Source organism: Bolinopsis microptera, chromosome 3 (assembly GCF_026151205.1).
Source record: "Bolinopsis microptera isolate Bmic1 chromosome 3, MBARI_Bmic_1.0, whole genome shotgun sequence".
Taxonomy (NCBI): Eukaryota; Metazoa; Ctenophora; class Tentaculata; order Lobata; family Bolinopsidae; genus Bolinopsis; species Bolinopsis microptera.
This window is the reverse complement of record NC_087074.1, coordinates 1130590-1274768: the sequence shown is the minus strand read 5'-3', so window position 1 is coordinate 1274768 and position 144179 is coordinate 1130590. Positions and strand designations below refer to the sequence as shown.

General features: G+C 38.4%; 7 protein-coding genes and 1 long non-coding RNA gene across 8 annotated transcripts in view; 4 read left to right on the top strand and 4 right to left on the bottom strand.

Moving 5' to 3' along the window:
* Positions 1-3560, bottom strand: part of LOC134812428 (uncharacterized) — a 3570-nt gene extending 10 nt beyond the window's left edge. Inside the window, exons 1-9 of the mRNA XM_063819840.1 lie at positions 3141-3560; positions 2773-2954; positions 2476-2579; positions 2184-2298; positions 1860-2005; positions 1557-1677; positions 1241-1396; positions 888-1100; positions 1-25 (exon numbers count right to left, since the gene is read on the bottom strand). The exon at positions 1-25 is cut by the window's left edge and continues 10 nt beyond it. Of these exons, the coding sequence (XP_063675910.1) occupies positions 1-25; positions 888-1100; positions 1241-1396; positions 1557-1677; positions 1860-2005; positions 2184-2298; positions 2476-2579; positions 2773-2954; positions 3141-3262 (1184 nt within the window). The 5' untranslated portion in view covers positions 3263-3560. The remainder of the gene's footprint in view (positions 26-887; positions 1101-1240; positions 1397-1556; positions 1678-1859; positions 2006-2183; positions 2299-2475; positions 2580-2772; positions 2955-3140) is intronic.
* Positions 1-31213, bottom strand: part of LOC134813008 (uncharacterized) — an 84066-nt gene extending 52853 nt beyond the window's left edge. The window contains exon 1 of the mRNA XM_063820669.1: positions 31183-31213. The gene's annotated coding sequence lies outside the window, so the exon portion shown is untranslated. The remainder of the gene's footprint in view (positions 1-31182) is intronic.
* Positions 31214-48197: 16984 nt separating this feature from the next.
* LOC134812426 (TBCC domain-containing protein 1-like) lies at positions 48198-59247 on the top strand. Its single transcript, XM_063819836.1, has 11 exons — positions 48198-48432; positions 48557-48682; positions 48842-48978; positions 49461-49585; positions 49706-49834; positions 51118-51272; positions 51645-51962; positions 52008-52040; positions 57041-57228; positions 58163-58248; positions 58491-59247. Exons 1-11 carry the CDS (start codon positions 48272-48274, stop codon positions 58707-58709), a joined length of 1677 nt encoding a protein of 558 aa, XP_063675906.1. The 5' UTR covers positions 48198-48271; the 3' UTR covers positions 58710-59247.
* Positions 59248-59661: 414 nt separating this feature from the next.
* LOC134812424 (myosin light chain kinase A-like) lies at positions 59662-60717 on the top strand. Its single transcript, XM_063819834.1, has one exon. It carries the CDS (start codon positions 59662-59664, stop codon positions 60715-60717), a length of 1056 nt encoding a protein of 351 aa, XP_063675904.1.
* A 973-nt stretch (positions 60718-61690) lies between these two features.
* Positions 61691-64039, top strand: LOC134813017 (uncharacterized). Its single transcript, XM_063820682.1, has 3 exons — positions 61691-62003; positions 62127-62208; positions 62532-64039. Exons 1-3 carry the CDS (start codon positions 61700-61702, stop codon positions 63631-63633), a joined length of 1488 nt encoding a protein of 495 aa, XP_063676752.1. The 5' UTR covers positions 61691-61699; the 3' UTR covers positions 63634-64039.
* A 5665-nt stretch (positions 64040-69704) lies between these two features.
* LOC134813028 (uncharacterized) lies at positions 69705-70846 on the top strand. Its single transcript, XR_010159988.1, has 3 exons — positions 69705-69828; positions 70389-70565; positions 70779-70846. It is a non-coding gene; the product is annotated as an uncharacterized LOC134813028 (long non-coding RNA).
* A 12253-nt stretch (positions 70847-83099) lies between these two features.
* LOC134813010 (uncharacterized) lies at positions 83100-109285 on the bottom strand. The gene is made up of 17 exons (XM_063820674.1): positions 109237-109285; positions 105851-105942; positions 105558-105672; positions 103009-103151; positions 100967-101126; positions 97579-97707; positions 96973-97074; positions 96570-96690; positions 96205-96394; positions 95807-96006; positions 94738-94866; positions 92208-92380; positions 91744-91894; positions 91389-91491; positions 84467-84623; positions 83982-84032; positions 83100-83687 (listed from the first exon to the last, which is right to left on the bottom strand). Exons 1-17 carry the CDS (start codon positions 109250-109252, stop codon positions 83671-83673), a joined length of 2049 nt encoding a protein of 682 aa, XP_063676744.1. The 5' UTR covers positions 109253-109285; the 3' UTR covers positions 83100-83670.
* A 19887-nt stretch (positions 109286-129172) lies between these two features.
* LOC134812423 (solute carrier family 22 member 15-like) lies at positions 129173-132779 on the bottom strand. The gene is made up of 8 exons (XM_063819833.1): positions 132450-132779; positions 132159-132290; positions 131898-132022; positions 130984-131135; positions 130345-130492; positions 129647-129931; positions 129392-129502; positions 129173-129273 (listed from the first exon to the last, which is right to left on the bottom strand). Exons 4-8 carry the CDS (start codon positions 131008-131010, stop codon positions 129173-129175), a joined length of 672 nt encoding a protein of 223 aa, XP_063675903.1. The 5' UTR covers positions 131011-131135; positions 131898-132022; positions 132159-132290; positions 132450-132779.
* Between the last annotated feature and the right edge of the window lie 11400 nt (positions 132780-144179).

Here is a 144179-nt window from a genome sequence, read left to right as displayed (position 1 = left end):
GGTTCCTTTACTTTCTCTTTCTCCCCTGAGGAAAGGCGGAGATATAAAGGATTAACTAAGAAATGAAATGTTTTTAACCTGATTTCGCTTTACTTTATTTTGAAATATTGAAAGGGAGGTAGGGCCATGTAAAACATCAAGTTCAACGTTAATATGTATCAAAAATTCTTTTACCTTTTCCCTTAAAAAAATGTAACATTTAAGAAAAACCTGTATATATTTAACCGGGGAAGGTTTTATTAAAACAAAAGTGTACAAAAAAGTTTGTTTAGCGGGGCTTCAAAATAAGTGAAAATCGTCTTCCGCTTAACATTAGTTAAACTTACCAAGGCACGTGCAGCTCTTATTTTTTTAAAACCCCCCCCAAAGCCCCTCTAACAGCATACTTGTCTACCCTAGCCCACTTGTGAGATTTCCTTGTGGAAACCTTCTTTTTCCCCCTGATTAAACGTTAACTTACCCGGGGGAATTAGAATAAACCCCCCCAGAATTCATGTAAAATTTTTTTTTTTTAATGGAATAAACCTCAACAATTAAAAAGACAAAAGTAGAGCACACAATAGTAATCACGTCAATTATACAGGGTATACACTTACAGCTGTACAATGTAATATTATATATGTATAGTTATACTACATACAGTTGCAGTACAAAGTACAAAACTTGGCTATATTTGTATTCTCCCCCCCCCCCCCTATTCTCACCCAATTTGTCCTGCTCGTGAAGGAAGCCCCCCCCCCCTATTCTCACCCAATTTGTCCTGCTCGTGAGGGAAGGCCCCCCCCCTATTCTCACCTAATTTGTCCTGCTCGTGAGGGAAGGCCGGCTCCACCTATTCTCACCTAATTTGTCCTGCTCGTGAGGGAAGGCCCCCCCCCTATTCTCACCTAATTTGTCCTGCTCGTGAGGGAAGGCCGGCTCCACCTCTGATATATTAATAGGAATTGCGTATTCAGCAGAGATAAACTCAGTGAGCCCACTCCATTTGCTAGCAATTGTAGGGAGACCCATAGCCATGGCCTCCATCGGGGTACGACCCCAACCTTCGCCATGTGTTGAGAGCACAAACGCATCAGCACTCGCGTAGTACGAGGGGTAATCTGGAGTAATAAAAGTGAAATTAAAACTAGCTCTGTTAATACTTTGATCATGCCATAGATATCACTGATTTCAGGGAAAAACCGCCCGAATAATATTCTGCTAAATAAAATAACGATGCAATACTTAAGTTATTCTGTACCTTGAGCAGGAATCCTGTCTAATTTAATGATCCTAGCATGGTTAGGGTTATGTAAGGAGTCCAGCTCGTCTTTAAGACCAGTAGATCTGATGGCGAGACAGACCTGGTCTAAACCGGAGAACTCCTCTGTAAAGGCTTCCAACAACACATCCCACCCTGAGGGTTAGGAGATAGTATCCGGTAATGTTACTATGGTGGCTACTGCAGCTTAACATTTGCATTATGCTCTAAAGCTGTAGTATAACATAACATGGTTATCAAACTATCATACAGATTCGAATATATTCTAATTAAAGTAAGACTTTATAGAGTTTACCTTTTCTGTCCTCCCATTTGGAGGAAGCAATGAAAACAAAGTCGTGAGCACAGTGCTTGAAGAACTTTGTCTTGTTTATTGAAGCAGACTTTCTGTCATAAACTTCAGGATCAAATCCCTCCTGGGTAAGGTGGAATTATTCAGACAATAGAAATCAAACAGATTAAATGTAAATAACGTGGTAAAGAATATCACATATTTAGTCATTTTATATTCATACCGAAATAAGTTGATGTATAGAAATTAAAAACCGTCTCGTAATATTAATACATTATCAACTGTTATCAAAGTTAAAAGAGTTACCTTTATAACGACAATACGCTTCTTAACCCCCTCTTTTAAGAAAACAGCTTTCTGAAACTTGCTCGGAACCCAGACCTCGTCTAGATATTTGTTTATCATGCGTACCCAACCTTGGGGCACTGAAGTTGTCTCGAACATACACCTCCCTAGAAATACACACTACACAGTCATGTACCAAATGTACTGAAATACATTCGTCTTACAGCTGATTGTACATGATACGGTGCAATGTATGAACGGAAAAATTTAAAAGTAAGCTAAGCAGATCCCAATAACAATCGAATACAAAATAGCCTTAAATAAATATAAAGATGTGAAACGAACCGATTTTATATTTGTACTTCTTGAAGTTGTAATATTCGCTGAGAAATCTCTCGTAATAGGAAGGTTGAAACTGTAGCATTAGTATCTGGTTATTGTACCGTCTTATCTCTAATCCCTGAATTCAATACACTTAATTGAAGAGACCAAATTTTAAAAGTTTGGTGATAAATTTACACTCTCTCTAAGCTCTCCAAGAGCTTACAGATAAAAGATAGGACAAGAACCAGGTTATTGAGTACATTAAGTGTATACCTGGTTACATAAAGAGTATACATGGTTATTAGGTGTATACCTGGTTATATATAGTTCTCAAAACAAGCTGATCAGAAGTCTTTAAGTCGTGAAATGCACTATCCTCAGCTTTGAAGGGGTTTAGTGCTCTCTCGTTAACCCAACCTGTAGTAAGTACTTTAGTATGCATTGGAAGAATTCATTCTTCAATGTTAAAACATTGTACAGGAATGAAATTGTGGCTGACATAACAGATTAAATATGAACAGAAGAAAGTTATCAATGACAAGAGACAGTAGCTGAAAAATCAAAAATTCATACCACACTGAGCAATTTAATATTTTTCAGAGCAACTTACCAACATAGACATGGCTAGATAGAGGAACCAAGAAATCAATAGCTTCATGAGCAAAGCCAGCCCCAATCATGCCCTGCTGCTGAATAGTAGCACTCCATACTACTGTCAGTTCGTTAGGTACCGAGACCCACGTAACCAATACAAATGGGAACACAACAAAAAACCAGAAACACATCAGGTACCTGGAGAGAAATACAGTGGGACTATTGAAATGATAGGGTTCAATTGAGCATGTTGTCTACAAGTATATGCACAGAAATGCTTCTGGCAAAAAGGTTCCCAGATAATAGTTATCATAATGCTCTTACCATTAATAGGCTAGGCAAATGAGTATTAAGATAACAAATAAGAAATATTTTTCAAGTTACCACATTGCCACCATAAGGTACTTCCATCTCGAGTAGTCCTCAGGTTCAAGGTTTGAAGGTCTCTTGCTGCTGTTCTCCCATTCACTGGGAAATTGAACTCTCCTGGCAACAAGGAAACCCATCACACCAGTTGCTTTAGTTCTTCTACATGTTAAGACTGTATTGGAATATAATAATAATAATAATTCTATACATTACATAATTGAAACAATTATGGCCCCTTATTGTGGGCAGAGTATGTGTATTTGTTGAAGTGTCCTGGTATAAACTTATCTGAGTGACTGCATTAAAATAATTTAAGGAGAGTTATCATAAAACTTTAAGACGAAAGGGATAAATACTAGGACCTAATAAAATCAAAACAAAATGCAGCCACCTAATTTGTTGTTAAGCTTTCTCTTCTCCTTCGATTGACTAGAGGAACCATCTTTGGCGAGTATTAGGAACTTAGACCATTACAAATACCAGGCAGAGCATCTCAATGCTATCCTCTCGTGGGCTATCTTGGCCCAGCCTCTCTTTAAAAAAAATTTAAAAAAATACCGTGCTGTAAGTTTGCAAGGCATGTGGACTAAGTGGGTATTGGAATAGCTAATTATAATTCAAACAGAAGAAATTGGGGTTTGTATTTTTCCAGATAAAAATAGATTCAAACAATATACATAGATAAATTCAGCAATAGTTACTGTCTAACTAGTCCAACCAGTTCAACTATACGAATAAACATTTTAGTTAAACAAATTGGGTTTCGTTATTGCATAACGCCAACCTGTATGAACGCTGCAACAGTGAACCACTGTCAGCTAGAGTGGAGAAAAGTCGACTGAGAATGCTTGATCATGTGCTGAGAGGTTTGGCTGAGCAAATTGGTGCTCTGTTTATTTAGAGAAAGATTAGATAGCATCATTGTGTTTACACTATCTGTTATTTAGAAAAGGAAGGAGGGGTACTGTGATTTAATGTGGCATGTAAGAACAAGGATAAAATTTGCTATGCTAAGAACAACTCTTATCACTCATCGTGGGTACAGAGGAAAGAAGATTGACATTAAACATGACACCCCTATATCAGAAGTCTCGTACAACCTCATCCCTGCCCCGATGATGTGTTTTGAAAATTTGTGTGTATATATTTGATTGTTTAAAGTTCAATTGGTAGCAATGGACCATTTCCGTTACCTCTGTATTGTGCTCTGCTAATTGCAACACTTTATTTAATTGTATGTATATATTGTTTGAAATTTTCTTATACTTTGAGCTATTTAGAACTTTGCTGTATAAATAGTATATATATTGCAATATAAATCAAAGAAGACAATATGTCCTCTTTCTGTACAGTTAATGTGGGTTCTCTTTGAACGTTTGCTGTTGTACCTGTATCATTTAAACAAGAAACATTTAGACAACTAGCAAATTTTGAAGAATCGATGACGTTTTCGCATCTATTTTATTTGGGGCTAATATTTTTTATAAAATTTTTCAAACAGTATACACATAATGTCACAATGACCCTATATTTAAAAAAAGGAAAAAAAATAAAAAAGGGGGGACCCCCAACCCATGTAGCTGAGACACCTCACAGCAAGTAGACCAAAGTGGCTCTTGATTGTGAAAGGTGCATCAACTACTCGCCGAAGCGGTGGGTTGGGAGTCCCCCCTGAGATCATTTCGTCCGTAAAATTATATACAACATAAAATAGTACAGTAAAATATCAAAATTTACATAAACAAATCTAGGAGACCTCAAAGCTCCTATATAAAACGTAAAAGGAAAAAACTAAACCCTTCAACAACTCAAACTTTTGAAAATTACCTTTGGCCTTGCGGCTCCAAGTTCAAATCTAAACTGTCTATATTGACAAAGTTTTTTTTCGCCCCTCTGTCTCCCCGGAGAGAAATCACTGTTGTTCTTAAGATTTCAAACCAAAGGTGCTTCCTAGTATATCCCACAGCATCCGCATACCTCTGACCTGGGGCTAATATACATTATTTCATAAACTATGTCACAAAACTTGATAGGTTTGATTTGATTTGATTTGTACTTGTATTATTACGAACGACCTAAATTTTTTCTGATAGCAATGGCTTATTCATTTTTACCTGGGGACCTCAGGCTATCATGTTAATAAACATACAACCGAATAGAAATTAGGCGGAATGACAGGCTGAGCGCCGCCCAGTAAATTCATTTGAATGAATTCAATAATCAGTTGTCAGTGATTGGTGAATGGTGATATAAGCGCACTATTTTGATAGGAGCAACGATCTGAGAAGCAAAAATGATCTGCCGAACAAGAATGATAATTTGCGCGGCGCGTCGAATCAACGTCGTCTTCCAACAACTCTTGGTACAAAATTTAAAGTTTTTTTTAAAGCCAAGTTTTCAAAAACATTCAAAAATTATCACAGTTTTTGAGTTTGTACGTTGTACATGTTATAATTAGTTTTCAGCTCACCATGAAGTTTATTATACATTAATTTTAAAATCATTTTAAAATGACTAATATTATGAAAGTTACAAGCCAAAAACTAGTTACCTGGCCTGGCAAGCCAAAGTCCCAAAACCTGGGCGCGATTAGATTTTAACCGTTTTTTGTACATGCTGATGTGTAATGCGAATACATTTTTGTTTTAAGAGCTCGTATGAGTTAGTTGTGGGATTGTAAAAGTAAGTTATACCAATTTATTTTTACTCTGATTTCGAATAAGACCTATTACATAGCATGAAAATCATTTTTTGATGAGTTATGAGCAAATAACTTGTAGCGCGATGCACTACTGGGCCGCGCCGCGCATGCAATAATGCTTATGCAGATCGGTGAGATGCAAAGGATTGACATCGTGAATCAAGCAAATAACCATTTTTTGTCAGACGCGCGCACGCCACAGGCTTGTAAAACGATATTTGAGCTATTTATGCTTTAGCTAGGATTTATTTAGTTTTGGTTTTAAGATTTGAAGCATTAAGCACAAATTTGTGAACCTGAACATTTAATTTTAAATACTTACCATTAAAATCGAAATCAGAAATGTTGAAAAATATTTTACAATCGTATTACTGGTTACTAAATGCGATCGGAAGAAATAGCAAAATAAAAGTCTAGTTGGCACAACATTTGTTATACCAAAAGTTTTCTAAAAAATACATAGATTTTTTTATAAACAGGTGAATATATATATTTTTTGAGAAATGAACCATAGAACAGCATACTAATTAATACCAACGTCATGATGATTATTATATTTTATTTTAAAAACCAATATTATCAGATATTAAAGAAATAAAATTTGTTTTTCCGAACATGAACATAAAATATATTTATATATATATATACCCAGGATGCACTACATGAAGAATTTGTTGTAACTTTGTTAGAAAAGCATTAATATAATATATAATAACACCCAATAGCTTTTATTTATATATAAATTTTAATTTTTTTTGAGAAAGATGAGGTCATGGATGATGGTAAACCCCTTAGAATGAATGAAGAATGGTGCAGTAGCAAGTTGTTGGGTTCTCTGCTAGAAAGTAGGAAAGATGTCACCAGAAGAATCATGTTAGCCAATGTAGCATTCCAGAACTTCAAGAAGGTCTGGTGCCAGAGTAAGATCCCCCTACTGAGTTATCTAGGTGGAAGATGCTAGGACACATACTGAGGAGCGATGAAAGATCACCAGCTCAAGCTGCGCTGTGTTTTGCTGTCGAGATGTGTAGTGAAGTTGGTAGACTCGGGGCTCACAGACGTAACCTCCTACACCACCTGAAGGTTGACCTCTGGAAGCGTTTCATCTTGCTGGAGTCGTATGATGATATTCTTCATTTGAGAGAACTTGCTAGTAACCGTGGTTATTGGAGTAAATTGTTCGACTTTATACTTGAGTACAAGTCAATTTGACTTTTGGGACATATAATCTTACAAAGGATCACGTTTAGGTTCTAAATTATTTTAGGATTGTTGACATTTGTAAGATTGACATGTTTGATAATAATAAATAATTTTTTTCGAAAGTTGTTTGATATTTATTTTAATTTCGAATATTATTGTAAATTTATTATTTAGTACAAAAAAATGTTTGACCGAGCTCATTACGATATTATAAAAATAATTTAGAAATAAACAATATTTAAGAAGTTACAAGCACTTTAAATAACTTTTTATTACCAAATTTATCAAAATCGAAGATGCTACAAATTCGATGCCAATTTATGGCCCTTATTTCGTTTACTATAACTGGTTAAGGTGGTAATGTAATTATAAATGGTAAGGTGCATGATACGAAACTGGTTCTGTAAAGCTGCACTGGAAAGAGACCGTAAATAAATTTATAAATGCTTAAACTTTGAGGATTTTCGTGATTTTGGTTAGTTATTTGTGTACATATTTTCAATCTTTCAAATGAATTTTCAAAAATTAAATTTATTTTAAGACACACTTTTATGTTTTTGCACTTAAGGGGATCATTTGGCTGGACTGGCTGTCACTGGCTGGACATGTAGCCAGGCATGACGACCTTCTGGCAAACCAACTTCTGTTCTGGGACCCTCAGCATGGATACAGGAGACAGGGGAGGCCCCACCTTACGTTTCTGGACATGCTAAAGAAGGACACCAGCCTTTCCTGTGTTGAAGAGATAAGATCTGTTATGCTTGACCGCGACGTGTGGCGAGGAATTGTAGTTGCTCGGACCAAGAAGCCGACTTAAGTCAGTAAGTCGGGGATCATTTTAATTCATGACCTTCCTGCATGCCTCCCCATATTTGACGCCCAATCACGGTTTCGATACCGTTGATTCAGATGCAGTGATGAACTTGTTAGTTCCAACCCCACTGTATTGTACCCTCAATCCATATGATGAGCTAGGAACATCATGAGGTCTTCACCCCCAAAGTGCGACTAAGCCGAATGATAATCCAAAATAAGGGTGAAATGGAGACTCCATGTGAAATGGACCTTTATAAAAGATCTTATGAGGGAACCCTTCAATTTCTTGTTTCATTGATCGATTTTATTTAAACCTCAATCACAGGATTCCAGATCATTCGGCTGAGTCGACCAGAGGAGATTGCTCAAAAGTCTCTATTGGCATCCTTTAGGATTTATGGTAGAAGCGGGTCTCGAGACTGCAACCTTCCTATTACGGGTCCCTTCTAGCGATCACTGGGCCACCCCATTCACATTTATTCCTCAACTTTTAATCAAATTCTCATGAGCATCCATGGGCATTGCTTAAGTTATGATGAAAATAAACATAAGCATCATGTTCACCGTCCATTTTTAGGTCACATGGCGAGATTCTTCTCCTCTTAAGACTGACTGGTATTGTTACCCAAGGCTTTGGTCGTTGGGTGGCAAAGAGTTGGGTTGTTCCTACTGGCCAACATGGACCAAAAAGTGTGGATACAGCAAAAAATCTTTCTCTGGTGGGTGTTTGTAACCTTTGAGTTCTTTTGTTATTTTATGTATGTTCTTTTAAAAATACCTTCATTTTACATTTTGTGTATGTTTGATGTCATTTGGCAGATTCATCTGTGTTTATGTTTGGTCCTCCCTTCCTCACGGTTGAAGTGTTTTTTTAAATTGTATTAAGTTTGTACAATTGACATTATGATTGTACAGAATTTATACAAATTAGGCGTGTGATTATAGATAATATGATTTATATAAATAATATGGTTTCTGTTATGTTTTATTATGATTAGGACACGTTTTTTTTATAAGAGTGGTGAAAATGACTTTGAGTGCATTGAAACTTTTGACAATGAAAGTAAAATGACTATTAACTAGAAAGTGTTGCACAGAAATGCCTTCAATCTAACTGCCTGTACGGAAAATCCATTAGTTAGATAATATGTCATAATATAGTACCAGTAGTGCCAGTTTTAGCAATGTTTGGACATAAATGTTTTAAAAACCCCGTTAATACAAAACTGAATTTTGCGCTTTTGGTTCAAAATTTCAGATTATGTCTCAGCATTATTCAAAGAATTTTTGGATTGGGTTGAGGAATACTTGAACTGTGCTAAAACTAATGCATAAAGGTCATTGTTTGGTAAAATTTCTAGTTTGGTTGAAGGGGTTGTACATGGCCCATACTTTCGATCAGCTTGTTGAATGAACTGTAACAATTTCAAGAAACGTTGGTTCTGTAATAATGTAACCCTGGAAAAAACCTATTGTGTGCCTGTATTCAGTAAAAAATCACTCACAAAATTACAATTGAGTTTTTTTAATTGCAGTAGCTAGGTCAGCAAACAAATTTAGAACGTTTTTCATCATATGTCGTGATTAAGTCTGCTCAACAGCATTCTGTTCGAAAATCAATTTAAGAGTGTGTAGTTTTCAAGTAAAAAGTTCATATAAAGGTCAAATTCATCACGATAAAAAAATTCGAAAAGAAAATGACTTTTGCTGAATATTGGATATTCAATTGAGGTCTGACAAGCATAAGCAGGTTCATCAAGGATGATTTTTACAAAAATTAACGATGGTGATGGCTGCACTTGACATGTAAGAATAAGTTTAAAGACACAACCAAACATTATCTTTTGTCCAGTAAAATGACAGTCACGCCTTGATCTGTGTAAATATTTCTGACAAGAACCATCAATAGAGCAGTCGTATTCGTATAAAATGACTTTTTGCTGGATTCTGTCACTTACTGGAAATTGCTATTAATGACTAAAATTGTGAAAACAGTTACTCGCTCCAATATACTAGTGTTTGTGAACAATATTTGAGCAAATATGGCGAATCAATGTAAATTAGTCAATTGGAGGTTAAATGTTTTGCTGATTTTTTTTTGGCACTCCAGTTTAATTGCTCCAAAAGTCATATTCTGCTTGAGCCTGGCATTCGTTTTTTCAAATCACAACTGTGATATTTTCACTTCATCTTATGTACAAATGTTATGGTTGCCACTTTAAAAAGCATTGCGACTTTTTCCTCATTTTGTGCATTACTTTTGAAAAAGGTGTGAAATCAGAATCACCACACTTTAAAAAAAAAGTTGTCCATTATATGAATAGTTTTTATAACTACTGTCCATTTTGCTTGATGTTTTGATGGTTTTAAATTTCCTTCCGATTATTCATAAAGCAACATGTCTCCGTCTCTACTGCTCTCTGGGTCGGTCTTGGGTAATTAGATAAAATAAGAATCTCCAATTCATTTAATAGAACACAGAGCAAGGAAAAAAAAGAAAATCGCGATTATTTAGGCAAAAATCGCGCCAAATGGGCGAACGAAAAAAATCGAAGCGAAAAAATCTCGAAATTGCGTGAAAGATTATGCATTTGCAGAGCCAAAAAGTTCTGTAGATGTTCATATATTCGTTAACTAGCTTGGTTAGTTAGTTAGATTAGCGTAATTGAATACTGAGCAGAGCTTGCTTTTAGTTCAGGCCCTTCCAGACGATCTCGAAAGTTCTCCCAGCGCGCAGGCCTTGCCAGAACAGGCTCGATGTCCACTTCGAATCTGTACTCATAAACATAATATTATTTTAAGTTAATTGTGTTAATCCTTTACATACAACAAGTAATCAAACAAATAAACCTGTTTACAATGAGATAACATCACGTAATTATCAATGTTTTGATAACAAAGTAGGGACTAAGCGGTTATGGAGCACACTGCTTTTCTGTGTTTTATAGATGACCTGGAGTTCTAAAGTTTATAGTTATAAAGATTATCTTTTGTGGGGACCAGGGCTCATCGTCCGAGTATAAAGGAACTCCTGGATCAATATTGTTAGTAGAATATTCCCTTCACCCTCATTCTAGCTCGTTGCCGGCATAGATTGTCTTAACAATTTGATTCAATGTTCTATGGTTCCAAATATCTGATTCAACTAACTTATGCCTAAAACAACCTTTTCCAACACATTACACATTATATTTATTCCTATCTTTGCCTTTGTTCATCTTCTCGCACAATTCCTTAAGGTGGGGTGAGTCATCGTCATGTGAATAGTTGCAGTTTTCATTACCTTGATGGGGTGTTTAGTGATAAAGTTTATGTTAGTGTCAAGTTTTAGGGGACGTTTTTGGTAACATGTTACGTCAGGCAAGACGAAGAGGGTTTAAGAAATGCTTTGTGAAACGTGGATTTGGAAACCAATTGTTGTCCACGGGTTTTTGCTTACCCTGATTCATTAGAGCCTAACATATTTTTTCGGTTTACTTGACTGGCGTCGTTACCTTTTAGTAGTACATACCTCTCGATGTACGATTTTGACTCAAGGCTTCCCCCTTGAATGCGATTTTGGAAGTGCAGGCGGGAACTTATTATCGGACATTTTTCAAAGATTTTTGGAAACTACGTTTGTTCATATTTCATGCTACCCTGATCATTTGAGCTTCTGAAGCCATACATAAATTCGGAAGGATGTGGATTGGGTTGGTTCCATATACTATATAAGAACGTTGAACATGAAGATTTAAAGGAGAATGCGCAAATTTGGTCCTCAGATTTAAAGTAAAATGCGCACATTTGTCGCGGCGATAAAATAATCACGATTTGTGCGAGGATCTGAGAAAATTGTGAGTTATTCGCGCAAAACGTCAAAAATTCGCGATTTGTCGCGGAGAATGGGAAAGATCGCGATTAGCATGTGAAGATTTCCTTTCGTCCTTGGCAACTGAGTTGTTAACTTGCATCTCTCTATCACCTCTTCCCCCCTTCAAACACCGCCCTCCCCACACCCCCTGCCTATCCATTTGACTTAATATGACTATTATTGTCTAAAACAGCCCCCCTTACCAAAAACACAGCCGCCATCAGGTAGAGTTACCATACATACCTAACGGACGTCTCTTCCGCGCCTCGCGTTTTTTATTGTAGTCACTTGTATAACTTTTGACGGCCCCAACTGTAATGTGGCTCTTGCTATGTGTTGGTTCAGGCCGAATTAATTATTATGTACGGATATAATTAAAAATTGGGTTTAACTTTTTAAAAATATGTTTAACTAGTTCAGTCCCTAACGTCTATCCATGGACGGAAATCTGGAGTATGAATTACACGCGTATTGAACTAGAATCGCACAGTAATGGGGGTAGTGCGGGTTCGTGGTTTACATACCTGGGTTCACTACGGGCCGGGGGGGGAAAGAGTTCAGATGAAAGCACCTTTTTTTTTCATTTGAAAAAGTACTTCCAGAATCTTGAGACAGTAATTTCTTTGTTATGACCTCGTGGGATGGAATGTCTGACTTAAAATTTCGGATTGTAACTTATCAACATGGAATAGAGACGCATGTAGGATGATTGATATGATGAATGAACTAACCAACACACCACCACTGGTTTGAGTAAATCTTTGGGTGGTCACATGGCCACATGTTATTGCTCAGAGGCAATCGTGTAAAAATTCATTCCATGGTGTTGCTTTGTCCCTGGCATTAACTAGGAGACCTGTTTTTTCACGAGTTTGTCAATCCTTTCCATCTCCAAGAAAAAGCTGTGACAGCCTAGAAATGGAGAAGTTATTACACTAGATCTTGGGGGCATGAGGGTGGATAACCCATTCCTTATAGTCTGCAACTTTCTGAAGATAGTGGTTGGCCCAAACTGTATTGGATTACATCGATGGGCCCAATTTGAAGGGATGTTCCCGTCAGAGTTATTCAAGGGATTGATGATGAAAACAGTTCCGTTTAGTTATTCTTCTATACTCTTGAAATCGATCAAATTACAAAAGTGCTGACTTGCAACTCACTTATATGAAAAATTGTGACCATCAAGTCATAGACAATTAAAGTGGAGTTTGTATCATCAAGGACACAATAGCAACACTTTTGAAAGTTAAATAGTTTTTGTCAGCTATTAACAGCTCAGCTCAATAGATTTTATCTATGTTCAATGTTCTTTAATAGAGGGGAAAAATGTTTTAATACAAATCTTTACAGTCATAATATGTGCTTTTTGCATAGAAATTGTGTTTAATAGTTCATGATAATTAATTTATTCGTGGTATCCATCCACACGATATTACTATCTGAATTATTTGTGGTCCTCTTGTCTTGATATTTTTTGGTTCAACATACTTCACCTTATCTAAATCTTATGTATTTTTGAGGTTAGTGTTTACAGTAGATCTAGTACATCAAATTGAAGAAAATTTAACTTATCTGCCTTCACATTGTTTTGATATTGATTTCTTCAGTTGTTATTATGAATCGAAAATTGGTGTAATTTTTGGTAATCATATTATGATATTGAATTATAATTTACTGCACGCTCGGTGTGTCTATTCACGTGTATCCGAGTGACGTAGTCACGAGGGTACTGTACGTGGTATGACCCGTGATAGTCTTAGCCATTTAGAGGAGAGACTGATACACCTGGTGTGTCTGTTTTTTTTTTTGAAATCTTCCTTGCACTTTTACTTCCTTCCACGCTTCACTGGACCTCGCCTGTTCATTGAACTTATGAAATCAGTACGTTTATAAACGGAGGTCACCTGAAGATACACCAAGCATCCAGTTGATATGTTAATAAAATCGCACGTGTACCAAGTCTGTCCTGCACGTACCTGTCAGATGGAAGGCCTCTCATTGGCCAATGAAAACTTTTGAAGGTGTGAAAAATCAGTTTTTCGGTATTTTCGACCTCTTAATTAACAAATTTCAATTTTTGTCGGCAAAGGTAAGTATCACCGTGATCTTGAGCGTTGCTGTAAGTAAATTATCAAATGCTGACAAATCTCGTGCCTTTCGGCACTCGTTAGGTCAAGCAGTCTTAACTAATAACGATACTATTCTTTTTTTTTTCACCCGTCAATCTGATGGGTATCACTTTTTAAATCCTTATTTTTTGTTTTAAACTTTTGGCTCGATGAGGAGAGAATTTTTTGAGGAGAATTGCTCAGACATGGGCACTGGTAATATATTTAGGTATATCTTATACATTATGCATTATACAATATCTTTCCGTTACAAGGCTATCCATATTCTTATTCCTTGGCCCTTGTGTTCTGTGAAAATGGATAAAAACATTGCCAAACAAATAACTATTCTGCTTTTATCAAAGTATGACGTACATAATTTCTTTAAATCTGTGGGACAAAGGGAATTCAAATAATATCTTGTTTCTCATTATATTTGACTCAGGGGTGTTCTACGGGTTGCTCTGTGATCGGGGGGACCTGTCTTCAAAGAGGGGTCAAGTGTTGGATGGAACCCCTCACTATGGTAACGAGGAGAAATCTATAGAAGTTCGCATACTGCATAGAGTTTATAAGGATTTCTATGGAGAGGAAGTTGAGATAGTTTCTGTTTCTAGTTAGTGTTTTTTTTTCGATATTAACTTTTATTCGTTGCTTAATTGGAGCTTCTTTTTTCAGCAGTTTGTTGAGCGCGCTGAATTATCTCTTGGCTTTGTCGATTTGTATACATTGTTTGTACATTTTCTGTACAACGTGTACGATGCCTTTGCGCTACTGAATGAACAACTTGGATATGCTAGATGATGTAGGTATTGTATGGCCAGGTTCCTTACGGAAGTATGTGAATCAGATACACAGGCAACAACGTATTTTCAAGGAGATTAGAAGTAAAAACGGTTTGGGGGGCCGAAACAACGATGGTGTGCAATTTGGACAAAAAATGAACAAGAGAAGTGTGCCTAGAGAGAGGTGATTCAGAATGGTAGAGACAGTGTGCTGTTTGCTGACGATTAGTGTGGTCCATTGTTACAATTTGCCACAGAAAACAGCTTCGACATACAGGGTGTTCTGGAAAGAAAAAATAGGAAAGATGCGAATAAGAACATAGAACTGCAAGAGAGTTATCTCTAAACAAGGCAGAAAGATATGACAAAAATCAGTGATCTGCAGGAGAAGTTCGCTTTGAAGACGGATGACGGAGTGGAACTGTGAAAAGTGCAGCTCAGAAAGAGTTAACACCTTTTCGTCTCTGGTGAAAAACACGTGCAAAAAACGCCTTTTTTTGGGGGCCCCCACCGAAGAAAAAGAAAATCCAAGCTGCAGTGAAACGGGTTGCCCTAGAAGAAGATCGAAGTAATGTCTGATTATCTTTGGGAATTCCAGAGACTGAGGAGAACCTGGGATGCTAAGGTATCTGGTATTTTGTTGGACCATCTCAACGAAAAACCAAAAATTTTGAGATGAAATAGAGTTGGAAAGGACACAAGTGAAACGAGTCAGACAGTTAAATTCACTTTGTCAAGCTCAGATCAAGCTCGTACCACCTTGAGCAAGACTAAGTTTTATGACATGTAGACGGGTTTACTTTGTTACATAATCCTGATAGATCAGCTGCAGACAGAATAGCCTACAAGGATAAGTTGTCATCCAGCTACTCTAAAAGGACAGCAGAGCCGGACAAAGTTCCGTATATTCAGGAACTTTAGAGTCTTAAGCTCGAAGAGGAGCTTGAGAGTTTTATATTTTCTATAAGTTACATATTATATGTTTTATTCATTGATTAATTAATTGTTGCTAGGGCCCAATGTTATTGGGGTGTGTTTTTACTGCACACTACGTGTTTGGTTACCCCTTTCTCTCATACATTAATTTGGGTTTCGATATTCGGGATAGTGAAAATTAGGGCTATATCGGTTTTGTTTTCCTTTTATAATGGGTGTATTTAAGGAAGCATTCAATCTTGTATAATTATTTATTGTTTGAAATGTTTAAAGATAATTTCACATTTTTGGGCTAAGATCGATTGATCATGATAAATAAACTTAATAGATATAACTTATTTTAGATAAATTATGCAATTTAGTGTTTCTACAGATAATAATCGATGAAATTGTAAATAACGACTATTGTCATCAAGTTAATCCTTTATGTTCAGGTTTTATATGGGACGGAGGCAAGTTTGAATCACTAGAGCATTAAAAGAACGAATTAACCAGGGACATCAAAGAGGGTTGCGACAAACTCGATGAACTTTCGGCCTTTTAAAACTGACGAATTATTTAGGATAGAGTTATTCTTTGTTTTGTTTGGTTGCAGTGTTTTTTTGCCATGTGAAAATCCAGTAAGTATTAATTTATGGTTATATCTATATCCATGTAAAACTATTTTTATACAATATAATTTTATACATTTCTTTTGGTTATTGGGTAGGATATGTTTTTATGAACTGCCTCAAATGTACACCTACTAACTACTAAGTCGATAGTTTATTGAGGGCTGTTATTGATGAAACTGTTTTGAATAAGGTTCTAAATTTTATCAGAAGAGCAAGGAGATACTTTACATATTGATTTAGTTAAAGTTATATAGAGTATTCATTTTTAAAATTCTTCACCCCGCAAGCTCATGTGCACAATTTATTATCATTTGATTATGTTGACTTTAAATATTAGTCATATTTTTATATAGTTAAAACATTATATCTAACGTAATTAATTTTGCCCTAATAGGGATTTTTATTAAATATAAAAGAGTGGTCGAACTTAATATCGTCCTTTATTAGCTCTTATAATATTGTTTAAAGTTTAAGTAGAATATATATTAATTTATACAACAGTGTAAACAATCTTTTTAAGTATGTGGTGCTACTAAAGTCCTAATTGATCAACGTGACCGATTTGTTAAAAGTATTTGATTGCTGTGTTACGAAATTATAATCTATCGTGATCCAAATTTCATTATTTCATTTCGCAACTGTGATGACTTGGCCAACTGGCTACCAGCATGCCAATTATTTTCTCAAGTAATAATTAAATCGTCGGATCCAACCTTTTCTAAAAAGGCTTATTCTCGTTAGTGTTCGTGGTTAAAAGCGATTTTTCACAACGGTTATCACTCTCTAGCTGATTCTTAATACATTTGGACTTCATTGCATTTTTGAAATTAAGGCAATGAGGGCGTTTTCGGCCACAACCCCCTTTTCGGGTCTCGCGGTCTATCGATTTTTTGTATTTTACAGCCCAGGAAGGTTTTTTAAAGACTATTCCGATACACCAAAAAATGTGCTAATAGCCACATTTATATACAACTTATGAAGCAAAATGTACCTTAAAATTCTTCGTTTCGGAATAGGGCGAAAAAAATAAAAAAAAACGGTGTTTTTGGCTTGTAGCAGTTCATATTTTCCGTGATTTTTGGCATTTTCGCCTATGGTAGGTCGCTGAGAGATATTCTGATACACTAAAAATGTCACATAATGGCCACATTTTTAACAATTATGAAGCAACATATACCCTAAAAGGCTTACTTTTCGGAAATGTGGCTGAAAAACGGAATTTTTGCGAGCGAAACAATACAGATTCACAAATGGGCTATTTAGGACTGTTAAACTAAAAATAGGGGGTTCTTAAAGAAGATTCATGAGGAAAGAGCATTTGTCACAGATGTAAGATGGACTCATTTGATGTCAGAAACACCTACAAAAATTGGAGAATGATCTACTTTATGGGCATCTCTCTTAATGCTTTAATGGGCAGGCCAGCAGCATATTTGTGTCTTTCGAAAGGGCAAATTTTTCAAATTACGGTTTTTTTCTTAAGGTAAAGGATCGGCTGGCTAACAGCAAAATTGTTCGCAATTGCCGACTATGTACATCTTACTACTCAAAAACGCTCACTTAGGAGTCATTAGTAAATAACTACTACATGATTGTGACAACCCAACAATTATTCCTTGGCACCAATTTAAATAAAATGTGTTTTTTATTGTATTTGAAAATTCAATTAATCATTATATATATAAATCAGCGTATACATTTCAGCCATGCAAAATTACAATGGACATATCCTGATATACAAATTGATGAATGGTTCTGAAATATAAGTTGCTTAATGTTTGGCAGGATTGACAACTAGGCGAGAAAAATAAAAGTGATTAAAAATAATAATTGAATTCGCTTGAACCAACACATAAGCTTGAGCACAATAACGTTGTTGACAAAATTCAATTTCAAACTTTTTATTTATATTCATGCCATGAAAACATGAGATATGTTACCAAGAATACCGCTCCTACAATAAATCGGCACTGGATCCGGGCCAGGAGTGTTGCTTGAGCTGACCGGTACCCCCACTTTAAGTGCATCGACCTATATGATCTGTATAATCCTGGATTGAGATCTGTTGGCCGCAGTTTAACTTTTGATGTTGCCTATAATACCGCGAGTGGTTTGGTTCTCACTTCAGAATGACCCATATTTCTTTTTTTTGTTTTTTCGCCATTGATTTTCCCATTGTTATGATAATTTGCGTTGTCATTCCCCGCGTTTTTTAAATCAAGTGGTGACTGGCTAGTTCTTCTGTTGATTTTTTACCCCAACGCTGCCTCGAGATTTTTCTGGGGCATGGGCATAAACTAAGAAACATTTTTAGAACAGTAATTCGAGAACCTCATATTAAGGTTACTTGGCAGAATAGCATTAGCTGGGTTTTCGAGATTTTGACTGAGGCAACTCAGGTTAAACATACCAGGTTCATATTACAGTTGAGGTGGATCTTAATTTCGGCATGCAATGATTATAAGTTATAAGCTTATAGTAGGATCACGGGGTTTATATACTAGAAGGTTCGAGATGCTGTGATTTGCTATTTTAGGTTTCACATGTGAAATTTTTTCCAGCTTTGGGTAAAGTTGCTAAAGTGGATTTTTTAGGAGCGGTGAGGGGGTCTAAAATGACCACAATCTGAACGATCTTTACTTACGGGGCACTAGTACTACGGGACAAGGGACGGGATTATCGGGCCTAGTAGCTGTTTTCTAAGGAGGTGGGGTATGGACTAGATGGTCAACGTGAGGTCGATGAGGATTTAGGTGCCTGCCTGCCTTTCGTGGGGTCTTGTAACCCCGAAAAGAGGCTTATTTTATCTAATTAACCTTGGTTAAATCCGTGCTGTTACGATTACCATTAGATTTATAGGTCCAATATCAGCAAAAAAGTTCTGATCTCCGGTTACTATGTTACACTTACATGATTCCGACGCATGTTCTCAAAAAGGCCGATACTTAAAGTTGGGATTCAGAGCCAAAATGTGGAAATACGCCTTGGTTCCCTCTTTGAGACGTTCAACCAGGAAATTCGGTGTTTCACTCAACCTCGGATTCGTAGCACAATTGAAAAACCCAAAGAATAAAAATTGATGAATTTCCCGAAATCCTTAAAATGAATATCAGGTTGTATTCGATTCAGTGGCCCAAACTCCAGTTTGGGCTTACGAGACTTAAGGTTCAAGTCGAGGACACTTTGATTAAGCATTATCCTTGTTTTAGTTGGGAGTTTTCGCACTTCATGCATCTACTAATCACTCCTAAAATTAGAGTTTTAGTGTCGAAGTCGAATCTCGAACCCTGCCATTCAGTCAAGTATCTTAATCTGAAGTTCTAGAATTACAGTTCTAGTGTTCTAGTACTATTGCATTTGTGCCTAGATTAAGATCTCGAGGCGCTGTAATAACAAAAGAGCTAGGTAGTAACACTTGATTAAAAAACGAGGGGAATGACCAAACATTATCATACGATTGGAAAATCTATTGCGAACCAAACACTGCGGTGGGTATTATATTTAAAAAGGTAAAATGAGAGTAAATGGAGCTAAATTAAACTGCAGCCAACAGATTCAATCAGGGTTACAGACCAATATTGGTCGAGGCACTCTCGCTGAGTCATTATATTATAAAGTGGGGTTATGGTCCGCGGTCAAGCAACAATATGGTTTTATGGAATGAATAAATTAAAAAGTTGAATTTTGGTTCATTAACATTTGGCAAATTGGTGCCAATGGAACAATTTTTGGAGTTTCACAACTTCATGTCAGTATAGTTAAACTTTTTTACTAATCACTCCTAAAGTGAATTTTTGAGTATATGATAGGCATGAGTCGGCAATTGCAACAATTTGCTGTTAGCAAAACTGACCCTTTGGACCTTTACTTTGACCTATAAAGAAACTTTAATTTTGAAAAATTTGCCTTTTGTAAAGGAACAAATATGCTGCTGTCCTGGGCCATTAGAGAGATGCCCATAAAGTAGATTTATTTTAACAATTTTTTGTGAGTGTTTCTGGACCATAGTGAGTCATCTTACTCTTGTTGACAATTGCTATGTTCCTATGAATCTTCTTTAGACCTTTTTAGTTAAAGTCAATAGCCCATTTGCGGAATACTGTCTTGTTCGCTCGGCAAATATTCGTTTTTCAGCACATTTCCGAAAGAAAGCCTTTTTAGGGGTATATGATGCTTCATATGTTGTATATAAATGTGGCATTATGTACATGTTAGTATATCAGCATAGTCTTACGACCTTCCTAGGCGGGGAATTGCCAAAAATCACGAATTTATGAACTGCGTCAAAGCCAAAAACGTTTTTCGGCCATTTTTCGGCCATAATTCCCGAAACGAAGCATTTAAGGTATATGTTGCTTCATAAGTTGTATATAAATGTGGCTATTAGGCACATGGTGGTGTAATCAGAATAGTCTTTTAGACATTCCTGGCTGATATACAAAAAATTCGAGTGACCGCAAAACCTAGAAAAGGGTGTGGCCGAAAAGCTCATTGCATTATTTCAAAAATGCAATGAAGTCCAAATGTTTTAAGAATCATCTAGAGAGGTGTAACAACCGTTGAGAAATCGCTTTTAACACGAAAAGCTAGAGGATTCAGTATTCGTCCCTGCACTATAAGCATTGAGCAGTTTGATTCGATACAAAAGGCATAATTTGTGCCAAGTTGAATGATGTTGACTTCTAATCAAGTAGTTTTAAGTTTTGTACAAGATTAGGAGCAACTCTACAATACCATATTATTATAACTTTATTCAATAATTTGATCATTGTTTCGACCAGGTGAATGGACAATGGATATTGAAACAGAATATGATGCTATGGGACTTTATGTGTTCTTCCACTGGATGTAATTGTAGATTTAGAGGTGGGAAGGAGAAAGCAGAGACACACTCCCAAATGCTGACTGCTAATTTTAAGTCCGCGCCGTTAGAACGAATCTTCCTAATACCTTAAAAAACGTTTCGAGCTTCATGAAATACTCATGAGTGTAGTGAAGCTTCTGATGAAGAAATTGTCGAAGAGAACTTTGAATAGGGGTTTTTTGAACGAATTGTTGAATTCTTGAAGAACTTGAAGGTCCGGAGAGAGCTGCTGATGTAGAAGATTTGAAGCAGTCAGAAAGTTGTTTGTTAGATATGGCTTATTTAGGTCGTTTCCAACTTGGTCACAAAATAGATCCTGCTGCGAGGAACGATTTGTCGTTGGCTGATAAAGAGTACGAAAGTACTTTGAATTGTTGCGAAGGTCTTGGAATTATGTGATTTGGCTAGAGGAAAAATACGCGGTTGTCGTGGAAGAACCGTCAAATAAAGAAGAATTTGCTAAAATCTTCGATATTTTAGGCCAGGGTAGCTTCAAAAAGTTCATAAGGACCATCTTAACAACTTTGTTCGTGTGTTTTGTTGGCGGTTTGTATTATTTTCATGGGGATTTATGGCAGACAAACACTTTCAAGAATCAGGTGTCCTTGAATGGACGATTTTTTTGCAAAAAAATAACGATACATTTATATGGAGCAGCTGTCAAAGTGTCAAACGATAGTGTAGAATTACATATACCAGAAAATGTTAGTCCCAAAAAGTGCTGCTAAGATCCATAAAGTAATGAAAAAAGGGACCACACTCAGAGGATATAGCTAATAAGATCTAGATCACCACCCATAGAGTCAGCGATGATGAAACCAGAAGGGATACTTGTGGTGAGGGGACAGTGTAAGCGACATGCTCTCAGTGTCTGGATTCCAGTTTTTATACTTTTTAAAAAACGTGTAAAGTGGACTGCTCAAGAATCAAAAGATTTAGTAGAAGGGGTCAAGAAGTATGGACGGGGAGAATGGGCCTTGATAAAGGCTGATGGGACGGTTTGATATTGGCCACAAATAAAATGTTCAATGAAGGATCGATGGAGAAATTAACCATGAACGATACCAGCATTAAGAACATTGAGATGAAAGGATATTTCAGTCGGTAGCAACGCCAGCTGTGTCCTTATTTTCATGCGAAGTTCTTCTTCATTAGTAGTTTATTGAGAATAGTAGGTAGGTGACATAAATACCAAGTAATGTAACCAAGTATTGTAAGCATGTGACAGGAAGACCTTCATTTGTGCACTCTTTCACCAACTTGGTTTTATATCGTGCACTTTTTAATCTTATATTTATTGTACTAAATTATGAAAACAGACACAATGCAGGACGAAGTAATGCCCAAATATCTGTGATGCATGTTTGTTTTGAATTGTATTTAACTATTTTATCATGAAACAATTAAACTATTCAAAGTTATAACTTTATGAATTCCATTGATTACCAGTTAAAATTTTCATCAATTTACCCAAAAGAGAAACCTTTTTTTTTAACAGCCCTTTGACTATCTCATTGTTACGATACGTTCATTTATTCTTGATCAAAAATCAGAGCTCAATAACGTGAAAATTTAGCTCAGCATGAACAATCACAGTTTAATTTTATCATAAATTTTATCAGCACCGGACGGAGGAATTAATTTTCGCAGATCCAACGGTACTAAGATCCAAGCAAATTATTCCACGATAGGTTTTTATCACTGGAATTGTTCACTAAGATGAATTTTTTTCACTAATCATAATTTAAATTAAGGATGTTTTAAGAAGTGAGGTGGCTACAGCGTGCTGCAAGGGTAATGGGGAATGTTATCCGGGAACCTATCTCCAAGAAAGACCGCATGAACTGACGCAGGGTTATCTGAAGGGACCTCGAAAAATGTACCTCAGGTTTCATTAAAAAATATAAATTGTTTGTCGTAACATATGCCACCTTTAAAACCCAATGCATAATTTTAGATCGTTTCTAGTTTTACATAAACATTTGCTGTATGACAAATTGTTGTTAGAGATTAAACTATGACAAATGTGCAAGAAATCACTATATTTTGCAAAAAAGTTCGATCTATTCGACAAGTTGTTTTCCCCTGTCAGGAATGCAACTGGAATGTGCCACACAGGATGATGACTGATTTACCAGGGAAATGAGGAATGTAGGGATTAGCAGGGGACGGTTACATGAACTTCAAGGATATCATACATGGAATTAGGGAAGGCAAAGGGCTGGGGAACTTGGGGGAAGCTCTCAAACCGGCGGTTCGTTTACTGTTGGATTGATAAGTTATCATGGCCGATTTCTCTATTGAAGCGAAATAATTTCAAAATTAATGGAAAATTGTAAATTATAATTATAATCGAGATTGATGTACCACTGACAAGATTATAGGATCATTAGTATTTTTAAAATCTTCAAAGAATCTCATCGATTATCCGTTTTTAGCAGTCTATGTTGATTTATCGTTCAACATATTAATAATGATGTAAGATTATCTAAAATCATAATTTTATAACAACTGCCACCCTCAGGAAAGATTTAAGAAAGACCAAGAAGTGGGTTGGACAAACATAATTCGTAATTCCGGACTTCTCTTCAACAAAAAGAGACTGGAGGGGAGACACCTTTGGATGAATATCCATCATGTCATAACAACCGTCAATGGGCTGGGAAAAAATGTAGTTAAACAAAGTGTTGCTTTTTTATATTATGTACAAAACGTTGTTTCTAATTTGTAAGCGTTTTTTTTATTCTATGGTGGAACTTTTATGTCTTATCTAAAATTAGCGTAAAACTCAATAATATAACTTTTTGTGTATAATTCCAGTAGTAATGAATTGATCTACTAAATAGTTGATTTAAAAATACATTCTTTTCTTTAGTTAACGAAAAGCTGGCGTATACGAGTTTTCGGATCGAGGCAGGAGAGAAAAACATTTGTATTAGGATACCAAACTTCCATCGCCTGACTTGAAAAAAGGAGACCAAAATTTTATAATTAGTGACGTTTTAGTGTTAATGCCCGTGGGCTTGGGGTTTTAGGACATAAACAAAGAAAGTGGGGCCACAAAAAAATGAAATGATCAGCGGAATCTGGTTGACATTGAATTGTTTTTCAACGTAGATCTCAAAGATTCTCTTCTACAGTGAGGGACTAGAATTCTTGGATTGGGGGAGAACAGTGTTGGTTTAATCATGTAACTAATTTCTTGGGTGAGACCCAGTGACTCGCTACTGCAATAATGATTAGGATGAACTTGCCCCATTTTGGTGATTTTGGCAATGTTTTGTGGAATTAAGCTATTGTTTTATTTTGTGACGAGAAAAATTAATGTACTTTGAAGTTCATAATTTAATTTATTACTATTACCGACCAAGCTACTAAACCGAGTTATTTTACTAAGTATTAACCAAGAAAGGATGATTTTGATGAAAAAAACAAATTTTGGCGGGGGGGGAAAATTCATATCTCAACTCTAGATAAAGATACCAAATTTCCCACTAAACATCACACCTCCTGTCTGTATGATAGTACCCACAATTAAGGCCATGCGAAGGACACTGTACAACGGGCGGGATAGCCCTGACCCTGACACGCTGTGTGTCCACTCTAACGGACCCAGGACACCTGCTGAGAAGGGTTTAAAGAGGTTATCAGTCAGACTCAGCTCCTCCAGAAACTACTTAACGAAGCATTCTCCAAGACAAGTTTTGTGATATACCTGATGTTTTATTGAAGGAGAGGGTGTGGTTTAATGTTTGGGTAGAAGTGGGTACCTTCAATCTTGTAGCTACTGGGATAAATTGAACTTAACTCTTGTAACTCTTGTAACTCTTGTAACCCTTGTAACTCGTTGTAACTCTTGCAAACCGTTGTAATTTTGTAATTTGTAAAACTTCTTTTAAATACTCTTGGAAACTCTTGTAACTCTTGTAACTGTGTAACTCTTTATTAACTCTTTTAAACTCGTGTAACTTTGTAACTCTGTAACTTTGTAACTCGTGTAACTCTTGTAATCCTTGTAATTCTTGTAAACTCTTGTAACTCTTGTTAACTCTTGTAACTCTGTGTAACTCTTGCAACTCTTTGTATTCTGGTAACGCTTTGTAACTCTTTTAACTCTTTTAACTCTTTTAAACCTTTTAACTCTTGTAACCTTGTAACTTTGTAACTCTTGTAATTCTTGTAACTTTGTAATCTTAAGTTGCTATGGTTATTATCATCTCTTCGGAGGAAGCAGAAGAATGATAAAAGGTACCGAAGTTGGGGTTTTCAGACACGAGCCACGTCCCCCCCTTCGGACACAGCGACCAGCATCGCCTTCACAGAGATACTATCTAAACAGTGATGACAGGTAGTTGATATAGATCACGTGACTCTACTCTCTCATCAATATTATCGTTTAGCTTTATATCTCATTTCAATGGTTGTGTTTAAAAATTGATGCTTAGGCCTTGGGGTTCCCGTGTTTTCCAATCCCTTTCGATCGATTTCAACGATTCTTTTTTTCAGTATGTGCCGCGTTATTTGAACTTTGAAGCTGGTAAAAGTATTCAGCATACTAGCAATGGTTTCAAAGATTGGTTACGGGATTCTTAAACACACTGCTACTGTAAACATGGCATATTTTAATCTTAAATATTTCGCACAAACTACCATTTATTAACGTTCAGCAAGATGAGGAAAGGTTCTAGACGGTTTATACTGCGGAGGTTAGTGTTACAGTTCATGCACATTCCAGATACGGACAAACAGAACTTTATATCAGATTTATAGAGATAGGCCATTTTGAGCGAGGAGGGAGCTTGTTAGAGTTACCCAGGTGTTTTTAATATTTAATAAATTAGTGAAAATCTCCTAATTTACGGAGGCTCCTCACTTTCAGTAAAATGTAAATAAATGACGCTTTCATAAATGTAATGAAATTTATAATGTACAATTAATACAGAACGTTTTATCCATATCCTGTATATTTTACTATCAGTTATAATAATCAAATAATTATATTATTATCAAAATTCTGAAATAATATATAATATATCATCGAACCAAATCCAAACAGAAATTACTTCGTGAATGGGTTTACATCATTTTGGATATTTAAAATTAGGCTCATCAGGTTTTTGCCTATAGTTATTTCCTCAGCATGGCCCTAAAAATAAACTTCCGCTGCATGGATTTCTCCGATGGGAAATCATTAACTGCCGGGGGAAATGTCTTCACAGGAATGTCAGCGTGTTCTGAGTTGGTCTCTAGTCTGTGGAAGTGGTCGTTGTGAAATAGGAGACCACTAGATAAAACCTGCGCAAGGAAATTCTGAAAGCTTTTAATGTTAAACTGTATATAAACATATGTGAATGGTGTTTATGGCGTAAGGCTATTGATACCGGTTTAAAACTGAGAGTAGAAAAGGTCTTTGGACTCCGGCGAAGATGGATTACTTCGACAAATTGTTCAGAAGATTAAAGTATATGGATATGGAAGAAATGCCAAAGTGAAAACAATGGCAGTAAGCATGCAGGTTAAAATACCTTGCCAGCGATGGATTCTATGGGACAATCTAAACGCTTTTCTCTGCTCTACCCGCATAAAGAATAGTTGTAGTACGTGACAGGTTTGGTTAAAACTGGTATGATGATGGAAATGATAGGTTGCAACCACTTCCCTTCGGGTGGACGTATAACCCCTACATGCAAGTTGTTACAACCGATAGTCAAATAAAGTCATTTTTATCCACGATTAACAATGCCACTGGGTGTAAAAGAGTGCAAACCACATACCTAAGCACGATCTTTTGAGCAAAGACTGTTCACCAAACCTCTTGTACGTGATTTAAGAGGAAATTTCAACCGCATGTGCTTACTTAAAGTCATCACATATTGAGAGAGCACATGATGTGCGTAGAAATACCACATAAGGTATACCAATACACCCACTTCTCGTAGACCTTTCTTTGCAATGGTTTGAAACAAAAAATCTATGAACGACAAAATAAGTGTTAGCATTTCCCAAGTCGGCTACAGCAATGTGCTGTATAATGTTACTGTAACTCTTGTTCAGATGTATTGCGTTGTACTGGATGGTACTTATCAGTATTTGTGGTGGTCTCCTAGTAGAGGACGCTATATGGATCACTAGTAAGTACCATCCTGCGTATGCGTAGCGGTCCCCATCCGATTCTTCCAAATAGTGTGCCGTTGGAGTTAGTTGTGGGAAGCCATGGTCATTTACTGGTCATTTACTGGTCATTAACTGGTATTTACTGGTCATTTTGGTCATTTACTGGTCATTTATGGTTCATTTACTGGTCCATTTACGGTCATTTTTCTGGTCATTTATTCTTGAGTTATGAAATTATTCAGTTTAGTGAAAAACGAATATATACGGTATATTCTCAAAATAAAATACAAAATTAAAGTACAAAACCTAAAATTACAAAAACTGCAAAGTTACTCCAAAACGAAACTTTGAACGCGAGCTTACTAAGACAGAATATTCAAAACGTGCAAAACAGTTTCTAGAAAACTCACAACTGGTGATGAAAGGGTGGGACTTATCAAGAGTTTAAAATTCCCAAATAGTCAGATGAGCAGGTTGAAGCTGTAGTAAAACACACGTATGAGGCGTTTGTTAAGAAAAACATTTTTCATTAGATCTTCAGACATCCTGAATCAGGTAAGCTAAATTATATATCTTTATGAAGACTATTTTATATACTTTATAAAGTATATAATATAGTCTATATATAGACTATATTATTACTTTATAAAGTATATAATATAGTCTTCACCCTTTCATTCACCAGTTGGTGAGTTGTGGATATTAAAATATTAAATATACTTGCAACAAGTTTAATCTAAATGAGTCGACCGACACCTGTGAAATACAATCAAGGTTGATGAAATAGGGTGGAATAACACCTGAGTTGCTGCAACAAAGTCAAGTGAGAGCTTTTTAATATAAGAACGCCGTTAAACCACACATATTATGTGTGGTGTGATCGTTATTAGATGTAATGATCCGGTATTAAGATTGAGGATGATCTATATGTATCTCAATTTGAAACGGCACACTCACTGAGTGTATGAGTATCGATACCGACAATATAAATCTAATTGACTATATTACAGAAGGTATTTGCAGGATATTTGAACTGGTTATAAGGAAAACATTTGTAGCGTTTAGTTGTAGTTTTCTGACAAAACGCTTAAAGACGCACTCAAAAATTGAGTTTTTAAGCACTTTTGACACATTTTTGGCAAAATTTTTGCGTTTTTAGGTTAATTGAAGGGGAGTTCTGGAGGGATTAGTTCTAATGGTTTTTGGGTTTTTTTTGGGGGTTTTGGGGGAAATTTGATACAAAAATGAACAGCATGAGCAGAGGTGTGAGGAATTATCTATAAGGCTGCATACTTGAGAACAGGCGAACTTGATCATTGCGGAGAGAGTGAATTAGCAACTGCCGGATTTTAAGGCAGAGATACATCATTGATTTCAGGCTTCCCATGCAAGGCAAAACCTAGCTCTTATCGGTTTACAAGTCAGTGTGTTGTGGATAACCACCATGCACAGAAAATACATATATGTTAAGATTAGAGAAGTCGGTGAACGTGTGACACCGTGGCCATACCTAACATTCGTCATGATAAAAACAGAGAAGTGCTGCTTCTAAGTATATGAGCGATAGAAATATGAGAGCTTCTATTGCATTGCACTAAAGTTTAACTGTATGCTATATTAGATATTGGCTCTCTTGTCTCAAGTCATGAAGCTGAGACCACGGAACAAGTAGTATTGTATATATTGTTGGGTTGCAAGTGCTGAAAGCGTCTAATCATACAAACTATACCGCAAATTCAGGTTGGGTTGGCTCTCTCACCACATCGCAATATAGAGGGAGAGAGTTATTTTGATCCAATACCGAGAGCTAGAGGAAGTCAACATAAGTTTAGAGTTTAGGCTCTGCCTGCTGAATACCACGCTCTAACTGTACATTACCAGGTAACCAGGTAACCAGGTAACCAGGTAACCAGGTAACCAGGAAAACAGGTAACCAGGTAACCAGGTAACCAGGTAACCAGGTAACCAGGAAACCAGGTAACCAGGTAACCAGGTAACCAGGTAACCAGGTAACCAGGTAACCAGGAAACCAGGTAACCAGGTAACCAGGTAACCAGGTAACCAGGTAACCAGGTAACCAGGTAACCAGGTAACCAGGTAACCAGGTAACCAGGTAACCAGGAAACCAGGAAAACAGGTAACCAGGTAACCAGGTAACCAGGTAACCAGGTAACCAGGTAACCAGGGTAACCAGGAAACCAGGTAACCAGGTAACCAGGAAACCAGGAAACCAGGTAACCAGGTAACCAGGTAACCGGGTAACCAGGTAACCAGGTTTAGGCTCTGCCTGCTGAATACCACGCTCTAATTGTACATTACCAGGTAACCAGGTAACCAGGTAACCAGGTAACCAGGTAACCAGGAAACCAGGAAAACAGGTAACCAGGTAACCAGGTAACCAGGTAACCAGGTAACCAGGTAACCGGGTAACCAGGAAACCAGGAAAACAGGTAACCAGGTAACCAGGTAACCAGGTAACCAGGTAACCAGGTAACCAGGTAACCAGGTAACCAGGTAACCAGGAAACCAGGAAAACAGGTAACCAGGTAACCAGGTAACCAGGTAACCAGGTAACCAGGAAACCAGGTAACCAGGTAACCAGGTAACCAGGTAACCAGGAAACCAGGTAACCAGGTAACCAGGTAACCAGGAAACCAGGTAACCAGGTAACCAGGAAACCAGGTAACCAGGTAACCAGGTAACCAGGTAACCAGGTAACCAGGTAACCAGGTAACCAGGAAACCAGGTAACCAGGTAACCAGGTAACCAGGTAACCAGGAAACCAGGTAACCAGGTAACCAGGTAACCAGGTAACCAGGTAACCAGGTTACCAGGTAACCAGGTAACCAGGTAACCAGGTTTAGGCTCTGCCTGCTGAATACCACGCTCTAATTGTACATTTCAATAATGCGTGCCTATTACAACCTTGCACGGGTGTTTATGTTTTGACACTGCTGGATGTAAGAAATTAGGCAACGAGACCGCCTCATTATGTTTGATCTGTACATGCTGACCTAATGTCTGTTTGATAGAGCTCAAATGTTATATCCTTGCAGCAGAAAAGCTATTCCGAATACAGATGAGCTGTTTACAATTATATAATATTGCGATATATATTATCAGTGTACAGGGGTCAGGAGCACTGCAAATGGGTACAGAATATGTCACATAAAGCTGGGGTGAAGACACAAGTTGACAGTTGCCCTAATTACAAGACATGACAGCCCGGAGACTCCCCACGACTTTACAATTTACAATTTGTATCTCTCCCATTCCATGCTCCCTTCCATGCAGCGTGTTTCCCTCAATTCAACACAATCTGGATAATTCACAGGCCAGGTAACTAGAGTTCTCTTCTATCTGAGAGAGGTATCAGGTGGTCAGGTGGTGACAGTTCAGAGATATGATGGAGATAATATCGGTGTGGATACCATCTACCATGGAACAGATGCTATTCCCAAGAGAGTATGAAATTTTAAACCATTCATTATGTATATCATATTATATACTGGGGGTGAAGTTATAGTTTTATATGCAGGTGCTCAATGGGAGATGATCAACAAAAGTCTTGTAGTGATTCCTTTCTTACTTGCACAGGAGTTCGGCATTGACCAGCGGTTATATACTGCACAACAGAAAAGGCTAAATGTTGCAAATGACATTATTATATAAAGGAAACTCGAACACAGGTATAGAGATAGGCTGATTATCTTATCTCAGAAAGAATACACCTTAGCCTCAGTTGGTTAACTTATTTTCGGAACTTCGGATTTCAGTGTTTAATTTCAAATGGATATTCTGAATATTTAAATGTAGCAGTTAAATGTATTCAAATTTTAATTTCATTACTTTTGCTTCCTTCGAAAAAATGTTGTTAAAAAAAACTAGTTAATTTGATTTAAGAAGATGAATTAAGCCTAAGGTCAATATAATCCATTAAAATCACTGAGGATTGATTCCAATTGGATACAACAGCAAAATATGTTTTTATCAAAATGAAAACAAATCAAATCATAACAAATCTAAAAGTTATTCCATAAAAGTTAAGTTATGTCATACTCACGTTCACAGTAAAGTGTTCCTTCCTAAATAAAAAGGTGAAGTTAGATCTTGATAGTTTTCAACATAATATGATAGGTGGGAAATAAAAATCTTGTAATGATATAATATTTTTATTAAATCAAAGAATATGTACAACCTGTTTTCAGTCAAACAGGTGAAAAACATTGTATGATGATAAGTGTTTTTATTAATTGAATTGATATCAATCGAAATTATTATAAATACAATTAGCTCTTTGTTTTATATAAACCCTTTGCTTGATTAATTAATATTCATAATGTAATATTCTTAAAAACGATCATTTCACCTCGTATGATGCTATTCTTAATGCCTTTACTTATGAATCCTATCCTGATTAAATAAACGGATTGGTCAAACAAAAATTATGTTATAATTGAATGGATTGCAGATATTGTAAGGAATCATGTAACTGGTTCCTGATGTGCACAATCAAAAGCGAAAATCAAGCAGTTGGGAAGTTACTGTAAGAATGGATAACCAAGATAAGCCTTTTTTATCTGGCTATCAAGAGGGATTGTCTAACTTCAAATGTGCAATGTTTTATAAACCTTAATTCCAGTACCTCTCTGTAAACAGACTGTGTATATTATTATGCTGCTTTCAGCCATCGTGATAAAATGTAGCACAATTATTTTTTGGCAGGTAATTATTCAAATGACATGTAAGCAATGATGGTTAGCAATATATATGCAGATTCAAACATTGTTAGATTATGTAAAAATGCAAAAACGTGAACAATTTATTATCTCACTGTTTTGAAATCATTATCATGTAATCTGAAAAAAGGTCAACTGAACAGCGGATCCAATTAAAACAATAGCTTAATTTGATCAATCAAGCAAAGATTTCTGGAGGTCCTGTTGTAAACAATATTATTCCGAAAACACAAATTGTACCAGGTCTTACATTTTTGGATGTAACTTGTTTGACCTCAATTTTTGGATAGGAGTTAATTGTGAGGGCAAGAAAAAGGAACTACAGAAAGCAAACTGAATAACTTAATAGTCTTTGAAATATAGAGAAAACTTTGAAGTACTCTATCTGATAGAACAAATTATTCTAGTTGACATATTATTTTAAAAGCATATTAATGTGTCAGCAGCTTAATAAAGGTTAAAAATAACGCTTTCTTTGTTAAGTTACTTTTAAACTGTTCTACCATGAAGTGGTCAATGTCTAATTATGCAAAATCTGTAACTTGATAATGACATATTCAGGTAATATTTTATAGTTGTTTATTAACAATACATTCAATTAGTCCTCTCCTTCATCTCCTCAAGGTATTCACAGAATCAAGCTGAATGAGATATCAAATCAATAATGGTCTATTTGTTGGCAGTCTTTGGTCTCATACCGCCTTACTTATTTTCCTTGGGACAGTAATACTGAACTTAAGCCCACCATACAGCAGGTGGAAGAATAGCAGAGAGAATAAAGGGAACTCACGAATCAAAGAAGTAGAAATAAATCTCCACTACTTGTTGGCTCTTTTGTATTGCAAGCATGTACAGCATGGCATTAGATCAGCTCATAACAGTCAATTTCTATGTCCAGTCCTTCGTATAAATAGGCTTTTGAAGAATCCTAGATTCTTATTGACTAATAACATTGATTGTGCATCAACATTGATTGTGCATCAAAAGTTCTTAATGAGAGCTTGAGCTTATTGTTAAGCTTAAATAATCATTGGTATTATTTTAAGGGGTGTCCACACTCACTAGTTCACACGATGTTCTGATCTGCATAAGTGAGGGGCCGGGTCCCATTTAAGTAAAAAAATTTTAAGTAAAACAAAAAAAGCTTGTGCCTAAATTTAAGTTTCCCATACTTCATTGAACTGCAGTAAGCAAACACACAATTAGGCATCAGGTCTGAGTCAGGTTTCAAGCTGTACTAGCTAATTAGAGGACGGTTAACATGATGCTAATGTTTATTTTCATCATAACTTAAGCAATGCCCATGGATGCCCATGAGAATTTGATTAAAAGTTGAGGAATAAATGTGAATGGGGTGGCCCAGTGATCGCTAGAAGGGACCCGTAATAGGAAGGTTGCAGTCTCGAGTGGCCCAGTGATCGCTAGAAGGGACCCGTAATAGGAAGGTTGCAGTCTCGAGTGGCCCAGTGATCGCTAGAAGGGACCCGTAATAGGAAGGTTGCAGTCTCGAGTGGCCCAGTGATCGCTAGAAGGGACCCGTAATAGGAAGGTTGCAGTCTCGAGTGGCCCAGTGATCGCTAGAAGGGACCCGTAATAGGAAGGTTGCAGTCTCGAGTGGCCCAGTGATCGCTAGAAGGGACCCGTAATAGGAAGGTTGCAGTCTCGAGATCCGCTTCTGCCATAAATCCTAAAGGATGCCAATAGAGACTTTTGAGCAATCTCCTCTGGTCGACTCAGCCGAATGATCTGGAATCCCGTGATTGAGGTTTAAATGAGGCGAAGCCCTGCCAGAAATCGATCAATGAAACAAGATATTTAAGGGTTCCCTCATAAGATCTTTTATAAAGGTCCATTTCACATGGAGTCTCCATTTCACCCTTATTTTGGATTATCATTCGGCTTAGTCGCACTTTGGGGGCTAGTGAAGACCTCATGATGTTCCTAGCTCATCATATGGATTAAGAGTACAATACAGTGGGGTTGGAACTAACAAGTTCATCACTGCATCTGAATCAACGGTATCGAAATCGTGATTGGACGTCAAATATGGGGAGGCATGCAGGAAGATCATGAATTAAAATGATCCCCTTAAGTGCAAAAACATAAAAGTATGTCTTAAAATAAATTAAATTTTTGAAAATTCATTTGAAAGATTGAAAATATGTACACAAAGAACTAACCAAAATCACGAAAAAATTATTGGTAGCAATGAATTGTGCTCTGCCAATTGCAACACTTAAAATTTGATTGTGCTCTGCCAATTGCATCACTTGATTTAATTGAATGTATATATATACTGTTTGTATAGTCTGATAGCAAAAAAAATCACGAAAATCCTCAAAGTTTAAGCATTTATAAATTTATTTACGATCTCTTTCCAGTGCAGCTTTACAGAACCAGTTTCGTATCATGCACGTTACCAGTTATAGTAAACGAAATAAGGGCCATAAATTGGCATCGAATTTGTAGCATCTTCGATTTTGATAAATTTGGTATTAAAAAGTTATTTAAAGTGCTTGTAACTTCTTAAATATTGTTTATTTTTAAATTATTTTTAGAATATCGTAATTTTATAATATTGTATGATAAATGTGTATTTTTAGAATATCGTATGATAAATATGAGCTCGGTCAAACATTTTTTGTACTAAATATCTATCACCTCTCCTCTTCATCCTATACATAGCAGACATGACACACAACACCCCCGAAGAAGTAAAAAGATATCTAAGCTGCTACAAATTTGCTGATGACGGTACACTTATGATTTCCTTCGAGAACATCTCAGGATGCCATGAAAAAATGCAGATGGTTTGTGACCACCTCAGCAAGTGGTGCATCAAGAACAAGCTAGTAGTGAACTGTGATACGAATAAAACGGAGGCCATAATCTTGAAAACTGCAGCTTATACTGAAGAACAGAAACCTGCAGAATTATGTATTAATGGGAAAAGCATCAACTACGTCCAAAGCACAAAGGTCCTTGGGGTAATAGTAGATGAAGACCTCAATTTCAAGAAACATGCGTCTCAAAAACTTAAAGAATGCAAAAGAAAGTGGGGATTAATAACAAAATCAACTAACCGCAACTACGGTCTAAACGTTTACAGCCTCACTCTCCTCCTTAAAACAATGGTCCTCACTAAACTGTTCTACGCAGCACCTATTTGGCTTCACAAGTGTCTAAATCAATTTAAAAGCTTCTGGAATAAAATCATTCTAAAAATATCTGGATCAGTCCTGAATCCACAAAGGGAATTAACCGAACTTGCTCTCCACCTCCCACCACTGGATGTGCAACTCGAAGCTCTTTCGGTTAAATTCATGTGCAAAGTACTCACACAAGGTGACAACCTCTCAGCTACACTCTACCAAGTTGACGAAAGCAGAATACCAAGCTTTCATGTCTTAACAATGTCACTGAAAAAGTACTTCCTTTGGAAAGAAAATAAGTCACACGGAACCAGAATGATAGACCTAACGCAGCAACATTTCAAGGATCTGGCCTATTACACTCAGGCAGACATAATGAGCTACAAAAATAAGATCTAGGTTGACAGCATCGAAACAAATCTGCAATGCAGAACTGTCAGTAACAACAAGGAGACCAAGATACTTTGTGTGATCACAAAGATCAAAAACAGTGGGCTGCTCCTAGACAAAAACAACTTCTTATTCGGGCACAACACGAGTAAAAATCTGGACAGCCGAATAATGGACTACATTCACGGCAGCTCACCACTCTTTGCGAATATCCAAAAGATCATGGGTGGTGACAGTGGTGAGGCCTGTCGTTTCTGCAACAGCTTCGATGATTCTCCTGTACACCAGCTCCTATTGTGTCTGGAGGTGCAAGACACCAGTTACCTGCAGCTAAAAGAAGAGCTGGGTGGGGCTGACTCACATTCCTATCTAGATGAAGTGTTAACAAAAAGCAGCACACAAAAAGCATTCATTATGCATGCTTTGTTGATCTAAGAAAGGCCTTTGACACTGTATGTAGGGACCTCCTTCTGCACAAAATTACATGCCTTGGAAAAACCGGTAACTTCTTCAACTGCCTAAGTGATATGTACAAAAACTCTATTGCCCATATAAAAATTTCCAAACTCTTGTCGCCTAAAATTGATATTGGCAAAGGAACGGAGCAAGGACACCCCCTATCGCCAGACCTCTTTAAAATCTACATTAATGACTTTTCATCTCTCCTGAAATCTGTTGGTGACTATCCAGTTCTTGCTGACGTTCTGATATCACATCTGCTGTGGGCTGACGATCTTGTCCTTCTTGCTCTAAGTCCCGAGGCCTTGACTACAGTCAGCATTTGATAACAATTTCTTTGATGCAAGAGTATCAGCCATATGCAGCATCAAATGTTTCTGTCAGTCTTCCTGCACTATATGCTAGAAACGAAAAGGATCTAAAAGAGACCTTTGGGCAATTCCACGGTAAGGTTCCACTTGGTGAAAATGAAAAATGTTAAGATAGGCACCTAATTTTGGTTAAAATATGTTCATTAGACTCTTAACCTTACAGGTCAACAAAAGTTTTTTGTTTCATATTGCATTAACTTTTGATTTTTCTCATTCAAAGGAACACTACTCGGAAATGAAAAAAATCATTCAAATTTTCAAAGGGCCACAGTTTGGGTATGCAGGAATATTTCTCTATGAAATTCCATACACTTAAGCATAGGCATAAGAATGAGAGCCATGCAAAGTTTCAAAACCGTTACTCAAATAATTTTTCTAAAAAATTTCCACAAAGATGGTGTCGCGTCCGTCACAAAATTAAGCAAAAAAGTTTTTTCAGAGCCACATAGTGCTATTTATATTCAAAAAACCACTGTAACCTATCTCTTCTGAAGGTAAGGGAGTACCGTAGAAATTATCAGGCTTGTATCTTTTAAGAAAAAATTTTTGGAAGGGGGGGTCCCAACTTTTCGCGTCCGTCACATTTTTTTGAAAATGCTCCAAAAAATCTTTTAACAGACTTTAAATGCATTTTTGTTAAAGCTGAGACCGTTCTTAACAAAACGATGTTGTCAAATCGAAAATTGGACAGAAAATGACTGAGTTATGTATAATTTTGTATATGCCCATATATGGGCGTACGGCTCACTTTTAGCCATTTTTATCCATATTTCCATTATTTTGACTAAAACCAAGACAAATTGAAGTCAAATAAGGTTTAACTATGTTGACTAGACTATCAAATAACATCATATGCAATTCAATAATTAAATTTACTGAGTTTTGCCATTTTATTTGCCTTAACCTTTTTCAGGGGTAAAAGGCACAAAAAATGGACTTTACCCTATTTTCGCATATTTTTGAAGTAAAAATTCAATATCTTCCACATTTTAAACACTAACTTTTGGGAGATGGTCTCAACAGTGTGATGTGTTGAACAGAGATGAATGTTTTACCAGAGTTATAAATTTGTACAAGTAGAGAAATAATTGCTGCCCCTAGATTGATACCCTCGCGTATGCCCAAAATGGACGATTTTGGCTATTGCAGACCTCGTGGAAGTACTAGCGGCCTAAAAATTGGCATAAACATAGAATGAAGGTCACTGAACAAGATAAAAGTGTCAAATAGAAGATTTGGAGAAATTGAAAAAAAACGTGTGTCCGTCACAGTCACGTCCGTCACAATTTGAAAATGGCGCCACGCAAACAAAAACTGAGCAATCTCCAAAAAAATGGTATCTCAGAAATCCCTAAACCTTTTTCTATCACTGCATGTCCAAATTAGAGATAATAGATAACGTTTTGAGATAGATTTGGGTACCTTCTGAGTAGACACCCAAAAAAAGTGTCATATTTAAGTCGCGTCCGTCACAGGGGTGCTATCTCAGAAAGTAATAACGGTAGGGGTCTGAAATTTTCACACAACCTATAGAAAGGTTAAATGTGGACTAATAAATAGTTTAAGCTGATAAAGAAGCAACATCCTGAGCACAACATTCGTTTGAACTTTAAAAAATGGCATAATCGTGGTGTCCGTCACGGTGGAATTGCCCCTTTATCAAGATCAAGTCTTGAAAACTGAGAAAGGATTACTTGAACCTCTTGTCTCCTTGAATACAGGAGGCTCAGGACCAAACTGCATCAAGGTCATGAAGCGGGTGGCAGCCATAAAAGGGGCCAGCAATAACTAATGTGCTCATTTGATGGCTTCTTTAGAACAAAACTTTTCTTCTCTCTACCTCGAAGTGTCCTCATAACTGTTCGATGATCGAGATGTCAGGAAGAAGCTGTTAAAAATGCTCATGCTGGGTTTCTTTCTTTCAACTTGTTTCCATCGTGTAAATTTTATGATTATTGAGATTATTATTACTAATGAGCATCTCCAATCAAAAGAAGAACCAGTTATTTTTATCTTTTGGTTAACTTTCTGTGATTGGACTCGGTATTTTCGTCCCGGCCGAGTGGGATGATGCTTGCTCGCCAGTTAAGCTATACTGTAGATGACACTAATTTCTACAAACCACAAAATATTATAAATATCAAATGTGTCCAGTATGGCGCAAATGCATAATTTGATAATTTCTAGACGCCATCGTCGGGGTGAGAGTTATCTGAACCAACTGCATGCCCCTACAATTGCGTCACCACTGGTGAGCAAGCATTTGTTTGTTGTTTAGTTGTGTTGAAAGGGAACATTACTTGATTAATTCATTCATTCGGATTTTAATAACGATGAGCTATGATATACCGTTCATCTTAGACTATTGGATCAATCTTATTATATGATTATATTTTATAAACGAACTTGGCACACAAAAGATTATAATGCGGAGGTTGGCTGGCTCTTCTATAATAAATACGACACTTCAATTTACAGAATGCTTGCTAGAGATAAGACAAAATATTATCAGACTATACATGCAGCATGAGTAACTGGTGGATAAGCCTTCGGTAAAAACGGATCCGGAAAAGTCAATGCGGCACTCGGGTCCTTGGTATTGTCGTCGGTATATTGTCCATATATCTCTTTTTTAAAATTGGATTGGAAAGTTTTAAAAAGAATATGATTTATAAATGTATTGTAAATGACTTTCATTTTTGGAATGTTTCGAAAGAAGTTTTAACAAGAATTGAAGGTACCAGTTATATCAGTAATAAGGAAAAACACGATGATTATCTGTGGTTCCATCCTTATGTAGCAAAGAAACGTTTTATAAATCTTTACTCCACTGGGAAGTATGAATAAATTAAATTTTGTAATGTTGTTTTTATTCATGATTAATATTTGATAAATTATTACCTTTAAATTTGATGAAGAAATAGTTATTTTTCCATGTAGTGTGATGATACTTTGTAGACATTAGTGATGATGTTATGTCATAATTTTTACTTTACTTTACTTTACTATCTACGTTCTGCTTTCGTAGTTTAAACAATAGTGAGTTCTAAATATACAGCTTTAAACCGATTAAGTATGAATGAATGAAATACCTGACAATCCGCACTCTTATAATCCAAAAGCATGAGTAACTCGTAGTGATGTATGATTTCTAGAAACTTTAAATTAATTTTGGCGCTCACAGGTCCTCGTGAATATGTGATCGCCGCATATGGTTTTGTAAATGCGCAGGGCACCTTCAAACTTAAATTATTCACCTTACTGAGGCAGTCAACCAACGCGCGGCTTTATTTTTATGATATGATATGTTTTGATTGTTATTAATAAATACCAAAATTTAAATTTGTTTTCCTAAATTTGTTTTCCTATTCCTGGTACCACATTTAAAATGTTATCAATCACTTGTAAAATCATGCAAATGTTAAATTTGACTTAGCATTTATAAACCAGCAGACTGCTAGAACATTTGAATAATGTTTTAATTAAAGTGCAGCGCGAGCGTCGTTATATTTTAACATTCATTATCATATCAATTGATTGTTTGTTATTTTGTATTTACCTAACTTGCTATTTTTGCTCGCTCCTATCACAAGAAGCTTGAAAAGCTTAAATAAAAATAGCGTTGCGCATCGGTATTGGTGTGCTAAATATATTATTTGTTTTTATGCTTCAGTTCATTTAATATAATTGACTTAAGTGTAAACAACAATTTTAAAACCAGCTTGCGCGGCGCTCATTTACAGCGTTTTGCCTAAGATAATTTAAAAATTTAAACGCGCACCATTCTTTAGTCAGGATTCAAGTCTTTTATTAGTTCTTAAAAATTGGTACAATTTTTAAGAACTAATAATTGTACAAAATTAAAATTTTTTTGTGAATGCAATTTATAAAATGTTTATTGCCAAATCTAATTAGCGCGATCCGATCCACCGCTGGGCCGCGCCAAAGTATTTTAAAGACAACACTGTTAATCGTTAATCAAGTAAAACCCACTTTACACCATTGTTGTTTCTGCATTAAAATAAGTCTCAAAATTTTTATATTAGAGACAAATTCAGAATCGGTATTGTACATCGTAACTATCATAAATCGTTATAAGATGGATGATAATTAATCACTCTACACTCGACTGTCACGTGACTTTTTCAACTCGTTCTCTAGCTGGTCCTGAACGACTATTCGAAACCTTAACCCTCTTATCTGATCCCAACCCTAACCCTAACCCAATCCTTAACAAAAGCATATGCTGAAACCCTAACCCTAACGAGAAATTAGACTAACTTCCTTATACGGTCATATCACGTGATCGAGACAGTTTTTCGCCTATATCTCGTCAGGGGAGCATTTTAACCCTATGTCATGGGGGGTGATTCGGAATCAGCGTCCGAAAATACATCGATTGAAGTTGGTTTCAACTGTCGGGGGCCCTTTTAGAACAATCTCGAAGATCGACTGTAGAGTGATTTAGTACGCTCGTTATAATATAGCTAGTGAATATTATCATTTAACTTTAGTTTATGAGGACTCACCCTTACTGCACTGTTACAAGATTCAAACTTGTGTGTTATGGCAAGTCCCCCTTTTTGAATTATTAATTTTATTTTTAACTGTAAATTCAAAAAAAAGTCATGATCATTAAGTTATTAATAATTAAAATATCAATCTCGTTAATTTAACCTGCAATCATGTATTATGCCATTTGGGAGACAGAGGTGCGAGAAAGAACTTTGTTGATATAAATAGTTTAGATTTGAATTTGGAGCCACAAGGCCAAGGTTGATTTTCGAATGTTTCTCCCAATATTTGAGATAGGAAATATATTGATTTTTTGAATTTTTTTTTTTTTTTTTTGAATGGTTGTTTTTATATAAGGTCATTGTGACAATCATGTGTATATATCAGTGCAGTATCGTTTGTAGCAAAAATCAGAATAATCAGTAATTATTTGGAACTGCCAAAAACTGTCCTGTGTATAATTGAATATCTATTTTAGTTAAATTGATAAGTATTGTTTGTTTTTAAGTTAAACGAGGATCTGAAACTATTAGGTTCCGTACAGACTCAACTCTGCACCCGTGTCAATATGTTCATTATAGTGAAACAAATTTTAGTGAAACAAATTTAAAATTTTATCCTTTATTTTACAATCATAATATAATAATATTTATAAGCCTCCGTTTTGAAAGTTTTAAATTTTAATATATTCACATTTCTATTTAAAATTCAATTTAATGTATAAGTCAATAACTGGCCGCCAAAGCCGCGCATTCTTAAAACATGATTAAATTGTTTATGATTATACGACAAATAGAAATAAATTTAAAATTATCCGTGGTTTTTTAAAAAAATAAATTATAATCTTACCTAAATCCAAAGCCAGCTTTGTAAAAATTTACTTTTAGATCAAAATATATCGTCAATTCTAAATATTTACAATGCAACATTTCATTAATTTACATACAAGCGTACTCCAGCCCCTGCACGCATCCGTTCTTATGCGGCGCGGCTCAAGCCGCGCACGCACGTATTATTTTATACTTTTTGCTTTCTAATAAATATCGTGTCAATGTGTACGTCTAAATGTTCATGCTTTGTGTAAACCGAATCCAATTGAGATTAGTGACAAGGATAAGGACCCAAGTGCCTGTACGGCTTTTTCGGACCCCTGTGGACCACTACTCTTGAAGTCGCTCCACAACTATTGAACATTTATAACTGTTATATAATATATAACGACATTTGACAATTATTATCATTAATCTATAATCTAGCTGTCTTGCTGAGGGGGAGGAGTAAACGCTTCACAAACTAAAGTGCTTACAACATACAAAATTTAAAACCATCAACACGGTTATAGTTCATATCAAGGGCCAATTTGGTATACCTCTATTTCGTTGTAATATCTAGTATATCTTCACATCTTAATACTATAATGAAATACAATAGGATACATGTTTCGAGAAAGAAAGGTTGGTCCGATTATTAACAAAAGTAAACAAAAGTCCATCAGGGACTCCACGGAGTCGAAAAAGGTACACGGCTATATGCAAGCCTCTTGATTTATAATGTTTGAATAATTTATTATTTACCTTAATTCCCAAAAATTTGGGCGACCAAAAATTTGAGCGGGCCTCTCGCCCAAACTTTTTGCAGACCAAATTAATTGCATAAATCTTTTCCGTCTGCCAAATTTTTTGCTAACCAAACTTTTGGCATTTGGCCTGTGGCCCTGAAATCTATTGAAAGATGGCTTTTTCTTCATATTCAAGTGAAATAATATTTGAAATTTTAGTTTTCTAATCTGTCATTTGTGGCTTGACCAAGTAAAAAGGCTTATATTTGAAATGAATAGAAATAACTGGAATAGTTAACAGCTACTAATAAAAGAAATGGCTACAGGTACGGCAGCTGGAGATTTAAACAAGATCTGCAAATGGATTATCATCCACCGTAAAGTCTGATCTACAAGCATCAGTTATACCCGACTTTTCAAAGCCTTTCCTTATTTCATCTGGCCTCCCTTTTAAATATACAAAAAGTTCGTTGATCCAACGAGCGTGTACTTCACGGATCACTGTCAAGCGGGTATCAATTTTCACATTGTCTGATGAAACTCCTCCATTGAGCTGACACACTATGTTTTTCGCGTACCAATCTTCGTACTTATTGCGCATGAATTTCTTAGCCAGTCCATTGATAGATATGTCCAGGGGCTGTAGATGATGGGTCATATTAGCTGGAACTTTCTGTAGGATGCAGTTGTTGGCTGTCATCAGATCTTTTAGTGTCTGTGTGTGTTGGGCCCGAAACACATCTGATATCAGTAGCGCTTTCTGCTCAGGGTTGTTGATGGAGGCTCGAACTGATTCTATGTGGGGAAGAAGGATTTTCTCAAAGAACTGGACACTGGTCAGGGTATTAGACCAATGGTTGTGGGTATGGGTAACATGGAAGCTGGATGGGAACGTGAATTTAGGCTCACAACGCTTTGTTTTACCCTGATAGATTATCTGAACAGGCAAGAATTCTCCCGACAACGTAACAGCAAAGTTACCCGTAATCTGTCTCTTATCCTTAGTCCCACTGACGCCGATAACTTTAGCACCTTTCGGTGCCAAGGTGTTGCTACTGACACAAACGTAAGTTAGAGGAGTCTGGTCGTGATTAATTACCAATGAATCTGGTATGCTGTGATCCTTGACCAGCGGATGAATCTCCCGTTGAAAGCTAAGTTTGATCTCTTTGAGCATACCCTCGGGTACAGGAAGCTTCGCAGTTGTTGCTCTACGTCTGACGAGTTTAGGGCGGGTTTTCTGATAGTGGTAAAGAATCTGTCTCACATGACAGTACTCTATACTGTCCCTATCCAACAAATCTGGAAAACGAGCTTCCAAAGCCCCGACGATGATTCCCCGGATCACACTTGCACTTATCACAGCTCCTTTCATACGAAGACTGTCTATCAACCCAACGCAAAAGTCCATAACAGCCGTTGGCAAGACTGTTGGGCGTCCTTGCTTCTTCAGTGTAGGGATCTTCACTTTGGTAACATCAATGTCGGGATTGGCGAGCACTACGGCAGCTAGTTTCTCTTGATGTGCTAGATAGACCTTCCTGAAGTTTGCTGCAGTCTGTCTTGTTAAGGAAGGGTACTTCACCCTGAACTTCTTCAATATATCGTCATGACTACGATCGGGATGAGATGCGTACTCCCCAATCTCAAGCCGTTGTTCATCAGTCCATCTGGTGTGTGTAGACTTCGTCAGATTGTTTCCTATACATTGGTTTATCAAGGTAGCCTCGTCAGCAGAAAGGTTGATGGAAGCAGATGAACTAACCACGGTTGGGGAGGGTTGAAAAAAGCTTCTTATGTCCATACCTGACAATTACTGAGGATTAGCACCGGGACATAATTATGTTGTGAAGTGATTTTCACAACTTCGGTATATCAAGAAATTTGAAACTTTTGAAGGGATCGTAATTGAAATTCAGTTGATCTGATCAGGGTCAGCAAAGGATCAAATTAAAGCCAGTTTAAAATAAACTTGATACTTCGATGGATAAACATTATGAAGTTGAACAAAGGATTCAAAACAATTTGAACAATTCTCATCCTAGGTAGCGCTAGCATAGCAGGCCATAAACACTAAACAGAAGTTAACATAAAATTTTAGAAAATTCAACGCACACTGGTGACTGGTGATATTAAATGGAAACCCTTCAATATTTTAATCTCGTAGAACTAGAACCATTTTTCCCAGGCCATAACCACAAAAAATTGTTAAAAATTTGCAGCCAAAGAATATAAATATATCATTGAAATATCGAGCAGTTTGAATAACATTTACTCTGGTAGTTCAATTACATCGTCAAGCTCCAGATCAAAGTCAAATATTGAATCAGCCTCAGTCGGAGAACCATCTTCCTCGTCGTTTCTCTCTTCAGTATCGCTTCCAGATGGAATGTCCAACAACACAGGCTTTGAGCTCTCATCATTTTTCTTCCGCTTCTTGCAAACCCTTTGGGGGTCCTTAGGACGATTATAGTTGACTTTAATGTGATCTTTCAGTCTGGCAAGAATGTTGGACTTGGTGTGATCAATGAAAAAATTTATCTCCAATAAAAGTTCCAATCCTCTCAGGGCGATGGGGCTCTGATAAATCGTAGTACTGTGCAGCTTAGCTGTCGCCCAACCACCTAATTTTAAAAACCAGAAACATTGTCGGGAAATTTCACGAGGTAGGTGCCCTACAACAACTTTAAGAGCTCCTCTGACTACTGCGACAGCATGCTTATCCTCAGGATTGTCTGGCTGAGGCAACAGAGATAGATTGTCTAACAGTGATGGTGTTTTCCAAGTCGAGTCTTTGTATTCGTGGAATCCTCTGCTCCCAATTATGCAACTGAATGACGTGGCTAGCCCCTCACTGTCGCCAACAGTTACCGCCATGAAACCCAGAGCAACCTACTAGTAGTAATAGATGAATATGTAATAATCAACGAATTTGGCGTTTTAAAACAATTTCGAAGTTACAGTTAATCGGAACCTTCTTATCAACAGACCCTAGTACAGTATAGTCTTAAACTATAAATAACGTTTTATTCATTGGTCAACGTTCATTGCAAAAGTTATACTGTATTGACTATATTGGGTTTTCAAATAAAAATGTAAAAAATTTGAGACAGAATGATAGCAACTCAGCTAATTAAAATTGGAAACGATTATAGAAACTCAGCAAACAATTAACAAGGCAGTCGAAACGCGGAGTTCATCTCGAGGAGTACAAGGATCAGGTAGGCGAATCTGCCAGTTAAACTGACAGCCAAACGAGGGATTTCTGAGTTGCCGCGCTGTGAGGCGTGACGTAGTAGCGTGAGGAAGGGTCACGTGCACGGATGCGCTTGTCACGTGATGCAAACGTCATCATACTACGCTTTGCAGTCACGTACAGGCTGTGGTCGCTGGACTGCTGGACAGCCCCTGTCCCTTTTCACAGCTGGTTAATGTCTCCTGCAGGTGCTCCTGCATCCATGACTTTATCTGATATCACAGCAAGCAACAAGCATTCCACGTAACTGTAGTTCAAAGAATGTGATATGTCTGGTTAATTAATATTAGACTTGACCTTTGGTCCGGGTTTACAGTAGTTCGCTACACACAATTATGTACACCTTTGTTTCCCCCAAAGCTAAGCGTATGTGCCGCTTAGTTTAATAGATCATGATGTAAACCTTCTAATTTTCTTCCAAACCTTTCGACCATCTGGTGAGGCGTCGTAATGATAATTGTATGTGAAAGGGGTATGATAAGATATGCTGAGTGTAAGCAGACTAAACTATCTGATTGAGAGACTAAATATCACTATTGAATATCTATCATTTTGTACTGTGCCATCATCACTGTATTTTTTAGTAGTTACTGGGCAGATCGTAAATTTCATAATGTGAAACAACTCAGACTACCACCTACATGCCTAAAATTGAAAGCAAAATGACTGGAATAATAAGGAATAGTAATGAACTAAGGCAAATATGTAACTGAAATTTTAGTGGAAAATCGTTCATTTTTCGAAGAATTTGTGCCCAAATTTTTGGTCGCCCAAATGAGTTCAAATTTTCTGCCCAAATTTTTGGGGCTCAAATAAATTGTGCTCAATATAATGGCACACAAATTTTTGGGAACTAAGGTATTATGCCATTTTATTTATAATTTTCAATTACCGTATTAAATTTTGATCGGCCCAAAGTAAAACTATTCTGGAGATTTTGAGATAACTCAAAATCTACAATGTCCCTAATTTTCCTCCTGAGGAGGAAACTTTATTTTTACACGGTGAAAATTTTGCAAAAAACCGGAAGTTTTTATCTCTTTTACTTTCCAGAGGGAAAAAAATGGACAGCAAATATGAGAAACCACTATCAGAAGTTTCTTATAACCTCATCCCTGCCCCTATGATGGAGTAGTTGTGTATATATTTGATTTTTGATACTTCATATTATATAATATTGGTAGCAGTGGACAATTTCCGTTACCTCTGTATTGTGCTCTGCCAATTGCAACACTTGAATTACTTTATTGTATATATACTGTTTGACATTTGAATGTCCTACCCAGCTGATCGAAGCATCTCTAAATTATTTACTATTGCTGTGTAAATTTGATTACAATTCGAACTCTAAACTGATGCACATGGTCCGCCTATGGTCTAACGGGCGCAATTCATGTTTACTTAGCTAGTAAGGTTTCCTGGGACTGCATGCTGCATTTTAGATTTTGAATATAAATTTTAAAATCCTATATTGATACAATTAACAGTACGCTCCTGTATATGTCACATGTGTCATGTGTACTGAATGAGTTGATACCATGACAAGATTCAATGTCATTTGGAATTCGGCAACCCCCTACCCCCCCCCCCCCCCCTTTCATCCAAACATCGATTACGTTCTTTCGATCGTTAGACTGGCTCGATAGTGGTGGTGCATAGTGTAAGTTAAGCAAGGTATTGAGTTTAAATTGTCTTTGTGACTATGTTCCTCTCTTTCTTATGAGAACGGGGAATTCTGCATATATACAGTATAAGTGATGATATGATACCAATTTGCATTTCGTTGACAGTTGTTACATCTCAGTAGGGCTGTAATACAAATACAGTATGGCTGTAATACAAATGGTTAAGTAAAGTTAGGTTAAGTAAAGTAAAGTAAAATTTATGACATCACATCATCATCACTATGTGAAAAAATATATAATAAACATTTAAAAATATATAATATACATTTCCCCACCAACATTAAATATTTATCAAATACAATATTTAAAAAAAATGTATCAAAACTTTATCCTATTTTAAAAACCTAAAAATCAAACTTCCAAGTGGAATAAAGGTTGATAAAATGCTTCTTTGCCAAATAATGATGAAACCAAAGATAATCGTTATGTTTCACTTTATTACTGACATAACTTGCTCCCTCAATTCTTACTAAAACTTCATTAGAAACATTCCAAAAAAAGCAATCATTTGTAATACTTCCAGAAATCATATCTTTCTTAATTCCTTCTAATTTAATTTTAAAGCCTAAAACTGTCACAGAGTTCTTGACATCCGGAGGGAGTTTGTTCCAATATGGAATAACTCGTTCCGGGAGAGAAGACTTCTGGACATTCTTGATTTTAGTTTAACTTCTACTACATCTATTGCTTGCAACAAGATTAAGACCTGCTATAATTCTAAACATCCCTGATCCATAATCAGTCAAACCACTTGTTAATTTAAAAGCTTCTGTAAGGTCCCCACGTATTTGCTGCTCTGCCAAGTGCCAGTATTGTCAAATTGAGAATTTCCAATATACGGCTGTAAAGAAGAGTACCCACCTCATCAATCAGACGCCTCTGGACGCTCCAAAACAGTCCCCCAACTTCCATGAGCCCCAATCTGACAGATTAAATCACATAATGTAACTCTTAGCAATGGATACCAACACTTAGTTCCACTAAGTTCGTGGTGGATCAGGTCAAGTGTTGAACAAGACCAGATACGATGCATGTTGACACGCCAAGGGTGTTGGTGTGGCCAAATCAGGACATATTCAAGCATGGAATACTGGCTGGATTTCCTGCCTCTTTTGGCACAGCTGAAAACCTCTCAAAATTCCTAATGTACTGTAGAACAAAAGGAAAGAATGGCTGGCCAAATGTGTGGTAAGTAATCAAATTTTTAAAATTTCTTACTCACAAATTTACATCCGATTATTTTCATTGTTTCTTGAAAATAATATGCCTTGAATGCTCTGGTAGGATATAAATCAATACTAATTTGTTTCAGTTATGCTATTTGGGAAAGCTATGCTCAGCGTAATTTCAACATGACATCAGATTTAGCCTGCCTGTTTTTTGAGTCTTGTCGTCACATTTGCATGCCAACAAAAGACACTTCTGCGTGGGATGACAGGTATGAGCAAAGTAGCTATTCAATAACAATTACATTTTAATGAATATTGTTATCTCCTTTGCCTACTTAGGTCAATTAAATCAAATGTAACAAAGCTCTTATAAAATGTATTCCAGATACTCAGCAAATGTAACAAAGCTCTTACAAAATGTATTCCAGATACTCAGCATGCTCATCAGAAGACACAAAAAGCAGGATGAGAGACAAAGTGAGTGTTAACACAGTCCATCTTGCACTTTACATGTACTCTCAGAATGTTACTCTCATGCAGACACAGAAGTTTTCACTTAGATCAGGTAAACTGGACGAATGTCACTGTTGCTGTGTATTCTATAGCTTATTTTTCGAATCTAATTTTCCGCATAGATACTGAGTATGTTACGAAAATCTAATTCACTCTGATATGAATAATTTACAACAACAAGATACAGGTCTCTCCCGAACGTTGGGATGGCCTGAGGTGCTTATCTCCTTTTCAGTAACCCTAAGCCACTCTGTGCCGAGGCACTATACTAGCTGTAGGTGGGTTAGTCCTACGAGTCAGAGAGTGTGTATCACCAGCCGAAGCTGTACCAAATCACAGCTTGGTAACTGGCCGACTTGCATCCGACCGGATTTGAACCCGGGTCTTCTGCTTGGGAGGCGATCGTGTTACCACTACACCACCCGGAAGACGAAACATTTAGTTCGTAACAAATACATCGTGTGCCAATATAAGTGTTACGGTTAATATCTTATCCATTATTCCGAGAAGTCTACTAAACTCACAAAATCTCAGAGGAGTTCCCGACAGACCGCAAAGCTAAGAAGAAAAGTATAGACGTCAGGTTTATTGAAACTTTCCTCTCTGATATTATCAAGATATTATCAGAGCCTGATAGCAAAGGACTCCCTCTTGATAAGGTTTTATAAATTATTTATATCTCTTTAATATTGAAATGGTTTCCATAATAGCTAATTTTATGGACTTGGTTTTCTCCCAACTCTTTTAAAAGTTAGCAAACCCTAACAAACACATTTCAGCAACCAATGAGTGTAGCAAACGTTTCCTCGCTCGGTGTTATGTTTACAGTGTACACGGAGAACTCTATTCGTCCTTTACATGAAGTATTACAGCAACAAGCCCACGCTACAGTCTGCTCCTTCAGCAAGGTTTGTGTGTTGCTAATCTGATAAGTATTACAGCAACAAGCCCACGCTACAGTCTGCTCCTTCAGCAAGGTTTGTGTGTTGCTAATCTGATAAGTATTACAGCAACAAGCCCACGCTACAGTCTGCTCCTTCAGCAAGGTTTGTGTGTTGCTAATCTGATAAGTATTACAGCAACAAGCCCACGCTACAGTCTGCTCCTTCAGCAAGGTTTGTGTGTTGCTAATCTGATAAGTATTACAGCAACAAGCCCACGCTACAGTCTGCTCCTTCAGCAAGGTTTGTGTGTTGCTAATCTGATAAGTATTACAGCAACAAGCCCACGCTACAGTCTGCTCCTTCAGCAAGGTTTGTGTGTTGCTAATCTGTGATGACAGTGCAGTGTGAAAGAGATCCTTCTTCAGGGTTAATACTTGACAGTTGTTAAATAATGTAATTATGAAAGATGTAGAAAAGTGTGATCATGACAGTTGTTAACAACCGTATGAAGCAGCCTTGATTACCACAGGGGTACACTCAATTGCTCCTACCTACTTTAGTACTTTGAGTCGGAAAAAAACGAACATTTTAAGTTCCTGTCATTTTATATCCTTTTTGGGGGTTGGAACTTCTACTTCCATCCCAGTTTTGATATTGCATACTGTAGCTGGTACTGTAACATTATTAATATTAATATACATGTATCAGTATCAGTACCTGCTACCTGCTACCTGCTACCTGCCGGTGTGGGTAAGCTGGTGTCTCCTATCCGCAATTAAACTGACATTGGAAGGCACTGGGCCTTTACTAGTAAAATTAGTGGGCCTGGTGGGTATTAATTCCAGGCTTCCCCTCGCCCCAGATATGGCTTCCATTGTTAATCTGTGCACAAATCCGCAATCTCCGTGACAAAATCTGCGCTGGACTCCTCGGTTTGAAGGCGGCATAGCTAAAAAGAAAAAGAAAGAAACAAAGAATCCAACATATTTTAAGGATTCAAATTTTTCATGGAAGTCCTATATTTTTGTTGCCATACAAATGTGAAGCCTTACGACCATTTTCCTGCCAATGGAATCCAGTGAACTGTGAACTATACGGATCATTAATTTCTCAGAGTCACTAATCTCTTTCACGTACTTACTGATATTTAGTCGTACTTGACCATAAAATTACGAAATTTTACCCACACACTATCTATGAAAAGGTATTATAGATATAGTGGCATTGTGCTGTATAAAAGGTAAATGTTTAATTTTATCCACTCAGATCTATATTCAGCACAATTACCCTCACAATCTACATTTCAGTTGACACAGACGTACAACACACAACAAGTCCGCACGTGGTTACTGGATCACATGCACGCTAATCCCTTCACCAGTAAGCGGTGTCTTATGCACGGTAAAACAGTCTACCAGAAACCTGGGAGACCCCTCAGGAGATCCTCAGATATCAGTCTCGAGTATGTACTGTGAATTGTGCAGTGATCATGATGTATAATGCGGCACATGAGTTATGATTTAAGGCACATGATTTTAAGACCCTCATTCCGTAGGGCACATGATTTTTCTGTGAAATAAAACTTTGAGTAGAAATTTAATTTCACTCTTTCCATCAATATATTTTGTTGGTACATCTTATTGTAAGATTCACAAACAAATCAGCAGTGAATTTTCAAGCACATCCCTACCTTTATTTCCTACCTTTATTTCCTAAACCTACATATCGTATAATATATCATATAGCTAAAAAACCTCTCCCTAGGAACGGGTCCTCCAACACCCTGACACGGTGCAGGATAACAGTAAACAGTAGCTAAAAAACCTCTCCCTAGGAACGGGTCCTCCAACACCCTGACACGGTGCAGGATAACAGTAAACGACCACGAAACACCCAAAGAACACCGGCTACTTGCCATGCAGTACGTTTCCCGCCAAATCTCGGTCCTGAGCCCTGAAACACTGCTGAACCACCGTGTCCACGTGACCCATTGTAATGATGCCTCTATCTACCTGCTGTCCTCTATGAAGTGTGTGTCTGTGAAGCAGTGTTCTAGGACTACCCTGGTTACTGGTCCTGTAGCTGGGACTTTGTATCTGACTGGGTGTATTAATATGAGGATTATCTCTATTGCTAGACGTGTTGTACTCAGGTAAATAGCTGGGACCTTGTATCTGACTGGGTGTATTAATATGAGGATCATATCTATTGCTAGACGTGTTGTGCTCAGGTAGATTTCTATTTTCCTTTTGTTAGAGCTGATTGTTGATTATGTATTTCTGTAACACTGGTTTAGTCGAGTAAGGTTAGTTTGTCCTGTAATGACGGTAAAGAAATTAAAGTTACAACCAAGAGAAATTAGAAAAACCATATTCCTTCTTGAGCCAGTGCAGTGGTAAAGAACATCTTGAGCGTTTTCCAAGACATTTAAAAGTTTCGGTCTTGTAATGCAATGGCTTAAAGGTGAAAGGACAATGAATATACAATTCTCTTCTATCAATGATATACAATTATCTTATCCCCCTACAGTTCTTGGGAATAGAAGTTTGACTGTATTTTGACTTTCGCTTTCCGACACAATGCGCATCCTGATATATAAATAAAGTTAAGGAAACAGATTGTAGTTCCGTAGAATTGCTGGTCATTAACTTCTACAAAAATAGAAATATCTGAGCTACTCAAAGTCCACATATCATCATAATATTTTAGTTATAGTATTCAACATAAATATCATGTGCTACGAACTAAAACCTATGAAAGTGGAGTGTGACTTACAGTCGTGTGTCACATGACCCGTAACATGAGTATTAAAACAGAGTCGGTAAACAAAAGACGAAATGACTAACTATAATAGTTTTATTTCTGAAGAAAGTGACTTGTCAATAACATCAGATCTCGTAATACTATTTATCGTTATCAGAGAAACACAATTTATAACAATGATTATATTACATGTTTACGATTTTAATACGAACAGCAACAAAGGATATATCTCCCCAGGAACTGTCAGAGTTGTAAGCTCTGCATCCTGACCCCTACCCTCCCCAGGAACTGTCACAGTTGTAAGCTCTACATCCTGACCCCTACCCTCCCCAGGATCAGGAACTGTTACAGTTGTAAGCTCTACGTCCTGACCCCTACCCTCCCCAGGAACTGTCACAGTTGTAAGCTCTACATCCTGACCCCTACCCTCCCCAGGAACTGTCACAGTTGTAAGCTCTACATCCTGACCCCTACCCTCCCCAGGAACTGTCACAGTTGTAAGCTCTACATCCTGACCCCTACCCTCCCCAGGAACTGTCACAGTTGTAAGCTCTACATCCTGACCCCTACCCTCCCCAGGAACTGTCACAGTTGTAAGCTCTACATCCTGACCCCTACCCTCCCCAGGAACTGTCACAGTTGTAAGCTCTACATCCTGACCCCTACCCTCCCCAGGAACTGTCACAGTTGTAAGCTCTACATCCTGACCCCTACCCTCCCCAGGAACTGTCACAGGTGTAAGCTCTACATCCTGACCCCTACCCTCCCCAGGAACTGTCACAGTTGTAAGCTCTACATCCTGACCCCTACCCTCCCCAAGAACTGTCACAGTTGTAAGCTCTACATCCTGACCCCTACCCTCCCCAGGAACTGTCACAGTTGTAAGCTCTACATCCTGACCCCTACCCTCCCCAGGAACTGTCACAGTTGTAAGCTCTACATCCTGACCCCTACCTTCCCCAGGAACTGTTACAGTTGTAAGCTCTACATCCTGACCCCTACCCTCCCCAGGAACTGTCACAGTTGTAAGCTCTACATCCTGACCCCTACCCTCCCCAGGAACTGTCACAGTTGTAAGCTCTACATCCTGACCCCTACCCTCCCCAGGAACTGTCACAGTTGTAAGCTCTACATCCTGACCCCTACCCTCCCCAGGAACTGTCACAGTTGTAAGCTCTACATCCTGACCCCTACCCTCCCCAAGAACTGTCACAGTTGTAAGCTCTACATCCTGACCCCTACCCTCCCCAGGAACTGTCACAGTTGTAAGCTCTACATCCTGACCCCTACCCTCCCCAAGAACTGTCACAGTTGTAAGCTCTACATCCTGACCCCTACCCTCCCCAGGAACTGTCACAGTTGTAAGCTCTACATCCTGACCCCTACCCTCCCCAGGAACTGTCACAGTTGTAAGCTCTACATCCTGACCCCTACCCTCCCCAGGAACTGTCACAGTTGTAAGCGCTACATCCTGACCCCTACCCTCCCCAGGAACTGTCACAGTTGTAAGCTCTACATCCTGACCCCTACCTTCCCCAGGAACTGTTACAGTTGTAAGCTCTACATCCTGACCCCTACCCTCCCCAGGAACTGTCACAGTTGTAAGCTCTACATCCTGACCCCTACCCTCCCCAGGAACTGTCACAGTTGTAAGCTCTACATCCTGACCCCTACCTTCCCCAGGAACTGTCACAGTTGTAAACTCTACATCCTGACCCCTACCTTCCCCAGGAACTGTTACAGTTGTAAGCTCTACATCCTGACCCCTACCCTCCCCAGGAACTGTCACAGTTGTAAGCTCTACATCCTGACCCCTACCCTCCCCAGGAACTGTCACAGTTGTAAGCTCTACATCCTGACCCCTACCTTCCCCAGGAACTGTTACAGTTGTAAGCTCTACATCCTGACCCCTACCCTCCCCAGGAACTGTCACAGTTGTAAGCTCTACATCCTGACCCCTACCCTCCCCAGGAACTGTCACAGTTGTAAGCTCTACATCCTGACCCCTACCCTCCCCAGGAACTGTCACAGTTGTAAGCTCTACATCCTGACCCCTACCCTCCCCAGGAACTGTCACAGTTGTAAGCTCTACATCCTGACCCCTACCCTCCCCAGGAACTGTCACAGTTGTAAGCTCTACATCCTGACCCCTACCCTCCCCAGGAACTGTCACAGTTGTAAGCTCTACATCCTGACCCCTACCCTCCCCAGGAACTGTCACAGTTGTAAGCTCTACATCCTGACCCCTACCCTCCCCAGGAACTGTCACAGTTGTAAGCTCTACATCCTGACCCCTACCTTCCCCAGGAACTGTCACAGTTGTAGGCTCTACATCCTGACCCCTACCCTCCCCAGGAACTGTCACAGTTGTAAGCTCTACATCCTGACCCCTACCCTCCCCAGGAACTGTCACAGTTGTAAGCTCTACATCCTGACCCCTACCCTCCCCAGGAACTGTCACAGTTGTAAGCTCTACATCCTGACCCCTACCCTCCCCAGGAACTGTCACAGTTGTAAGCTCTACATCCTGACCCCTACCCTCCCCAGGAACTGTCACAGTTGTAAGCTCTACATCCTGACCCCTACCCTCCCCAGGAACTGTCACAGTTGTAAGCTCTACATCCTGACCCCTACCCTCCCCAGGAACTGTCACAGTTGTAAGCTCTACATCCTGACCCCTACCTTCCCCAGGAACTGTTACAGTTGTAAGCTCTACATCCTGACCCCTACCCTCCCCAGGAACTGTCACAGTTGTAAGCTCTACATCCTGACCCCTACCCTCCCCAGGAACTGTCACAGTTGTAAGCTCTACATCCTGACCCCTACCTTCCCCAGGAACTGTCACAGTTGTAAACTCTACATCCTGACCCCTACCTTCCCCAGGAACTGTCACAGTTGTAAGCTCTACATCCTGACCCCTACCCTCCCCAGGAACTGTCACAGTTGTAAGCTCTACATCCTGACCCCTACCCTCCCCAGGAACTGTCACAGTTGTAAGCTCTACATCCTGACCCCTACCCTCCCCAGGAACTGTCACAGTTGTAAGCTCTACATCCTGACCCCTACCCTCCCCAGGAACTGTCACAGTTGTAAGCTCTACATCCTGACCCCTACCCTCCCCAGGAACTGTCACAGTTGTAAGCTCTACATCCTGACCCCTACCCTCCCCAGGAACTGTCACAGTTGTAAGCTCTACATCCTGACCCCTACCCTCCCCAGGAACTGTCACAGTTGTAAGCTCTACATCCTGACCCCTACCCTCCCCAGGAACTGTCACAGTTGTAAGCTCTACATCCTGACCCCTACCCTCCCCAGGAACTGTCACAGTTGTAAGCTCTACATCCTGACCCCTACCCTCCCCAGGAACTGTCACAGTTGTAAGCTCTACATCCTGACCCCTACCCTCCCCAGGAACTGTCACAGTTGTAAGCTCTACATCCTGACCCCTACCCTCCCCAGGAACTGTCACAGTTGTAAGCTCTACATCCTGACCCCTACCCTCCCCAGGAACTGTCACAGTTGTAAGCTCTACATCCTGACCCCTACCCTCCCCAGGAACTGTTACAGTTGTAAGCTCTACATCCTGACCCCTACCCTCCCCAGGAACTGTCACAGTTGTAAGCTCTACATCCTGACCCCTACCCTCCCCAGGAACTGTCACAGTTGTAAGATCTACATCCTGACCCCTACCCTCCCCAGGAACTGTCACAGTTGTAAGCTCTACATCCTGACCCCTACCCTCCCCAGGAACTGTCACAGTTGTAAGCTCTACATCCTGACCCCTACCCTCCCCAGGAACTGTCACAGTTGTAAGCTCTACATCCTGACCCCTACCCTCCTCAGGAACTGTCACAGTTGTAAGCTCTACATCCTGACCCCTACCCTCCCCAGGAACTGTCACAGTTGTAAGCTCTACATCCTGACCCCTACCCTCCCCAGGAACTGTTACAGTTGTAAGCTCTACATCCTGACCCCTACCCTCCCCAGGAACTGTCACAGTTGTAAGCTCTACATCCTGACCCCTACCCTCCCCAGGAACTGTCACAGTTGTAAGCGCTACATCCTGACCCCTACCCTCCCCAGGAACTGTCACAGTTGTAAGCTCTACATCCTGACCCCTACCCTCCCCAGGAACTGTCACAGTTGTAAGCTCTACATCCTGACCCCTACCCTCCCCAGGAACTGTCACAGTTGTAAGCTCTACATCCTGACCCCTACCCTCCCCAGGAACTGTCACAGTTGTAAGCTCTACATCCTGACCCCTACCCTCCCCAGGAACTGTCACAGTTGTAAGCTCTACATCCTGACCCCTACCCTCCCCAGGAACTATCACAGTTGTAAGCTCTACATCCTGACCCCTACCCTCCCCAGGAACTGTCACAGTTGTAAGCTCTACATCCTGACCCCTACCCTCCCCAGGAACTGTCACAGTTGTAAGCTCTACATCCTGACCCCTACCCTCCCCAGGAACTGTCACAGTTGTAAGCTCTACATCCTGACCCCTACCCGACCCCTCCTACTGGCTGGTTGTAACGATATCACCCTGGCTCCGTACAACACCTATTACAGAGGATTAGCAGGACATCTGTCTCACGCCACCTTCAGTGTGGTTAAGAACTTCTGGGACCAGCCCGCCTCCCCCATGTGCCTGGATGGTGGGTCTCTTCTAGGTGACGTACTTTTAATCTAAGTAATTTAACTGATAGTTAATTTCTAAGTTATTTAGATCTGATCACGTGTTACAGAGCTGATCACGTGATATAGAGCTAATCACGTGATATAGAGCTGATCACGTGATATAGAGCTGATCACGTGATATAGAGCTGATGACGTGTTACAGAGCTGATCACGTGATATAGAGCTGATCACGTGATATAGAGCTGATCACGTGATATAGAGCTGATCACGTGATATAGAGCTGATCACGTGATATAGAGCTAATCACGTGATATAGAGCTGATCACGTGATATAGAGCTGATCACGTGATATAGAGCTGATCACGTGATACAGAGCTGATCACGTGATATAGAGCTGATCTCGTGATACATAGCTGATTACGTGATATAGATCTGATCACGTGATATAGAGCTGATCACGTGATATAGAGCTGATCACGTGATATAGAGCTGATCACGTGATATAGAGCTGATCACGTGATACAGAGCTGATCACGTGATATAGAGCTGATCTCGTGATACATAGCTGATTACGTGATATAGATCTGATCACGTGATATAGAGCTGATCACGTGATATAGAGCTGATCACGTGATATAGAGCTGATCACGTGATATAGAGCTGATCACGTGATACAGAGCTGATCACATGATATAGAGCTGATATCGTGATACATAGCTGATTACGTGATATAGATCTGATCACGTGATATAGAGCTGATCACGTGATATAGAGCTGATCACGTGATATAGAGCTGATCACGTGATATAGAGCTGATCACGTGATATAGAGCTGATATCGTGATACATAGCTGATTACGTGATATAGATCTGATCACGTGATATAGAGCTGATCACGTGATATAGAGCTGATCACGTGATAAATCGTGAATATGTAACACGTGATGATCAGGTGACAGTGGTAAAGTGTATCAGAAACTCCCTCCAGAACAGTTCCACCTCTTCTCCATTCCCTTTAACACTGAGGGCACCACTACGGTACGTCTTCTTCGCTTGTTCAACTTAAATATTCGAGTTTGTATTGTGTGTCGAGAATTGAAATTGTATGCGAGTACTACACGACAGTGTACTCCACTACAATGTACTGTACTGCACTACAGTGTATTATATAATTACACAGTGCTCTGCTGTATTTGTTATTGTCCTTTGGTACAGAGTTCATCTCCAAATAAGAGCAGCAGATTTATATAACACTTATTTCATACGTGAACCATTCATAGGGCCTGGTGAACAAGTTACCGCCAGAGTACGAAGAAGGCACGATGCGCGCACGTGACCGCGTCAACAAGTGGTACGACAACGTGCAGAAATGTGAGTTGTCAGAAACACAAACGGTGCAACTAGCCGCCACCTTGCAGGCCAGATTCCATGACTGGCTCGAAACCACCGGACATCATAAGGAATTGGAGGCCTTGATCAGACTGCGTGATAAATCTTAGATAATCAGATAGAATTAACTTGATAAGTGTAAATAGTTTGTTATTATTATAATGCTTTATTATGGGAAAATTTATAGATTAGACAATATATTGGACTTATTAGTAGTAGTAGTAGTATACGTTACGGTGGTTTGGTAATCATTTTGTATAAATTTCTATGTTTTAGGTTGTAGTTGTTATAATTAATACTGAGACAGTTTTACATGACTTATAATCATAATAAGGTTACATAACCAACATTTTGTAGCCATTTAAGTAAAGATACTCAATAAATTTAGGTTTTGGCTTTGTACAGAGTGATGTCAAAGGTCAACCTTTGAAAGGTGACATATTTGGATTTTTGCGTTCGTTTTTTTATGGCACGCTTTTTTGCCACTACTTTAATGTTTGATTTATTTGAGCCTATGACATACAGGGTGGACAGAAAGTAATGAAATATTGACATAAACAATATACCAACGCCACTGTGTTCCAACTTTATAACTTTATAAATTATGAAGCCTGACTTCTTAAGTCACAAAACCTGACCAGAAATACAACATCTGAACACATTTCATTAATTCTGGTCCATCCTGTAATGTGTAGCAGAATATTGTATTTATGTGTTGTATCATTTATTATAAATTGTGACCTGTATAATATAAATATAAAATTGTAATTATTATTAACCAAGTTTACTGAGATATTATTCATCTTTTAAATTAGTAGATGTAACTTTTTTCGATTCCAGAATAAATGAAAGTTAAGTTTAAGGAATAACTAAATATCCTGTCACCATTGACTTTAGACCAACCAAAAGACCTTTCGTAAACCCAGTTTCATAGATAACATAATAACATAATTACACAATTACTTAATTAGTTAATTAATTAATTACTTAATTACTCAATCACTTAATTACTTAATTATCTAATTATCTAATCACTAATTAACCGCTCACTCCCATTAGGGTATGAGTTTATACGCGCGGTTAGGAGCCACCAAACCAGCTGTAACAGAGATATCCGACTTTACAGACCCTACTACTGGGGAAACTGTTGCTGTGAAGCGGAGTGATTTTATCCACGATAGCAGTGGGAAAAGAGGCGAGTCAAGCTGGGGCACTGTTTATGAAGCTAAATACAGAGATGACCGTTATGCTATCAAAAAGATAGACAGGATAGATTTCGATGACGAAAGCAATCGCCCAAAGCTTGCATTTAAGAGGGAAATGGACTTTTTGAAGGAAGCAACTGGGTGGAACTGCCCAAATATAGTTCGGTTTCATGGTTACATTCAGTTTTCCAAATCAGCCTGGCTGATCCTAGATCTAATGGACAAAGACTTATTAGAAATCATGCGCAGAGATAACTTCTATTGCGATTTAGCAAGGTTGAATGTTGAAGAGCGAACTTGTTTAGGATACATGATGCTGAGAGACATTAGCAATGGATTACAATTGGCTCACGGGGCCAATCGTCAGGGTAAACCGTACATGCACCGAGACATCAAACCAAACAACATCATGGTGAAATGCAACGAACGGCGGTTGGCCATCATCGACTTCGGTTCTACCAAAGAAATATCCAAGGAAGAACTTAAGATCCACTCAGTTGCAGCCGGTCATCAACTGTATCTTGCACCCGAATCTATGGTTGGTCCTGCCACGTATAATGAGTTAATTGATATCTGGTCTCTGGGGATTACCATCATTCGTTTTTTCTTAGGAAAGCACCCGATATACGATGACAGTGCCGACCAAGCCTCTTCCAGCAACGACCATCAGAAAAATTGTGAAATATACTGTAGAATCCTTGGTGAGGATATCGATGGTGATAAATACGACTGGCCTATTCAGCTAGTTTCAGATGAACTGGATCAAGACTTTACAAGACTTATTAACCGGTGTGTTGATAGGGTTCCATCTCAGCGCCCCTCTGCTCAGGATATCTACAATATTGCTTCACCAGTAGTCAATCGAATGGATCCTAATCTTGCTGTTAGGCTGTTTGACACGTTTTTTTTGTAGCTAATACTCTAATAGCAAAATATCTTAAACTCAGATTAATTGATCCATCAGACGAGATATTTCAAGCGATTGTTTTTTAGCTCCGTTTCATTTGTTGACCGGGACGTTGGTGAAGTAAAGAAATATTGATTGAGTGAGTGTTGAATGGTAAATTAAACATTTTTTGTCTTTTGAGTTATTAATTATGTAGCAAGATGTAGTTTGGATGAATTGTTATTTTTAACTGTTTTTATACGTTTTAACGCCCTTTATCAGCTTTCAGATCAAGTAAGTTTTAATTTTGTACTTGATGGGTTATATGGTTAGGCTCGGGAATCGGGATGTAAGACATCTATTAGTTTAATAAGAGTTACAGTGACGACATGATTAATGGCATTCAGCCATGGACCGTACAACTTACCTTCCTTATATATTTTCTCTCGCACAGTTACAGTTAAAGTTGCCAATTATTCCGTTAATTATACCGTTAATAGTCGTTGAAAGAAGCTTATCAGGAGAGATGACGTTACTTTAAAATAAATAAAAAATATGTGTCTAACATTCCCATTCTTAACCAGGTCAATTGTGCGAAAGTTTTTACTCAATCACATTGATTGTAGAAATATACATGTTTGGTTTTTGATAGTGGTATGTTATGTAATAATAAGTTCTTTATATAAATGCAACTCAGTTTCTTAGTCTTTGTAAATAGCCACTGTAGAGTGTAGATCTGTTCTTATTATATAATATTTTTATAGTTTTAAATTGAAAATGTCGGATTTTTGTGTTTTCCAAAATCCAGTTTCTTTCTTGTCGCTGTATTACTCTGAAAACTGCTACTAAACATTCAATTTCAACACAGTTTCAATTTATCATGTTCTTGTATTACATTATTATGTATTATGTAAGTATTCTGACCCATCAACACAACGTAGGGGAGAATGAAAAGATGTGGCTGCGACGATTTCTAACGACAATGTGTATCTAGATACATATCTCTAACATGGCCACATCTACCCTTTGGCTACATGCCAGCTTCTCAACCAATCTATCAAAGAAGAAGAAACTGAAAATAACATTTCCAGACGGTGATTATAAAGAAGCCTTTGATATCCTTTGCAGAACTGTGAATTTAAAGATGTTGAAACATAATCCAGATGCCGAGGTTGCAAAGCCAGAGATGGTGTATAAGCCAGAGGATGAGATGAACGGGCCAGAAAACTCTCTGGAGGATGAAATTGATTTTGAAGGAATGCTTGAGGGTCGTCCTAAAGGGGAGGGAGTCAGAGTTATCGTTACCACGACAGGTTTGTTTAAATAATGTTATTTAATGACAAATCAAAGTTGAATTATCCCCTTATATTTTGACCATACATTAAAACCCTTACTAAGAATTAACCTTAAGTCCTAACCGTACAATTCCACTTCAGAAATGGGTAGTTTCGATGTAAGATCCTCCTCTGCTGGATCCTCATCACAAATTGCCCCATTGACCCCAGGCTCAATAACCAGGTATGTAGGTTGTGTTTATTAAACTGAGACTATGTAATACCAAATTACGTGAATTAGTAGACAGTTTTTGGCAGTTCCAAATAATTTCTGATTATTCTGATTTTTGCGACAAATGATACTGCACTGTTACGTGAATTAGGTTCTCTTTCTATTAACAGATTAAGATCTCAGCGTCAATGAATGATCAATGTAAAACCGTAGCAATTACATCATTAATATTTGAGTAAATTTGCATTTTCTAAACCTGAATGTTTTCGGATTAAACTACAATTTTCATAACATATATCTTGCCACCATTTAACTTTAAACTGTAATATTTTCAGATCTGCATCATTAAATTTGAAAAGCATATACGAATCTCTGAGTAAAGCAGCTAAAAAACCTGGTTTAGATTCGTCATATTTTGTAAATCCCCTTACAAATAGAGTTCAAGATGTGCGACTTGTAGATTTTAAATTTGAGGACGGTTCAGCGAGGGGAGGAGATTCCAGTTACGCCAGGGTTTTTGAAGCTACTTATAATGATAACCGATTTGCTATCAAGAAAATTGATGGGATATTAATGGACTGCGAGAACAATCGACCCGCACTGGCCTTTGAAAGGGAAATGAAGTTCTTAAGAAAAACAACGGATTGGAAGTGCGAAAACATCGTCCAATTTCATGGTTTCATTCGAACTGGTGAAACAGCTCGACTAATTCTGGAACTGATGGATAAGGACCTGTCGCAAACCATAGAGTCTCTTAAGAGGTCGGGATTATACAACAGAATGGTGGAAGAGAGCAAGGATTTTGAAGATATGGGGTACATCATCTTAAGAGATGTCAGTAATGGACTGCGTTTCACTCATGGCCACAATCCTGAGAAAGAAATGTTCATGCATCGAGACATAAAATCGTCGAACATCATGTTCAAAAGAGCTGAACACCGATTTGCTATCATTGACTTTGGAACTACCAAAAAGATCACAGGAGAAGAAAATAAGTTGCACTCCGCAGGAGCAGGACAACGGTACTATGAAGCACCTGAGTGCACTGAGTTTAAACCAACCTACTGTGAGTCCTGTGACATTTGGTCAATGGGAATCACGATGATAAAGTTCATAACCGGCAAGCATCCTATCTGGGATGATTCTTCTGAAGAATCATCTTCAAGTGACGAACATATGAGGAACATCAAAAAGGACAATATCATATCTGAAAGAATAACAGGCAAAGGAATGGACGGTGAGAAGATTGATTATCCTATTGGTCTCACCTCTCAATTTCTATCCCAGGAATTTAAAGATATGATCAACTCGTGTGTTAACCGGGATCCAAAAGGTCGACCCTCTGCGCAAAATATTCACAATTTTGCCAAAAATAGAGCTGATTCAATCGACCCACTTCGTGTTGAGGAACTATTTACCAAATTCTGTGGAAATTAATAATCTACCAGGTGAGAGTGGAAAGAAACCCGCCTTAAGATTATTGTTAGGATTAGGTTTAAGGTTATGGTGCTATAATATGGCAGTTTTTGTTTTTCTGTTGAGATAATATCCCACCAAGCTTTGTTTTTGTTCTGGGCCATTGTGAATGATTAGATTGTTGGAGCTGAATAATATTACGTACCAACTGACATAATATAGTTACTATGTAATTTCGTTTTGTTTCGTTATTGGGGCTGATTTATTAACAGCTGTTTTGTTGTCGGCTGATTATATGTCCCGTTTTTAAGAGTGTTCTTTTATTCTTTTTAACACTATATTCTTACACTTTAATTTTTGTACGATTGACAGACGATGATAGTAAAGTTGAATATCTATTTTAGTTAAATTAATAAGTATTGTTTGTTTTTTATTAATTTTTCAAGCAACCCCAAGCTATTTAATTGATTGTTAATCGTAATTCAAATAATGTATTCTTTACATTACAACCATAAGTATTCGTTGATCCCAAAATACAAATTTCGTCACAACAAGTTCGTGCTAATCCCAGTCTTTTTTTACTAAACTTGCACTGTATTGCTAGAAAATAGCGTTCAGTTCTGTTAAAAGTAATTTTGCGCGCACGTACTTATTTTTTGCATGCATTGCATATATTGTGTACATGTTTATTATTACGGTTGGTTGATGAGCAGAGTTGCCCCGTTAGACCTGACACCTTGATGCTTGATCCCTCATCTCTGGGCCCGGAGATGAAGTCCGGGCTCCTTGGAAAGGTCACAACTCCAAGGATATGAAATAAACTCAACTACTTCCCCAGTCCCCTTTAGACATTTAGAGTTGCTAAGCGCCATCTTAGTGCTTAGGGGAAAAACTTAGCTGAGGTACTAGCGTTTTGCTCTAGAAACACAGTTGTGTGCGCGAAAAGTGGCATGCAACGTTGTAGCGCGATGCACTACTGGGTCGCGCGCGCATCAAATAATGCTTCTCGCAACCACATAACAGTAGTGTGCAAACCAACATTCGAACCACCAGCAGCTGGTGGTCAATTTCCTACGAACGCGACTTAATTTTGGTCCAGACTGGAGTCGAGCGCTACGTTATAGCTGTATATATAGCTCGTTTCACGACGAAATCTTCATTTATTGAGTTTGTCTGTCGAATATGTTGGAGTTTGTATTTTTAATTGTGTATTTGAATACTGTTCATTTATTTTAATTAAATAGTTGCTTTTCGTTTCAGCAAACTAGTACGTGTTTCTTTATGTTATATTTACACATTCAGGAAGATTTTTAACTACAATACTATGTTTCATGGTAATATAATCGAATATCTACTAGTTCACCGATCATCGGTATATACCCATTATTGGTTAAAAAAAGCCGTATGCTGAGCTGGATATCGATAAATTCAACTTGAAAGGCTGTCATTTTGTACTCGTTTAGGTGTATAGAACTAGGATCAACAACTTGATTGTTAAGAAGAGATTTTAGTAATTATGACACTTTTAAGAATTTTAAAGAACCTTCCTAGTTGCTAGTGCTTTGTCAGAACAGTTGTGATCGCTGTATTGGAACTTAGAAAATATGTTAAGTTTTGTAGTTTGTAGCGAATACGAGCTAAAATGAGCTAAAATCATTTTGATCTACTATTCTGTCGGAGTTGGAGGTCAACATGAACAAATTTATTTACGTCACAAGTTCTGTCCATTTACTGTGTCAACCTTCCAAAGCTCATTGGCAGTTGGTCCTGGAGTAGATGATTATCAGTTCAAAAACAGTAAAACTAAAAGTTGAGGGTTCAACTTCCTAATCAATTTAATTGTTCAAGCGAGTGTGAATATAATAATGTTATTATTTGTATCTGCTGCAGCAATAATGTTGATATGTAAATTGTAAGTTGTAAGTTGTTTAAAAGATCTTCGCCACTTCAACTGTTCAACATTCAATAGATAATGGGTCGGCAATTTTGTGAGTGAGTGATTTTATAAATAAAAGATGTTTCTTTCGTACCTTCCGTAATTACCAAGAATGTGGCATGGAGATTAGTTAATTTGTCTTACTATATGGTTATTTTTAGATTAACTAACTATACCAGCATGGGATAACCTGAATTTGTGTGGTCGTATACATTTTTTCGCGATTAGTACTTCTATTTTATTTACACTGCAGCATGAGATTAAAAGCCGCTGCGAAATTAGTGGTGTTAGCATGTGTATTCTACGATGTAGCCCGCATAAAAAACATACGGAAGCCTTTTTGAATTGCAAGTTGTTTTGGTGCGGCAGAGGCACTCAGCACTGGTGATCGACACCAGAGACTGAGAACAGTCTGTAATAATAAGGTTGGTATTACTTACTTACTACTTATATATTAACAGGAAGTATGGTAAAAAATTTTGGGCAAATCTTCTCTCGCAGAATTGGATTACTAACTTCTAACGATGTCCACAATCAGGCTGAACTGCCATTATTAGGTAAGATTTAAGCGATTTTTAGATTCGACATATTTCAGATTGCGGCTTGATATCACTAATTAGTTATGTACACGGTTTCAAGGGTAGAAACTCAAAAAGACAACTACAGAGATCACTACACTATACTATTATTATAGGTTCATTATAGTTTCTGTAATGATTAATCACAGTTAGCCATCAATCGAGTAAAGTTAAACATATATACATATTATATGGCTTTAATTTGAGAAGCGAAACAAATCCTTCATGCTGTGTACACTGTACTAGGGCGTAGACTGGAATTGTGGTCTAGCTTTACCAGGTTAAAACGTTTCCATTCCATAACAATATAATATTTATAAATTTTATGAGACAGTTTTCTCACATTTATGAGACAGTTTTCTCACATATTATTTACCAATTTTGTCAGCATGAATACGAAGTTGTTACTTTGAAACGTCGTTTATTCTAACAGTTCAGTATCATTTGTCGCAGAAATCAGAATAATCAGAAATTATCATCTGTCTATTGTTACACGAGTAATAAATAATGTTCCAGTCCGTAATCTTAATAACATAACACTAAAATACATTATATTCACACTATATTTATAATACGTTCCGGGAATTCTATACTTATAGTATATATAATGCACTAAAACTCGTGGACACTGAGAGCTGATAATTTGCAGATATATCCCGCAAGGGAAGCGAAGCTATTATCAGCATAGACTATGAGTCACCTCAGACTGGCTGGCGGCAAGTTTCAAAACGATTAGCAGTGCCGCACTATATATTACACACTATATTGTATCATGTGCACGTATCACATTACACAGCTTCCAATCGGAATCGAAAAAAAAATCATAATAGCTATTATGCTAGCAGCATCTGGTGAATAATAATTGGTTAAACGAGAATATGTGATTTCGATGTTATAACTGGTTCAAATGAACATTCGTAATAAATGAATTACGGAAATAGAACACCATTTAAATTTATTTTCCCCTTTAGATACGACGTTTAAATTACATCATGGCTTCAGTTTCAGAGAAACATAGTTTTATTATATGATTATGAACTTGGTTGAATCAGTGGCTCACAAGCTAGAGTTCAGCTATCAATATTCTAAACATGCTAAACAAAATATATTTAACAGGTATCCCAAATAGGGTATTGGATATACTGGGCTCCATGGTGATCACCTGTTGTAGCAGAACTGCAAAAAAACATTATCAAAACGGCGGGAGAGAAGTGTGGCACGCTTATAAAGAAAGTAGTTGAGTTTGGAGGAGCCATACATGACGACGCAGTCGAGGATGCACTGACCCTTTTAGATGAACTTGTGGAGGAGCAATACTTATACATGGGCAGGAACAATCTTCCACACCGAATGATTTACAACGGTACATATACTTTGTTAATATATACACCCTACGCGCGTGGGGTGGACTTTTGGGGTGGACTTTTATTCAGCGCGTATTTTGTAGCCTGTTCAACTTGACGTTTTGATTCGTTACTATCTCAATGTCACAGATACACAGAATGTGAGGTGATCATCTTAAAGAGAAACGTCTCAGCTTTCACCTGGTGTAAAGTTTATCTTTGTACTCAAAATATAGCTCGCTCAGTGTGCAATAGAAGTTGACAATACAATAACCACGTCTGCGACCGGTCGTCAGGTACCGGAGTGTTGCACAAAATTGGGTCCCTAAATTAAAATTCTATGACACAGTTACCATGCAGAAATGTCTAGGGAAACATTTGGTGAAAGTTTCAACTCTCTACTATAAAAATAGCGATAGTTATTGAAGATAAACCGTGAGAAACTCCCTCTTGTCGAGATCAACGCTCTAGGAAACTCCCTTCTGTACCACGTGACAACGATTTGAGCGTCACGTGGCCGTCACGTGACAAAAGTGCGCGCATCGGATGGAGCAGTCTCGTGGGAAATCCTGATTGCCTGATCGATCTCGTGGGAAATCCTGATTGCTACGGAAAGGGCTGACAACCACAGTTATTTCCCTTCCTCAATTTTCCAGTTCACTTGCTCAGTGCTGTCAGTTGTTTTTTGTTTGCCCTGCTATATAAACTTCACTCCGTCATAATCCCCTACTCCCCTATCCAATGAACTGTTTCTGTTACAGCTGCCATTCTGTTGACTGGACCCTAACTTAGTCTTATCATTTTCACTTGATAACTTTATCCGTGTGCACTTTCTCGAAACTCAACTTATCTTTGTCAAGACTCAGCTAATCTCAGAACTAAATGTTGCCTTAACAGACTTACTTGTCACTGCACTGGGCCCTCCTTTAAATGCAAATATCATATGAGCAGCTGATCGATTTATTGCTTGAACTGTGCATCCTTTTTAAAAATAAATAAGGTCAATTTTACTATCGTGAAACTTAGTCACTGAAGACAACGCAATCTGGCTGTGCCGGTTCCCCTCTGCCTAGATCACTTAGAATATCCATAGTTAGCAATACTTTTATCGTTTAATGCAGCGATATAGCCAGTTATCAATGCTACATAGTAGATTTTAGCCTGTTCCAATCATCCTTATATCGCGTTAATGGAATTTATGAAATTGCCTACCGTTCAAATCGCTCTCTGTTGTTAGCACCACACTGATTAACTACGATGTTCCAATTTTTTAGAATTATGTCCGACATAATTCTAATTTTTGCTGTTACAGCAGATAGTTATGGTGTAATGGCACGCAGGAATAAGTCATCCCTGTCCTCCAAAAAGCCCATGAAAAGGTATTTGGTAAGCTATGTCTTTTCCAATATCAAATCCAATGTATCACAATCTGTGGACTTTCTACTCAAAAACTAGATTGATTAATTGATAATTCATTGCTGATTGTTCACGCGCCCTGTATGGAAGTATATAAATGGTAATCCGCATACTCCAGGAAGAATTGAAGCAATCTCAAAAGAAAAGAAGGGAATCTGGATCCTTCGTCGGATCGTCAAAGAGCTTAGAGGGGAGCTCTACGCTTCACTGGCCATGCAAAGCAGGGAGAGTGACGGAGGCGGAGGCACTGCTGGCTGCTGGAACGGACATTAACAAGCTGGACAGAACGCAGTTTAACCCTTTCATGGACGCGATCAACTCAGGTAAATCATTCGACCGCCTTAACAATATGGGTTTATTGGTAATAGTAGCAAGAGGTTTTGGTCATGCGTTTGATTACAGCACAGTGTGAAACCCTGAAGCATACGTCGAGCTCTAAACTCTGTTTTGTCTGATAATCAATTATTTGAATATTGAAGGATTAAATTTGGTAACTTGATGATCACACAATTAACAGGACAGGTCGACTGTGCTAGATGGCTGCTGAGGCAAGACGGTTTAAAGCTTCAGACCGAGATATGGTCGTTTTGTAGGGAGAGGGTGCTAGAGTCATTGCTAACAGCTTAACAGAAGGTAAAATCCTGAACTTTTGTTCATTGATTAAAAATCACCATTCAGACATACAATCGTTCAGATGTAAAAATTATTTATTCACTATTTTGGATTACATTTTTACAGGACTAACATGCGACATCCGTCGTTGACCTTTGTCTTTAATTCAACAAGGTAGGGAGAGCGATCCATGGCTGTCCGATAGACCCACTCAGACTCCTGCCGGAAGATACTCCTCCGGTTGATCCAGATGAGACAGTTCTAGCAGATGATCAGTTACAGACTGAAGAACATATCCCACAGATCAATGCGTCAACATCTGCAAATGAAGGTACTTCAATCTGCTCTTCTTGTATATGTCTTTGTGCCTGCGTCTGTGATTGTACTGAAGTGTACTCTGTGTGTTTGTGTCTGTGTCTGTCTTTGTATCATGTGTGTGTCTCTGATTGTACTGCGTGTGTCTGTAATTGTAATGTAGTGCACTGAAGTGAACTATGTGTGTTTATGTGTGTGTGTCTGTGTGTGTCTGTGTGTACTGTGTCTGTCTGTGTGTCCGTCTGTGTCTGTGTGTGTCTGTGTTTATGCCTGTGTCTGTGTGTCTATGTCTGTATGTGTTTGTGGGTGTGTGTCTGTGTGTCCTTGTCTGTGTGTACTGTGTCTGTCTGTGTGTCTGTCTGTGTGTCCGTCTGTGTCTGTGTTTATGCCTGTATGCCTGTATGTCTGTGTCTGTGTGTGTGTGTGTGTGTCTATGTCTGTATGTGTTTGTGGGTGTGTGTATCTGTCTGTGTGTGTGTGTGTGTGTGTGTGTGGTGTGTGTTCTTTCATAGAAGTTGTTATTTCCAAGATACGAAGTTCGAAAAGCTAGCATTTAGTAATAGACGAATTTTGCAGCTGATATCAGAATCGACATGATGATGGTACTACACGAGATGCTCATGGAAAAGGTCTCCGTTTGCTTTCCTCCTCCCACGAGCAGTACAAAGTGTGGGTTCAACTTTAATCTGATAGAAGATATCGTATGCGGAACCCAAGCCCGGCCATGTCTGTACATAATAACGAAAGAAACCGGTAAGTTTCTAATCATGTAAATGTTCGGCCGAACGTTTGCATTCATTTTAGACTAGTGACGAAAATCAACAATCGTTTGCCAGTTTGGTTTGCAAAATCGACAAAAAATAGTCCATTCCCCATGGCCATGATATTAGAATTCTGCCCGTTGAAATCGGCCACTCTGATTTTTATCATTGAACTTCACATTGATGACATGTTCATTCTCTACAGGTTATGCTGCGAGGGCGTTTACCTCGATAGATGTTGAAAATGCCCACAGCATTATAAATCATTTGGACCGCCGAGGGTCCAAAACTCCTCCATCGAAGAGCTTAGTAGACATGCCAGCAACCTACAGAGACTTCAAATTCCCAGGAAACCTCTCTAGGACGGTAATACATTAACTTGTTTAGTTAATAAATTTAATAAGTAGATTTTGAGTGATGATTACTGAATACAGATATCGAGCCTCGAGGTACCATAAAAAGGGTATATAAACTTATCACTTATGCTTATATGCTTATACTATCAATGAATATCAAATCGCCTTCTCTAGTTATCAAACCCAACATAAGTTAAATCTCTGCCTACAAGGACTATTTGATATTTACAACAGACCGAGTGAATGTCTCAATCTTTTCAGGAAGCTTTATACTCCGACATCCACAATTTACTACGCCCCTGAGATCGACAAAGGTCTTTCTGATAGATTGACTTCCAGCCAATTCGATCTATCGAAGCCGAGTGGGAAGAACAAAGAACTGAAACCCCATGGTCGCAACGATGCTCCTCGCGGACAAGGGAGAGTTAGGGCCATCGGTGGTCACAAGACTGGATAATATTTATTTTTTAAGCGTTGAGGTTGTCACGAAAGCGTACTGTAACGGGACTATCAGATTTGAGTGATTTGATTTTGTGATTTGCAGTTCACGTGATTTTATTGTGATTTTATACTGTAAAAACTATAAAGGTTCAAGTTGAACTATCGTCGCCATGATTATGTATTTTGGAACTGTTCACGTTGAAATTGCTTCGTTAATCAGCAGTCTTCCTTGGTTACTTTCTACTGTGTAATGCAGCTACGATCAACGATACTTAGCTAGTACATTCATAGTAACACTAACTGCACTGAGAAGAGTAAAAAATTTGAGCTTTGACGGAATAACATTTCCTTGTTTTTAGATACGGTTACTACTCTAGTGAGGGGTTCATAGCTGATCATTAAGGTCTTACTCACAATAATTTGTGCTCTGATATTGGCCGTACTGACGGCTGTTGAAAAAGCCACTCCGTCAGATGCGCGCCGCAAGAGTCCACCCCTGTAGACCCCACTACGTACAAAATTTGAAATTTTCCCAAAAACTTCTGATTAAGCTAGTTTGTTTTCAATAACTTTTGCAATATTTACAGTAGACCCTTCAAATTTTCACCAAATGTTACTCCAGACATTTCTGCATGGTAACTGTGTCATAGAATTTTAATTTAGGGACCCAATTTTGTGCAACACTCCGGTACCTGACGACCGGTCGCAGACGTGGTTATTGTATTGTCAACTTCTATTGCACACTGAGCGAGCTATATTTTGAGTACAAAGATAAACTTTACACCAGGTGAAAGCTGAGACGTTTCTCTTTAAGATGATCACCTCACATTCTGTGTATCTGTGACATTGAGATAGTAACGAATCAAAACGTCAAGTTGAACAGGCTACAAAATACGCGCTGAATAAAAGTCCACCCCAAAAGTCCACCCCACGCGCGTAGGGTGATATATATCACAGTCAGTGGCGTAACGAAGGGCCCCGCTGATCACGCTGTGAAATCTGGTTTCGAGCCAGTTGTCCAACAAACTAAGAGCGGTGACCGAACTTTTGAGGGGGTCCCGGCCCCAACCGCCAAACGGTGCCCGCGGGGCAGCCACGCCCATATTTAGTCCAAACTAGGCCAAATTTAGATATATAGTTTTTATCTCATGACTCAGTAATCTTTTGTCCAATCTTGATGAAATTTCATATGCGAGTTCAGGGGATCACTTATAGCTACAAGTAGAGCACATAAAATCTGAGTTTTGGGCATGTTGAGGGTATTTGGCTAAATTTGGCCTAGTTTGGACTAAATATGGGCGTGGCTGCCCCGCGGGCACCGTTTGGCGGTTGGGGTCCGAGACCCCCTCAAAAGTTCGGTCACCGGTCCTAGTTTGTTGGTCAACTGCTATCTCGAAACCAAGTTTCACAAAAAATCCGTGTGAACCCCCCCCCACCCTCAGTAAACGACCGGGATTCCCGGTACCGGGATTGGCAATTTTGAGCTATCCCGGTCCCTGTCCCGGTCAAGTCACATTTTTTCGTCCCGGTCCCGGTCAAATGCTGATTTATGATCCCGGTCCCGGTTAATTCAGGATTCTTGGTCCCGGTCCCGGTCAATCACTCAAATTTGCCGGGATTTTGACCGAGATCTTTTACAAAATTTCATTCACTGTGATTTTAAACTGTAAATTAGAACAGAACAAGAAAAGGCAATAAACGGCAGAGTGCAGAACTTCTCTGAACTTAAAAACACAATTATGCCATATAAGGAGCTGTCCCTACTCTTTACTATGTCACCTGACTTGACACAAGGTGGTCACATGACCTGTTATGTAGTATGAGTGTAAAATCTTGTATCATCAATCCATAATTGATGCTGTTCATCAAATGTGAAATGAATTGTGTGTGTAAATCCTGTCTGTAAATTAATCATGTGCAATTGCATTATGCAGATAACTGATAAGAGATGGAATGATGGAATGTGTTTGTTTTATAAATTGAAAATGTTGGGGAGGAATAATTGTCAATTGGAATTGGAGAATAAAACTGTTGAATAATTTGAGGGATCATTGATTGAGGAATGAGGAATGAGGGTGAACTTGAGTAATCAGTACATGAACATTATTGGTGTAGTACATTAGGCCCATGCCCCATATTGACGGGTTTTTTCTAGTTTTTTCTAATTTAATATTCTAGTTATTACTTATTCAAATTGTTCAATTATAATGTTAATGAAAGTTGCAGCTTTAAATATGAGAATACCAGTTTTGGTCCCGGTCATCCCGGTCATCCCGGTAAAATTGGATTGTTGGTCCCGGTCCCGGTAAGATAGAAATCCCAGAAATTATTGGTCCCGGTCCCGGTCCCGGTAAATTTATAATCTCAGTCCCGGTCCCGGTCCCGGTCCCGGTCAAGTCACATTTTGTATCCCGGTCCCGGTCAGGCCTGAAATCATGTCCCGGTCACCTCCTGCTTACTACCACCACTGGTTCGAGAAATTTGTCAAATCGAAACATATTTGTGTTCATTTTTTTCAAAAGAAGGTTCATTTTCGCATTTATTTGATAGTTTGGATAATCGGATCGAGCCAAATTTTATTGAATTGTGTTTAGCCATTTAAATTACGTTTGCTCTGAAAAAATGAGAGTATATATATATTACTCATGCAACTAAGATAAATTGAGTATAAATACTCAATTTATCCTAGTTTAAGTTGCAAGTTATATAACTAATTTTCTAAAGGTTTCGTAAACTTTAATCAATTACAGAGGGTGTGGCCTCTTTTTCACTGAAAAGACGCCATCAGATTTAATTGCATTCTGGGACCAATTTTGGTGTGATTTAAACTATCCTTCAAATTGGTGTTTACTGTTTCGACTTTTGTAAAATCACTGTAATAATATAATCTGTATTCTTATAGTTTCAACCATAATAGTGAAATAGAGGGGCTGGCCAATAGCCACACCCTCTGTAATTGATTTAAGTCTACGAAACTTTCAGAAATTTGTGTGAAATTCGGAGATAAATTAAACAAGTTGTTATCGGCCACCAGGCACCATGATTATTATTTTACCATGTGTAAACGGAATGTTCTAGCAGACTGTATAATACTATAACATACATTTTCTTACACACACATAATCTAATCTCTGGAATGTTGCTAATTGCTATGATATGGCAATGTTTTGATACTGTGTATTATCATGATTATGCCTTACAGGCCGATCTTCCGATGGAGTTTCGGTTGTCATGGCAACAAATCATTATGATAAGGAATTTGTAAACGCAGTCACAATTCTGTCGTGTACGGTGCGAGCGGTTATTTTATGATAGGTAACATCTACTTTTTCAGCATTTGAGGGATGACCAGTTCACACGTATATTTTCGCAGACACAACTTCGCATAAAATTATATCCAATTATTCTATAACCAATTATCTACACGGACTTCTGTCTAAATATGAATGAAATCGAGAAAACCAAATATAATATGATTCATCCTGAAGTGCTGAGTTCTCACGGCAGTATAATCATGATCCTGATAGATATCGAAGTCTCCTTAAATGATTGTCTCTGCTGCTTAATATATCTGGATTGTCGTTGGGAGGCGATGCAGATTTGTTTACTTTTAAGGGGGAGGTTCTGCTCAGCAGGAGAAAGAGGTGATGCACATTTTGTATTTGTCTGACATGTAGGACTTGAGCCACGTTTCCGTAAGTGCAATAAACGGTAACGAGTGGTTTTTGGATTTCTCCTGAATAAGAGCTGAGATTTTTGGCACTTCCCATCTACTCGCACTTGATGCACTAGGATTCATGGACTGGACATTTAAGACGAGGCATGAGGAATAACGGGCACGTGCAGTGTATCCTCTGAGGCGGTAGGAACTGCTGGTAGTGGTATATTGGGAGCGCTGTTCCTGGCTGAAGAGGTGGATGTGGTCTGGGGTAGTGGTAGGGCATTTGAGTTTGAGGGAGGCTGGACCGTGGTCGACTATTTCTGATAGGAGTCCGATCCTGGTTTGCATCGTTTCCAACAGTCTCCGTAACTATAAAAATCCTGTGATCTGGTATTGGTTACTTAAACTTATTTAATTGAACATGGTGTTTGACGTTGGAGCTTATCACTTTACAGTTTACATCACCTTACCTGAATAATTGAATAGGATGAATACTGAATAGCATTTATTAATGCTGTCTTTACCCGGAGAACTCTGTTTTACTTGTCCCTCGGTAACACAAGACCGTGAGCCGTGACACTTAGTCACAATAATTAAGTCATAAGTCAGAAAGAAGTCCATAATTCGTACACCCATGATTATGTTAAATATAGATTGACTCCAGTCTCCATTGTTCAATGATTTCATCAAAATGTTTTAGGAAAATGTTCACAGATTTGTTAATTTTGGACTCAAATTAACGTTGAGAAAAACTGAATTTATTTTGGAAAAATCCCGGCTAAAACCAAAATCCCGGCCGGTACCAGTACCGGTACAAAATCGCCAAATACCAGCCGGTATTCCGGCTGCGCCGGTATCCCGGTCGAGTTCTGTCTGAGACCTAATTTTATCTATTTCTCGTGCAATTTTAGATCAGACACAGTCATTTAAATTATTTAATAAGAAGGTTTAAATTATAGGCAATTAAAAACAATTGGGACTATCATTGTTTATGAGTACATATTATACGAATATAAGGTGGTTAATATAATTATAACACATTTAATATAAAACATTTTTAATATAAGACACATTTTTTTATTCCTGCATTGTACTCAATAATTTAACTAGTAATATTATATAAAAACCACATTTCTATTTGTACAGGGAGCTGCTGGTAAACTACCGTCGCTATACATCGACTATGACTACAATCCTACTTTTAAAAACAAACTACATACATATCTCACATTTGCGAGGACTACTTCATCACAAGCAAAAAATCGCCATTGGTAAATAAAGTAGGTTCTTTTCACTGACTTCGTTAAATGAGTTACATATTTTCACACAAATTACGTGCGTGATCATTAAAGGGTTGCTTGTGTGCAGTTACTTCTGGGCCAGCGCCACCCTGTTGGGAGTTTTCACATAAGTAAATTTGCCTATAATACAATTTTACTCATTCTGGACATGTTACCTATATTATCATTATACTAGTATTTCTTCAGGTCTGTCTTCTATAACCACGATGAAAAGAAAAGCTGGGCGAAAACATTTGAGACTGCAGAACTGGAACACTCTATTTGAAGACAGTGGCTGCTGAGTGCTGAGCTGCATCAAATCTATCAGCATCATGTAACTTCGATCAGGAACAGACTCCATTTCATTTCCGACAACTAGCACCTGTTTTCCCTAGACTTACCAAGTATTAAGTAACTGCATTAGTATTAGGTTAAATTAAAGGCCCTACATCGAACAAGTCTAACAATTAAAACTTTTTTTTTTTTTATTTTTTATTTTTTTTTTTTTTTTATTTATTTTTTTTTTTTAAATGAGGAACCTGCCAAACCCCAGGACACCAGGAGGATACCACCAGCAAAGCGGCTAATAGTACCCTCCGGTCTGTGTTGTACCGAAGAAGCTGAGTTAATCGATCATGACTCGGCTTACCAGCCAAGAGGCAAAATCTGAGCGGCACCAAGGGTTCAGAGAGTGTCATTTCAGCTTCTCCGGTGCTGGATGCCCTGGGGTTTCACATGCGCCGTAGCAAAATAAATATAAAAACACACGCACACAATTTTTTTTATTCTTTTAGATAATACGTCGAATAAAGTCAGTGGATATAGAGTAATAAATTGCACATAAGATGGAGAGAAAAAGGGGAGATACTACTGGTTTTAAATATGACTCTATATCAATACTAGTAGTGGAGATAACTCCACTGGCTACAACTTGTGAAATAAAGGGTAAAGGTAAGGCACGGCTGTAATTTCGAGAAAATAAATAAACAAGAGTGTATAGTGGATCCAGAACTTCGGGTATAAAATGGTCATCAAGGTATAACGTCTTTAAGGCACCGTATAATATCCGGTTTTTCACCTAATAAGAAAAGCTTAAGATGTTTAAGATATCGCTCCCAGAATAGGGGTTCCTTGTTCTGGAAACTCCTTCCAATAAACCAACAGCAAACCGAATTTATGAAGTTAACACTTTTATCTCTGTGATTTAAGCAAATCAAATAGTGGCGATATGGGTCGTCATAATTTGCGTCAATATTCGATCTAATAAACAGATTTCCAATATTCGATCTAATAAACAGATTTTCAATATTCGATCTAATAAACAGATTTTCAATATTCGATCTAATAAACAGATTTCAACAATTAAAACTTAAATGCAAGAGTGCACAATTCATCACTACATATCTTCCTCTTTTAATTCGAATCAACACACGGTTTCGTCTTTGTTTCACCCAATCGTGCTGATAATCAGTAATCATGCACTCTGCACTCTAACTTCGAGATGTTTCAAAAGGGCTCCCGACGATTTGAATTATATCAATATTTTCTTTTGATACATAGATACTGATTGGGAGGTTCATCATACTATTCTTGTCACATGGTAACGATTAACGATTAGCTGATCAGCTTCCAGCATCAACAGGCCGAAATCCATAAATATAATCAGTTGTAATAATAATTATGCACACCTATAATTAACGATTATCCATCTGCCGATGACCGATTACCATTTAATATTTATCATCGTCCGGATCATCATAATATTTTAATTTAAAGTTACAATTGAACGGTGTTAAGAAAGATAATTTAAGAGAAATGTTTTGAAAGTGCCTGATTTCGAGTATAAGATCTGTACTGATACATTAATTTTCAGATTGTTATTATATAGTTTATTTGTAATTGTATTTGTTATATTATCTTATCCGCACAAGTTCGGAAGCCATCTGAACGCTATTGCCAGACACAGGCATATATTTATTTTGGGGTATCATGCTCTCAGAAATTTCAACTCAGTCCGATATTATAGTTATACTAACCTGCATTGCATAAGGTTAATTGTCTCTCAGTCTAGTGCATAAACCTTTTATTTTGCATAAACCCTTTATTTTGATTGGGAAAACTTAAGTTTAATGTGGTTACCGTCTCTAAAGTTGGCATGATAGTTAATAAACTCTTATCTATTATGTCACTGAAGATGACGCCTTTCAACATGTTTGACGATAGCCTGAGCTGTAGATTGATAGTTTGATCTCAGTATTTACAACAATTCATCTAGTTCGATTGATTCAAAGGGAAACAAATTCCTCTCTTATCTATTATGACTATATTTAAATTCAATCTTGTAAAGTAATACTCCTTTTTTAGTAATTTATTCATGTGTTTTCTCCTTCTGATTTTTAAACTATTACCGGTCACGCTGAATAATAATGACATCAGTGAGTTTAAAGCTATCGTTAACATCACTCAGAAAATGCGCGTCTTTAGCGCGTGTCTTGTTGTTATGCATCAATCCTTCGGTAGATCGGCGAGATGCACCACTGTGCCTCACCGAGCTGCGAAGGATTGACATCGTGAATCAACATGCAACGTATGTCAAAAACACAGTTTTTTAGAGATTTTACCGGTGTATCCATTTTATTTAAATCACCTAATTTGTTCAATTTTAGGGAGGGGGCGCATTTTCGCCGTTAACGTTATACCCCTTACCCGAACCTATGAGAACCTAAGCGGGAAACTATAGCATTAGCAATCTATGTAATTCTAATTCGTTTATTTCACTAATAGTAATAAGAATTTTGGATTACGTGGTCGTCATAAATCAAGTTTTTGACGCGATAATTCTTGATTCTTGAGGCAACTTAAAGGACCAGTTAACTGAAAAATTTGTAGTCTCCAATTTGGCTAAGATTTAAATCAGCTGTGACAAACTGGTAAAGAATCGTATCGCCGAAAGAACCAATTCTCTAGCGTTCGTGTAACGCGTGTTATTGCAATAATAAGCTGTGGCGTCGTGAAATTATGGAAATGTTATGGCCCGATGGCAAGAGCTACGAAGTAGCGCGCGCCGGGCCAGATCATGATTAACAATGGTCAATTTAGTAGGAGCGGCTTAGGGGGGCACAAAATCGTCGTTTGAATGTGGGACAATTTTGAAAAACTTAGCTGAGGTACTAGCGTTTTGCTCTAGAAACACAGTTGTGTGCGCGAAAAGTGGCATGCAACGTATGTCAAAAACACAGTTTTTTAGAGATTTTACCGGTGTATCCATTTTATTTAAATCACCTAATTTGTTCAATTTTAGGGAGGGGGCGCATTTTCGCCGTTAACGTTATACCCCTTACCCGAACCTATGAGAACCTAAGCGGGAAACTATAGCATTAGCAATCTATGTAATTCTAATTCGTTTATTTCACTAATAGTAATAAGAATTTTGGATTACGTGGTCGTCATAAATCAAGTTTTTGACGCGATAATTCTTGATTCTTGAGGCAACTTAAAGGACCAGTTAACTGAAAAATTTGTAGTCTCCAATTTGGCTAAGATTTAAATCAGCTGTGACAAACTGGTAAAGAATCGTATCGCCGAAAGAACCAATTCTCTAGCGTTCGTGTAACGCGTGTTATTGCAATAATAAGCTGTGGCGTCGTGACGTCATAAAGTCCCTCAGTGCGCGCTTGCATAGCGTAATACATTGCAAATGTTTATCATCGTCAATAAAACACGTGTAACTCACTCAAATTTTAGAATTATGACTATTACCCTAGTTCTCCAAAATCCTTATAGTTTTGGCTATCATCCTAACTAAAGGAATAGCTGATTGTATGTACAGTGCTCACGTCATGATTTTAAACAGTGAAATAATTTCTTGAACAGTGGCGGGTGAATGTACGGTTAGAAAGTTTCTGCTATTACAACTTATGTCATATAATGTGATAATTTTGGATTGTTTTCATTGCTTAATTACACAAGCAGGGAGACTGTACCAATTATTTTTCCCCAGTCCATGAAACTCTAACGAATTTAGAAAGGATCTAGATAAGTAGGAGTTTGTTCAATTCCGAGAGCAATTATATTTATATCATAGCAGAATTTCTAACTTTAATCCACATGTGTCAGCCAGTACAGGAGACAAGAAGTCTGGCTACTTTACGGCCGTTCCTCTGGGATTATTAGTAGAAGTAGCTTCTATCAGAACAGTGCCGTGGGAACAGAATTCCCGCCAAAATACCCGGTCTACCAAATAGTAATACTGATTGGTGTGTACGGTGTGCGGTGTGTTTTGAATTAGACTTACGGCTTACCTAGTTGTTATCCTAATTGCATTATCATCGGTACATAACATAAATAAACTACTGATAAGTTTAAATACCAAGTGCAAACGTGTTCAGTCAATCGACCCACTGAACAACTATAGAATTTCCAAGACCCTATTATTCTCTGGCCATATATTACGGCACGATCGATTGTTAGATGGCTAAACGACCAACGTTAATCTATACAATTCTAAAACTATGAGCTAGCACTTTAATCTAAAAATACACTTTTTATATTACTCCTGATTTTTACATTTCACGTTAAACATTGTCGCCACAGGTTGATCATGGACACTAACAGCTTAATTTGAGAGACTTAATAGAGACTTCTAAATAGGCTTAAACCAAGCGGCATATGCATGTTTATATAGGAGTTACTGAGCAACACATGGCCTAAAATCCTTACTTTTCGAGAAATTTGCCAAAAACCATTTTGGGCGTGGTGCTGAGCCCATTTTCGATAGGATCGTGATAGAGTCTTTAGACAGGGTGCAAAAGAACCGCAATTAGCATATTAATATATGACTTACGAACAAACATATGCCTTAAAGTGCTTACTTTTTCAGTTATTGGCGAAAAACTGATTTTCGGTTCCAGAAATCATGCTAAAATATGGGCATCTCGTAAATTGGGCTATGAAGGCCCTACAGATTTTTGAATGAGTGCAAATTGTGCAGAATGGCCATGTTTATATACAACTTATGAAGCAACATGTACCCTAAAATACTTACTTTTCGAGTTATTTGGGGGAGAAACATTGTATTATGTCCATTTTCTACCTGTAAAATACAGTCTCACGAGCTACTCTGTGCGCGCAAGGGACTTTATGACGTCATCGCCAAAATAATACAAACGCTAATTACACGCGTTAGAGAGCAGTTAGAGATTTAGGAATTTCGACTCGTTGCTTAGTTTGCTATTTGTCACAATCTGTCAAAATATGAGGATAACTTTTTTTTCAGTTAACTGGTCCTTTAAACGTTGAAAGCGAATGTCTGTATTAGTAGGCTGTTGTTATGTTGGGACTTGGGTATGCAAATTATGAAATTAAAAGCTGAAAAATTACATTAAACTGCACCCGAAAAACCAACGTTCTGGTACATGAAACTGTGTCTAAGGATCCTACAAATAACAGGATTTGATTACAGATGGCCGGAGAGACTATATATTAGGGTGTTTGATAGAACAGACACTTCAAGATATAAATCAACCCATAGTTATAGTTCAAATTCGACACAGCTCGAAAGATATAACGATGAAACATGTGTTGGCTACCGGTAATATAAGGCTGGGGTGGAATTCTACCGTTATATGTTTCTGGGGAGTGTATTGGGCTTCTTGGCACGAAGTTCACTGTTAATCACTGGGCGGCGCTCAGCCTGTCATTCCGCCGAATTTTTTATGAACATAATAGCCTGGGGTCCTCAGGTAAACTGTTAATTACACCACCCTCAACGAAGTCGTACTATAGTTGTGAAATCATGGGTCGACCGAAGGACGATTTTTGACTGAGGCCGACTGCCGAGGACTCTATTGACCACTGGGGGGGGGGGGGGGGGGGGGGGGGGGGGGGGGGGGTTGGTGGGCCAAAGAAGTTGTATATCTTAAGTTATTGAGATGTTAGCAAATGGACAATGACGTCGTTTACTGAAAGTGAAGTCATGGATGGATCGAAAGATGCAATGGTGATATGCTTTTATTAGAGCAAGCACAGACACAAGCTTTAATTGATAACTACCATTATCAGAGCTCTCTTTACCAGGGGACCCCAGGCTATTATATTTATGTTCCTAATTTAATCATAGAGAATAGAGATTTGGCGGAATGACAAGCTGAGCGCCTCCCATGGCCCAGTATGCAGTAAAGCTCTCAGTCTCTCAGCTCGGAATACGACCATCAGGCGCTCCAGGATATCAAGAATGTGATCCTCGCGCGCCTTGAATGGTAAGAATTTCTTGTATAAAATATAACTATGAACTTTGACGAATCTATTCAAACAAGCTTGATGAGAGATGCTTACAATTAACAATCCTAACTTTTGTTTAGGGGTCGTTCACATATTACGTAATCAATAATTTAGCAATTTTTACCCCCTCCCCCTCTCCGTAATCAACCGTAATCAAGACCCAACCCCCCTCCTCCTGACAGTAATATTACGTAATCATGGCCTGACCCCCCCCCCACCTTGACTTTTCTCCTAGAGAAAAATTGTCTCTACGTTTCATGCTACCCTTATCATGCTATTATGATGAGCCGAAATCATTGATATCCGGCCAAGCACCTTCTAAACTACTTACTATTAAACCCCCCCCCCCCCCCCCCCCCCTCGGCTGATTAGGTAATTTGTGAACGACCCCTTATGTATGGGTATTGGGTTGTGACTTACAAAACTATAAGACATGCTTGTTTTCAGAAATCAGAGGGTTAAAGTTTGAACATAGTTCCCCACGGAGATGATAAAACCTACAGAATGAGGCTAAAGAAAATTAAGATGAATTTGAATTTATAAAAAAGTAAGTTACTTTACAGTTCACATATACAATTTTTATTTTCTCGGTATAATTTGTTATGAATTTATAAAAAGTAAGTTACTTTACATAGTCTAAAATAGTAGAATATTTATTACCAAATAACTCCTATCAGTATCACTCGGCTGTAGTATAAACAGTAGAAACAGGTCCAGCAAAGATATCATTATTAATTAAAAAAACTAGTCGTAAAATTAAACCTATTCGGTAAACTCTTAGGCCGGACACAAATATTTAGATAATCATGCAATTCAAGCCTAGTCGGTCCATCAGGATTTAACGTTAGATTAAACCTAGCATATCGCCCAACATCGAAATATAATTTAAATTCGCAATATTCTCAAGTTTTGAGTTGCCACGGAATAAGTTGGTTACCACTACCAGCAGATATAGCCAAATTGTTGTTGTTGTGATCGGGCAATTAATACGCTCACGTTAATCTTCAGAGGAACTAGGTGACCATTAACTCGATGGTCGATCTTCATTGGGGTGTTTTTTAGTTTTACTAATTGGGACTTTTACACTGGTGGGAAATCTGAAATAAAGTGTTTATAGTGAAAGTAATCCACTGATTCACTGGTTGTACTTGTAGGTTATTAATTCGTAAGTTGTCAGCGGTTCTGTTCTAAATTATTGTATTATTATTATATTATATATTATTAAATTATTATATTATAACCGTGCGTCCTTCAGTTATTATATTACTATATTATCATATGGAATATGAGTATCATTTCAAGATATGAAAAATGATTTATCAACCGAAACGTTATTGATTTAAGGAGAAGTGAATGTTCCTAAATAAGGTTAATAAAGATTGATGTCCTACCCTGAGGGCAACCGTTATCTATCGTGAATTTCTGCACTTCTGCTAATTCGGCTGAAAATGTGATTATTGATGAGTCAGGTGAATATGTTTAATACTTTGATCATTACATTAGAGGATGAGAGTAAAAGCAAGGCAAATTTCCAAAGAACAAGGCACACCAAATTAATTCGTACCATTATTATATTTATAGTAAACAATAAAACACTTTTTTACAGGAGGTAACCGTACATTTCAATTGCCCTCACCCATTTAATCGCCAATAATGAAGTTACCACTAGCAGATTGAATTGAAACGGCAAACTTAAACTAATCGCAAATTGGTTTGCTGTCCAACACCAGCTTTCCGCTGGTATATATCCTAATAATTTCTTATCATGCGCGGTGCACGCGCGAACATACGGTCGCGGTTAATCAGTAAAACTCACTGCACTCTCTCTACAACTCTCTCAACAACAACAACAACAACAATCTGCAGTAATACTCACTGCACTCGGTTCGTTCCCTCCAGGTTGAGAGGTTGTGGCCTCGTGTCTCGCACTGCAGAACGTAACTCTGCAACATATTGCACTCTGCACGCCACCCCGCGTACGTGTTAGTCGCGTAGCTCCGTGCACACGCTACCTCGTAGTCCGTTACAGGGATCTGCGTGCAGGGATGTTAGTTTCTCTTAGTTCAGAGGTGTGGTGACAGTGATGTTAGTTTCTCTTAGTTCAGAGCTGTGGTGACAGGGATGTTAGTTTCTCTTAGTTCAGAGCTGTGTGCAGGGATGTTAGTTTCTCTTAGTTCAGAGCTGTGGTGACAGTGATGTTAGTTTCTCTTAGTTCAGAGCTGTGGTGACAGGGATGTTAGTTTCTCTTAGTTCAGAGCTGTGGTGACAGTGATGTTAGTTTCTCTTAGTTCAGAGCTGTGGTGACACTGATGTTAGTTTCTCTTAGTTCAGAGCTGTGGTGACAGTGATGTTAGTTTCTCTTAGTTCAGAGCTGTGGTGACAGTGATGTTAGTTTCTCTTAGTTCAGAGGTGTGGTGACAGTGATGTTAGTTTCTCTTAGTTCAGAGCTGTGTGACAGTGATGTTAGTTTCTCTTAGTTCAGAGGTGTGGTGACAGTGATGTTAGTTTCTCTCAGTTCAGAGCTGTGTGCAGTGATGTTAGTTTCTCTTAGTTCAGAGCTGTGGTGACAGTGATGTTAGTTTCTCTTAGTTCAGAGCTGTGGTGACAGGAATGTTAGTTTCTCTTAGTTCAGAGCTGTGTGACAGTGATGTTAGTTTCTCTTAGTTCAGAGCTGTGGTGACAGTGATGTTAGTTTCTCTTAGTTCAGAGCTGTGTGACAGTAATGTTAGTTTCTCTTAGTTCAGAGCTGTGTGCAGTGATGTTAGTTTCTCTTAGTTCAGAGCTGTGTGCAGTGATGTTAGTTTCTCTTAGTTCAGAGCTGTGGTGACAGTAATGTTAGTTTCTCTTAGTTCAGAGCTGTGTGCAGTGATGTTAGTTTCTCTTAGTTCAGAGCTGTGGTGACAGTGATGTTAGTTTCTCTTAGTTCAGAGCTGTGGTGACAGTGATGTTAGTTTCTCTTAGTTCAGAGCTGTGGTGATAGTGATGTTAGTTTCTCTTAGTTCAGAGCTGTGGTGACAGGTATGTTAGTTTCTCTTAGTTCAGAGCTGTGTGGTGACAGTGATGTTAGTTTCTCTTAGTTCAGAGCTGTGTGACAGTGATGTTAGTTTCTCTTAGTTCAGAGCTGTGGTGACAGTGATGTTAGTTTCTCTTAGTTCAGAGCTGTAGTGACAGTGATGTTAGTTTCTCTTAGTTCAGAGCTGTGGTGACAGTGATGTTAGTTTCTCTTAGTTCAGAGCTGTGTGCAGTGATGTTAGTTTCTCTTGGTTCAGAGCTGTGGTGACAGTGATGTTAGTTTCTCTTAGTTCAGAGCTGTGGTGACAGTGATGTTAGTTTCTCTTAGTTCAGAGCTGTGGTGACAGTGATGTTAGTTTCTCTTAGTTCAGAGCTGTGGTGACAGTGATGTTAGTTTCTCTTAGTTCAGAGCTGTGGTGACAGTGATGTTAGTTTCTCTTAGTTCAGAGCTGTGGTGACAGTGATGTTAGTTTCTCTTAGTTCAGAGCTGTGTGCAGGGATGTTAGTTTCTCTTAGTTCAGAGCTGTGGTGACAGTGATGTTAGTTTCTCTTAGTTCAGAGCTGTGTGCAGTGATGTTAGTTTCTCTTAGTTCAGAGGTGTGGTGACAGTGATGTTAGTTTCTCTTAGTTCAGAGCAGTGGTGACAGTGATGTTAGTTTCTCTTAGTTCAGAGCGGTGGTGACAGTGATGTTAGTTTCTCTTAGTTCAGAGCTGTGGTGACAGTGATGTTAGTTTCTCTTAGTTCAGAGCTGTGGTGACAGTGATGTTAGTTTCTCTTAGTTCAGAGCTGTGGTGACAGGGATGTTAGTTTCTCTTAGTTCAGAGCTGTGGTGACAGGGATGTTAGTTTCTCTTAGTTCAGAGCAGTGGTGACAGGGATGTTAGTTTCTCTTAGTTCAGAGCTGTGGTGACAGTGATGTTAGTTTCTCTTAGTTCAGAGCTGTGGTGACAGTGATGTTAGTTTCTCTTAGTTCAGAGCTGTGTGACAGTGATGTTAGTTTCTCTTAGTTCAGAGCTGTGGTGGCAGGGATGTTAGTTTCTCTTAGTTCAGAGCTGTGGTGACAGTGATGTTAGTTTCTCTTAGTTCAGAGCTGTGGTGGCAGGGATGTTAGTTTCTCTTAGTTCAGAGCTGTGGTGACAGTGATGTTAGTTTCTCTTAGTTCAGAGCTGTGGTGGCAGTGATGTTAGTTTCTCTTAGTTCAGAGGTGTGGTGACAGTGATGTTAGTTTCTCTTAGTTCAGAGCTGTGGTGACAGTGATGTTAGTTTCTCTTAGTTCAGAGCTGTGTGACAGTGATGTTAGTTTCTCTTAGTTCAGAGCTGTGGTGGCAGGGATGTTAGTTTCTCTTAGTTCAGAGCTGTGGTGACAGTGATGTTAGTTTCTCTTAGTTCAGAGCTGTGGTGGCAGGGATGTTAGTTTCTCTTAGTTCAGAGCTGTGGTGACAGTGATGTTAGTTTCTCTTAGTTCAGAGCGGTGGTGACAGTGATGTTAGTTTCTCTTAGTTCAGAGCTGTGGTGAAAGTGATGTTAGTTTCTCTTAGTTCAGAGCTGTGGTGACAGTGATGTTCATTATCATGTTCAGAGCTGTGGTGACAGTGATGTTAGTTTCTCTTAGTTCAGAGCTGTGGTGAAAGTGATGTTAGTTTCTCATAGTTCAGAGCTGTGGTGACAGTGATGTTAGTTTCTCTTAGTTCAGAGCTGTGGTGATAGTGATGTTAGTTTCTCTTAGTTCAGAGCTGTGTGACAGTGATGTTAGTTTCTCTTAGTTCAGAGCTGTGGTGACAGTGATGTTCATTATCATGTTCAGAGCTGTGGTGACAGTGATGTTAGTTTCTCTTAGTTCAGAGCTGTGGTGACAGTGATGTTAGTTTCTCTTAGTTCAGAGCTGTGGTGACAGTGATGTTGATTATCATTTTCAGAGCTGTGGTGACAGTGATGTTAGTTTCTCTTAGTTCAGAGCTGTGGTGACAGTGATGTTAGTTTCTCTTAGTTCAGATCTGTGTGCAGTGATGTTAGTTTCTCTTAGTTCAGAGCTGTGGTGACAGGGATGTTAGTTTCTCTTAGTTCAGAGCTGTGGTGACAGTGATGTTAGTTTCTCTTAGTTCAGAGCTGTGGTGACAGTGATGTTAGTTTCTCTTAGTTCAGAGCTGTGGTGACAGGGATGTTAGTTTCTCTTAGTTCAGAGCTGTGGTGACAGTGATGTTAGTTTCTCTTAGTTCAGAGCTGTGGTGACAGTGATGTTAGTTTCTCTTAGTTCAGAGCTGTGGTGACAGTGATGTTAGTTTCTCTTAGTTCAGAGCTGTCGTGACAGTGATGTTAGTTTCTCTTAGTTCAGAGCTGTGGTGACAGTGATGTTAGTTTCTCTTAGTTCAGATCTGTGTGCAGTGATGTTAGTTTCTCTTAGTTCAGAGCTGTGGTGACAGTGATGTTAGTTTCTCTTAGTTCAGAGCTGTGGTGACAGTGATGTTAGTTTCTCTTAGTTCAGAGCTGTGGTGACAGTGATGTTAGTTTCTCTTAGTTCAGAGCTGTGGTGACAGTGATGTTAGTTTCTCTTAGTTCAGAGCTGTCGTGACAGTGATGTTAGTTTCTCTTAGTTCAGAGCTGTGGTGACAGTGATGTTAGTTTCTCTTAGTTCAGATCTGTGTGCAGTGATGTTAGTTTCTCTTAGTTCAGAGCTGTGGTGACAGTGATGTTAGTTTCTCTTAGTTCAGAGCTGTGGTGACAGTGATGTTAGTTTCTCTTAGTTCAGAGCTGTGTGACAGTGATGTTAGTTTCTCTTAGTTCAGAGGTGTGGTGACAGTGATGTTAGTTTCTCTTAGTTCAGAGCTGTGGTGACAGTGATGTTAGTTTCTCTTAGTTCAGAGCTGTGGTGACAGTGATGTTAGTTTCTCTTAGTTCAGAGCTGTGGTGACAGTGATGTTAGTTTCTCTTAGTTCAGAACTGTGGTGACAGTGATGTTAGTTTCTCTTAGTTCAGAGCTGTGGTGACAGTGATGTTAGTTTCTCTTAGTTCAGAGCTGTGGTGACAGTGATGTTAGTTTCTCTTAGTTCAGAACTGTGGTGACAGTGATGTTAGTTTCTCTTAGTTCAGAGCTGTGGTGACAGTGATGTTAGTTTCTCTTAGTTCAGAGCTGTGTGCAGTGATGTTAGTTTCTCTTAGTTCAGAGCTGTGGTGACAGTGATGTTAGTTTCTCTTAGTTCAGAGCTGTGTGCAGTGATGTTAGTTTCTCTTAGTTCAGAGCTGTGGTGACAGTGATGTTAGTTTCTCTTAGTTCAGAGCTGTGTGCAGTGATGTTAGTTTCTCTTAGTTCAGAGCTGTGGTGACAGTGATGTTAGTTTCTCTTAGTTCAGAGCTGTGTGCAGTGATGTTAGTTTCTCTTAGTTCAGAGCTGTGTGGTGACAGTGATGTTAGTTTCTCTTAGTTCAGAGCTGTGGTGACAGTGATGTTAGTTTCTCTTAGTTCAGAGCTGTGGTGACAGTGATGTTAGTTTCTCTTAGTTCAGAGCAGTGGTGACAGTGATGTTAGTTTCTCTTAGTTCAGAGCTGTGTGGTGACAGTGATGTTAGTTTCTCTTAGTTCAGAGCTGTGGTGACAGGGATGTTAGTTTCTCTTAGTTCAGAGCTGTGGTGACAGTGATTTTCATTACCACGTGTTGCGTTAATTACAGTAGGCCGCTGTGTATGCGTATGTACTTTGATATGAGTCAGAGTGCTACTTTTTGATTATACTCTGTCATTTTAGTAACACGCATTTGTCTAAGAGTGATCTTGTATCATTCCCTCGAAAGGCTTTTTGTTCGCAAAAATTGACAAATAATTAAAAATTTTTGATGTCGCAATGAGTGATTATAAAATGTAATTTGTTTGTATTGAGGGTAACACTACATCCTTTATTGCGAAATTGACCAAGCTACGCTTGTTCAATCAAATAATGAGTAAAAATCCCTTCCTTCCGTCCGTAGTCTTACGCTGGTTTTCCTTCGAGTTTACCCTGTTACTTCTGTCAAGCTTCAATCTTAATTACCAATTAGATCGGTTAGATAGATTGGACTACTCTTCGTTTGCCAATTTGACAACCTCTTTCAGTGTTGTGTGTCAGGCACAATTCGGACTTCAGACCGTTTTTAAACAGTTACCCGTTTTGATGACACTGACAGTAACTCTCACTTTTATTTTATAACTATTATATACCGAAACTATTATATACCGAAACTATTATATACCGAAACTATTATATACCGAAACTATTATATACCGAAAAAACCAGTCCCGGTATATAAAATGTTATAGGTCTTAGGAATAGGTAAGAATAATTGTTTTTGAACTCAGTTTAACAAAAATTGTCAAAAACTGAATTTTGAGGGGGCATTTATTCCCTACGATCTTTTTGTCTTCGGCAATAGTACTAGGCAAACACTTCAAAATAAAAGAGCATCTGGATACTGATGGGAAGGTGAACCGTATGGCGTATCTGTTTTGACACTTGACAATGGCTTTTGATTGGTTAATGCTGACAGCTGATTGGTTAATGCTGACAGCTGATTGGTTAAAATATGGTCACCTCCCCAACATGGTATCCAGATATAGAGAGCTTTGAACTTTTGAAAGGACGGCATAAGTTCCTTTGACTAATTAATTCGTATCATTAAACATTATCGAAAACGTACGATGGTAGTACTGTAAAACAATTATAATACCACGATCTGATGTTAATATTGTTTAAAGTTTGAGGAAGACATTCTATAAATCAGTTGTTGAGTATGAGAGCTTTTCACCGAGAAGTGAAACATATTCTTCATATTAGGAAGCTAGGGTGCAGTTTTTCCGATTTTGAAAGCAGTTTCCAGAGGTAGAATATTTAATAAAAACTCCGACTTTGTGCCTCGTGTTGAGTCTAAATATAAGCCGACCTTAAGTGTTTAAGTTTGCAAGCTAATCGACAATTTTGCCGTCACTAAATGAAAAGTTCAAGTCCCCGCGTTCGGCATGTCTTAAAAGAAATTGTATGGGATCATTTTCTTAACTTAGGCTGGGATTTTCCTTCTTTTCTGCAGTGCCAGTAGCAGCAGGCCCGTTATAATTAGCTTTAATAAGTTCAGCGGAGCGCGTTGAAGCACTATAGTGTTACTAACACCTTAATAGTGTTACTAACACCTTAATAGTGTTACTAACACCTTAACAACAAATAAAGTCACTTTGTTCCCTGCGGAAACGATCAGTACCTTCCTGAATTATAGGTTTCACCAGTTCTCCGAATCTCACTTTATTATTTTCTAATTTGAAATCGAAGTTGGTAACAAGTTCACTCTATATTAATATAGAATGGCATGATATTTCATCAAAAATGGTGAAATGAATTTGAAATCTGATATTTTCGGCTTACTTTATGATCATTGTCTATCTAGATTTGAGGGTTTTTCTTGTTTCCGATACCGCTCAAATAAAGTGCGAAACTTTATTCGACAATCTACACAAACTTTGATATTCATATAGTGGCAAAATTAGAATTCAGTGAGATTACATCATCAATTGCGGTGAAATCCATTAACCGATCGGCACCACCGGTACCAGGCGTTACAGTTGTGACAAATAAATGATTAGAGAGTTCTAAAATCGTGTAATGACAGGTTCAATCCTGTCACCAATTCTGACAAGTTTGCGCGAGCTACGGAACCTGGCAGGTTAAGGAATAATAACGGGGGTTATAAGGACGGAATATGATCGAAAGTGTCAGATAGTGTCGAGGAAGTAGATCTCGATCGTCTAGCATTTTTAATATAATTTAACTCACAGTATCGTGACATCTGAGTATGTAGGGGTGGAAGAACAAAGCGCTGCACGCTTCTTTTGCTTCGGCTGTTATTTCTACTTCCAGTTCGTTCTTGAGGCACACCCTACGGAGGATAGTGACTGAATTAATTTAAGAATATAATCATTTTAGTCGGTGTTTTCGTGATATCAAAGCTATTTTAATTTCCAGGGAAGCCATGGGTGTTGATAAGTCACACTGTGTTTTTCATTCCATTCCACAACTTTTCGTGTTGACTATTTAGTCTAAATCATCACCAATAGATAACTTAAAATTGCATTATATACAAATTGTTTGATTTCAATACTGATCTGAAGTCAGAAAGGGACACACTAACCTGCTCTGTCGAATACTCCAGCTGCTGGCCAGCGCGTAAGGATCCTCAACCTTTCTCCTGAACCGTGAAGTGAAGTCGTCTGCTGCATCTCCGTTGTTATTTCCGCATAGTCCGCACGTTCGGGAATCAGGACTTGTCACTATTTGTGCACCTGTAGGTTTTTGCTCTCAGCTCTATTTCTCCTGGTCTCGCGATAGAATCCGCATGTTTGTGATATTACAAAGCCTTTTGAACTTTCGGTGAGCACATGAAGTTTATAACATCACTCATTAGTCCGTATCAAAGGAGCTTTGTCAATATTAAGTCTATAATTCGGCGCAATGGTAACTGGTGTTGATGGGGTATATCTAATTCTCTAATATCTGGATAGGAAATGGGATCACTGAAGGCTTTGAATAGTTTACAGGTTCAGTTGACACACCATTGGCCGGGAGTTTGTCAAACCGTTAATTTGTGAAACATACCGTTGAAGCCGTTCCATCTGATTTGATTCCCTTGTCCGAATTTCAGTGTCAGGAACTCCCCATCAAAGTCGTATGTCATTTTAGCAAACTGCTTCTCCTCCCCTACTGTTACTTTTAGTTTTTCTCCGTTGTTGTTTATGATCCATCCCCGTTGTAACTCCAATACTGATCCTCTGAGAATAAGGTGGTTACTAGGTGGTTACTAGGTGGTTACTATGTGGTTACTAGGTGGTTACTAGGTGGTTACTAGGTAGTTACTAGGTAGTTACTATCCCCGTTGTAACTCCAATACTGATCCTCTGAGAATAAGATCGTTATTTTTCTGATTTTTTAGCGCTCCGTGCTATTTAAGCGTTTATGTTATTAAATGATTTTTGACGACTTAATATGGTTTAAATATTGGTACGCACGGTTGAGAAATCGGAATCAAATCCTTCAAGACTTTACAAGTGTGTCAATTAGAAAGCTGCTGAGAGTGAATATTTAAAATATGCCTGTATTTAGTTGAGGAAATGCTTCTGAGACCGCGGGCCACTTCCTCTACAAATTTAACGTTTAATATTGACTAAACTAAAACAGTTCCCAGTGCATCAGACAGTTGATATCTGTGGCGCTGCGAACAACGTGAAGTTCGTCCGGTTATATTTATTAAAGATTTTAATTTCGTAGATTTACTTTTTAATCTCGAATATGTTATGAGGAAATAAAAAATCCTTAATAAACCGGGATTTACATGATAAAGTGTGATGAAATCCCACCACATTCCACAATGTCTTGACTATCTCAGCTATGACAGTCTTGGACCTCTCCATCACATGTCTTTATGATTGCATCATCCCTAACATTCCAAATTTCTACAAACTATGGTCTGATAGCCAGCCCTCCAGTTGTGGCATTAGTTTAAACTATTTGGATTTGCATTTTGTTTAAGATTTCGTTAAGTAAGTCATCAGTTTATAAGCTCCTTGCATGTAAAGTTTTTGTTCGGTTAGCCGGAGCAACAGGTCGGAATGAAGTTGTGGCTCAAACAGATATTATCTTATAGTTATGCTGTTTTCAGTGGGACGTGTGCTTCATAATTAGCTAATTGCTTCATAATTAGTTAATTGCGGCAGTTTTGACACAGTCTCGAGTCGCTAAACTGCGAGTCTGCTTATTCAAATACTGTAGTAAGGAATTTTATGTTAGGATGTGTTTTAATGCTTTTAAAGTTTCTTACGCGTTGTCAGATGCTCCTTTGATCGCTAGGATATTATATTAGTATCCAGTTTAACGATACCTTTGTTATTGAGGGGACCCCATACGTTTATTTTTGGCGTTTAATTTTCATGATTAATATGCAGTACGCTTATAATATGCAGTACGTGCATTTTATTGATCTGCCAAACTTTACCTCAACATTTCTTAAACAATTAATATACCACCTTGTTTTAATCTAACATTATTTTGTCATCTCAACCTCCGGTTATCAGTTATTGGTGGCAGGTTTAGCAAAAAACTGCCTTGTCAATCCAGTGGAATGCTTCAAAATCTGCTCCGATATAATAATAAAATTAAGCAATATTAAGGTATGTTAAACATTAAATTTGTGCGCGTTTTTAATAGATACACCTGTTTCCATTGCACAGTAAAATGCTAGAAATACTACATTCTTTCTTTTTCCATAGAACGCAACGTTTCTAAAAATAAAACGGCATTACGTAAATACGTGCCTCCAGTAGCGCTGAACCTCTCTAGTACCCGGCGAACTTTGTAAAGGTGTTACCACTGCGTGAGTTTACCACTAATTTGACATATTGGCAGTTATTGCTTTACTGAACTTGTCATTTCACCGAAATTCTCTGTCAGAGGTTTCATAACTTCTTGACCTTGCAATCGCGTCACGATTTTAACTTCACAAATATCTTCCTATATCCTTGCTTACTTAAAACATTAATTAGGAGTGTTTTCACTGCTAACCATCATAATCATGGACATTGTTAAATATTAGGTCACAGCCTTAACTTTTAAATTCTACGTATAAAAGAAGCTGTAGAAAAGTTCATTTTTTGAGCACTTTGTATGTGTTAAATTGCTAACACCCTGAACTAACACCCTTCACGCTGTTTGCCATGTTGGAGTGAAATGGGATCACACGTACAATAAAATATGTAAAAGTGTTAAAATGTTGTTTCCAACTTCCTTCGGACCTTATTGTGGTCTAAAAGGGACAGACAGTTTACCTGTTCAATGTTATTAGCCTTATTTGTTCTTAAATTAGTGTGCTTAGTCCATTCCGGAATATTGGTTAAACGAAAGTCAGGATCCGCAGGAAGCAGTGCATTACTCAGACAGTCTTTATACTTTCTAGTTGGAATTCTACAGAAAATTTAACGTCTCACAGCTAGTTTGATGTCCAGGGGTAAATACCACGTTTTCGTGCCAGACTATCCTGCGAATCTCTCAAAATTTTCAGAATTCTTGGCTCCTCATTTCCTGAATTCCTCCAACAGCTCGTGCCTGGTTGTGAAGCTAAAGCCCGATCACTTACCCGCTGTAGATGGTGATGCTTTCTAAAGCACTGGTTTCACCGTACTGCATGAACCGTCCGTAAACAAACCACTGAGCGAACCTGCAGTCCATCGCAAGAACGTACGTGCACACGCCGTCTTGTTTGTACCTGACAAATAGTACGGGTATTAATTGTTTAGTTATTTAATTGTTCAGTTTACTAATTGTTTATGTGACCAATTGAAGGATTAATTATTGATTTAGTATTAGATTCTTTAGTTAGGTTTACCATTACCAATGGCCTAAGTTTGTTGGTTTTGCCGACGACCCCTTATGTCTCCACTAAGAAAAATGTTCTTAGTGGCGTCATTCCATTTATCTGTGTACTTGAAAAACATTCAGACTTAGATTTATTGAGTTTCAAATTTAAGGGCTGGTACATTCTATGTCCATGACTTGATGAGCAGCTTGTGGTGTAAGTGACGTAATGATAAAACTGTGCCAGCAACCTTGCTTTTCAATTGATCGAAATATATATATATTCAATTTCACAGCACATAACGTTTACGTGTCTCAACCTAGATCGCTACATAAATTGCATGACACATTAATTCATTTAACCTTTATCAGTTGAGCATAAAATAACTCTTGAAATGAGTCTAGGATATGACAATGGTTCTTGGTTCGCTTCTAATCAGCTTATTAAAACTCACAGACCCGTTCACCGCGATTTGATGAATCAAGATACATGTATGATATATGATGTATGCTGATAAGTGATAATAGATATATCTCTGCTTTGTTCTATGAAGTAAACTGAAAATGAACCAATTCATTTGTTTATATCGACAGTTTATATCGACAATTTATCTCGACCCTTAACATGAATAACTGGTCAGGTTATGAACATTATGTTCATATTTTATCACTGAATGGTTTGATTGTTTTATTAATAATCGTTTTGTAATTCAAAAAAATTTAATTCAAACCATTTTTACTATAACTACTTTAAGTTTAATTTAAAACTTTTAAACTGTAACTACTTTAGTTGAAAACTATTAAACTATAATTACTTTAAAAGTTTAAATAAAAGCTTCTCCACGACTTACCATCTGTTGTCGAATGTGGACACTATAGGATCTCCCATAATTTGACATACGGAGCCACCGTCTGCTCTTAATGTAGGTGGAAGAGGTGTGGTGGGGATGAGGTAGGGGGACGTGGATTCGTAGAGACGGGATTCTGTACTTGACAAGGGCTCCGGGGTTATAATTCGGGGCGTGGGTGTCGGAGATGGAGTTGGAGGTGTCTGAAAGAGGTTCTAAGCTGCAACAGTCATTAAAGTGTTGGTATCAAATTTATATTTAAAGATGATTATTATATCTTCCAATAATAGCTTGGGAGATGGGGGCGAGATTTGCGTGAATAATTTATTCACGCAAATCTTTATTCACTGAATAAAGTTCCCGCTTAAACTGTAAAATTAAATTAGAGGAGCCCCGCTCACCGTTGGTTCCTGGGGGACAGCTAGTCTGAAGTGGTTAATATCAGTCGTGGCTCTTTGTAGAGGCGCAGAAGGACAATGTACCCCCACACAGACTATATCAGCTCGGGACAGTGTGATTGTGTAGGTGATGGTGTTACCCTCTCCTATCAGCTCCCTGCCGCCCATATCTGCTCCCCAATCTTGGTACCACCTGCAGGTGGGAGGGTTAGTGGAGATATGTGGAGATATGTGGGAGTGTTAGTGGAGACATGTTTCTAGGTGGTTACTACAATATATCAGGATTAGCAGAGTTTCCAGAACAGTTTCAATGCATATTAGCATCTGAGAGTTGTGAGAACACAGTGATTGGTATGTAAGATATGTACATGATTCTTGGTTCTGGTCCAGGGGTGTCTCCAGCAGGAATTCCTCTGCAGGCCAACTCAACCTCGTCCCCGTAATAAACTTCCGTTTCTTGTAGCTCTTCGTACGAGTATTCAGGCAAACCTAGAGAGGGTTCGTTTTGGTGAAATATGCTTTTTATCAATATCACACCATTCGCGGTCAGCCGACCTGGTTAGCTACCCCTTTGTGATGGTTTTTTAATCATCCAAGGGGGATACAAATATCTCATTCATTCCATGAAAGATGGGGCGGTTAAAAATGGCAGGTTTGTATACAGTGATCCAGTTGAACACTCGTTGAACATTTCTAGTATGAGGGCAACATTGATTGCTTTTGACAATTAATGGTCGATTGAAGATCCTAGGATATTATTGGATTGCTTACTGAAGGAGGAGCAAACACCGTCGTGGAAGATGTCAAGATCTACTCCCTTGCACTTCTCCTCTTCGATGGAGCACCGTGAGTAGTATACGCCACAATCCGTTCCTGCGACAACATTCCTTTGTAAATTAAGTAGACAACATTTTGGAAGTTAGGTTACCTTGTATTTCATGTGATGGTGTGTGGGCTAGCATTTAACCTTTTTACTCTAGGGTTGAATGTTTGTAATTTCATTGAATGGGGAGGCAATTTTGTTATGCCCTCTCTCTCTCTCTCCTTTTTCAAGCACAGGTCCTTACTTACCACAGTAGCGGTTAGGATCGGTCTCGTAGTTTTCCCAAGTACAGAAGGGACAAGAACATTACCAGGTAACCAGGTAACCAGGTAACCAGGTAACCAGGTAACCAGGCAACCAGGTAACCAGGTAACCAGGTAACCAGGTAACCAGGTAACCAGGTAACCAGGTAACCAGGTAACCAGGTAACCAGGTAACCAGGTAACCAGGTAACCAGGTAACCAGGTAACCAGGTAACCAGGTAACCAGGTAACCAGGTAACCAGGTAACCAGGTAACCAGGTAACCAGGTAACCAGGTAACCAGGGTACTTACCACAGTAGAGGTTAGGATCGGTCTCGTAGTTTTCCCAAGTACAGAAGGGACACGAACATTCTGCTATTCCGAGATCGTAGTCTGCTTTACAAACTTGGGGTGCATCACATACCACTGTGTCACATAAATCTGAGGAAGTACGAGAGTAAGAAAAGTGGGGGAAAATAGAAGGAGTTTGGAGATTGGGTTAGTAGGTGTGGATTATATTTATACAAATATTGAATGCTTTGAAAAGAAATCTAATTTGGTTTGAAACTCTAATAATAAATAATAATTCTCGAAATCAATATAATATGTACTTCAAACCAGTGAAATAGTAAAAAGTTTAGTTAGCCAGCTAGAATTTGTAGAATAATGGACTATACACCACGTGATGCCCTTATAAGGAATAATGGACTATAATCCTTTGCAGTTAGATAGTAAACAGTTTAGTTAGTCTGCTAGAATTTGTAGAATACTAACTAAACACCACGTGATGCCCTTATAAGGAATAATGGACTATAATCCTTCGCGAGTCACTATAACCGAGGAGGTACAGTTGAAAAAAGTTCACATTTTCATAAAATTCCGCGCCTAAAAGAACTGGACAAGCCGTAACAATAACATCTTAATAATGAAATCGGAAAGTCTGAACGTGTATTACCATGTTACCAAGATTTTACTCTCAATTTCTTCTTGATCAGGTTTACGTTATATGTGATATATCATCAACATATTATATAGTGTGACCAAGAAGTTGAGAGTTTTCTGATTTTTCTCATTCCTTTTTTAATGTGCCTACGAGTGGTGGTCTCAAGACACTTGGTTCTCTCTTTGTAGATTACAGAAATCAAGAGGTGTGAATTTTACCCTAGTAACACCCTAGTAACACCTAGTAACACCCTAGTAACACCCTAGTAACCCTAGTCTCAAGAAACTTGGTTCTCTGTTTGTAGATTATAGAAATCAAGAGGTGCGAAGTAACACCCTAGTAACACCTAGTAACACCCTAGTAACACCCTAGTAACCCTAGTCTCAAGAAACTTGGTTCTCTCTTTGAAGATTATAGAAATAAGAGGTGCGAAGTTTACCCTAGTAACACCTTAGTAACACCCTAGTAACACCCTAGTAACACCCTAGTAACACCCTAGTAACACCATAGTAACACTTAGTAACACCATAGTAACACCCTAGTAACCCTAGTCTCAAGACACTTGGTTCTCTCTTTGTAGATTATAGAAATCAAGAGGTGCGAAGTTTTCCCCGCGACCTCAAGACACTTGGTTCTCTGTTTGTAGATTATAGAAATCAAGAGGTGCGAAGTTTTCCCCGCGACCTCAAGACACTTGGTTCTCTGTTTGTAGATTATAGAAATCAAGAGGTGCGAAGTTTTCCCCGCGACCTCAAGACACTTGGTTCTCTGTTTGTAGATTATAGAAATCAAGAAGTGCGAAGTTTTCCCCGCGACCTCAAGACACTTGGTTCTCTGTTTGTAGATTATAGAAATCAAGAGGTGCGAAGTTTTCCCCGCGACCTCAAGACACCTCGTTCTCTCTTTGTAGATTATAGAAATCAAGAGGTGCGAAGTTTTCCCCGCGGCCAAGTGCATCCTCTAAAAGATTTGGAGAATTTGGGCTCTTTCTATTGAGTTGGGGTGTTGCCGATTTACCGATTGGTAAATTTTGAATTTGTAAGTCTTTCACTATGCCATTTTGTCGCGAATTTGTTGTGAACTTGTGGAGTTAGAAGCCTCTGTCTTAACACATAAGAAGCTAGAGAAGATATTACAAAGACACTTATAAGGTGGTACTGATCGTTCGAGATTTGTGAAAATATTTGAAAGTATTTGGATAACTGTCGGCTTGACGCTTTGAAACCTAATGAGCTAATCATAGAGTCGAGTTGGCGGCTTTTATAAGCATGTGGATTAAAAGATACATTTTTCTATTCCATTTAAAATTGATTGTTCCGTCGATAAAACTCGAGAAAATAGGAAAGGTTTGCATTCATGCAATGTTAAAACTTGATTAACATTTGCAACATGTCTTCATTAATGACCATATAATTCTGACGAATATAGAGAGGTAGAGACTGATTTCTAATCATAAACTCTGTACCCCACTGTTGACCAGTCACTAAACATGTGTCTGCTAACCGTACTGACGCTTGATTGACTCAGCGTTGACTGTTAATCCAAAATCAAGCTTTTGAGCAGTATTAAATGATATTTTACCCATGATGAGATTATATCTAAATCTGAATAGCATGTTGCCCGTATAAGCGATAATGATTAAAGGTAAACAGCGTCTGTAATCCAGAATGAATGAATTTTAACAAACCTTACGAGGATACTTTTTAATACCGAAGAATTAATTTTTACGACTTAACCTATAAGTATAATAAGTATAATTTCTAAAGGAGAGTTGCAAAGCTACAAAATTCATGCCATTTAAGGAGGACTTTTAACACATAGAAGCACTGTTAAAAGTAGCTCAAACTAAGCCGGCATCCTAAATGATACCTTTGATAGATGCTTCTTCTGTCAGAAAGCGATCTGCTGGTTGATATATCTGCCAGGCGCTGCTTTTAGGCGGGTCCCAGACAATTCAGCATGTCTCCGGGTCATTACAACACAGTCACAGGTCTGACAGATAGTTGTCCTATAGCATACTTATAGCTGATTTAAAGCTGACTTAAAGTTCACTTATAGCTGACTTATAGTTTTTTAGCTAGATTGAATCGTTGTGTGGGTTTTTGGATCAATGATTTTAACAGTTTATTTAGGTTGCAGATTTGATGCGTTTGCATTAGTGTTGCAGATTTACGATGTCATTTTTGATTTGTCCTTCGTCGATATGCGAATAATAAGTTACAAGGGTTCACAGGCTTTTACAAGGATTTTGGGGTTTGATTTGCATTAATTTCCTTAGAAGCATCGCAACCCCAGAAGCTCTATTAGATGTCATATTGTTTGGTTTCTGGCATTATTGTTATTTGTAGGTGTATGTCCCGGGTCCCTTTAAGAAACCCCCCTTGACAGGTCCATTGATTTACTAGACTTCATCCTGATTCAAACCCTGTACTGGTACAAACATTGTGACAATGATAGTTAATGATAGTGTGTTACAGTATATATTACTGTATTATATTATTATCAATCCTGTGATTAAATTATAATAAGGAGACTTTCAAACATTTAAAGGTTCAATCTTTCCTCGGAAAATGACCAGAGAGATTAATCTGCGATCTGTATAATCATCCGAACTTTTAATAGCATAAATTAGTGATTAGCTTCAGGCTTCGTTACTGCATAATATCGGAGAGGAGTTCCTAAAATGAGCAGGCGGACTTTGCAGGCAGACTTTACAGCTAAGGAACTATGAAGTTAAAAGGTTTCCACGGAACTTACCACCGATAGTAAGGTAGGTATCCTCATAGATAACTCCCTCCCCATTCTTAGCCACACATCTATACCAGCCCTCGTCTTGTTCTATAGCATAAGTTTGGGCCATCATTGTTTGCACTGCTCGCTTCTCAATATCCACCGAGTTGGAGACAGAGCCAGGTACCTGAGGGTAAGCGGAGTTTTAGAGGTGGAGTTAAAGAAACCTCCAGTTCTAAGCGGAGTTTTAGAGGTGGAGTTAAGGAAACCTCCAGTTCTAAGCGGAGTTTTAGAGGTGGAGTTAAAGAAACCTCCAGTTCTAAGCGGAGTTTTAGAGGTGGAGTTAAAGAAACCTCCAGTTCTAAGCGGAGTTTTAGAGGTGGAGTTAAAGAAACCTCCAGTTCTATAAGCGGAGTTTTAGAGGTGGAGTTAAAGAATCCTCCAGTTCTAAGCGGAGTTTTAGAGGTGGAGTTAAAGAAACCTCCAGTTCTAAGCGGAGTTTTAGAGGTGGAGTTAAAGAAACCTCCAGTTCTAAGCGGAGTTTTAGAGGTGGAGTTAAAGAAACCTCCAGTTCTAAGCGGAGTTTTAGACTTGGAGTTAAAGAAACCTCCAGTTCTAAGCGGAGTTTTAGAGGTGGAGTTAAAGAAACCTCCAGTTCTATAAGCGGAGTTTTAGAGGTGGAGTTAAAGAAACCTCCAGTTCTAAGCGGAGTTTTAGACTTGGAGTTAAAGAAACCTCCAGTTCTAAGCGGAGTTTTAGAGGTGGAGTTAAAGAAACCTCCAGTTCTAAGCGGAGTTTTAGAGGTGGAGTTAAAGAAACCTCCAGTTCTAAGCGGAGTTTTAGACTTGGAGTTAAAGAAACCTCCAGTTCTACGCGGAGTTTTAGAGGTGGAGTTAAAGAAACCTCCAGTTCTATAAGCGGAGTTTTAGAGGTGGAGTTAAAGAAACCTCCAGTTCTAAGCGGAGTTTTAGACTTGGAGTTAAAGAAACCTCCAGTTCTAAGCGGAGTTTTAGAGGTGGAGTTAAAGAAACCTCCAGTTCTAAGCGGAGTTTTAGAGGTGGAGTTAAAGAAACCTCCAGTTCTAAGCGGAGTTTTAGAGGTGGAGTTAAAGAAACCTCCAGTTCTAAGCGGAGTTTTAGAGGTGGAGTTAAAGAAACCTCCAGTTCTAAGCGGAGTTTTAGAGGTGGAGTTAAAGAAACCTCCAGTTCTAAGCGGAGTTTTAGAGGTGGAGTTAAAGAAACCTCCAGTTCTAAGCGGAGTTTTAGAGGTGGAGTTAAAGAAACCTCCAGTTCTAAGCGGAGTTTAAGACTTGGAGTTAAAGAAACCTCCAGTTCTAAGCGGAGTTTTAGAGGTGGAGTTAAAGAAACCTCCAGTTCTATAAGCGGAGTTTTAGAGGTGGAGTTAAAGAAACCTCCAGTTCTAAGCGGAGTTTTAGACTTGGAGTTAAAGAAACCTCCAGTTCTAAGCGGAGTTTTAGAGGTGGAGTTAAAGAAACCTCCAGTTCTAAGCGGAGTTTTAGAGGTGGAGTTAAAGAAACCTCCAGTTCTAAGCGGAGTTTTAGACTTGGAGTTAAAGAAAACTCCAGTTCTAAGCGGAGTTTTAGAGGTGGAGTTAAAGAAACCTCCAGTTCTAAGCGGAGTTTTAGAGGTGGAGTTAAAGAAACCTCCAGTTCTAAGCGGAGTTTTAGAGGTGGAGTTAAAGAAACCTCCAGTTCTAAGCGGAGTTTTAGAGGTAGAGTTAAAGAAACCTCCAGTTCTAAGCGGAGTTTTAGAGGTGGAGTTAAAGAAACCTTCTCTCAAAGAGAGCTGGTCACTGAGGGTGTGATGAGGGGAAACCTGCAGTCTCAGAATCGCAACTGGATGACCAGGGCGTCCCACTATGCAGGACTCTCTAACTAATCAAACAGAAATATTTCTGTTTTGGCATCGAGCCAAATTGACACAGTCAAACAAGCGTATGCGTTCACTTTGACATGGTCAAACAAGCGTATGTGTTCACTTTGAAGCGCACTACTTTAGTTTTAACTCACTTTAAGTTCTATTTCTAAGTTTAAGTTCTAAGTTTCGTACCGGACTAAGATCAGCGTCTTCCTTATAAACTATCTCGATAAAGGGAGCTGGGGCTCCCTCAGCCATGCACCGTATCTCAAACGGCTCTCCTGGTGCAACGGTCTGGTTACCGGTTATCAGCAGTATTACTGGTGGGGCTGCGTCTGAAAATAAGGGGTTGGGGTTAGCGGACACATTTATATTTAATGTAGAACTTATTTTCAATTTCAGCCTCCTTTTGCGGAAAAATTGTTATATACTAATGCTTTTCAAACAAAGTAACAACGAATTCTTCATGTAGTGCATCCTGGGTTTGGACAGGATATGCCGTTTAAAATATTTCCATCACGTTATATTATATAGTTCTCAATAAATGTAATAGATTTGTAGTGTTGTAATTAGTTTTAAAAAATATAGTATGCTGCTAATTGCAGAAAAATGATTGTTATGTATGTTCATTCGAATGTTGGATTGGTCTTGATGTTACCTACCGTGATTAAATTTTTCATTCATATGGGGTGGAGAGCTATTCTCCTATCGGAAATTACTTTGGGACATAAAAGTAATATATTTAATATTGTCCGATGTCTTCGCTTTTAGTTATAATAGCAAAAATATTTGCTTCTTTCAGTAATTCATAATTTCCTCTGAAGTAATTTTCGTATTATTTTTTCTTCAGTCCGTCAGCTATATATATAACTTATAATGATTTCTAGAGAAATTTTCTTAAGTTAATTATCTGTTGATCAGATCAAGTAAGTAGTAGCAAATTCAGCAGAAAGTTTCCATCGATCTAGGATATCGTGGTGAACGGAGATTTTGGTTGCAAAAATTAACTCCAACTATCCCACGAAATGATTGCAAGAAAGTTGTCCAGGTGCCGATTTAATTCTCTTTTGAGGAACGATTATAGTCTTTTCTGTGAAGATTTACTGCAGCAAAATCAGGACCCCAACACTATATACGTGGTATTTTTAGAATTCTAAGGAGAGTCTCTACTAATCACCACCATTCACTACTACGGTAGTGCCATTGTAATTTGATTTTATTCATCTCCAGCAATTATTGTCTCCCGATGGAAGCCGAAATTATTATCACAATAGTATCCCCCACAATTGTTCCCTGCTTTTCTGACTCCGGTGATATCGCACTATTATTTAATCTCAAATCACGGGCTGATTATAACCGGAAACAAGGCGTGTCGTGACCTTCGCTGTTATTTCAGATTTTGCTACCTTAAGGTTCTTCCAATAGAAATCCACTGATAATATTGTGGGGGGGGGGGCCAACGCCCTAAAAGGCCCTAGACGCATCGAAAATCCGAAAAGGGCCCTAGAAATCGGGGCTTTTTGGGGCCTTTTGGGGCCTTTTGACCCTGACCACTATTTGATAGTGTTTATGGACCATAATCTCCATGTAAATACACTCAAATAAACATAAAAGTACTGTGCAAGTAGTCAGATAATATCATTAAAGCACTTAGCATATATCAAACTTGATGAAATTGAAGTTAATTCTAGGGCTCCAAAAGGACCTAGACGCATCGAAAATCCAAAAAGGGCCCTAGAAATCGGGGCTTTTTGGGGCCTTTTGGGGCGTTGGCCCCCCCTCCTATTGTGAAACATTTAGACAGTTATACTAACATTTCACAAAAGTGTCACATTCCAGATTATTATAACTAGGCACAGATTAATGATTACGTCACCTAATTATGGTAAGCAGCTTATGTTTTTTAAATGTTAACGCAATAAATTAAAATTGTGTGCTTGCAGAGAAATGCAGAGCAGATGAAGGCGTGCTCCGAATTTTGTAATAGTCGACAAATAAACCAGGTCCGCAGCTGATAAAATGCCCTAGTAACACCCTAGTAACACCCTAGTAACACCCTAGTAACACCCTAGTAACAGAGAAATGCAGCTGAATAAATGCGCCCTCTTTCGTCCTCTCAGCACCCACTTCACGTAATTCGTCCTGCCCAATTTTCAAATATTTAGGATTTTAGCTGGTTTAGTATTAATGCCTACGCTATTTCACCAAGCAGCTTCAGAGGCAGCCAGCCAATCGAAATCCACTATTTTCGCCTCTTGGTTTATGCCCCTAATTTGACGAAGCTCAGTGGTTTTAGCAAAAATGCACTCAAATTCTAAAATTCTTCGGGCCATGGTTTTCTGTGGAGCTCGCAAGGACTGCCAGTCGCCAGACGATTTTTGTCTTAAATTCTATGTTTTTTCACTACTCTATTATTTAAATTTCGTACCAAGCCATGCTTGAACTTTGAGCAGGCAGAAAAGTTTATCACCTTTAAATTTAATAACCGTACTTTAACCGTAGCTTCAAAGTTAATAACCGTACAACACGGCTTCTTATTAGCAAATATTATTGTCAAATAAGGGTTAAAAACTAGTCACTTCCTTTTCATTAGAAAAATTATCTCATTGTGTATAAGAGGATCAGTTGCTACCAAAGTACCAATAAATTATCCAGCATGAATGATTTTCAATTCAATTCTTTCGAATCGAAAGTAAATTAGTAATTTGCAGTCCTATGGACTGGTTTTTTGTTTCACTTACCCCAGTAAGGGACAGTCTCACTGCTCAGGATGGTGGTGGTCTTTGTTGCTTTGTTCATTCGGTACTGGTTGCACACTGGTTGCATGTCAGGGGTGTATTGAATGCATTCTCTTCCCTTAGGGAGACATACTTTTGCTCATATTTTGTGATTAAATTTTTAATAATTATTCTGAGAACTTCGATTTAATCCGTGAGTCACAAATTAATGGACCGTAGAAATAGATTTCTACAATGATCCCCTTGAAACTATACCAATAATTATACTTGAGGGATTCTTTTACTAGTTTGTTTACCTGGGGCGTCTCACAAAGATCATGGAGCTCCATCTGTCTGCAGTGCTTGTGTCCTTTACCCTCCCCTAATCTTAGCGTCGCTACTAGTGCCACTGAAATAATAGGGATTAGATTGTGTCCTTTACCCTCTCCTAATCTTAGCGTCGCTACTAGTGCCACTGAAATAATAGGGATTAGATTGTGCCCTTTACCCTCTCCTAATCTTAGCGTCGCTAATAGTGCCACTGAAATAATAGTGTTTAAGCTTGTGCCCTTTACCCTCTCCTAATCTTAGCGTCGCTACTAGTGCCACTGAAATAATAGTGTTTAGCTTGTGCCCTTTACCCTCTCCTAATCTTAGCGTCGCTACTAGTGCCACTGAAATAATAGTGTTTAGCTTGTGCCCTTTACCCTCTCCTAATCTTAGCGTCGCTAATAGTGCCACTGAAATAATAGTGTTTAGATTGTGCCCTTTACTCTCTCCTAATCTTAGCGTCGCTAATAGTGCCACTGAAATAATAGTGTTTAGCTTGTGCCCTTTACCCTCTCCTAATCTTAGCGTCGCTACTAGTGCCACTGAAATAATAGTGTTTAGCTTGTGCCCTTTACCCTCTCCTAATCTTAGCGTCGCTAATAGTGCCACTGAAATAATAGTGTTTAAGCTTGTGTCCTTTACCATCTCCTAATCTTAGCGTCGCTACTAGTGCCACTGAAATAATAGTGTTTAAGCTTGTGTCCTTTACCCTCTCCTAATCTTAGCGTCGCTACTAGTGCCACTGAAATAATAGTGTTAAGCTTGTGCCCTTTACCATCTCCTAATCTTAGCGTCGCTACTAGTGCCACTGAAATAATAGTGTTTAGCTTGTGTCCTTTACCCTCTCCTAATCTTAGCGTCGCTACTAGTGCCACTGAAATAATAGTGTTAAGCTTGTGCCCTTTACCCTCTCCTAATCTTAGCGTCGCTACTAGTGCCACTGAAATAATAGTGTTTAGCTTGTGTCCTTTACCCTCTCCTAATCTTAGCGTCGCTACTAGTGCCACTGAAATAATAGTGTTTAGCTTGTGTCCTTTACCCTCTCCTAATCTTAGCGTCGCTACTAGTGCCACTGAAATAATAGTGTTTAGCTTGTGTCCTTTACCCTCTCCTAATCTTAGCGTCGCTACTAGTGCCACTGAAATAATGAGTGTTTAGCTTGTGTCCTTTACCCTCTCCTAATCTTAGCGTCGCTAATAGTGCCACTGAAATAATAGTGTTTAGCTTGTGCCCTTTACCCTCCCCTAATCTCAGTGTCGCTACTAGTGCCACTGAAATAATAGGGATTAAGAATCTAGTGTTGTGTTCTTTACCCTCTCCTAATCTTAGCGTCGCTACTAGTGCCACTGAAATAATAGTGTTTAAGAATCTAGTGTTGTGTTCTTTACCCTCTCCTAATCTTAGCGTCGCTACTAGTGCCACTGAAATAATAGGGATTAAGAATCTAGTGTTGTGTTCTTTACCCTCTCCTAATCTTAGCGTCGCTACTAGTGCCACTGAAATAATAGTGTTTAAGAATCTAGTGTTGTGTTCTTTACCCTCTCCTAATCTTAGCGTCGCTACTAGTGCCACTGAAATAATAGTGTTTAAGAATCTAGTGTTGTGTTCTTTACCCTCTCCTAATCTTAGCGTCGCTACTAGTGCCACTGAAATAATAGGGATTAAGAATCTAGTGTTGTGTTCTTTACCCTCTCCTAATCTTAGCGTCGCTACTAGTGCCACTGAAATAATAGGGATTAAGAATCTAGTGTTGTGTTCTTTACCCTCTCCTAATCTTAGCGTCGCTACTAGTGCCACTGAAATAATAGTGTTTAGCTTGTGTCCTTTACCCTCTCCTAATCTTAGCGTCGCTACTAGTGCCACTGAAATAATAGTGTTAAGCTTGTGCCCTTTACCCTCTCCTAATCTTAGCGTCGCTACTAGTGCCACTGAAATAATAGTGTTTAGCTTGTGTCCTTTACCCTCTCCTAATCTTAGCGTCGCTACTAGTGCCACTGAAATAATAGTGTTTAGCTTGTGTCCTTTACCCTCTCCTAATCTTAGCGTCGCTACTAGTGCCACTGAAATAATAGTGTTTAGCTTGTGTCCTTTACCCTCTCCTAATCTTAGCGTCGCTACTAGTGCCACTGAAATAATGAGTGTTTAGCTTGTGTCCTTTACCCTCTCCTAATCTTAGCGTCGCTAATAGTGCCACTGAAATAATAGTGTTTAGCTTGTGCCCTTTACCCTCCCCTAATCTCAGTGTCGCTACTAGTGCCACTGAAATAATAGGGATTAAGAATCTAGTGTTGTGTTCTTTACCCTCTCCTAATCTTAGCGTCGCTACTAGTGCCACTGAAATAATAGTGTTTAAGAATCTAGTGTTGTGTTCTTTACCCTCTCCTAATCTTAGCGTCGCTACTAGTGCCACTGAAATAATAGGGATTAAGAATCTAGTGTTGTGTTCTTTACCCTCTCCTAATCTTAGCGTCGCTACTAGTGCCACTGAAATAATAGTGTTTAAGAATCTAGTGTTGTGTTCTTTACCCTCTCCTAATCTTAGCGTCGCTACTAGTGCCACTGAAATAATAGTGTTTAAGAATCTAGTGTTGTGTTCTTTACCCTCTCCTAATCTTAGCGTCGCTACTAGTGCCACTGAAATAATAGGGATTAAGAATCTAGTGTTGTGTTCTTTACCCTCTCCTAATCTTAGCGTCGCTACTAGTGCCACTGAAATAATAGGGATTAAGAATCTAGTGTTGTGTTCTTTACCCTCTCCTAATCTTAGCGTCGCTACTAGTGCCACTGAAATAATAGTGTTTAAGAATCTAGTGTTGTGTTCTTTACCCTCTCCTAATCTTAGCGTCGCTACTAGTGCCACTGAAATAATAGTGTTTAAGAATCTAGTGTTTTATCCTTGACTTTTCATACTCTTTATTTTCTGCCTCTGTATCCTCATTTTATTGTTGTTATTTAATCATTGATGGAATTTCTATAAACTGCTTAGCTTGGGCGTAATAAAATAAAGATAAAGATCATAACATGATGTCGAGTATATTGATATACTGTAAGTTTTAATTTTAAAACTTTCTTAACTCTCGTGGTATACAATTGTGGTCAATTTGATTTAAATTTTGGTCTATGGACGGTTTTTTGTTGAAAAACTGTCCTCTTCATGTTGCAAATTTGTGCAGCTTTTTAAACTTGAAACAAGTCATACATAATAATAGAATAATTTGTCAACCGCGGAACCACAATTTGAATTGAATTGAAAGGTCCCTTCTGACAAGAACCACAAAATAGTTATAGAAAAATAGGAATGTTATTCGAGTTCCCAGCGCTGATACATTTTAAACAACATACGTAACAAACGGTAATTTAGTATTTAGCTTACTGAGTAGAGCTATCATCGTGTATCACGTTTCTAGTGTTCCTCGTTTCCTGATATGATAATATCAAGATATCTCACAATTTAGTTTAAAACCGCCCTATACGATGTCTAGTATAGTGAGAAGATCTCAAACTTACACTTTGAGAAATGTGATTATCAGGTGATTGATTATAGGGGTGGAGCAGTGATTTAACTGTGATTTAACAGACTGGAGCTGTCATTTTTAAGAAATAGTTTCAATAGCTTATCAAATTAAGAGGCGAGCAATACCAGGGAGGCTAGACCGGTGGGGTCTAGTTTTAAGAGCAACAGGAATCTGGTCAGGGAATTGTTAAAAATCATCTCACACATAAATCGACCTCAATTGATAGAAAATAAGGGTAAACCTCAATAAGCTAACGAGAATTGGTGATAAGAGAGCTGAAGAAGCTGTAAAATTGTCCTTACAGAGCTATAAACCGTGTTATCAGGGAGGTTGTCACAATTGTACCTTACAGAGCTATAAACCGTGTTATCAGGGAGGTTGTCACATTTAATTGTACCGATAAGGGTGAAACAAATCTCACAAGTGCAGGCGTTAATACTTGAGCCCTCCCATTTAATTGGTAGTGAAGAAACGAAACAGTGCACAACACTACAACAGGCAACTTTAAACTTTCAAATTATGAACGCGTAAAAATTACAATAAAGAATGAAGGGCTAAGGAACTTACAATGACACACGAAAAATAACAAGTGTATCCGTTTCATCAAATAAAAAGCCAAAAAAAGGAAATCTAGAGTCTAGACCGACTTTTGAGGTGAAGTGGCCACAAATGTTGCAGTTCCCGCACGTCTTGCAGTTCGACGGATCAACAAATAAAAAGTTGACCGAATCTTGGCTCCGATCTTCTGCAGTAACCCCTTGCATGCAACAATAACATCCTTATACTTCGCTATTCGGGAAGAAGAGCTACAAAAAAGGACAAGTCACCGACCGGTGATGATCTATGAAAGTGATTTGTGAGCTGTTAAGTCAGACTAGGTCTTTAAGGGGTGTTATAGTGTTAATGTTATGCAATCTTGAGAAGAAACCCTCCACTCTACTACGAAATAGTGTATCAAATGTTTCCGTTTCTTGTTTTTTATGATATTACTGCTGGGGTAGAAATACTGTGGATCTGTCTGATTGATAAAGCGTGTGTTTAAAAATAAAATAAGAAAGTAGACGAGAAATATACAAATATTTTTAACGCGATCAATGATCATTTATGTATGTGATACGTTGATGACCAAGTTTTTACGGGAATGTACTTTGTAGCGCACATTAGGTAATAACTCTATTTAGCGCCAATTTGGGTACTGTAAATATGCACAGTATGTGTACTCTCTCTCTCTCTCTCTCTCTCTCTCTCTCTCTCTCTCTCTCTCTCTCTCTCTCTCTCTCTCTCTCTCTCTCTCTCTCTCTCTCTCTCTCTCTCTCTCTCTCTCTCTCTCTCTCTCTCTCTCTCTCTCTCTCTCTCTCTCTCTCTCTCTCTCTCTCCTCTCTCTCTCTCTCTCTCTCTCTCTCTCTCTCTCTCTCTCTCTCTCTCTCTCTCTCTCTCTCTCTCTCTCTCTCTCTCTCTCTCTCTCTCTCTCTCTCTCTCTCTCTCTCTCTCTCTCTCTCTCTCTCTCTCTCTCTCTCTCTCTCTCTCTCTCTCTCTCTCTCTCTCTCTCTCTCTCTCTCTCTCTCTCTCTCTCTCTCTCTCTCTCTCTCTCTCTCTCTCTCTCTCTCTCTCTCTCTCTCTCTCTCTCTCTCTCTCTCTCTCTCTCTCTCTCTCTCTCTCTCTCTCTCTCTCTCTCTCTCTCTCTCTCTCTCTCTCTCTCTCTCTCTCTCTCTCTCTCTCTCTCTCTCTCTCTCTCTCTCTCTCTCTCTCTCCTCTCTCTCTCTCTCTCTCTCTCTCTCTCTCTCTCTCTCTCTCTCTCTCTCTCTCTCTCTCTCTCTCTCTCTCTCTCTCTCTCTCTCTCTCTCTCTCTCTCTCTCTCTCTCTCTCTCTCTCTCTCTCTCTCTCTCTCTCTCTCTCTCTCTCTCTCTCTCTCTCTCTCTCTCTCTCTCTCTCTCTCTCTCTCTCTCTCTCTCTCTCTCTCTCTCTCTCTCTCTCTCTCTCTCTCTCTCTCTCTCTCTCTCTCTCTCTCTCTCTCTCTCTCTCTCTCTCTCTCTCTCTCTCTCTCTCTCTCTCTCTCTCTCTCTCTCTCTCTCTCTCTCTCTCTCTCTCTCTCTCTCTCTCTCTCTCTCTCTCTCTCTCTCTCTCTCTCTCTCTCTCTCTCTCTCTCTCTCTCTCTCTCTCTCTCTCCCTGTGTGCAGAGCTGATATGTGAAGTTGTAAATGCTCCACTTTCCTGGAGATATCTCCAGGTAATTGACAGGACCTATTTTGGGGATTCCTTTGAAAGTGGAAGTGGATAAATTCTTGAGTCCGAATGACAGTGCTAAATATGTGAGCATAATATTTATTAATATTATAATAATCTAGTTTGATATTTAGTGGGATGCATAATGAATATGTTGCTACTGAGATGTAGTAGCCCTGAATTCGGTTGACCCTATGTTATCGTATGTTTAAGAGTAGGGAGCTGTCTACTGTCACCTGCCACGACAGTTCAAATATTTTTCCCACGGGTAAGCTAATCATCAACCTTGGTCATTGGCCAAATGCCGTCCCAAAAAACTTCAGCAGAAAAAGTAAGAAAACGTAAACATCTAAAGGCAAACTGATAAATCGCGTGCACTGCAATTGGAAAAGAGATCTATAACGAGCAAACACAAAAGAATTTAGCGAGCAATAAGAACATTTAATTAAGAACAAGCTGTCCACCTAATGTCACAGCTCTGCATCAGAATTTTGCATCTCATTAAACCATCGTTTAAATTCTGCAATTAATACTTCCGAAGGTGCTCCGTGCCTCTCTATCAGAATTTATAAACTTTCTTTTAAAATTCGTCAGGATGTCACCTCATAGACAAGGGATTAAGTTAAGCTCCAGAAATAACCACTAACGGAGTACTTAAGATGCGAGACTAAAGCCAGACAAGATAGCTGTTGTGCTCAAAACAATCAATGAGGAACAGTCATTACTTCAGAACATACTGGAATGAATGCATTCAGCAACAAACATCCAAAAAGGTCTGCAAACTGTAGTCTGCAAAACTGAAGTCTGCAAACTGTAGTCTGCAATCTGTGGCAGACACTTGAACGGAATTTACGTTTACAAAAAAAGGAAATACCAATGACGCAGACAAGTATCTCTTCTATGTTAAAAACATATAACATTACTAGTATAAATACTGTATAGAGGCGTGAGAAGCTGCAGTCCTCGCCCTGAACTGATAGCAAGCCTGCAAAGCTGCTTCATTGATTAAATCACAGGAGTAGTGACGTGGCCCTCAGTTTCATGTCATTTCTGCTACCCATTCTTCTACTTCCTACCACAAATCTGATTACCGATTAGATTGTGCACATTCCCTATTCTCCTTATTATAGAAATAGAGGGTGCGGGTGCTATTAAGGGGGCACAATGCTTTTACAAACCGTGTTGATTCCGATGTGATAATTGGTGGTGGCGGTTGGGAGTGTTTCATGAATCAATTCTCGCAGTTATCTCCGTGGTGGAGATCTGATAAAATTCGTTATTTCATTAAGGAAAAGTTGTACAGGCGAGACTATACAGGCGTCCAGATCTCATTCATGATTATGTAATGTGTCCTCTACTGGGGTGGTGTCCAAAATACTTACCCTTGTTAACGGCAAAGATTTAGGGCTGGTATAGGCGTGAAGTCCTACAAGGTAGAGGAGTGAAGTATTCATCATACATGGTTTCAGAGGCGTGAAGTCTTCATGACAAAGGCGTGAAGTCTTCATGGCAAAAGGGCGCGAAGTCTTCATGGCATCGGGCGTGAGAAGTCTTTCATGGCATCGGCGTGATCTTCATGGTATAGGGCTGAAGTGTTCGTATCATGACAGAGCGTGTGGACGATATAGTAAGGGATTAAGCGACATGAAGTTATAGTTTACACAACAAGAGAGTCAGAGTCTGGCGCTATTGATCCAGTTTACCCAGGTAAAAGTTGGTTCTGTGAATTCCAGAGCTTCTGTTATTGGTTTCTGTCAAATTGTGAACCCTTCAAGTATTGGGTCGTGAGCTTGCAAGTAATATCTGTGAAGTGTGGAAAGTTTGAACTTTAATCCGAAAAGTAAGCTGATTGTGCTCGAAATGAACTCCCAAAACCTAAAAACGAACGACGAATTGAAAAATGAAATGTTGACACTGTTTATTAAGGCGTTTTTCTGTGTTACGAATGTTTAACCTGCTATCATAAAGTCATAAGTCCCTTACAGGGCTGGTATATTTATGATAAAGGACAAAGAGATTAGATAAATGTTTAGAAGCTCCTTTGGAAATAGTGGAATAAAATTATGATTTCAAACTAAAGGTAACAAATAAAGTTCGTCTATCTTGGGAGAGTCAGGAATATAACAAATTTTCCATTACTAACTGATAAGCTTCAAAATCCAGGAGTCTATCCTACTTTACTTTCCTTATAAAAAGTATCTAACTATCAGTGTCAACGTCAGATCAATATCTGAGGAATTCTGAGGCAATAAGTGTTTAATATAACCTAAACCAATATCTGACAAAAAACACCCCCGATGTGAGCCATGAAACCTTAAAACTGACACGTTGCAACTGCTACGTCCTGACTGATCGCTGGTATCAGAGGAGGAGGTTACGATGTTTTGACAGATCGATTTAAGAGAGGATTTGTCAAAATACAAATAGCTAGATTACAATACTCATAGCTTACACTAATACTCATAACTCAAAGCTTGACAGAGTATTTCGTGCTGCAATAAATTAAGCTCTGGCAACGGGGAAGTTGTATGGTTTCCGCACGTTTCATTATGTTATAATCCACTAGAGTCACCTAGCGATCTAATTTTTGAATGAAAAGCTCATCATTTGTCACATTTTAGCCCTATATAATACTGACAACAGCAATTACTAATGGTGTGATGTAAGGACTACTTCAATTCTCAAAAAGTTGAGTGTTGACCATTCCTTAATTAATCCAACTCCGAAAGAAGACCTTGGCTTAAAGGGTTTAAAATATGCTAAATCGAAATTAAATAAATTAATAGATATAATAGGATGCCAAATAATTAAAATGACATGTTGTTTAAACGAATAAGTAAAAGATGCGAATTTAATACTACGAGAAAATATAACAAATAGTTTCATGACACCAGCAAGAGGGTACGGAGAAGATTTACAATCCTCAAGTTATGTCAACTTACCGCTGGACAGAAAAATTAAGAATGATAAAAGTCGTATCATAAAGTCATAAATACACTAGTCGACAGAAATAATACTCAGAGTTTAATGAGTTCATGATGGTAGATTACATTTTATTTATAGTTCTCTCCACCATTCTGTATGTGTGGAGGCGGTTGCAATTATTGCAAAGTATCGACTAATGATAAGGTCACTTTTTTACGGAAAGTACACAAACATTGATATATTAATGCGCGATGAAACTACCGACCACGATGTATGGTGACTTGACACCCATGACAACAGTAAAAATATAGATTCCTGTTACTACCTGTTTGAATGTACAACTGAAAGACCATATTACAATATTATCATTACTGTAATATTTAGGAGGGAGGTTTGGTACACTTTGTTCCGAAGTAAACAGCTCCATCGTTTTTCACAGTTTTCCACAGATACATAGCATTGCGAATCCGATAGGGGCAAAGTTAAAAAAAACCTTAAAGTTCAACTGAATAAGATTAGGGCAACTGCCTGAAATGTGAAACTTAATCCGATTTCAGACTCCCTAAGTAAACTTTTTGATTGAACTCCCCCGTGGGAAAAAGAACAATGTCGAAAGCATTCGTCCCCTCAATTTCGTAAGATCAAGGTAATGGGCACCGTAAGAGCTTCAAATCTATATTTTCATGGTACTATTGCTATATTAACTGCATTATACCAGCTGCATAAAAAATAGTTCATTAAATCTCAAGCACAGAGACAACTGCGTTAGATGACCGAACAAGCGAAGTCAACTGCAGTTAGATAAATAAACCGGAACAAACCTGCTTCAAAGTTCGACAGGTAACTAATAATAAATTACTGACCGAATCAAAATACAAAAAAGTATACAATATATGACAGAACAATGCCAAAACCAGTGACGCCTGATTGCCGGGAGAAGAGACTTGCAAGTGACGGGCAGTGTCCATCGGACAATTCCCACCGTAACAAATAATAAGTGTTGTACATATATATTATTACGTAATCACATTGGAAAATTTATAAACCCCTCCCCCTCCAAAATCATTTGCGCATAGCTATCGTGTTAAAATTACACTAGCGTAATCATTTCTAAACGCCTCCCCTCCCCTCATGATTACGTAATATGTGAAATTGTGACGACGCTTTATAGTGGTATTTAATCGCGGTGAGAAAACCTAATCGGACCTTATTTGGACGACATAAAATGAACGACATAATTATGAAACGGACATTAATATGAACGCTAGAAGGCACTCAAAACCATCAAAAAACCGAATTATTTTCTTTTAGTCAATTTCAAACGTTTTTTTATTTCAGAAAATGATTTTTTCAATCCATTTTTATACATTAAGTAAGAAAAGCACTCGTTAAAACAGTAAAAAATGTTGAACAGATGTGTACCATGATCTATCAGTGTCTAATAATCGCATATCATCTTCATCACATGGGTTTTCGTGCATGAAACAGTTATACAACGTTTAAAAATTAACTTTAAAAATTAACCACGTTGGCCTATAAAACGTTTAAGAAATTTCCATTCACAATCTAAAATTAAAGTACAACGTTAAAACGCTGATCAATTTTAAAACGTTGACACATATCAATTGTAATCTGTTTGGGCGTTCGTGTAAATTTTTATCCCAGTTTTCAACCGTCTTTTTTCAGTTTCAGTTTCACGAGGCCAGCCTAGAAACTTGATCTCTATTCCCAGACTTTCATAATATCATTAGGCTCACAACAGCTGGAATAAAGTAGTTAAACCTCCTTTCTGGCTCACTTGTGGGCTGGCTTTAGAAGGCTTATACTATATATATATATTCTATAACTGTCTAATAGAATTATTGGAAGAGAACTCCCATCAGGCCTAGCTGACACCACGCGGAGTTGATACACCTTTCACAACAAAGCGCCACTTGTCTAACTTGCGTGAGGTGTCCTCAGGCTACCCTTACATGGTTGGGGTCCCCCCTTTTTCTTTTTTCTGCTTGCTGTTTGGTCCTGCACTGATCACACCATGATTTTAGGACCTCGACATGATTTTTAGTGTTTTACGTGTGGGAAGCTGGGATATTCTAGAGGGAATATCATCGATCAGTTTGCAAAGGGTTTTTGCTTGACATTAGCGATTCATCAAGAGCGCGTTTTCCTGGGAATTTATTTTCTTGACTTACATGTTTGCATCCATTCTGAACTCTGATAGTATTGTGGTAATTTAATTTCCCGAAGCTGCAAAGATTTTGCAGTGTTTTTATATCCGGGTGCAGATAATTTATAAGACTTAAAATAGAATTAAAGTCGAAGTACCAAGGCTTAGAGGCCGTGTGCAATCTACTAAAAGAATAAGATAAATTGTATAGTGAGGCACTAATTACTCAATTTAGGACAGTCTCGTGTTAACTTCTGGGTGGAGAAAAAATCGCCAATCGGTCTTAAATTCCTTTCTTTCTCAAGGCTCAGGTATCCTATGTACTCTACTCAGATTCAGTGATGCTGCTAGATTTCGAGAATATACCTGGAACTTGTAATTCATAGACTGGTGTATTTAACATTACCCAGTAGTTTATGGGGGAACCGAGCCGGATATCCTGCAGAATATTTTTTTTTTTTAACGGAGAAAAGCTGTTTCCAAATTCGATTTTACGGTCCAGTCTTCTCGATACGTACCCTTCCAATATCCGAGAGCTCCCGCTTCCGAGATCGTTTTGGAAAAGGGAGGCCTGCCAGCTGACTTCCGTGATCACATTACAAGGGGAGAGCCTCGAGTGCACAATTGTGGAGAAAGTGGGTACCAGAAAAAACATTTTTCAAAAGAAATCAAAACCGAAAGCCAACCGTGCCCCACCCTCACCTCTAGCAGACCTCTAGACGTGACCTAGTGTTGCTCTTTATCGCGTTCTAAAACATTTCGACCCAGTTTTGGCTCCGAGTAATAACGAGCCATTGATAAAAATATGCTTACATGCGAGTGAATCAGGACTATTAATAATTAAATGTGTGCCCTGAATCGGGAAAAAATTGACAACTGTGACGCCATTAATTGGTAATTAGTCTACGATTTGGCTCGGCATATTTTTGCAATAATTTCAACTTAACGCATCATAAATATTAATACGGGCCCGCTTTTTGGAAACCCTTTTTATATCAACTACCTCGGTCCTGCAATATCAGTGTAAACTTTTACAAGCCATTCGCGTTAAATGGTTTTATCTTAGACAACTTTAAGGTACGCGCCTTAAAGTTAACATCACGTGGAGCTTTCCCAGCACTTATTGTTTCATTACCTCCCCTGAGTATATTATAATAACTATAACAACGTCGGACATGTCCTATGGCAACACGATTTACTTTGTATCAACGTAGACCCCCCACTGTCGCTTCACTAAAGAGTTTCGAGCGGTAACAGGGGAGCGGCGCACTCGATCGTGCGCGGCGGTCATTCAACGTATGACAAGATTTTACCGAAGTACCTAGAGGCGAAAATAATACAACAAGTTAGTCATGTTTGCGGGGACAGGCACTAAGCTCATGAATCTATGGTTGTTGAGAGCCATAATTTCGTTGACTTTTTATTACCGTCAAGCGAACCCTTGAAAAACAGTCATATATTTAGAAAAGTTTTAGTGCCGTCCGGCAGCACCCAAGGACTAGGAGAACCTTTCGTCGTTAACAACGTTAAACGGCACTATGATTTTCTTGATAAACTTATTGTTGTAGAATTCATTTGCCCAATGTTTTTCGGTAAAAGAACCTCAAAGTCTTGGAAATGTATATTTAGGAAGAGATTGGGATTTTGTTTTTTCCCTTGCAGATCAACTGATGGGGCAAAAAAATTTTAGGATCAAGATAGTGAATCATGCCATAAATGTGAATATTTACAATTCAGATCGTTAAAATTTTATAATAACTTGTTGTATGATTCAACAATATAGTTTAGGTCTAATGATAGCTATTGAAATACACTAAAATTAAAAGTTGTCATATTCTGGACAAAAAGTTCGAATGGAAAAATTTTTGAAAAAAATTCAAAACGGACATCAAGTTGTGTCCCGTCCTTCAAGCGGGGTGGACGGACCATCAATGATACGGAACTTTATTTGAACGGACATTAAGATGCGCTCTAGGGCCTCCAGCGTTCAAGTAATGTCCGTTCAAAAAGGTCCGATAAGGTAGAAGTTCAAGTTTGTAACTGAAGCTAGCCTCAATCATAAAGCTAAAATTCATTTACCCTTTACATAGTCTCAGTCCCAGAGAATGTAAGAGGTTAAGTGGACAAATAAAGAATACAACAAAATGGCAAAAAACGCTTGCTAAAATTGTAAGTGATTACTTTAAAAGCGCCATTATATTAATCAACATATCCCCAACTGCAGTAAACATACCTGCGGAAGTTTTTTTATTTACACCTCAACGTGCATACCATTTCGACTTGTACAGTACCTTCTCAAATTTGTATCTTCCTCCTAGCTGTACGATAAAAAGGATTTGAAGAAGAATAGCTCAAACAAAACAAACGATCTAATTTATATGAAACTTCAAGATGTCAGATTTCAATAAAATTTGACGACAGTAATTTAAAAAACTGTCGCCTAATGAAATTGTATAATGAGAGTGAAAGCCACGAAGACACTTAAACAGACAACTCTTAGGTATCACGAATTATCTTACCGTCATAATTACATGAAACAACAATACAATGTTAAGTAATGACATAAATTAGAATGACATAAATGAATGACAAAAGTAACTGACACCATTGTTGGTTGTAACTATTAGTCCAAAGGATCAGAATTGTTGAGCTCCCCCCTGCACAGCCATGATCCCAGCCCTGTATTTTTTCTCGGCTCACGACCTGATAAAGATGCCATAGGTTAGGTGTAAATTGAAAGTGGTTTTCCTGGCCATGCTTTATTATAGCGGACTTTGACATCTCATCCGACAATTACGATTTGTTGGAAATGAAACCTTTTTACCACAACCTGCTACACTAGAAAATAACGAAATTATCTGAGAATACCTGATCTTTCATTATTGGGGAGCTCCTTCGACTGGCTATCTGTGGATGTCTACCAGCATCTCAGGAAGCGGTTTATTATCTACTTCATATATAGAAGATTCAAATCACCATAACTAGGCCACGATTTAGAAACATGTACAGTCATTCCATCTGCATGCAGGAGTGCAGACACAGCTCAACAGCGAACTAGTCCACTGTTGGTAAACGAATCAAAACATTGGGACATAGGCTAAGGATATGCCGCGCTAGCAGACCACTAGCTAGATTGTATGGGTCTCTGAGAATGTCGGTGCGTGCGATGAGACTAATTAATGAACAATGCTGGCGCGTGCGCGTAGCGGAGATTCTATGAGTATATAAGCCAACAGGAACGTGTGGATAAAATTAAAATAAAAATTATGTTCCAGGTCGCTGCACGAATTAATACAATAACTTCGAGATATAGAACGTGTTTTTCAGACCCTACTAATATACAGGTCATATATATTATTTTGTCGGTTATCGTGTCCGGTAGTTTCATTGTGTCCTAATATATAAAAATATATATATACAGATCATGAATAGTTTTGCCGGTATGTGATCGTCTCATTTTATTACGGCCCTCTCACAATATTCGTCATGTGGCACCAAACAACTCCTAAAGCTGGCCAAGTGAATAGTTCCAATAATTTCATGTCAAATATACCTGAGGCCCTGCCCTTGCATGCCTTTATGAGTTTCACTTTAAGCAACCAATCGGAAACCACGTAATCTTTGGTCGTCAATCAGCTTTGAGTCAACAGATTATACAGGCCATGGAAACAAATACTAGAATAACAGAGATGCAGATAACAACATACATTTTAATAGTTGCAAGGAGACGATCATCACAGTTGCAGCGTCGACTTTTATGTAAAGGGTGGGGCAGTTGTGGGACTTTAATTCTTCTTCTTCGTGACTTTTAGTAGGTAGACGCCTCAAGTAGGAAGTTGATATCTCCAAAGTGATAAGTATCATTGAACAAGACTTGATCTGAATCAATTTGTATGGGGTAACTCCTCCTACCAGACTATCCATTAGAGTTATTCAGCAGTGGCCATTTTTCTGGGGCAAGTTCGGTAATCTGTCGGTTGATGCTCACACTTAACCTGGTTAACACTGACTAACGTAGTGGAAGGCAAGCGATGTTTGCACACTATTCACCATAGTTTGGGCAGGTTACCTCCTATTTTATGCGTCTGAATACACTGAGTACCTAGATTGCATTTTTTCCGAGTGGATGGAGCGAGCTAGGAATAGTGCGTGACATGTTTTGTTAGCTCGACAAAAGACTTTGTTTAACAGGGGGGGGGGGGGGGACTTGACGGAGAGGGGAGGGCTATAGATCACCCATACACTACTTGTTTGCTTCTAGAATTACGAAAAAGAAGCTCGTGTTTATTAGCTATAACCTTGCTGCTTTATTCATAACTTAGAGCACAACGTATATCATCATAATGGACATTTTGTGATCAGTTTATTCCAAATATATTACTTACCAGGAAATCTAAATTCTTATCGACCATCAAAAATTTGTATCCGCCTTAGCTACACTAAAGCCGATATTGCTATCATTTGCAAAGTAGTAATTGGACAATATCACAGTGAAAAATATGAGTTCATATTATAAATTTCTGTCTCTGGAGTCTCGACTGTCATTACATAACCGTTCAAAATGGTTTATTGATTTAATATTTATTTTCTAAATGAGACCAAGATGCGGTAGTTTCTCATCAATCCACGCAACCCCAGTGCGTCAAAGAATGTGGTCAAGTATTGACCAGAATAGGCGCTTAAAGCAAGCTTAAAGCAAGGCCCAATATATACCTTCTAGGGCGTTGTTCGAACCTTCTTTTCAGACTGGAGAGTTCATGCGTTTTTCTGAAGTAACTTAATTCTCAAGTTACTTAGGTAAATCGTTGTTTAGATTCCTTTAATCTTTTTGTAATAAAGATGTATATTGATGTACTGTACTCGAGCTGGTCTCAGTCCCAGACGCCATCATTTCATTTCATAACAATAACCCTGTGTAGTTATTTGACTACTGATAAGATGTTTAAGTGGTTTTTATTGTTCCCAGGACTTTCACAGCTAAAAGAATATTTAGGATTTACATACGAGTGATTTCTTGGAAGTCAGGATTCTTTTATGCATTATTTTAGGTACTCTGGATACATGACATAGGTCCCATACGTCACATGACAAGGCTCAAGCTGGTTATCCCATTTTCAATAATGGTGTGGACTAATGTTTGCCAGACATTATCGTAACATACCTTCTTGAATATTCTCTAGCCTGTATACTTATAGTTAAGTCCGATCGTTCTAATTTAATTTGGATAGGACTAAATATTATTTTCGTTGAAATTTAGTCTTAATAAATTCGAAGCGCGTCTATATAGCCAAAAGGTCCCTTTTAGCTGAATGTTACGTTTGGCAATACACTCCGCCTACCAATTCCCTTATCCCAAAAGGGTTTATTTTTATTTTCCCATTGTTTGTATTTCACTATTTCAGATTAACCATAACCAGCCTGCTTCTGTTTTGTTTTTAATTTTATTGCCAATTTAATAATATTTACCGATCTTTTCAGATCATAAGATGTTTATTGTTAACTACTTCAGTTTGGTGTAAAGTTTGATAATAACAACCAGCCTATAAAGGCTCTTGCTCACTTTACCAACTATCTGAGATAGAAAAAAGGGGATGACTAACCGCAGCCATTCCTTTTCCTAAATGGCGCTGAAATGAAAATGGTTCCTCCGCGGTAAATCGGGTTTTACTGTATCTTCGATGGGGGGAGTAAAACATGACTAATCGATTGCCAGCAGAGTGCTACAAAGTGATTACAGAGTGCTGCAGAGTGACACGAGTGCTGTCAAGTATAGCTCTGTCAGACACGAATCTGAATGGTTTGTAACATTAGTCTGTGGAGCATAGTGACACAATGGCTATTGAGTCAAGTATTGATCACTAAAACATTTAGCTCACAAGCTTGCAAGTACGACGTTCTGATCCTATTAGCAAACAAGAAATAGGAGTTTTCCCAAGAATTTTCCAATGTTGAGATGTATCAGAGGTGATGAGGGGTTATCCCCCCTCTCGTCTCCTCCCTGCCGTCACCCTGCTCCAGCTCGTGACTCGAACACACTACGTTTGGGTTTTGTCACCTTTGATCTTTCCGTTGTGGGGGGTGGGGTTTGGGTCAGCTTGCAGTGTTCGTTGAAAATGAACTCATAGTCGGCCACTTATACATTTTGGGTCTATTAAACTGATGGGGTTAACCCACACATTTTCTGTGACAGTGTGTGATTACATATACAATTGTATAAATCATGAATTTATTATTTAAGAGATCGCGGTAAGTGTGCCGACATTGCGGCATTAGTGTTCATTTTACCTTTGTACCAAGACATGGACATTGGCAAAAATGCAGGCTATTTTTACTTTAACCTGTTCGTACTTGTGTCCTTTATCCTCGGGGAAAATCCGACCAAATACTCTTACCTACGGATATTCAATCATAGTATCCGTTGAGCATGCTCTAAATTATCCCCAATTTATTTTCAGAAATACGTTTCGCCCCGAACTAATTGTTGCCTCATTCAAATCTATTTATCATTTTATACCAGGAAGTGAATGAGATCACTGTTTGTTTACAGATGAGACTGATGAGCCAAGAAAACGCTTCAATAAAAACAGTTGTTTACGTCTGGAAACCCGAACTAAATACCGGGCGCGGACGGGGCGGAGCACGGCGCGCTTGATCCCGACAATATTTTCAATTATTTTTTTTCCCAGACTAGTTATTTTCATCAAGTACCATGCTTCAATAAAGATACGCTTTTATTCTGTCACACGTGACTCTACAGAAGAAACATACTGCGAAATATGGTCCATTGACGTCTGTTTCGAGTCAATGAGTGCTAGTCTAGTAAACGTCAGCTCGTTTCCTAGCTTGTTCCAGAACATCCCAACGACATAATTTCTTATCTATCAGCTTTTTCATAACAGCGAAAAGCAATAAAATTTATCTGAAATAGTAAAAGACTTGAGATCAGATAATCTTGTAAGGAGTTGTACTCTCAATATAGTGATTGAAAAATTTGTCACAAACCCTCACCCTGATAACGTTACTATATTCACTCCTTTTGCGTCGTGTCATATACGTTTACCCCCGCGTCAACGAAAAGCTCCAAATCCGTAATAAGAATATATATTTCTCTCCGGAATAAATATCCCCGAAAAAGTCGTGAACACTGAAGCAGATAATTTGCAGATTATTTCCCGCAAGGAACCCGAAGTATTATGAGCACAAATTGCGAGTCACCTCAGACTGGCAGGCGGAAAGTTTCAAAACAAAATAAATAAACAGTTGCGCACTATATATTACAGTATGAATGCGCGTAATCACATTACACATTCTTTCATTCAAAAACCGGAGAAAATATAACAACATAACACCTTGGATTAGTTTCGTGGCCGCGCTATCCCTCCGCTAAAGCGTCACGATTTATCGCGCGTAGCACTCAACAGCCAAGGTATTATTTCAATTTTATTTATAGTATATATATAAACTAAATCAGCTATAAATATCCCGGATTTCGACGCGGGATCATATTATCAGTCGAGCCCGGCCGGCAGTTAGATAACATCTTCAAGGTGATATCATCCCGCCCCGATTTGTATAAACCCGGCTAAACCCGGCCCGCTTTTAAGTCGTACTGATGTTTATCATCAATTCTCCGACTAACAAAATCAATGATACTGCTGATTAAACTCGATAAAGTAGAACAGTTAACGCGCGATCACGTGGGCCGTCACGTGCGTACCACGTGGCCCAACCAATAGCATAGCGCCGAGTCTATACATGACAACGAAAGCGCACCACGTGTAATGAAACATCGAAAACCGTCCACTTCTTTTAACACGCAAATTCCTGGGAACGTTGCGAAAGCAGCTAATTCTGGAATTTCTACCAACAACGCGTGCGTGAGAAGGTTGCGACTAGCCAGCTACCCTTGACCGTGCCCTGAAAAATTAGTATTGTTTGCTTGCTCTCCTTCCCGCTCTTTGTTCCTGCTAACGTTCAGCTATAGCTCCACTAAGACAGATCGGTTGACATTCAGATTGATGAACTGCTTTCCAATCCCACTCACTTCTATAGTAATAAATCACCTTGTCGAAATCGCCGGGAGTAAATATAATCCATAAACACTTTCACGCTTCAGGGCTAAATAAATGTAGATCCCTCAGCTGGCGCTTCGGGAATACATATTAACACAAAACTCGTGCGCTGCGCGCACCTTCGTATGTGTTTATCAGATCACCCGCTAGCGCGGGATGAATCTGTTAATATACACCCTTTGCGTGGCGGTTTATGTTTAATTAACACAAAACTCGTGCTCTGCGCGCACTCGTATTTGTAATTATCAGATCATCCCGCTAGCGCGGGATGATCTGTATATATAAACCCTATGCGTGGCGGGTTTAAGTTTATTGGTAAATGCCTCCTTAGCTAGAAAAGCTCGAAATGATGCAACCGCGGCTCACTTGCCAGCTGATATGAGTATTGTGTTAGTCCATGCGTCCGGGCCATAAAAATAACTTGGGCTTTAAATTAATCAGCAATTCCTGAATACCATATTAATGTCATAGTGTTTTATTCATTAGTATTTAAGTACCTTTGACCTTTAATTGCGCCATGGTCGATGTTTCTTACTTGCTGAATTAATATTAAAAATACAGCAAATCATCCTATGCGACCATCAGAGCCTTCAGAGTTCACTAAAATGTTAATACGGGACTAAAACTACAAAATAACCTGTAAGATTCCTTTAACTTAACATTTTGTGCCGAGTCACAGTTTTACAGCTAGTATATTTATGAAGGAGCAGTTGCAATGAGAGGAATTTAGAGTTGTCAATTAGATTTAATCTCGTAGCCTTTGTTTAACTCAAGTTTCTGATAACATTACGATAATATCATTTCAATTCCTGGTTTAACACATTATTAGGTCCTAATCGCGATATAATTGACATATTTAATTGGATTCACTAATCGATATGTTTTAAGGCTGTCGTAATGTGGGTCTCCTTCATAGACCAGATTAAATATCAAGCTATATAAATAAACTCCATATCCCCCAGTGCCCACTAGGGTCGCTTTTCTTCTTAATTAATGACAGTGTCAGCCGTATTTTTCCGAAGTCTCACACCTTCGACAAGGATCCGAAGAGATGATTTTTTTATACGCCCCACAGCAAAAGTGACGAGTAAGTGTCTACGTCTAATGCTGTTTCCTCAATGCTGGGATACGCCCGTCTCTCTTGAGCTTGTTTGACCATTTCACGTGTAGTCTTCTATTTCCCTTTGTCCTATCCGTCAAGATAAACTGACTTAAAAATCTTCATTTGTTTTATTTTGTGTGCGTTCCTTAGTATAATGTCCGCATCGCTAGACTTGGGTAACTGAACATTTGATTGGTCGCGTTTTCACAGGAACTGTCTTCAAATCTCATATTTTCATACGTTCAGGAAAGTCACATGAGCCGCCATAAAAAACTTACCCGAAAAAGCAAAAAATCCGGGAGAGTAACTCCGTAGATAATCAAGTTTCTCGATCTTTCTTCTTCCTCATTCACTGATCTCACGGCTTCTTACACAGTTTTTGCTGTTTTGGGCGCTGTTCTTCTTGACTTCATCTGCCCAACTTTTCATTTCTTTAATTCAGTTTTCTGCACCGATTTGATCCTGCTGTACGTTTATCAGCTTCTTTTGCATGTCTATCTGTTCTGTTTTCATCTGAATTCTGATCTATCTTGCTTGCTGCAGACATGCATATTGCTGTCCATTAAATTCACTATATTGCTGAGGAAATTTACAAGCGGCCCCTTAACAGTTTTTGTACAACGTACCCTAGTTCATATCAGAGGAGGACGAAACATTCGCAGCTTTCATGAGCTTTCCAATCTCCTATCGCATATCCTTTTCCACTCTGTGTAGTAATTCCACAGAGAAATCCATGCAAGTTCAGCGTGGCGTGTAATACTTGCAGATAGCGACTGCTGATAACAAGCTAAAAACGATACAAATGCCAACTGGTTTACTGCAAACTGATAGACGATCCCTCATTTCATTATTTAATTCATTTTAACAAATCCCTTATTCATTTCAACAAAAACTAACCAAATGTTATCAAATGTTATCAATTCCTCATTTGCAGGATGTCTCCAGATAACTTGACCCTCATGACAAATTCCACCACCATCACTCCTACTGTCTACCCTTGCGAGCTTCCGGACGAGATCTACAGCAGATCAGCGGATATCGCCATAGGAACACTTCACCTTATGGCGGGCGTACTGGCGTTGCTGGGTAACGGGGTTGTCTTCTTTGCTTACTTCAAAGAAGCATCCCAGCGAGCATCCGCTTGCATGTTCGTTCAGGTAAATTGTCGCTTTATCGATTTTACCATTGATTTGCAGCAAGTCACTTATTCGAGATCATTAGAACAGCGAGTCCTCAGCTCTCGATAAATCATAGTCCACAGACTCCCACAGTCCCACACCCAGGTTCATAATAGACCGACTGGTGAACTATAATAGGTTATCTCTCACACAGCATGAAAAACTCGAAGGCTGAGCAATCTCCCCGCTGGGCACGGATAAGCATAGACATGGCGGGATGCTATGTTGGCTATACCTCTATATACGGGGGAATCTACTTACTTAGGGGCCGAAACCACATGTGTCAAATATTGGAGAACTATCCTAACACCAGTATAAAGTTACCTTCTCAACACATCTTCGAGCTATCAGTCGGTTAGTAGGGAAGAGAGATGGTATGATTTCTGATAATTAACTCCTTTCTGTTATTCAAAATCTGATGTTTATCTTGGATTTCTTTTTGGTTTGATCAAACTCATTTTTCAAAATTGCCTCTAATCAAATTTAAACCAGCTCAAAACCTAAACTCATCATGACAGCCAGTTTGACTTTTGAGTAAAACACTATCTGAATAACCGATCCTCTCGCAGAAGTGAAAATGAAACCACACGAAAGTGAAAGTGAAACTAACCTCCCTGTTAACAGGTCATACGTGGTGGTACGGGTACACGTGCACAATAATGCTGGTCACAACTCTTAGCGCAATCCGTGCCTGGAGCATTGCTAAACCCCTAAAATACAAACTCCGCTCCTCCAAGCTGGAGACTGGGCTGCTTTCTTTTGCGTGCTGGACATTGGAATTTAGTGTGGCTGGAGACCAGATATTTGATAATTGCAAGTGAGAAGAAACATTTTAGGCTTTATTATATTGGCCGTTTTATAGATTATGACATTTTAATCTTATCAAAGTCACAGTTACGAAATTAGTGAAAACAGTAAGTGCAGGTCAGATGAAAGTGAAACTAATGAAATGAAATGTGAAACTAAGTGAAAGTGAAAACGAGAAAATAAAGTGAAACTTAACTCCCTCTCTACAGGTGGTTATTACAGACGTTTCTTCCACCACTCAGACCACACTGTCAACAAGCATAGCCTACAAACTAATGATATTCCCTATTGACGTGGTCCACGTCTTTGTGGAACAGTCTTCACCTAACCCTCTCCAACACGTACGTTACTTTTAGTTGCTAATATGTTGTTAATTAATTGTCCTTTTAGTTGTTATTTTAGTTGTTATAAACTGCTAGTGATAAGGAGGTGGCAGCATGGGTTTCTTTGTTTGGAAAAGGAAACGAAATTTTTTTACTGGCAAACCATGTTTCTTCAAAATACAGGATTTTTTAGAAATATTTAAAATTAGTCAGAGTAGAGGGTCGAACAAATATGCAATCCTTAAGTCTGTCAACATCCACTTAAATCATCCAGTAAAAATTGCAGCTAACAGCAACATAAAGCTTAAAAGAAAAAAAAAAGAAACAATCCTTACTTATTCCTAGATACAAATACAGGAGGGGGGGGGGGGAGGGGGGTAGGAAGGTTCGGATGGATGTCCTAGGATTCCTGACAATTTGGAAGTTTTAGGGGGGGGCTGGAATTGAGAGGGTTTAGGGGGGGGGGGGGGCTGGCGGGTCTTCTAGTAGGGAATTAGTAAAGGGTTTACGGGGCTAGGGGGTAGGGGGGGGGGGGGGGGGAAGGGGGTGCATATTGTGTAAGGGCTGAGTCATGGTAAACAGTCCGATGTCTGGCCCTGGGGGGTGCCCAGGGTGTTGGTCATAAGGTATGTGGGAGATGGTGTATGTGGGGGGGAATAATATGATGTGTTGGAGGGGTAGGTGTGAAATTGGGGGTAAAGTGAAGGGGGAGATGTGGGGTTGTAATAAGAGGTAGGGGGTGTTTTTTTATGGGAATGGAGGGAGTATGGATTTGGTAGGGGTAAGAATTGGGTAATAGAGAAAGAGGGGGGGGGGTTTGGGGGGGGGATTTGTTGAGTGGTAGTGGGGGTATTAGATTAATATTTTTGGTTAGGGTAGTATTTTTGTTGTATGTGAGGTTTGTGTTTGTTGGGTATGAATGGTGTTGGGGAGAGGTGTGATAGGTATGTTTGGTTGAATAGATTGGGTGTGTAGAATGAGTTAGTGAGTAGTTATGCTAAAGTTGTGTTAATGTATTTGGTGGTTGTAGTAATAAATATTTTGGACGTATTGAGGTATAATATGTGAGGTCGTTCCGAATCGGCAACTTTCTTGTCTCTGGAGATGAAGTGCGGTTAAAATAAGATTAACGTTATATTTAGTTCTGATTAATAATTCACCTTACAAAAGTTAGCTGAATTCTATATAAGAGACTTACATGCGGTTAAAAAATTACCAGGAAGCAGCAGACAGATAAGGGCGGCTGATCCTGCCAGTACTGCATTAACCCCAAGTTTCACGGTACTGCTCTCGAATATCTCCGACACAAACGGTCCAACGAACGCCGCTGAAAAACAAACTCGTTTATCTTATTAATCGTATAAAAGTAGACCACGAATTAAGTACATTTCTTTATTATTACAAATAGAATATGATAATGATCACCCCGGAAAACAGCTGCATCGACAAACCCAGTTTTTATTTTACTCACCGCCTCGAGCAATAATGCTACAGGAGCTGAGAACCAGTCCTCTATGTGTAGTTGGCGCCAACTCATTGGTGTAGAGGAATGCTAGAGCAAATGCAGCCGACACCCCAATAATGGATGCCATGGTCATCAGCCTCTCAAAGCTCCACAGCTCCGACCACTGCCATGGTATCATACCTAGCAGGAAACAGGCGCAACTCATACCCAGGACAAATACCATCCCCTTCCTCCGACCGACGTAAGTGATGATCGGTATGAGAGACAAGTATGCTATTGCCTCTCCCAACCCTGCAGAATAACGTGGTGATCATCAATTATCTTTAAGTCAGAATGTTTGTTGATATAGCTTATAGAATTATTAAATAACGTGAACCCACAAAACCATCAGAATAATATATTTGCCGCCGTCGAGAGGTCACATTGTTAGCTGGTATGGATTTTAAAACCATCAAAATAACCATAAATTTATCAGAATGAATTACAAGGTGATTACAAGGTGATTACAAAATGATTACAATGTGATTACAAAATGATTACAAGGTGATTACAAAAGGGATTAACAAAGTGATTCCAAGGTGGTTACAGACAGTGATTACATGGTGATTACAAGGTGATTACAAGTGATTACAATGGTGATTACATGGTGATTACAAGGTGATTACAAGGTGATTACAAGGTGATTACAAGGTGATAATATTAACCTGCGAAAAGGTAGTTAACGTAAGGAGTGTCACCAAAGCTACTCCAGCCGTAGTTTAAGAAGTAGAATAACATACAACTGGTGAACCAGTAGTACCACTGTACTAACGTCTCCAGCAATACAGCTTTGTTACTAAGGATGTCGGCTATCTAGCAGAATGTTAGTGTTATAGTTAGCACTTGGCAATGTGCCATGTTAGCACTTGGCAATGTTCCTGTTATGGTTAGCACTTGGCAATGTTCGTGTTATAGTTAGCACTTGGCAATGTGCCATGTTAGCACTTGGCAATGTGTTTATGGTTAGCACTTGGCAATGTGCCATGTTAGCACTTGGCAATGTGTTATGGTTAGCACTTGGCAATGTGCCATGTTAGCACTTGGCAATGTTCCATGTTAGCACTTGGCAATGTGCCATGTTAGCACTTGGCAATGTGTTATGGTTAGCACTTGGCAATGTGCCATGTTAGCACTTGGCAATGTGCCATGTCAAAAATTAATCTAACTTCTACAACTACAAGTAAAAATCATCAAAATTTGTTGATGATTTTAATTTCCAACAGCTGCTCGGATATAACTCATGTGTTTAACATTTTTGATGCTAGTATCAAATATTATACTCCACTTCATGATCATATACTGACTCTGTCTTTGGTAGATTTTCCCTTCATCTTTAGTTGCGTTTTCCCCCACGATCAGGTTCACATCGTCCAGATTAATAGGCTTCTTGGCCAGCTTGGCGTACATAACTAGCACTTTCTTTGCTTCTTCGACTTTACCGAGGGTCATCAGATACCTGTTATACTTGTCAAATCAGCCAGATAGTCTAAATTTGCATGAACGGTACAAGTCATCATTTTAAATCCCAGTCCCGACAAAATTGCCAAAACGACTAAATCTTGAAATTAGGTCACAATATCATCCTCAAAGATAGATTTTATCCCGATCGATCGCTACTCTGATATCACCAATATCTCGAAATAGTCACTATTATTGATCGCTTAAACATTTACCTATGTCTTAGTATATAGGTGAATCAGGCAACAGAAATACCGGGATATATGTGCTAGGAATGATTATAAGGTATGATGTGCTTGCAAGAAAGATATAGTTTCAGTTGTGGATAAAGAAACTAGTTCAAACCAGTCATAATATCGTCTCCAAACATAAATTTTATCCCGATCGATCGCTACTCTGATATCACCAATATCTCGAAATAATCCCTAATATTGACTCCAAAGATCGGTTTAAACATTTACCTAGGTGAATCAAGCAGCAGAAATACCGGGATATAGGTGATAGCAATGGCTATAAAGTATACAAATGTACTTGCAAGAAAGATATAGTTCCAGATGTGGATTTATCCCGATCGATCGCTACTCTGATATCACCAATATCTCGAAATAATCCCTAATATTGAGTATTGACTCAAAGGTCGGTTAAATATTTACCTTGGTGAATCAGGGAGCAGAAATACCGGGATATAGGTGATAGCAACGGCTAATGAACTTGCAAGAAAGATATAGTTCCAGTTGTGGATAAAGAAGCTAGTGCAAACCAGAAGTGGGTAACCGATACACCAGATCAACATGGACCACGTGTTATAGTAGATCCGGTACTGTTCAGGAACGAACTCTAATACCCAGATGTACGTTCCAGCAAAGGAAACAAAGTTACCAATCCCTGAGGGCAGGGTTTTAGTTGGCTTACTAAATTACTCAATTGGTGAGTCATGATTAAGAATTTGTCCTATTTCTTTAACATAATAAAATAATTTTCATCTTGATACAATATATTGCGGCCATTTTATTTACAATACCTTGCAGAAGACGGATTGCGATCATGAAATTGTAGCTATTGCAAAACGTTCCCATGAATGTGGAGATTGTCCCAAAAAGACCCCCTAGGACTGCAGTTTTCCTTCTTCCCAGAGTTTCAAATGCCACCGTTCCTGAACGTTTCTCGTTAAAATAGTACTGCTAATCAAACGATATTTTTGATAGCTCGATGAACAGTCAAGGGCCTTCAAGAATCAAGAATAAGGTTAAACAAAAAATAAAACGTATATCATCGCAGGCTCAATTAAAACATATTCAAATCAGGTTTTTACCACAAAGCAGACTTATAGATCCTCCAACAAAATAAAGTGAGTTAAGAAGGCTCAATTCGCTTGGCTTGCAGATTTTGTCGAAATCAATCGCAAAAGTTGTCCGAGAAATATCCCATTTGAAATCTGCTCCGTAAATCATAGCATTGTCACAGATGGTCGCTATATCATAGAATTTACTATCAACTGAAAATGTAAACACGGTTTAAATAGGTTTATCATCCCTGAAATTGTATTCAATCGGAATGAAATTAAAATAATTAATAAAACGAACATTACCGCACACATATTACCGATATAAGTAAGCCAAGCATTCACGACATTAAACAGACTTAAAGTTAAAGCTTCAAAGTTAAATGCATAGTGGGTTAAAAATTAAAAAAGAAAAAGTTACCTTCATTCAATTCCGTGAAATTGCTTTTCAGAGTAAGGCACTTCTGAGAAATGCACCTGTATTCCTCATTCGGAATGAAGCCGGTAAACTGAACCATGAAGGCGAAAAACGTGCCCACATACGAACATGACATGGCGCACGTAGCAACAACAAACATTAGGAAATTGGGCGACTTTCCTATTCTGTTTATCACAGAATCAACTGTTTCAGTGGTTTCATGCTTTCCCGATTCACCCATCTTGTGTTTAAGTCGTCACCTAAACACCTAGCAGAATAGACGGCAAGTTTGTGTTAAAATATCGGTATCTAATACACCAGGTGCACCTGTTATTGATAGGGGCGATATTTATTGAAACAAGGACCCAGTGCTGAACACGTTGGCATGGTGCTATAATCGCCAGCACCTACCGGTGAACTATAACCCAGCCACTGAATGGCTGTAATCAAGTTAAATTTATGGCTGTAAACAAATTAAGTTAGCCGAATATTGTCCGACAGTAAGACACATTTCTTCTTGTAATGTCTTGATTTAAATGAAATTATAAAATAAATTTCATTAACATTTTTCTAATTAAACTATTGCTTAAACAAAAAATCACACTCGAAGTTAAGCGCTTTAGAGAGTAAGAGAAATGAAAGAATGATGGCCATCCGTCATCACCTCTCCGAGTAGGATTGTTGAAACATTTGAAAAATGGCGACTATTCTAACGGTTTCCTGATTGGGTTATGGGGATAAGGCAGCCTACAGGGGTGGCAGACAACTGAACCCAATTGAACCTAGTTCCCACGCAGTTAACAGGCACCCAATCAGCTTAATTGGGTGACCAATCAGCTTAAATCCCAAAACGACAACTGAACCCAGGTCATATCACAACTGCACCCAAATTGAAAATACGACAACTGAACCCAAGGAAATACGACAACTGAACCCAACGATCGGATTTTCAGTGATATGACTGTGGTCATTATCACTATAGAATAGATCATCAGCAACAAAAAACCTCCTCACCGAAGCCTTATCTACAATCCGAAATCAACGTGGTACTACCTAAACTAGAATCCCTCGCCAGAATTGTCCAACGATCACGAGCAGATAAGTCCGGATCTGCCAACCACTCCGAAGCACCAACCTCAACATACCAAAATTATAGCACTAGAAACCAGGCAGCAGCTAAACTAGAACGGTATTTGGAAACCTGTTAAACTGTTAGTGATTTCTAGTGACGATTGGGTTCAGTTGTCGTTTCAAAGTTAATTAGGTAGTCTGATTGGGTTTATAATTATTTTCCCAAGCTACCCTGTCTAGGAAAAGTCCAAATTGGGTTCAGTTGTCCGGTAGCCGACTACAGTAATCTAGTACTATGGATTAATGTGATTTGTACGTGAATGGATTGTGTCTCGTACGGGATTGGGTTGTGTGGTATTTTTCAAAGATACAGCAGAAAATCAGGCCTATATCGGCCCTGATCATCATGATTAACTTAAGTCATGAGTCATAATTAACTTATGCGTCATTATTAATGGTGTCCGTTTTCAAATATTTTTTTTTTCGTTAATTAAAGTGGTTTTAATCGAAAAGAGAGGACCGGTCATTGAATATTAAGAAGTGTGAGAATTTTTATCTCAAATGGTGAGGGTAACATTTGAAAACTGGTCATCCTCGCCAAACATCAAACGATCTCGGTAAATTTTGTGCTAGAGGCAACGTCTAGCTATATTGTAGCAACCCTGTTGTATAGTAGAGGGTTGCTAGAGGCAACGTCTAGCTATATTGTAGCAACACTGGTGTATAGTAAAGGGTTGCTAGAGGCAACGTATAGCTATATTGTAGCAACCCTGGTGTATAGTAAAGGGTTGCTAGAGGCAACGTATAGCTATATTGTAGCAACCCTGTTGTATAGTATAGGGTTGCTAGAGGCAACGTCTAGCTATATTTTAGCAACCCTGGTGTATAGTAAAGGGTTACTAGAGGCAACGTCTAGCTATATTTTAGCAACCCTGGTGTATAGTATAGGGTTGCTAGAGGCAACGTCTAGCTATATTTTAGCAACCCTGTTGTATAGTAGAAGGTTGCTATAGAGGCAACGTCTAGCTATATTGTAGCAACCCTGTTGTATAGTAAAGGGTTGCTAGAGGCAACGTCTAACTATATTTTAGCAACCCTGTTGTATAGTAAAGGGTTGCTAGAGGCAACGTCTAACTATATTTTAGCAACCCTGTTGTATAGTAAAGGGTTGCTAGAGGCAACGTCTAACTATATTGTAGCAACCCTGTTGTATAGTAAAGGGTTGCTAGAGGCAACGTCTAACTATATTTTAGCAACCCTGTTGTATAGTATAGGGTTGCTAGAGGCAACGTCTAGCTATATTTTAGCAACCCTGTTGTATAGTAGAAGGTTGCTATAGAGGCAACTTCTAGCTATATTGTAGCAACCCTGTTGTATAGTAAAGGGTTGCTAGAGGCAACGTCTAACTATATTTTAGCAACCCTGTTGTATAGTAAAGGGTTGCTAGAGGCAACGTCTAGCTATATTTTAGCAACCCTGTTGTATAGTAAAGGGTTGCTAGAGGCAACGTCTAGCTATATTGTAGCAACCCTGTTGTATAGTAAAGGGTTGCTAGAGGCAACGTCTAACTATATTTTAGCAACCCTGTTGTATAGTAAAGGGTTACTAGAGGCAACGTCTAGCTATATTTTAGCAACCCTGTTGTATAGTAAAGGGTTACTAGAGGCAACGTCTAGCTATATTTTAGCAACCCTGGTGTATAGTATAGGGTTGCTATAGAGGCAACGTCTAGCTATATTTTAGCAACCCTGTTGTATAGTAGAAGGTTGCGAATATTTTTTGATTGTAGAACAAGTGATACAGCGTAATAATATGTATAAAATAATATTGAGAATTTAACTTTGACAAAAGCTTATAATTTTGGACGCTTTCAAGTCTGACAAATCTTTGTAAAGATCACCGGATCCAGTGGTCTCGGCAGTAATTTATCCGACTTGAAGGCGTCAAAAATTATTTAAATTATCCAAGATAATCGAAAAACAAAAGAGGAATAAAAGTATCTGAGCGCACAATTGAGTTGTATCCTGAGAAATTAACAATCTGGTCTGTGAGAAGGGTGTGGTAGAAATGGCTCACAGTAATCAGAGGCTCTGAGAGGCTGTCATACAACAATTAGCAGTAATGCACTTGATTAGAATATAATGTGAAGCGAAGCTACCATCGGCAATTACCTTGGAATGCAAAAATAGCGGTTATTCATGCTACAATTCTGATATGACAGCTTATTTTGTTGAAGTTTGCAGCGAAAATAAATAATCAAGAAGAAGTTTCTTAGGACTCCGTATTTGATACAAGTTCAAAATGGTTTCAGTCGAACTGAAGTTAAATATTTAAACCTGCCCTAAAGTCAGTCAGACTTTTAAAACACCCACATCCTGCGAAATGTGGATAGTTCTACGTAAATACAATCTATAAATAATCACACAAATGACACCGTTCGTAATTCCACCAGTTTGTAAAAACCACCATATTGTAACCAAATATAGGATTTACGGATGACCTTTTTGTCAGCAATTATCATTGCAATTATCCTTGAGGGTACCGATCACTTAGGTTCCCACTGAAGTGATCGGTACTCTCATGGAAGCGGTAATGGAATGCACCTAAATGATATGAAGGGAGACGTCTAGGCTCACCTAAGAGGAAAATTATAATTGCTGGTAAACAGATTACCCTTTAGCCAGGCACAGTATGCCGTAAAGTGAGGCTTCATCTTCTCACCAAATTCTGTTAACAAATTACTGTCACGTACAGCTGCGGTGGTGTCATTTTTATCAATATTTTTGAGTTTAAAATTTGATTAACTAATCAACCACCCGCAGTGACTGTTCAAATTAGTAAATCCGTGTCATCAGATATTAATTCCTAAGAGTAATAAAATAATCAGAATAGCAGAACGAGATAAATGATAAATGGGTAAAATATTTTAGATACACCTAGCGTTATGTATGCCTCCGTGGCATTGTCTCCAACAATTATCTAGAGAATGTTGGAATCTCATTTTACAGCAGAAACCATAATTTATCAGTCGTCTTCTCCTACTTGAAAAGATCCCTTATCAACAGTGCTGAGCCATTTGATGTTTTATGCTGAAGATGTAAATATTTCTTGCTTTCTGTAGTCGAAGTGCAAGACGAATTGTTTCAGCTCTTTCATCCGCCAGAAATATAAAATCGGGTTCAGCGCCGCATTTAACACCATGCAGAAAAGGTTAGAAATAAACCACCAGTAAAATCTCATGAACTCTGCCGACTTTAGCAGTGTAGTATTGTTGAGAATCTTCACAGTAACCAAATACAAGACTCCATTTGTGAAAGCCGCCAAATTACAAGCCAGAAACACTGCTGTAAAGTAGGATATCGTCACGGATGCTTGAAAGTTATTTTTCCTCGATAGTGATTGAAGATCTTTTTGTCCGGTTGTAAGTTTCGCAATTGTAACAGTGAAAGCCACTGTTATTATTATTGGGGGAATGCCAATGCAGATATTGTAGTGGATGCCGTATGCAATACCCAAGAGGTGATTTTGTGACACCAGATAACAGAATGGATCGTTCTTTGTGAAGACCGACTTGGCATTGTAATAGTTTACTGTGAACCACAGCATCAAATACGCCGCGTAGACAGGTATCGATAGAATAACAGCTCTTTTATTAATTCTAAAGAAAGGAAACATGATGGCTAGAGTTCTTGAAACCGACATTAACAAGACCAAGAACATCGACATATGTTGTAGAAAGAAAAATATCGGGTACCAGAATGAGCAAAAGGTAGGATTGTCCATTATGCCAGGGTTCCGTTGGTTAAACAGAACTGCAGCTACAGGCAGGTGGAAGATGCTGGTAACACTGTCGATACAGCATGATGCTATGTACAGGCTAACTGATAAGCTTCGTCCTGGTTTAGAAAGAAAGTATCTCAGAGACAAAATATTGCCTGGAAATCCCACCAAGAAGAAAACACACAATGCTGACGCCAGTAAGACATCGCAGATTCTGTAGTGGAGTTTCTCCAATATTTCTGTGTCTTCCATAATAGAACCTGTTCCTGTAAAATTATAGCATCGTCAAAACATTGTTCTTATAAATCTACCTGACTGTCACGATTCGTAATAGTTTCTGCTATAAATCAAACCAAAAAAATTGAACTTTACATTCATCCATTCAAAATAAAGCTAGTTTGATATTCATTATTCATCGAATAAAAAATCATAAATTGAAATTCTGTCTCATTTGAGGCTGAGATAAGTCACAACTCACAACATATTTGTTACATTGTGCTAATAGTTTATGGAAGTTTAAGATCGCACAACCTGAAGACCTTTTAATTGTTCTATTTTAAGAGACTAACGCACAAACTTTTTATAATCCTAGTCAAAAACCATGAAAACATCAAATAAAAATATTTTATCTTTAAATTTGTTTGCAGTAATCGATCATTTAGATGATCTGAATCGTAAATCTTAAAGTTCGTTAGTCCTTGTTTTGTTTGTAAAAAGATCTATTATCTTTATATACTGAAAAAGACCCCTGTGGAGTGATAGGAGGACGTGCTTGATACTGTTGTCCTGAAGCGATCCCAGCCAAACCTACTCAAAGTACTCAAAGTAAGTAAGAAAACTTACCTTACGACTTAATATACCTTACCTGGACCTTGCGAACATTAACCTCATGAAAAGATGGCAATTGACGAAGCGAACAAAATTTTGATTCATTCGGTGAATGTGTCTGAGATTAGTTATATACGTTAGATCGATTTTTATTATTAACAAAATTTTATTATTAAAAATTTTATTATTCAAAAATTAGAGACTAATAACAGAAATTTTAATGTAAGACATCTACAAAATATTATGACTAAAGCTCTGTTTATAGCAAAAAATTGACAGCAACATAGATACAACAACTGTCCTTAGTCTTCACTCTGCACTTGTCAATGGCCGGTAGTACCAAGAAGAATGAAACCTAAGCTGCACGGCCTTACAATTCCTCCCAGGTATAAGTATGTAAAAAATAAATCAAGAACTTACTACTGTGAATGTGTACAATTAAATATATAAACAAAAAATAAAGTAAGTGGTGTAAACTCCAAAACAGGTGCGTTACTCCTTTTAAAGTTTTAGGACGTGATATCACAGCTACGAACGCTCTACTAAATAGTGAACACTGTAAACATATTTTAGCTCATTATAATCCTGTGCGGGAAGTGGTTGTTAAATAGTTTTAAAGTGGTCAATAGTTCGGATGTAGTTGTTATAGCTGATAATTTGAGTTGGTATTGGCGAGATCATATTACCATTGAGCATCTTGACCTGAGCATGAGCCACTTTGACTGTTCTGGCAACACCAGCTGACTCCAAGTCCAAGAAAGCACGTTATAGGCACACCTAGACCTCGATATTCAACGTAACGGTAAGATACCTTAGTTGGGCCACATCGCCATGCTGGCAAACGCCTCCGGGGGTTTTAAAAGAAGAAAAATAAGTATTTAGACCCAAAAGAAAGTTCATCGTCAGTCCAAATCTGATTTAAGCGACTACAATTATGTCCGCTCACGAAATTTCCGTCCAATTAAAAATGATATCCGCCCAAATTAATTACAATCTCTAAAAATATCTAAATCAAATTACCTACTTTCTCCCTGAAAGTGAAAATGCACACACTATTTAACAGAAACGAAAGTGAGCGTGTGATATAAGATATTACTGTTGGAGTTTTAGACCATGATATAACTTGTGATTTACGAATGTTTTAACGATATATTATATAAACTGACGTTAGCTCATTAGAATCCTAGACGGGAAATGGTTATCAACGTGGTTACTAGTCGGTCGGACTCCGACCGGCTATCGACCACTTTGATAACCGGGTCGGAGTTAATTGTCATATAACTCGATAATATGTTATGAAGTCATGATATTGTTGAGATTATAATGTATATCTTGGTCAGCACATGAGCCGCTAACGACCCCTGAGGGCGGAGACACCATCTCTATCTATAAATACAAAAACAAGCTTTAGACTTTAGCTGCATCTATAAATACAAAAACATGCTTTAGACTTTAGCTGCATCTATAAATACAAAAACATGCTTTAGACTTTAGCTGCATCTATAAATACAAAAACATGCTTTAGACTTTAGCTGCATCTATAAATACAAAAACACGCTTTAGACTTTAGCTGCATCTATAAATACAAAAACACGCTTTAGACTTTAGCTGCATCTATAAATACAAAAACACGCTTTAGACTTTAGCTGCATCTATAAATACAAAAACACGCTTTAGACTTTAGCTGCATCTATAAATACAAAAACATGCTTTAGACTTTATAGCTGCATCTATAAATACAAAAACACACTTCAGGCTTAAGCTAAATATGTATAAATAAAAAGCGCGCCGAGGGCGTTTTGTGATAAGTTGTGGTTTTTAACACAAGCAACGATAATGTTTAAATATGAGATTTATTGCCAGGTCATAAAACCCTAACGTTACAAAACCCTAACGCATCTGTTTTTAGATGGGTCGGGTTATAGAGGTCCATACAGATGCATTAGTCATGAAACCTACAGTTCATTAGTCCTTGAGTTTTATTTGTATAGAGGTGTTCTGTACTCTTGACCTGTTTTTGGTCATATAGACATAGTTGTAATGACACTAATGTTTATCAAATCGCGGTGTTATGTACCTTCAGTGGATCTGTTTGCAGTTGGGTCGGTATAGGGCGTGAATTCTGATAATTTGTTTGTAGTAATCGATCATTAAGATGATATGAATCGTAAATCTTAAAGTTCGTTAGTCCTTGTTTTGTTTGTAAAGAGATCTATAATCTTTATATACTGAAAACTTACTCCTTCATAAATATAATCTTTATATACTTTTTAAAACTCCTCACCCCAGGCGGTGTTTGTAATCCAAACTACAGATCAACGGGTAATAAGGTTATATTATATATAATATATATATATATATTGCATGCATAAAACTAGTTTAAGTCACCAATGCACAATCTGAAGTTTGTGAACCTCAACTAAGCCTTTCACTTGTTATAGCTATAAACATTGATATCCATTTACTATTATCATACCCCAGATAATAAAACATTGGGTTAGATCCCTTTGTTGGATACCTGGGCGTGGCTTTGGCACTTGGCAGCTGCAACTTATCCCTAGTATAGTAGTAGTAACAATTAGCAATAGTAGCGGGCATGGAAGTTATAAACGTTGTGATCCGACCATTAAGATCAGCTTGAACCAGTTCAGCAGGGTGGAGTAAGGAGATCCCATGTTAGGAATTTCACAATATCCTAGCAAGTTGTGGATATTTTACGCCTCAAAATTGAGCTAACTCAGTTAGTAACATCTGCTTTAAAAAACCTTACACAGAATATTTCCGGAGCACGCACCTGATCGGTAGTTCTAATTTAACTCGAGTACATTCTTGCGCTATATAAATATTGTAAATATAGCGCATATACTTGGACACGTTTTGCGATAGGTACTCGTAAATTAGACCGCATGGCTAAACGGTCCATTTTCCAGCTTCCTACTCAGCTGTAAGTTATACCTTGGCCAGAACAGAGAGAGAGATACCTTGGCTAACTCTAAGTGGTACCGGATACGTGTAAAACTAAGTAGGAAACTGGCAAGATCAAGTGCGCACTACAGTACGATTACCCAAAATGGTACTGTTCTCTATTTTTCAAGAGGTCCATTGTCCGAGCTTTTCATAATGTCCTTAAGCTAAGTAACATTATCTCACGTCATTTTATCTCAAGTTAAATGTTGAGATCTAAGTTGTATTGTTAACTTTTCCCATTTTTACTTTGGGATCGTTTAAGTTTAGCTCACTTGTCACCATCCCCTTTCGTAAACCGCTTTGCGAATCGAGAAATTTCGCGAACATTTCCGAATCCACTGTAAAAAGCACCCATAAAACTGCTGGGGTATACTTTAATATGGTCATCCCCTCCCCACTGCTGAGATACTAACCAAACTGCTGACTGATCAGAAATGCAAGGGAGTGATACTGATATTATTGTACAGCGCAACTTCAGACTTTTGAAATTGGGGACACTTCGCTGGCATGATACCATAGTGATCGGTCTAGTTTTGTATAAACACTATCGTTTACACAAATTACACCATTATTACTATACTGATTGACCCTTCGACCAATCCTATCAAAATTTGCTCTTTCAAGACATTGGTGTGGTGGTTAGTCACGTGCCACAATGTAAACCTTCGGTTGGTGGATCTTCTTCCGATGCAAAGCTTTAAACGGGCTGACACACAGTCGTTAGTGTCTCGTGATCCTTAACAACTATTGGCTGAGCCGCAACCCCATACGCAAGACAACAGATAAAACTACAAAGTTTATTATTACGACGGAAATAGACAACAGATAGATAACGGTTCTGGTAACACATCTGTTTTGTGATAATTACGGAGAGGTTATTATAATTATGCGGAGAGGTTATATAATCATATAACACACGTAAACACACGACCCACTTCCTAGCATCCACAGAGCCTACGTTATTTACAGCGTAGTAGACCCATTTCTAAAAAGTAAAACAAAACATCTACCGAGTTAACCTATCTAACAGTAAATACTACCGAGTTAACCTAATTAATAGTAAATACTAGTGAGGAGTATTTAGTAACAAAACATCTACCGAGTTAACCTAATTAATAGTTAATACTAGGGAGGAGTATTTAGTAACAAAACATCTACCGAGTTAACCTAATTAATAGTAAATACTAGTGAGGAGTATTTAGTAACAAAACATCTACCGAGTTAACCTAATTAATAGTAAATACTAGGGAGGAGTATTTAGTAACTCAGGAGTGTGTTACTGTTAGGGGGTCCATCGCCATCCTTAAATTTTGATAAGCAAAAATAACGGAACTACGACTAATTTAGCTGAAGTTACACGATGAGCTTAAAAGTTAAACCCCGAGTCAAATATCGTTTTGTTGTGTGTTGATATGCTGCTTTTTTTTAAATTCTAGCTTTTATTTGATTGCTCCAATTTCACATGTATTGAAAATTTGATGATTACCTTACACTTATACTAACAGAAAGAAGTTGACTAAGTCTAACTCAATGTCAAACACATCTACAGTGTCTTACAATACTGATAAACTGGGAGAGCCTCACTACAGAATCTGCGATGTCTTACTGGCGACAGTATTGTGTGTTTGCTTCTTGGTGGGATTTCCAGGCAACATTTTGTCTCTGAGATACTTTCTTTCTAAACCAGGACGAAGCTTATCAGTTAACCTGTACATAGCATCATGCTGTATCGACAGTGTTACCAGCATCTTCCACCTGCCTGTAGCTGCAGTTCTGTTTAACCAACGGAACCCTGGGATAATGGACAATCCTACCTTTTGCTCATTCTGGTACCTGATATTTGATTTTCTACAACAGATGTCGATGTTCTTGGTTTTGTTAATGTCGGTTTCAAGAACTCTAGCCATCATGTTTCCTTTCTTTAGAATTAAAAAAAGGGCTGTTATTCTATCATTACCAGTGTATGCGGCGTATTTAATCCTAAGTTTCTTGATCACACATATTTCAGCATACACATTGTTTACAAAGCCAAATATTTTATGTTTCACTAATCCAAAAAATTATTCCTTGGGTTTGGTGTACGAAATAAGTTACAATATTTGTATTGGTGTTCCTCCAATATTAATAACCGTGGCTTTTATTGTGACGATGATAAAACTGAGAAAAGAACAAAACTATGTCCAATCAGCATCAAGGAAAAAAATGTTTCAAGCTTCCGTGACGGTATTCTACTTTACAGCAGTGTTCCTGGCTTGTAATTTAATAACTTTCGCCGGCTGTCTCTTGTACCTTGTTACTGTGAAGATTCTCAACGATTGGGACCTATATTACGCAAACGAGTTCATGTTATTTTATTGGTGGTTTTTGTCGAGCCTCTTCTGCATGGTGTTAAATGCAGCACTGAACCCGATTCTATATTTCTGGCGGATGAAGGAACTGAGGTTGTTCATTTTGACCTTAACACATCAGTGAAGTTAAACCAGTAAATGTAGCTGCTTTATGTGCTCAAATAGCGCTCTTATATTGGGGATTATCTACAGGACAATGGACATTATTCTATCACGATTCACCTAGCGAGATTAATTTGTAAACCACTATTCGAATATAAAGGCAATTGGTTTTTAGTTATAAAATTTCACGATGACTAATGAGTAATATTTTAAAAACAAAATTTCATCAATATTTAAGAAATTTAA

Bases quoted from the DNA above. Each gene is read 5' to 3' on its own strand.
- LOC134812424 (XM_063819834.1), top strand. From the start codon at position 59,662: ATGAGTTTATACGCGCGGTTAGGAGCCACCAAACCAGCTGTAACAGAG.
- LOC134812423 (XM_063819833.1), bottom strand. From the start codon at position 131,010: ATGAAGGGAAAATCTACCAAAGACAGA. The intron at 129,503-129,646 runs GTGAGTAAAATA...TTTGTTTTTCAG, and splicing joins TAGCATTATTGCTCGAGGCG to CGGCGTTCGTTGGACCGTTT. The intron at 129,274-129,391 runs GTAATTTTTTAA...CTTCATCTCCAG, and splicing joins TATCTGTCTGCTGCTTCCTG to AGACAAGAAAGTTGCCGATT.
- LOC134813017 (XM_063820682.1), top strand. From the start codon at position 61,700: ATGGCCACATCTACCCTTTGGCTACATGCCAGCTTCTCAACCAATCTA. The intron at 62,004-62,126 runs GTTTGTTTAAAT...ATTCCACTTCAG, and splicing joins AGTTATCGTTACCACGACAG to AAATGGGTAGTTTCGATGTA. The intron at 62,209-62,531 runs GTATGTAGGTTG...TAATATTTTCAG, and splicing joins ACCCCAGGCTCAATAACCAG to ATCTGCATCATTAAATTTGA.
- LOC134813010 (XM_063820674.1), bottom strand. The intron at 96,395-96,569 runs GTACATATCTTA...TCCCACCTGCAG, and splicing joins GGACCAGAACCAAGAATCAT to GTGGTACCAAGATTGGGGAG. The intron at 92,381-94,737 runs GTAAGTGATCGG...CCTTATTCTCAG, and splicing joins AGCATCACCATCTACAGCGG to AGGATCAGTATTGGAGTTAC.
- LOC134812426 (XM_063819836.1), top strand. From the start codon at position 48,272: ATGCATGTTGACACGCCAAGGGTGTTGGTGTGGCCAAATCAGGACATA. The intron at 48,683-48,841 runs GTATGAGCAAAG...AATGTATTCCAG, and splicing joins ACTTCTGCGTGGGATGACAG to ATACTCAGCATGCTCATCAG. The intron at 51,273-51,644 runs GTATGTACTGTG...ACCTCTCCCTAG, and splicing joins TCCTCAGATATCAGTCTCGA to GAACGGGTCCTCCAACACCC.